General features: G+C 35.9%; 1 protein-coding gene across 6 annotated transcripts; it reads left to right on the forward strand.

Annotated features, from left to right (window-relative positions):
* The first annotated feature begins 16,840 nt into the window (after positions 1–16,840).
* Sec24b (SEC24 homolog B, COPII component) lies at positions 16,841–99,430 on the forward strand. Of its 6 annotated transcripts, none has more exons than XM_026379528.2 (24): positions 16,841–17,202; positions 38,422–39,186; positions 47,118–47,291; positions 57,493–57,597; positions 66,068–66,148; positions 69,281–69,516; positions 72,461–72,645; positions 75,821–75,923; positions 78,056–78,182; positions 78,823–78,932; positions 80,648–80,760; positions 85,055–85,173; positions 85,600–85,655; positions 85,898–86,104; positions 87,843–87,966; positions 88,343–88,501; positions 89,420–89,593; positions 90,421–90,531; positions 92,172–92,347; positions 92,869–93,006; positions 94,115–94,219; positions 95,209–95,301; positions 98,233–98,336; positions 98,561–99,430. In XM_026379528.2, exons 1-24 carry the CDS (start codon positions 17,076–17,078, stop codon positions 98,673–98,675), a joined length of 3,807 nt encoding a protein of 1,268 aa, XP_026235313.2. In that variant the 5' UTR covers positions 16,841–17,075; the 3' UTR covers positions 98,676–99,430. The 6 variants fall into 6 exon arrangements, 5 of the variants coding, with proteins under 5 accessions (XP_026235313.2, XP_026235314.2, XP_026235315.2 ...); XM_026379529.2 differs by having other exon boundaries at positions 72,464–72,645; XM_077803618.1 differs by lacking the exon at positions 16,841–17,202 and adding an exon at positions 55,959–55,996 and having other exon boundaries at positions 39,005–39,186.
* The last annotated feature ends 9,337 nt before the right edge of the window (positions 99,431–108,767 follow it).

The raw sequence follows: 108,767 nt of genomic DNA on the forward strand, positions 1-108,767 counted from the left end.
TTACTTTCTTATTAATTTGGGGGCTAACATAGGGTCATGTTTTCAAAATGTATTTTACAAATATTAATTTGCAACATCTATATTGGCACAATAAGAATTTTGAAGGGGGTCGTAAGAAGAGTGATTTGATGAAGCTGATAAAAGAAGATTTAAAATGAAAATTCATACTGATAAATATTATAGTGAGACAACCCATTTAAAAGTAGAAACAGGGCAGATGCCACCTGCAGCAGACCCAGCTGTCGTGCCGGGAGGTCTTTTCTCTGGGCAGGGCTGCCACTTCCTCTGCTGCTACTCTGAGGTCGTTGCCACTGATGCCTGGAGGTCTCTTCAATCTGCTGCCACCTGCACTGCTATTGCCAACACTGCTGCCACCCAGAAGTCACGGAATTCTTTTTCCCGGGTGCTGCTGCCCATGCACTGCTGCCACTGCAGACTCTACTGCCACGGAAACAGCCATCACCAACACTGCTGCTGTACCCCAGAGATTGCCTGGATGACGCTGCCCTCACAGGCACAGTTGCAGCTGCTGCTGACCCACCGCCTGCTGCCACCACCCACCACCACTACCACTGCTACTACCATCTAGAGGTCTGCTGCAGGGGAGACTCCAGGTTTGGTTGCATGGAGCCACACTCATCTTGGGATGTTGGCCAGGGCCTGGAGCCAGGGTGCCAGCAGGTTTACTGCCACAAGAGCCTGTCTGGGAACTCCGGAGGGGAACTGCAGATCCAGTGTTGGGGTACCTGTGGATTTGGAGGCATGGGGGTCTTCCTTCCTGGCCTGTGTCTTGCTGCTGCATCTCAGGGTCACTCCTTTGCATGAGCATATCCTGGTGGTCTCTCTGCAAGTAGAAACAGCATTGAGATCTTGAGACTGCAGCATGGCAAAGCCTGAGGTATCTGAAGCCCAGATCAGTGGGATAGTGACTGGGTCTGCCAACGCTGATCTGGGCCTGGTGATCCCATGAGGTATCAGAGTCAGGGCTGAAAAACTTTTGAATGCTAAAGGAGACAGTTTGACTTTCCATCAAGATTTATTTTATTTTATTTTTCTATTTACTAATCTCTCTACCATATTTAGAACAGGGTGTTTTTTATATATCAGTGTATGGAGGACAATGATATATGAATGGTGTTTTACATTTTTGTTGTATTCTTATGTCTTTAATTTTTTTCTCTTTGTTCATATTTTTCCTCTCACTTGTCTGTTTTCTTGGATTTTCATTCCAACTTTTCTCCAACCAACAGCCAGTCTCTGTCAGCTCCTCTTCCACGCTTCCTGTGAATTTTTGCTTCCAACTCCGCTCTTCCTCCCTCAAGAACATCGCATACTACACTATTTCTGTTCTCTCATCCACCATTTGAAATTGTAAACTGTTTTAGCAAATTTTCTGTTTATACTATAGATAGTTATTGAACTCATCATTTTGGTTTAATGTAAGAAAGCAATAGACACCTTAGTGGGAGCTATTAGGTTTAAGGCTATATATTATTTATACCGGGTGCTGTTGATATTAAAGGTAAGGCACCGGAAACCTTCAGGGACACTATAGGCCTACAGGGTAGAATTTGTGTTGCCTTAGATCCATACTGCTAGATGGGAAAATACAAATAACATGAAAAAAGAAGGGACTAAAGCTCCCCAAACAAACCAAGAGGTTCCAACAACTGAAGCCACTGATAAGACAGTAGAAGAAATGTCCAAGAAGGAGTTCAGAATGTATATAGTTAAAATTTATCTGTGAAGTAAGGATAGTGTAAGGAGTAAAATCAAAGAAAAAAATATAGGAAGTGAAAGAGTTAGAGATTGGGGGGAAATCCTAGAAATGAAGGAATCAATAAACCAAATTATAAATTCAATGGAAAGCATCACCAACAGACTAGACCACTTGGAAGACAAAACCTCAGGCAACGAAGACAAAATATATAATCTTGAAAGTAAAGTTGACCATGCAGAGAAGATGATAAGAAATCATAAACAGAACATCCAAGAATTATGAGATAACATGAAAAGACCAATTTAAGAGTTATCAGAATAGATAAAGGAGCAGAGAAACAAACCAAAGGAATGCACAATCTTTTCAATGCTATAGTAGCAGAAAATTTCCCAAATCTAAAGAATGAAATGGAAAATTAAATACAAGAGGCTTATGGGACCCCAAATGTACAAAATTACAGCAGACCCACACCAAGACACATTATAATAAGAATGACTAACACAGAAAATAAAGATAAAATCTTAAACTCTGTGAGAGGAAAAAAATCAAATTATATATAGGGGAAACCAACTCAGATCTCACCTGATTTCTCAACCCAGACCTGGAATAATATATTTTAAGCACTGAAAGAAAATGGATGCCAATCAAGAATTTTATATCCAGCAAAATTAAGTTTCAGATTTGAAGATGAAATTAAAACCTTCCATGATAAACAAAAATTAAAAGAATTCACAAGTAGAAAGCCTACACTATAGAACATTTTCAAAAAAATATTCCACGAGGATGAAGTGGAAAAAAAAATAGTGAAAACCAGCAAAGGGAGGATCTACACAAAGGAATATTCAACCAAAGGAGAAACTAAGTCAAATTAGTCTCTCTTCAAGAGACTCATCTAATGAGCAAAGACATCCATAGGCTGAAGGTGAAAGGATAGGAAAAAACATATCACTCATATGGATTGCATAAACAAGCAGGGGTTTCCATCCTCATCTCAGATAAAGTAGCCTTCAAGCCAAAGTTAACCAGAAGAAACAAAGAAAGACATTTCATATTTCTTTTTTACTATTTATTTTTTTAGTTTTCAGTGGACACAACATCTTTATTTTATTTTATGTGGTGCTGAGGATTGAACCCAGCGCCCCGCGCATGCCAGGCCATCGAGCTACCACTTGAACCACATCCCAGCCCCATTTCATATTTCTTAAGGGAAGTGTATATCAGCAGGACATAACAATTATAAATATGTATGCCCCACAAAATGGAGCATCTAAATATATCAAACAAACCCTTCTCAATTTCAAGAATCAAATAGACCACGACACAATAATACTGAGTGACATTAACACACCTCTCTCACTACTGGACAGATGTTCCAAATAATATCTAAATAATGAAACTACATAACTAAATAATACAATCAATAATTTAGACTTAACAGACATATATAGACTATTTCATCCATCAATGAGCAAATATACTTTTTTCTTGGAAGCACATGGCTCCTTCTCTAAAATAGACCATATGTTATGCCACAAAATAACTCTTAGTTTAAAAAAAAGCCCAGAAATACCACCCTGCATTCTATCAGATCACAATGGAATGAAATTAGAAATCAATGATAAAATAAAAAATAGAAGCTAGTCTAACAAATGGAGACTAAATCATATGCTATTGAATGATGAATGGATAGTAGAAGAAATCAAGGATGAAATAAAAAAAAATTCTTAGAGGTAAATGAAAATACAATACAACATATCAAAATCTCTGGCACACTATGAAGGCAGTACTAAGAGGAAAGTTTATTGCATTGAGTGCATTCATTAAAAGAATAAAAAGCCAACAAATAAATGACCTAACACTACATCTCAAAGACCTAGAAAAATAGGAACAGTCAACACCAAAAGCAGTAGAAGAGAGGAAATAATTAAAATCAGAGCTGAAATCAATGAAATCAAAACAACAACAAAATTTTTTTTTAAAAAATTTGACAAAACAAGAAGTTAGTTCTTTGAAAAAATAAATAAAACATATAAACCTCTGGCCATGCTAATGAAGAGAAAAAGAGAGAAGAGACAAATTACTAAAATACAAGATGAAGAAGGAAATATCACAATGGACATGTCTGAAATACAGAAAATAATTATAAACTATTTTGAAAATTTATGCTTCAATAAAATAGAAAATATCAAAGACATCGACAAATTTCTAGAGACATATGACCTACCCAAACTGAATGAGAAGGTCATACACGATTTAAACAGATCAATTTCAAGTAATGTGATAGAAAACACCATCAAAAGCCTACCAACCAGGGGCTGGGGTTGTGGTTCAGTGGTAGAATGCTCACCTAGCACATGTGGAGGTGCTGGGTTTGATCCTCAGGACCACATAAAAATAAAATAAAGGTTAAAAAAAAAAAGCCTACCAACAAAGAAAAGCTTAGAACCGGATGGATTCTCAGCCAAGTTCTACAAGACTTTCAAAGAAGAATTAACACCAACAATCCTCAAAGTATTCCATGAAATAGAAAAGGAAGAAACCCTTCTAACCTCATTCTATGAGGTTAATATCACCCTGATATCAAAACCAGACAAAGATACATCAAGGAAAGAAGATTTCAGACCAGTATTTCTGATGAACATAGATGCAAAAATTCTCAGTAAAATTCTGGCAAATTGGGGCTGGAGTTGTGGCTCAGTGGTAGAGCACTTGCCTAGCATGTGTGAGGCACAGGGTTTGATCCTCAGTATCCCATGTAAATAAAATAAAGATATTGTGTTCACTTATAACTAAAAAATAAATATATTTTTAAAAAATTTAAAATAAAAATATATTTTTAAAAAATTTGGCAAATCGCATACAAAAATATATTAAAAAGATAGTGCACCATGATCAAGTAAGGTTCATCCCAGGGATGCACAGTTGGTTTAGCATATGTAAATCAATAAATGCAATTCATCATATTAATAGACATAAAAACTAGAATTATATGACCATCTCAATAGATGCAGAAAAGGTATTTAACAAAATACAGCACCTTCATGTTCAAAACACTAGAAAAACTAGGGATAGTAGGAACATATCTCAACATTTGTAAAAGCTATTTATGCTAAACAGGAGGCCAGTATCATTCTAAATGGAGAAAAACTGAAACCTGAGGGAAGCCATTCTAACACGTGATTGGGTGACTCCCGTTAAGGGTCTGAGGCGTTCTGGCTATGTCGGAGATTTCCTGGCCCTTTCCTGATGAGAGAGCCCATCCGTGTGGGGGTGTGCCTGACCACTGACCCCGGGGACCCAATCACTGACCCTGACCTTGGAGTGCAGCCCCCCCTCAACCTTCATTGGATGGAATTCTCCCCTGAATCTCTTGTTCCCCAATAAAAGGCTACTCCCCGGCGTGTTCACTCTCTCTCTCTCCTGCTAGCCCTGAGTAATCCTTGCTGCCCTGCTGGGCGGTTAGAGGAGTGAACCAGAGAGGGGAGCCGTCTCGGACCTAGCAATAGAAATAAGGTAACTGAGTCTGTGTGCTTTATTTCGATCTCTTCTAACTAACTTTATGCCTAGAACCTCATTAATGAAACCATTGCGCAGGCCGCATGGTAGAGAAACCACTTTCTCTAAAAACTGGAACAAGACAAGGATGTCCTCTTTAACCACTTCTATTCAACAGCATCCTTGCCAGTGTCTTGGCTGAGCACAAGAATCAGGAGGCACCCACAGCTTTGTGGATTCAAACAGCAATCCTTTATTCCCGAACTCACACCGGCCTCTACACAAACAGGTTCTGGTGCAAAATCCAATATGCCACCGCCCCCAAATCACCTACTCCACGAGGCTTTTTCCAAATCCCATTTGAATCTCATGAGAACTCAACGGGAACAAGCAGCAGGAACACCCTAATCCCAGCAGCAATAATCTTCAACCTCCAACTTCCCTAAAACCCCTATTGTCTTAAACCGGGAAACGCCTTAAACCGGGAACACCCTAAACCCAAGGACCTGGATACTTCCTCAAACCTGCAGGATACTTCCTCAAACCTGGATCCACCCTCGATCACCTTGAGCAGGGTCATCTTACTAAAGCATACATGCAATGTCCCATCGAATGTCCTCTAAGCAGCATGGGGTACGCTGGCAAGGAGATTTTGATGCGTCATTCCTACTTGGTAATGGCCCTCAGCACATCCTTAAAACCTAGCCAGAGAAATTAGACAGAAGAAAGAAGTTAAAGGGATACAAATATGTAAAGAAGACAACTATCACAATTTGCTGATGACATGATTCTGTAACTAGAAGATCCAAAGAATTCTACCAGAAAACTTCTAGAACTAATAAATAAATTCAGCAAAGTAGCAGGATATAAAATCAACACCCATAAATCAAATACATTCCTATACAGCAGTGATGAATCCACTGAAAGAGAAATTAGGAAAACTACTCCATTCACAATAGCCTCAAAAAATAACCTTGGGAATCAACCTAACAAAAGAGGTGAAAGATCTCTATAGTGAAAACAGAACACTAAACAAAGAATTTGAAGAAAACCTAAGAAGATGGAAAGATCTCCCATGCTCCTAGATAGGCAGAATTAATATTGTCAAAATGGCCATACTACCAAAAGCATTATACAGATTTAATGCAATTCCTATTAAAATCCCAATGACATTCTTCATAGAAATAGAAAAAGCAATCATGAAATTTATTTAGAAAAGTAAGAGATCCAGAATAGCCAAAGCAATCCTTAGCAAGAAAAGTGAAGCAGGAGGCATCACAATACCAGACCTTAAACTATACTACAGAGCTATACTAATGAAAGGGTAAAGTTTCTAAGCTGGAAAGCTTGAATGTAAAAGATTAGGTATTATTAAGTTCCTCTGTTACACCCAGATTCCTGAGATAGTTAAAACAATGCCCTACTGGCCATTTAGCTTAGGGCCCTGTGCAGTTCATCACAGGGCCCGGACCAATCAGTTTGAATGTGTAACCCGCTTACGAATGACCAATCACCCCGGCCCAACCTGTTCCTGCCAATGAATGTGCCAATCACGTCTCAGTTGTTGTTCAATTTCCCCGCGCCTCATGATGATTTGTTCTGATGTATGCAAAGCCCACCGCCCTCTCCAAAAAGTGTACTTAAGCTCTGCTTGACCTTTGCTCTGGGCTCTGGGCTGCTCTCCCTTCTTGAGTAAGCACGGAGCCCCAGCGCGCTGGAATGGATCCCCAATAAATCCCCTTTTGCCAATTGCATGGAGTAAGTCTCTTGTGTGGTCTCTCCCTCCGACGCTCCCTTACACTAACAAAAAATGGCATGGTACTAGCACCAAAATAAACTTTTAGACCAATGGTACAGAATGGAGGACACAGAGATAAATCCACATAAATGCAGTTATCTCATACTAGACATGGGTACCAAAACATTCACTGAAGAAAAGTTAGCCTATTCAACAAATGGTGCTGGCAAAACTGGAAATCCATGTAGCAAAATAAAATTAAACCTCTATCTCTCACCCTGCACAAAAATCAACTCAAAGTGGATCAAAGACTTAGGCACTAGAACAGAGATCCTGCACCTAATAGAAGAAAAAATAGGCCCAAATCTTCACCATGTAGGTCTAGGATCTGACTTCCTTAATAAGACCCCTAAAGTGCAAGAAGTAAAATCAAGAATCAATAAATGGGATGGATTAAAATTAAAAAGTTTCTTATCAACAAAGGAAACAATAATGTGAGGAGAGAGCCTACAGATTGGAAGAAAATCTTTACCACATGCACCTCTGATAAAGCATTAATCTCTAGTATATATAAAGAACTCAAATCACTTTAACACCAAAAAAAAAAAACACAAATAACCCAATCAATAAATGGGCTAAGGAACTGAACAGACACTTCACAGAAGAAGAATATAATCGATCAACAAATATATGAAAAAGTGTTCAACAGCTCTAGCAATTAGATAAATGGAAATTAAAACTACACAAAGATTTCATCTCACTCCAATCAAATGGCAATCATCAGGAATATAGGCAACAATAAATGTTGGCAAGGATGTGGGGAAAACCATACACTCATACATTGCTGGTGGGACTGCAAATTGGTACAATCACTATGGAAAGCAGTATGAAGACTCCTCAGAACACTTGGAATGGGACCACCATTTGACCCAGCTATCCCAAAGGACTTAAAATCAGCATACTACAGTAATGCAGCCATGTCAATGTTTATAGCAGCTCAATTCACAATATATAAATCATAAAACCAACTTAGGTGTCCTTCAATAGATGAATGGATAAAGAAAATGTAAGATATATATGGAATATTACTCAGCTTTAAAGAAGAATGATATTATAGCATTTGCAAGTAAATGGATGGAGTTGGAGAATATCATGCTAAATGAAATAAGCCAATCCCAAAAAACCAAAGGCCGAATGTTTTCCATAATATGTGGGTGCTAATTTACAATGAGGTGGGAAGGGCACTAGAGAAGAATAGAGTTACCTCAGATTAGGTAGAAGGAAGTGAAGGGAGGGGAGAGGATGTGGGAATAGGAAGGACAGTAGAACAAAACAGACATTATTACTTTATGTATATATGTGACTGCATGGCCAATATAATTCTGCAACATGTACACTCAGAAAAATGAGAAATTATATCCCATCTATGTATGATATATCAAAGTGCATAAATGCATTATACTGACATATACAACTAATTAAAACAAATTAAAAAATTAAATTTAAAAACTTTTTAAAAAGTAGCAATGAATTTGAAAATAATGGAGTGAATCATGCTGTCTGTGAAAATGCAATTTGCTATGGTTAAATTTGTGTCCCCCCCAAATTCATATGTTGCAACTGCAACCCCCCACCTAATTATATTGAGGAAAGGACCTTTGAGAAAGAGATTAAAAGTTAAATGAGATCATAAGGGTAAAGCCAGCTATTAGTCAGGATGGCATTCTGTCATCAAAATACCTGACAAGAACAATTAGAGGAGGAAAATTTACTTAGGCTCATGATTTTAGTGGTTTAATCCATAGTCTCCCAAGGTGAGGCAAAATATCATTGTGGAAGGGTCTGGTGGAAGAAAGATGCTCACTTCATGGTGACCAGGGAGCAGAGAAAGAGTTAGGGTGCGGAGCATGGGGCCACAGGGAATTCTTCTAGGACATACCCCCAGTGACCCACCTCCTCTAGGTATACTCTGCCTACCTACAATTACCTCCCAGTTAGTCCTTTCACACTAGGATGGACTGATTGGGTTATAGCTCTCACAATCCTATTATTTCACCTTCAAACATTTCTACATTAACACAACTGTTTTGAGGGAACACCTGCCATGATCCAATAGAACTGATGCCCTTATGGGAAGTAACATCAGAGAACTTGCTTGCTCTCTTCTCTCCACCTCCCACCATCTGAAGACAGAGCAAGAAGATGATTATCTGCAAGTCAGGAGAAGCCCTCACCAGAATACAATCATGCTGGCAACCCTGATTTGACTTCCCCAGCCTCCATAACTGTAAGAAAATACATTTCTATTGGCTAAGCCACTCAGTCCGTGGTATTTTGTTATGGCGGCCCAAGCAGACTAATTCATCATTTTCTACAACATACAATAATTAGCAAGAAGAAAGGTAATTGACAAAATGAAAATACTATTGAATATGTGATGAAAGGATCAGTGTTAACATTGGGCATTCATTAATCCATTACAAAACAGTTTAAGTATCTAAAGGTCTAAGAAAGTACTGTTGCTGTAGAAAGGATGACAGGCATATTTTAATCTGTACAACAATCATATGAGTGCTACTAGGTGTGAATACACTATAGTTAAAGAAACTCCCTTATCATCAAGGAAGGATATTTTCTCCTTTAATTGACTTTCAAATGTAAATGAAAAGATATCCTTTGGGACCTTGCTACTGTAAGTGTGGTCCATGGACCAGCACCATCAGCATCATCTTGGAGCCTGCCAAGGCGGCAGAATCTCAGACCATCCAAACTATCCTATCATTATCCAAAGCATTTTAACATTATCCTTAGGTGATTCATACACACATTAAAGTTGGAGATGCACCACTTTACAACTTGCATCATCAAAAGCAGAAGAGTACGCTTGGTTCTAAAGCATCAAAGGACTGGCTTGCCCTTCTGTTTGGTGTAAACGTACTTATGGCCTATGAGTTTCAACTCTTCTGCTTACTCTGGACTTGTGAATATTGGAACTTATGAAAGATAGAGCTTTTTGAACTTAATTCATTCATATATAAATGTTTCTAAAATTCTAAAAAGGATCTGTCAATCCCCTCTCCTACCCACTGTAGTACTGGGGATTGAACCCTGAGATGCTCTGCCACGGAGCCACAACACTTAGCCTTTTTTATTTTTTATTTTGAGACAGTCTGACTAAGTTGCTGTTAGGTTTAGATAGGAGGTATCCCCCAAAAGCTCACAACTGAGACAATTCAAGAATATTCAGAGGTGAACTGATTAGATTATGAGAGCTTTAACCTAATCAGTGAACATACCCACTGATATGGAGTAACTGAATAGTAACTGTAGACAGGTAGATAGGTGTAGCTGGAGGAGGTGAGTTCTGGGAGTTTATATTTTGTCCTTGGTGAGCAGAGTGCTCTTTGCTTCCTCATTGCCATGTCCTGAGCTGCTTTCCACCCCCACGAACTTCTGCCAAGATGTTCTGTCTCACCTCAAGCCCAGAGCTATGAAGTCAGATGATGACCATGGATTGAATCTCTGAAACCATGAGCCAAAATAAACTTTTCCTCCTTTAAATTATTCTTATCGGATATTGCCACGACACATGACTAAACAAGTAAGAGTCACTCCAGGAGAACTGGGCTGGCATGAATTAATCACACACAGACAGAGATATATCTTTTTCTTTGGGTTCTGTGACCACCCCTCTGACCCAGCTCCCACAAAAGAAGCAAGACAGGCAAGAAAGAGAGGGAGCACGCCTCAAATCCAGGTTTTATTGGGGTACACTGTTTGAAAGAACATTCCATCCATATAAGGCAGAGGGGTAATCTTACAAGGGGCAGCCCACTCCTACTGGGTAATGCCCACTCCCAAAATTGTGCTCCTTTGCTAAGCAGAAATGGGGATCCACCTGTCTCCCAGTCAGAGAAGCCAGTCTCCACATTTCCATCACTCAAAGCTAGGGGGCGCTCAGCTCCTATGTGGCAGTTCCAGACAAGATATATTGGTCACAGCTACACAAAAGCTGACTAAAACAGTTGCTGATGCTGGCCTCAAACTTGCAATCCTCCTGTCTCAGCCTCATTGAGCAGCCTGGATTGCAGATATGCAGGAAGAACTTTTAATTCTTCTATTTTTCTAATTTTGTTTTCTTTCCTATATGCTGAGGGCCATTGCCAAGTAGGAATGATGCATCGAAATTTCCTTGCCAGCGTACCCCATGTTGCTTTGAGGAAGGACTCGTGGAAATGGACTTGCCTTGGACATTCGCTGTGACATTGCATGTATGTTTGAGAAAGGTGACCCTGCTCAAGGACCAGGATGGATCCGGGTTTAGGGAGGATCCTACTGGATTAGGGCAGATCCAGGTTTAGGGTGTATCCTGCAGGTTTTAGGGAGTATCCCGCTCCTTGGGTTTAGGGCGTTCCCGGTTTAGGACAATCTAGGTTTAGGGCGGTTCCAGGTTTAAGGTTATTCCTGCTGGGAATAGGGCGTATCCTGCTGCCTGAGTTCCTGTTGAGTTCTTCTGGGATTCAGAAAGTATTTGGGATTCAAAGCCTGGTGGAGTACGTGAATTTTGAGGGCAGAACCTGAATTTCCCCAGAACGTGTTTGTAGAGGGCCGGTGTGAGTTCGGGAATAAAGAATTGCTGTTTGAATCTACAAAGCTGTGAGTGGCTCGTGATCTTGTGCCCAGCCAGACTGCGGCACCTATACTTAGTCTGGAAACTAATAAGATTGTTGCTCTTACCATGCCTATAACAATAGCATTTCCTTCCTGTCTTGTCACTCATTGTTCCTAATATGGGATGGATAATTCTCTATAAAAATTAGAGCTTATCAAAAATAATAGCCAATCCTGCCTGAAATACCATGATTGTTTATGAAAAGTATCTTTAATAAAGCTGGATACAGTTTGGCTTGGGAAAAAAAAAAAAACAATAGCTAAGACCAGGCGCACTGGCACACACATGTAATCCAGGGACTCAGGAGATCAGCGTGAGTAGCTTAGCAAGACCTTGTCTCAAAATAAAAAATAAAAAGGGCTGGGTTGCCTAGCATGCATGAGCTCTAGGTTCAATTAGCACTGTTACAGGAATACTAGGCCAGAGGCCTGACTCTGAAGGATCCAACAAACTAGGTTGGGCCCAAACCAGGTTGGGCCACCCAAACACCAAACTGAAAAGGTAATGGTGAAAAAAAGCAGGAAAGGAACTTTAATTACTATGGTCATATTGGGAAGGGAAAGATAGATCAAGCATCTCAGTCCTGTCTTCTGGGTGCTGACATGACCTTTTAGGTTTCAGTAGAAGAAAAACTTGGGCAGGAAATGAGAAGTATGTATAATTAAGCAGTTTTGATCAAATTTTGATATGGTTAATCATTATCTCATTTTTGGTTCCATGGTGGCTCTAGAGATGTCCTTATTACTTGAGTGGTCAAGCTCCATTTGCTGCTCAGGGTTTTTAATCTATCAGACCTGTGATACTGGAAAGAACTATTGGGTTCCCAGGAGATGACTGCTCCTACTTAGCAGGGGAGTCTCATTGTGGGGTGATGTACCTGCAAGGCTCTACTGTTCCTGGAAAGTGTCTAGAGACTTCTAGGTGTTATTCCTGGGGTCTAAAACAGGCTATTGTAAATGTCCCTACAAAATCTTGCCTCAGCCTTGAGGGGATAAGCTAGATTAGGTATATTTAAGGCTAAAAAAAAAAAAAAAAACAAAAAACCTGTCTTACCAGTTTGTAGATGAAAACTCCTTAAATGATTAAAATGTCTATGTGCAGAGCTGAGCAGGTCACAAAGTTTAAGGGTGACAGAAAAGGAAGGCAGAGATGCCATGCTTTATCCTGCTTTTAGTTACCCATTGGGTATCTGCAGACCTAAAGGACATTGCTTTCAATAAAGGCAGCCTCTTTAATTTCCTGTTATAGTACCACAAAAAGCAAAACAAAAGAACAGTCAAATGAGAGAGTCTGAGGGAATTTCCTGTAAGTGCAAAGTTTGACTATGTGTTAATTATTTGACTAGTAATTTCTTTCTTTTTCTTCTTTTAGAATCTTACCTAGGTCTTAGTTGAGACATAAATGATAGTGAAATGACAACTACCTATGATTAAATAACATAAAGGTTAGTGAAATTAATTTTCCCATGACAATATAAATGGTAAAATTCAAATTAGAATGCCATAATGAAAAGAAGAAACAAAGATTCACCAATGAGCCGAAGGGAAAATAATATAGTAAGTTTGTAGGAAAAAAAATTAAGAAATCCAAATCCAATTGAGTAGGAATATACTTAAAAGATTCTGCATACCTTATTCATCTGTGTATGTCTGTGTAGTCAGCTACACAAAAGCTGACTAAAACAGTTGCTGAGGCTGGCCTCAAGCTTGCAGTGAATTTGTAAATAGTTCAAATAAAGGAGAAATAAAAAGTTTCTTCATATTTGGAGGGGATAACTAATAGAAAATGTCACTATAAATGCCAAGTATAATTTAAAACTAGAGCATAAAACCTGGTGGAGGAATATGGAAAATCAGGCTACATAGAAAAAGAACTGGACAATTGTTTCTTGAAATAGGTAGGTGTTCAGTTGTCCAAGGCTGTCATACTTCAGCTACAGACAGTGAGTCCTAAGTTGGGATGATAATTAAAGACATCTGTTTCTTTCCCTTTTTTTTTGAGACAGGGTTTTGCTAAGTTGATGAGGCTGGCTTCTAATGTGATCCTCCTATTGCTGGAGTTATAGGCATGCACCACTGTGCATGGCCCTATGTTACAATTTGACACACATCAAAAATTTCCCTTCTGTTTATGTGGCAGGTATTAATTTCAATTTTGCCCCATTGAACAGACTTGGCGTCAGCATTTCCATTAGCCCTGCACATCAAACCATGTAAGGTGACAAAAGAACTACCATATTTGGCACTCATGGGATTGTAATCACAAATGTACAAAATACCACTTATAAGGGTTTGTAAAAGATTGGAGAGATATCTTAAAAAAGGATCATCATCTCACAAAGTCAAAATGAATGAGTCAATTTCAGCTCTTTAAAAGTGATGATTCTCAACACTTTCTAGTACTTCAGAATCACTTGGAGAGCTTATTGTTGGGCCCTATCTCCAGAGTGTCTGATTCAGTAGGTCTGGGGTTGGGCCTGAGAATTTGCATCTCAAACAGTTTGAGATCCATCAAACCAAAAAATATTGAAACAAATCCTAAATATGTAAAACTGAAAATCCTTTGAGATACAAAATAGGATATCATAATTAACATAACTCTATGGGGAGAAATATGAACCCAGTCTAGTTTGCAGTGAGTAGAACAAAAACATTGAAGCTAAATAGAATTTGGTTTGATCTCTGGTTCTGTTAATTACAGGTTCATGATTTTTACTCACCAGCCAAATGCAGGTAAGAAAAATATCCCATAGGATAATTGTGAGAACTCAATATATGCATATATATGTACACACACACACACACACACACACACGCCCAATGCCTGCTATATGGCAAGTATTCATTCAATTCTTCATCCTTTTCTTTGTCCCTAGCAGTCATGGAACTTTTTTTTTTTTTTTTTTTTTGGTACTAGGGATTGAACCCTGGGGTGCTTAACCACGGAACCAGCCCTTTTTTATATTTTATTTAGAGACAGGGCCTCGTTGAGTTGCTTAAGGCCTCACTAAGTTGCTGAGGCTGGCTTTGGAATCACAATCTTTCTGTCTCAACCTCCCAAACCACTGAGATTACAGGCCACAGCGCTTGGCCTAGCAGTTATGGAACTTTAACAAGACAGTGAAGTAATACTTTCATAGAGGTGATAGGAAATGTTAAGGGAGGAAAAATCTTTTCCTTCTATCCTTCTAGGTTCCTACTGGGGTCCTTGTAACAAAAGGCAGACTAACAAAAGAAAGGGATATACATTTTTTTAATGCAAATTCATAAAGAAAATGAAGACCTGAAGAAAGAATGAAACATGAGTGTTTTACATTAGGTTTGAGGAAGAGTAAAGAGATGTGGAAAAACGTGAGAGAACAAAAAGGGGCAACTAGCAAGTCCTGTTCACCTAGACTTCTCTCAGCATTCCTGTCTTCAGAGCTGAAGATGCATTTTTTTCCCCAAATGAAGAGAGGTCAACTCTGATATGAGGGTCTTTTGGACCACTTCAGGGAAAAGTCAGAGAGTCCTTCCTACACCTGCCATTTCTCAAATTCCTTTGGCTTAAAATATTCAATACACCAAAGTGTTATTGGTGTACATGCTATCTGGTATAGCATGTCCTGAACACTGGCATAAACATGCTAGAAAAATACTATTGTGAGTTACAGGACAACTGGAAGCAGCTTAGGTGCTAAAGACTGTGGGGAAGATCTATGAAAATATAGTCCCAATCCTTCTCTTCAGGGGAGCGCTTTTAGCGCTTAACTCCACATACCTATGGCTTCTCAAACCTGGGAAGATACATTCCAGGGGCACAAAGTCAATAGCCTAGTTATTCCCTTACTCTCATAATGGCAGCCTTTAATCCAAATTCAAAGGACCCTGGGTAGTGTTGAAGTTTTCAACTGTGTAATCTCCTTGATGAGGCAGAGTGTGATCTTTTTTTTTGCTCAAATGAAGCTTAGGTTTCTGTGGAAAGCTGGAAAGGCTATGAAATATAGGTATATGGAGAATACTGTAGTAGAAAATCCTAGAACTCAAAAGTATAAATACAGCCACTAAAATCCTATTTGTGGTTTTTCTGGTCCATTGAAGTATCCAGCATCATTAACTTGTCATAACAAAAGAAAAGCTTTGTATTACCCAGGGACTAAAACACACTTTATGTTTTGCATAATCTTGAGGTAAATTAGACTTCTCATCAGTCCAGAAACATCATCTCGCTAGATTCCATTCTGAATGGAATCTTTCTTAGCAATTTCATTTTCAAGGACAGAATGATAGTGGCCTCCTGAAGATTCCAAGATGCCAAAATGACTTTGGTAAGGTAGTCCTGGCTTGCCAGTTTGCATGCTGGATAGACCAGAGCAATTCAAAGATTTCACTAATAATAGACAAAGCAAGCTTCTGAATGCCGCAGCTTCCCTGAATATCAACAGGATCAGCCAAATCCTTGGCAAACATAAATACATAAATAAGTAAGTAAACAAATAAATAAATGGAAGTTTTGTCTTTCAGCTGTCCTTTACTCTATTTTTGCCTTCCTCTTCCTTAGATACTTTACAGTCACCGTGGAAAGTTTTGAATAATACAATTCTTACGGTGAGCCTTGTTTATCATAAAGAAATGCTTCCTTTTTCTTTGCCAAGGAATTATACATTACCAACAGACATAGATCTTGAATGCTGTATTTTCTTTGGAATCAAGGAGGAAAAAAAAAAACAAAAATAAAAAAACAAGGGGCTGGAGTTGTGGCTCCGTGGTAGAATGCTTGTCTAGCATGCATGAGGCACTGGGTTCGATCCCCAGCACCACATAAATATAAAATAAAGATATTGTGTCCACCTAAAACTAAAAAATAAATATTTAAAATAATAATAATAAAAAACAAAACCGAAGCCAAGATTCCTCTTTGGAGGGCGGGGTGTGTCCGTTGGATTTGGGGTTGCTCAAAGCTCAGGACATCAATCTGCAGCTTCGAATACCACTGCCGGGCTCTGCCCGACCCAGGCCCGCCGCCGTGGCCGCTCCAGCCTCAGCTCCAGGTGGAACAGAGCCCAAGTCCCCAGCCCCCAGCCCCCATCCTCCAGGCTCTCAACGAGGCTTCTCAAGGAAGCAGCCTCGCCCCGGCCGGCCCCGCAAAATCAGACTCGAACGGCTCCCGCCTGCAGGGGTCGCTGCGGCGGCGCGAGGCCCGCGCGTGCGGGGATTGGCCTTAGGTGGGAGTCCCGCCGCGCGGCGCGGGGCGAAGCTGGGCCCTGCCGGCCAGGATCCCGGCGCCCCGCGGCGGTCAAGCGGCGGCGCTGGGCTCAGCGGTGGAGCGTGAGCAATCCAGTCGCGGTCCCGGGTGACTCCCTTGGTGACGCCGGGCGCGTTCCTTCCTCTTCCTCTAGCCTCTCCGGCCCCGCCTTCCTTTCCCTCCGCCCACCTCCCCTAAGCGGAGCCGCCGCCGCCAGCAGCGCCGTCATGTCGGCCCCCGCCGGGTCCCCTCACCCGGCCGCCAGCGCCCGGATCCCGCCCAAGTTCGCCGGAGCCGCCGCCTCGGGAGCCGCCGCGCCCTCAGGCCCCGGCCCGGCGCCGCACCACCAGAACGGTGAGCCGGGTGGCCCAGGCGGAGCGCGGGGCCTAGCGCCGGCGGGGCGGCCTGCGCGGCCGCTTTGGGGCGGCCTGCGCCGGGAGGGGTCTGGGCCAGGCGCTGGGCTGGGGGTACCGCGCGGGGACCCTGCCGCCGCGGGAGTGGTGGGGGTCGGGGGCAGAGGTGGGGACGCGAGGGGAGGGGCGCCCTGGCGTGGGGGTGGGGGTCGGCCTGGGAAAGCCGGGTATTTATGTAATGTGACCCTAGGCCCTAAAGCGCCGCGGGGGAGTCGGTGCCCTGGGAAAGGGGCAGTCCTACGTACCGAGTGAACCCGGGCTACCCAGCCTGGGCGCGGGCTAGTTGGCCTGAGCGACCCCTTGGCTGGGAGAGCCGGCGAGCAGCCCAGGCCGCAGAGTGCGTGGTCTGTGGAAGGCTGATGCAGTCATCAAGCCGGGTGGATTGTACCCTTCCTGTCTCAGGAAAATCGCTTTGATTTCCGAGTCCCAAGGAGCGGGCTGACTTGAAGAGAACTTAAGTTTGCACCCAAGTTTGTAGACAAAAGGGCGTAAAAATGCTATCTAAGTGTAACAGTAACCCTGACCCAGTTTGGCCTCAAGATCTGTCATTGATGTTGCTTCTGCTGCTTAAGCTTTTGGAGTTTGCTTGTGGTGTTTGAAAGAGAGCAGGTGTCAAACGGATCTAAACGAATATTTTTCGGTCTTTCTTTTGATTTTTTTTTTTTTTTTTAATTCTAGCTCCACTTTCAGAAATAGAAAAAAAAAAAAAAAAAAAACGTGCCAGAGTTGGTTGGTCCTGCTTTGAGGCAAGGCCTTTATAGGGGAGCAGCCGGTACAGCATGAAAGCCGCTTTTATACTAAGATCATAGGCTTTGAATATGCAGGAATTTCAGCTGAAAAATCATAATTTCTAGGAAATCTGTTCCCTAATCTTGAGATTTGGAGTGTTCGCGGTTAGGAGTGGGGGAGGGGGAACTCTATAGATTTGATAGTATGTCAGATGAGAACCTTGAAAGTAGTTGACTGCATTGGACAAATATGTGTGCTCTGTGTTGGTAAGAGAACAAAGCTACATCAGTAGTCATCAAGTGATGACTTTATTTAATTTGCTAAAGAAAATTTACTAGACCTTATTTTCAGTTTAATGAACATCAAAGTTTTAAAACTGATGCTTTACAAACATCAGAGTTATTTACCCATCCTGAGAACCAGAGGTTGAATTTTTCATAATCAAAAGTGATGGTTTAGTGTTAATGTTTTTCAGATCATTCATACTTGTCAAGATTACATGTTTTACTTTCAGTAGTTATTGTTTACTGTAAAGGGATTTGTGAACAATGTCCTAGTACATTTGTTCTGAATGTATATAAAAATATTATGTATAAGCAGTTCTTGTTCTTGCAACCTTAATGTAAATTTTTTTTTTTTTTTTTCCTAGAGACAACTTTGCTTGTGAAGAAACTAGAACAGGATATTTAGGAATAGTCCCAAGTCTTAGAACATTGTAAATGCAAGTTTAATAGTGATTCAAGGATTGTGTCCTTCCTTGATTTTGAATATACGTTATCATTTTGAATGAACAATTTTTAAAAGTGGCAAATATTTATTGTAGCCTTATAAATTTTATGAACACTCAGATGCCAAAGTATTTACTCAGCCAAATAGGATGTTAAATTTTTAAGAACAAATCAATGTTTTTGATGCCAAATATAGCTTGATGCTTGCTTTCTACATTTTATGATCTTTGCTTTCCTTTGAAGTTGCAACAATCATTTCAGTATTTGTTGTGTGCTTATTATTTAGGTATTCAAGGTTAGGACACAAGATAAGACAGAATCCCTCTTCTTTCCTAACTTGACCTGTATTTTGGTGACATTCAAATGGTGTAGTACATTTGTTCTGAATGCACATTTGTTCTGACTGGCCTTGAGAGATTTGACAGGAGGGAATGGCTGTCTCTAGGTAGAGGTTAGAGCTTGAACAAAAGTCTGGAAATGGACACTTAGAAAGTGTAGGCCATATTTAGAAAATGAAAGCCACAGAGGGGAGAAAGGGAGAGGGTTGGTAAGGAAAGCAAAGTATAGAAGCTGAAAGGAGTGGTTCAAAGAGGCCAGGTCACAGAGAGGCCTTAGGTAAGAAATTTGGAATACAGGACTCTTGTGGACTTTTTTGTTTTGTTTGTTTGTTTGTTTGTTTGTTTTTATAATGGGGATCCAGCCCAGGGGCAATTAACCTCTGAGCCACATTCCCAGTACTTTTTATTGAGACATGTCCTATTTAATAATCCTCCTGCCTCAACCACTTAAATCACTGGGATTACAGGTGGGTGCCACCATGCCTGTCTTTTTGGTTTTTGTTGAAGGGGTTAGTTTGAGTAGAGAAGCAACAAGATCAAGTCTGGTTTTTGTCTTGTTTGCTAATTTTAGGAAGAGAAAATGGGTAAAATTTATGCAGTCATTTGGGTTTCTTTCTTTCTTTCTTTTTTTATTGGGGGGTGGGGAGGCATTACTGGAGATTGAACCCAAGCATGCTCAATGACTGAGCCACATCCCCAGCCCTCGCTTTTGTTTTTTTAAATTTTGAGACAGTGTTCTTACTAAGTTGCTCCCTAAATTGCTGAGGCTGGACTTGAACTTGCAGTCCTTTTGACTCAGTCTCCCCAGTCACTGGGATTATAGATGTGTGCCAATGTGCCCACCAGTCACTTGGGTTTCTGGTTTATTGTTCAATCCTATATCAACTTCTTTGCCTTTTAATATACCTCTGTGGAATTCCAGACATGGTGATAAAGAAATAGGTCAGAAGTCTGAGTTGAAAACATCATGTAAGACAAAATGAGATAATTTATTTCAAATATTTGGTATAATATGAAATATATTTTCTCTTTGTCTCTGCTTCTTGTCATGAGCTAAAGCCCTTGAATTTTCTGAGCAATAGGAGTATCTTGTTTCTCACAGTGAATACATTGGTCATACCTAATAAAGTGATTTAGGGTGAAGTCCCAGATAGCTTCCGGATGGGACTGGTTACTAGAAAAACTAAGTGATTAGAGTGTTGGAATTTTTTTCTTCTTTTTTTTTAGTTGTTGATAGACCCTTGTTTTATTTATTTGTATGCGGTGCTGAGAATTGAACTCAGTGCCTCACACATGCCAGGCAAGTGCTATACCCTTGAGCCCCAGCCCCAGCCCCAAGGGTTGTAATTTTTGGTCCCTACCCACCAACCCTGGGAGAGTAGGGGCTGGGATGCTGGCTGGAGATGAAGTTGTATAGAAACTTAATAAGCTTTGATGAGGTCTGTTGCTGAAGGAATGGAGGTGCTGGCAGGGTGGCAGTGCACTCCCTCCGCAATATCTTGCTCTGTTTCTTTTCCATGTGGCTGTTTTTCTGTATTCATACTTTTGGGTTTTGTTGTAAATTTTTTTTTTATTGCTGTTTTTTGCCATACTGTTGCCGAAAGCTTGCTCCCTGCCCCCGATGCCAATCCAATAACGAGGGAACGTTTTTGAGAAGTAGAAAAAAGAAGGCTTATCGCTTTGCTAGTGAAGGAGAAGCAGGGGATTCCTGTCCCAAAGGCTGTGATTCTGTCCATCAGCAGGAACAGGGGGCTTTAAAATAGGTGACTCAAAGGCTATCTTCCACATGTTCTCTGCTGGAGTTGTGATTCACTTGTTAATTTGGGAGATGGTCATTTCTGAGACCTGCTGGTACCTCCCCAAAGTATGGATTACCTCCTTCCTATTATGGTGAGTGTGTACTCTGGGACTGATAACTCTGCCTACAGTGGGGGAGAAAGATAATCCTGTTTCCCTGGAGATTAGGAGGGGGGAAATTAAGAAGGAGCAGGGAGAGGGGAAGAGAAAGAAACCTGTCCATTTAAAAAGTAAGTTGTAGTGGCAGAGCAGCAAGGGTTATATTCAAAGCATAAAGTAGACCACTGTTACAAGGCTGGGGCTTGAACCCAGGGTTTCACAAGTGCAAGTACTTTACTATTAAGCTTCTTCCCCAGCCCTTCATCTCTGTCCTTTATAATATCCTTTATAGCAGACCGATAAGTATATTTCCTTGAGTTCAGTGACCAGTCTTGTGGGACTGAGCTCTTCAGATACGGCATCTGAACTCTTAAATTCAGGTAGATAGTGTCAGAATTGTGTTGGATTTAAGGACATCCGGTTAATGTCCAATAGAGAATTGCTGGTGGGAGAATATTCCCACAAACATCTGAACATACAAGGTGGTCTGTGCAGAGTGATTTTTTTTTTTTTAAACAAGAAATGTTAATAAACATTAAAAAAAAAAAACCCAGGTTTGTTTTTCCAAAGGAAATGGTGGGTGCAGCACTGAGAGAAATTAGAAAAAACCAAACTGTGTGTGGTTAAAGTAGAGGTGGAGGTCCTGTTGTTTTTTGGACAATTGGAAAAACAGTCCACTTTCCTCACTTTACAGATGATATCAAGATCCAGAAAAGTTAAGATAGGTATATTTTTCACCAAATCCTATGTAAGCTTTGAGAGGAGCAGTTTTGTCTGTCTCTTGTTCTTTGCTTTATGTTCAGGGTCAGAAATAGTACTTATAAACAGCAAGTTGTAGTTAATCCTTAAACATTGGTAAATTGAAGTCCAGTTCTCTTAATTTCATGTCCAGATCCCTTTCTATTAGTAGATTCTAAGTTTGTTTTTAAAAAAGTTTGTTTTTAAAAACTTTGACATTGTTTGGGAAGGGTAAGGGACAGAGAGGCAGAAAACTGAATCTTTATTACCACTTTTACTTTTTCTCTAAGTGGAACTACTAATATGCTTTTCCCCAACTTGTTTGAAGACATGGTTTGACTTCATTCAGTCTGTGAAATCTTTTCTGTTGAGCCTCCTTCCTTAGATTTTTATATTTCTATTCTTCAGTTTTTCATAGAGCAGCATACAGACTTTTAGAATTATTTGTATTTTCTACATGAAGTATTAGTTGAGTATTTTTCATCTTTTATTCTGCCTTGTGAAATTTCTTACAAAGATGAATCCTCAAACATAGGAAGATTAAGTGAGGTAAAAACCTGGTAATGATGTAATTCCAAAATTGTTCTCAATTGACTTAAATTGAAAGGGTCTTTTAACTAATTTTAGGGGGATAAGATACATCCAGATTGAACCAACACACCACTGCTTCTTAACTTCACCTTTAGGAAGCAAATTTGCTCTTGTTCAAATGAAAATGTGCCTTCTTCTATATGCTCTTTCCATGATACTACTGGCAGTCTTATCATTTTAGTTGTTGATAATGCAAGAGAAGTGAGACTGTGGGAGTCAATAGAATTTGTTATGAAGGGCATAATAAGTGGTAATAAACCATTCACTTAACAACAACTATCTGGTCTGTCAGTTATAGGAACCCCTTCAACTTTGAAAGCACATGCAAAATTTAAATTGATACAGATCTCCATACTGTATCAGAGCTAAGTTCCTTTTGATCAGAGCAGCTTCTGTGTCTCAGGTTTCCAGTCAGCATTTACAGTTCACCAGAAACATGGGGACCTTCATGAAGATACTGCCATGGTATTTTTTTTCAACATTAATGAACATTTTATTTTCCTCCAGGGTTTTATACAATGTGTGTGTGTGTGTGTGTGTGTGTGTGTGTGTGTGTGTGTGTGTATGAGAGAGAGAGAGAGAGAGAGAGAGAGAGAGAGAGGTAATTGTTTTTAAAATAGGCTTTCACTATATTTCTGTATTGCCTATGCTGGTCTCCCTGTGTTGCCTAGGCTGGCCTCAAACTCACTGGAGATACTCCTGCCTCAGCCTCTAAAGTAACTGGGACAGCAGGTGTGGACATTGTTATGGAGCTATCTGAATACATAATTTCTCCCCATCTAAAATGATTAAGAGAAATCTCAAAGATATTTAAAAAGTATTCACTCCATTATAAACAAGTGTTTTTAAATCTGTGTTTATTTTTTATTATTGTTGCTTTAGTTATTTGCAGCATCTTTTCATCCTCTGCCCCTCAGGTGTCTGAAATTGTAGCTGTAATAACTTTTTTAGACCACAGTCATTGCCACTAATAGTACTTTAGTTAACTTCCTCTTTCAAATTCATCTGTAAACTCTGAAGTGTTTGATGCTCAGATTTGAAACCAGTTTTCAGTGGACTTTCCTAGAGGGAGGTATCTTCATAGCACTGTAGTATGTTAGAGGAGATCCTATTATAGTCAGCCCTAGAGAGAGATGATTTATTTATTTATTTATTTTGAGAGAGAGAGAGAGAGAATTTTAATATTTATTTTTTAGTTTTCGGCAGACACAACATCTTTGTTTGTATGTGGTGCTGAGGATCGAACCTGGGCCGCACGCATGCCAGGCGAGCGCGCCAACGCTTGAGCCACATCCCCAGCCCCGAGAGAGATGATTTATAATAAGCTAAGCATTCTCAGAATTATTCAGAAGGTGTGGACTAGTGAAAAGCTGGAGGCTTTGATTCAGCCCAAGTTTTGGGGGAGAAAACTACTTAATATCTCTGAGCTTCAGAGTATGATGATCCATTCCTTGTAAAATTGTTGACAGGATTACATTAAATGAGAAACTCTTTTAAGGTACCTAGTACTAATAGGTATTTAGCAGTGAAAGTACCCCTTATTCCATTTCCCTCAGAACACTATAAATTCTTGGAATGGCAGAGATGATGTGGATTTTTCTTTATATACCTAAGTAGCAACATACAGTAGGTACAGTTGAATTAGTGAACTTGACTTCATATTTCATTATTGTTTTTGAAGGCTGGCCATTAACAGGAATGTACCCTCTTAATGTATTTAAGGATCAGTCCCTCTTTGGGGCCTTTCTTTATTTTCTAGCTCTTCCTCCCACAAAACCACCCTTGGAAGGCTTCTGTTAATAGGCCATTTACCTTTGTCAGGCAACTTGCAGGAAAGTTGTTTTAGTGGATCTGAAGTTGTCTAAGATTGTGAGTAAAAAACTCTTTGTAATAAAAACGGGGAAAAACATGATGAAATAGTAATAAAATAATGCCCTGGCTAGCCAGTGGCAATCTTAATTTGTAGTAGGGAAAACTTAAAGGGAAGAGGTCCTTGTCTAAAATAATGAACAGACTTTGAATGGTCACTGTAAGAATGTATAGGAATCAAAGGCAAGGAATTTAAAGAATGTACTTTGAGAGATGGAAAGGTTCATGAGAAAGTAACAAAAGAATAGTTTTTTGAAGGTATGTTTGGGCTGTTGGTAGAGGTTATTGGAAATTATCCCAAGAGATTTGGACTTCATTTGAACCAAAAAAAAAAAAAAAAAAAAAAAGCTGCTGAAAATTGTGTGGTAGGGAGTGTTAGCAAGTAGTTTGGTTGTATTGGTTATGAATTACAGGGAAGTGAAAGTGGAATAAAGGGCAATCTGTTAGAGGGTTTTGAAAATTTTTAAACAGTAGCATATTGTCTTTGCCCTTAAGAAACTCATTTATTTAAAGAGATTCTGTACTTTTAAAATTCTGTATTATGGCTAGATATTCCATAAAATGCTTGTTTTAATAATTTTCAAGTCACATTTGCTTAAAGCAGGAATAGAATCAAATTCCTTTGGTGGGAATCTAGCCTCTGAAAAGAGTTTATGTCACTGAGGCAGATATATTCTTGGGGTAGATTTTGTGATTATTTGATTTTGCAGAGGAGTTCACTGATGCTTATAGAAAACCAGAGGCTGTGTCTTGCTGGTACATGACATTATCACTCAGGCTGACTAACTATACAATTCCATGGAAAAGGTACCTAGACTATTTGCTAAAAACCTTTTATTTCTCAATTCAGATTGGTCCCAGTGAGTAGATAATGAGTTAGGATAATCCCTTTCCTTCTTTTATTTGACATATTTTATTTGAAACTATGAATGCAAAATTCAAAATTCAGATTTTATATATAAACTGAATTATTTTTTATTTTTTGTACAGTGTTAGGCTGTTTGGTGAATGCAATCCAATTATTTAATTGATTCTAAGACACTTTTTCTACATTTCTACTTTTGAAATTGGGGTGCATCTTAGGCTAGTAAAATTTTTTTTTTTTTTTATTAAAGAGAGAGTGAGAGAGGAGAGAGAGAGAGAGAGAGAGAAATTTTAATATTTATTTTTTAGTTCTCGGCGGACACAACATCTTTGTTGGTATGTGGTGCTGAGGATCGAACCCAGGCCGCACGCATGCCAGGCGAGCGCGCTACCGCTGAGCCACATCTCCAGCCCTAGTAAAATTTTTTTAAATTGCATTCTGTGAAGTAGAAGTCCTATTGACACTGATGCGGTAGGCTGAATAATAGGCCCCCAAATATGTTAGTGTCCTAATCCCTGAAACCTTTACAGCTGTGTGAATTAAGGAACTTGAGATGGGGACTGTCCTGTGTCTGGATGGGTCTGATATAATCACAGGAACCAGGTGATTTGAAGATGGAGGAAGGGGCTAAATGCCAAAGAATAAAGGTGACTACTAGAACCGAAGAAGGTGAGGGAATGAATTCTCCGGAAGAAATTGGCTTTACCCCATCACATCTGATGTCTGCACTTCAGAACTCTTAGGAGAATAAACTTTTTTTCTTTTCAATTGTAGATGGACACAATACCTTTATTTTATTTGTTTTTATTTTTATGTGGTGCTGGGGACCCAGAGCACACATGCTAAGCAATCGCTCTACCACTGAGCCACAACCCTGGCCCATAAACTTTTGTTATTTTAAGCCACTAAATTTGTTGGAATTTGTTACAGAAACAGTAGGAGACTACTACACCCTAGTTACGACTTTTCTTTTTCCAGTGGCCGAATCAAAACACCTTAGTTTTAATGAAATACAGTAAATTTCTATTTCTGCTGTAAATGTTGTTCTTATTCTTGTACTATCACAGAGTAAAAAGTATAAAATGCCAAAGTAAAAATATTCAGATCTGTGTATTTGCTTTTGTATTGCCACATACATTGTTTTACATAATGGATGCTTGTAAAGTTTCATGTTCTTTCTCGGTAAGAATTGTTGATACATTGAGGTAAGTATCAGATGCAGAAATATTTGGTGATTTTTTTTATTAGACTTGATAATTTTCAAAATATAGTAATTGTTTTCCTGAGCCAGCAACCAGGTCTTGAAGCAGTATTAAGCCAGAATTCACTTGTAGGGTTAGAGAATATTTTTCTAAAGGAAGAGCTGAGCTGAAATCTGAACAGTGAGTTAAGAGTCAGGCAGATGAAGGAGGAAGAGAGAATTTTGGAAGGATCTTTGCAGAGTAAGAACCCATAAGAATACTCAGAGGTGAGAAGCCAATTCGGTGGTGGTGCACGCCTGTAATCCCAGCAATTTGGGAGGTGAGGCAGGAAGATTGTGAGTTCAAAGCCAGTCTTACCAACTTAGTGAGACCCCCAAACAACTTAGACCCTCTATCTAAATAAAATAATTTAAAAAGGGCTGAGGATGTGGTTTAGTGGTTAAGCACCCCTAATCCCTGGTACCAAAAGAAAAAAAAGAAAGAAAAGATTTAGAGATGAGAAGGCTTGGCTTGAAAATACTAGTGTAATAAGAATGTATAAGGGAGGGGGCATGGACATTATTATCCAAAGTACATGCATGAAGACATGAATTCGTGTGAATGTACTTTGTATACAACCAGATGTGAAAAATTGTGCTCTATATGTGTAATATTAGAATTATAATGCATTCCCCTAAAAGAAAAAGAATGTATATAGAGCTATTATTCTCAGCCTTTTCATATTTGCAATTACTTTAGTGCTAACATTTTTATTGGCATTACTGAAATAATTAAGCTTTGAATATATGTGTATGAATATGTGTGTGTGTGTGTGTGTGTGTGTATTTAAAAAACCAAGTTTCAGGAAAGTATCACATATTCACTTAAGCCTTTAACAAAGTAAAACTGTATTGTGCCCAGATCAACCTCTTGCATTTTCTCACCAGCTTACCAGCTGTTTGCCTACATGTCAGCAAGCATCCTTAGTTGTAGCAAAACTAAGTGAAGGAGTGGTGAGCTATGAAGCAGGAGAGTTAAGCAGATCAAACAGATCAGCAAGGGCTGATGATGAATATGAGTGAATGTGAATGAATACAAAATTGTATTCATTTTCTATTTGCTGCTGTAACAAATTGCCACAAATTGATGGTTTAAAGCATGTGGGTTAGAAGTCCAACTGGGCTAAAATCAAGGTATCTGCAAGACTGGATTCCCTTTTGCAGATCTATCGAAGAATCCATGTCTTTGCCTTTTCCAACTTCTAGAAACTGCTTATATTCCTTGGCCCACACAACCCATTTTCTCCATGTTTAAAGCCAGGAACGTTTAAATTCTCCCTGGGAATTCCCTCTGACTCTCTTCTGCCTCCCTTTTCTACTTTTAAGGAGTCTTGTGATTATATGAGCCCACCTGGATAATCTCAGTATTTTAAAGTCAGCTGATTAAGAATCTAATAACATCTACAGCCTTACTTCCCCTTAGCCAAGTAACCTCATGTATTCACAAGTTTCAGAGAGTAGGACTTAGGTCTTACAGGCCATATTAAAGAATTTGAATTTTTCTCCATAGTCAGAAGGCACCATTAGAAAGCTTTAAACAAGGAAGCAGTAATTGGATTTGCTTTTTAGGAAAATCACTCTATGTTTAGGGTAGTCATTTGTTTTAAGAGATTAAGTTTGTGAAATACAACTAAACTAGATTTATTTTTTTTATTTAATTTTTAAAATTTCACCAAGTTTTCCATGAATGTCTTTTTTCTGTTCTGGGATCCAGTTCAGGATAACATGTTGAATTTAGTGGTCATGTCTCCTGTATTCCTTTAGTCTGTGACAGTTTCTTGGTCTTTTATTTTTTATTTTTTGGTACTGGGGATTGAACTCGGGGGTACTCAACCACTAAGCCACATCTCCTGCCCTATTTTGCATTTTATTTAGAGAGAGGGTCTCACTTAGTTGCTTAGTGCCTCCTTCTTGCTGAGTCTGGCTTTGAACTTTCGATCCTCCTGCTTAAGCCTCCTGAGGGGCTGGGATTACAGGTATGTGCCACTGTGCCTAAGCCTCCCAAGAGGCTGGGATTACAGGTGTGTGCCCACTGTGCCTGACTTTTATTTTTTATGACCTTGATAGTTTGAAGAATATTGCCTAGGAGTTTTGTTTTTAATCCTTTATTTTGGATTTGCTAATGTTTGTAATTACATTAGGGGTGAGTTATGAATTTTTAGGAAGAATGTCATGGAGGTGACATCATATCAGTTTTGCACATCAGCTTTACTTTTTTTCTTTTAAGCTGGTCATGTTAACCTTGGATACTTATTTAAGTAGGTATTATAACTCAGGCTGTTATAACAAAATACTATGGATTGGGTGCCTTAAAAACAAGATACATTTATTTTCTATAGTTCTGGAGATTAGAAGTCTAAGGTCAAGGTGGCTGCATGGTTACATTCTGGCAAGGGCCTACCTTTCCATCTTGTTGCTTTGTGCTCACATGGCCTTTCTTTGATGTATGTACATGGAAAGATTTCTCTTATAAGTTCACTAATTCCATTATGATTGTCATACCTTCATAACCTAATCAAAACCCACTCGCCTCCCTAATATCATCAAATTAAGTATTAGGGATTCAACATAATTGGGGAGGGGAGAACAAACATTCAGTCCATAGGGGTTTGCCTGATTCCTCTACTATAAAATTATCATTTTCTTTTCCAAGTGTATTCATTAGGACTGACTTGACTTAACTATAGCCTACATTCAAAAGAAAGGAAATTTAACTTCCACTTTTTGGAATGAGGTGTATTAAATGATTTTTTTTGCATGTTAAAATCATCACAGTAATTAGTAAATGTTTTTGGGAAGATACTTTGAAGTTATTCTATTGTTCTATTTTCCCTTAAAATTTATATTAAGTGTGTGTGTGTGTGTATGTGTGTTGTGTTTATAAAAATTTTTTTGTGTGCCAGGGATTGAACAGGAGCACTTAATCACTGAGTCACATCCCCAGGCCTTTTTGTGTTTTATTTAGAGACAGAGTCTCACTGAGTTGCTTAGGGCCTCACTAAATTGCTGAGGCTGACTTTGAACTTGGGATCCTCCTGCCACAAGCTCCTGAGCCACTGGGATTACAGGTCTGTGCCACTGAGCCTGGCAAAATTTTAATAATTTAACCATTACTCAGTGACTTCCTGATGCAGTTATTGCTGTGGAATTCTAATGGCAGTTTTCTTTCCTTTCTTCTGTGTTCATTATTTGAATTTTTCTGTAAGGAAGATTTACCCTGCTAATCCTTTACTTTTTATTTTTTTGGTGGTGCTGGGGATTGAACCTAGAGTCTTGTGCATGCAAGGCAAGCACTCTACCAACTGAGCTGTATCCTCAACCCCCTGCTAATCTCATTTTAACATTTATTCAATCATATGTATTATTGTAAACTTATCCTTTGGATTATAATACTGTTGTTATTTATTTTTGTTTTTCACATTATTCCAACTTTAGCCATTGGGAGCTTTTTCAGGTTGGCTCCTGTGTCCATTTCCCCCATCCTTTTATTTTTTGAGCAGTCATGTCATTCTGCAACTGAAGAGAATTTTACTTGTTCTTTTTAATTGATGTATTTCTTTATTGAAGTAACTAGTAGGTCCTATAAATTTTTGAACAGGAGGGGTAGAAGAGGACATCTTGTTTTCTTCCTTAGGAAGAAGTTTTCCTTTACCATTAAGTGTGATGTTTACCATGGGATTCTAGTAGCTATTCCTTATTATATTGAGAAGGTTTTCTTCTAGGGCCTGGGGATGTAGCTTAATGGTAGAGCACTTGCTTAGCATGCCTAAGGCCCTGTGTTTGATACTAAGCACAGCAGAAAGAAAGAAAGAAAAGCTGATTTTCCTAAGAATTCCCTTCTTTCTTGTTTTTTTGCTGGTACTAGGGATAAGACCCAGGGCCTTGGTAGGCAAATGCTGTACCACTGAGGTATAGTATTAGCTACATTCCACTCCAATTTCTAGTTTATTGAGAGATTTTTTTTTAAATGAATGGATATTGAGTTGTATCTAATGTATTTTTTTTTATCTGTGGTATTATATGGCTTTTCTTCTTAAATCTCTTAATATGATAAATTACTTTGGATGTATTTCAAATGTTGAAGAAGCCTTTCATTCCTGGTATGAACCAGATTGATTATGATGCATTTTACTTTTTTTATTCTACTATATTTTATTTGTTGATATTTTGTTCATGAAAAAAGCTTGCAGCTAAGTTTAACCAGTACTTTTCCACACGATAACCTTCATATTTCAGGATGCAGTTGTTTTAGTCATCTACTTCACTGCTGTGACTAAAGGACACAACCACAACAACTGTAGAGGAGGAAAGGCTCATTTAGGGGCCCAAGGTTTCAGAGGCCTCAATCCATAGACAGTCAACTTTATTCCTCAGGTCTCCAGGTGAGGCAGAAAAACATGGTGGAAGAATGTAGGAGAGTAATCAGCTCACATCATGATCAGAAAGCAGACAGATTTTCACTTGCCAGATATAAACATATACCCCAAAGTCATGCCCCCAATTCCCACCTCTTCCAGCCACACCCTACCACTTCAGTTACTACTCAGTTAATCCCTATCAGGGATTAATTCACTGATTGGGTTAAGATTCTTGCAACCCAATTATTTCTCCTCCGAACCTTCTTGCATTGTCTCATACTTGAGCTTTTGGGAGACACCTCACTTCCAAACCATAATAGCAGTAAGAGTGCTGTGTTCTTATTCCTGCTTTCATCATAGGGAAAATTAAGAAAACGTATACTCCATTGTTGGTACTTAATAAAATTAATATTTTTACTGTGTTATTTAGATCATTCTTAAGGGAAATCAGCCATTTTCTCCCTGTCAGTGCATAGTGTTAAAGAATATGCTAGTAACTAGTACTGCTTGGTCCCACTACTTCAATTTATGCCACAAGTCTAGCATGTTACCCATCATGTATTTTTTTTAATATTTATTTTTTAGTTGTAGTTGGACACAATATCTTTTAATTATTTATTTATTTTTATGTGGTGCTGGGGATCAAATCCAGGGCCCCGCCCTTGCTAGGTGAAGGCTCTACTGCTGAGCCACAACTTCAACCCCCCCATAATGTTTTTTTAATATAATTTGTACAAAGGTTAACACATTGTGGAAGGCAAATGACATGTTAGGACTATTAGAAAAATAGTCTTTACCTGTGGATTCTTTTTGAAGTGATTTTTCCTTTCTTGATGTTATATTCTTGCTTCTTTTGTCAAAAATCATTTGGCAGGCCAGGTATGGTGTCACACAGTCTGTTCCCAGCAACCTAGGAAGCTTAAGGCAGGAGGATTGCAAGTTTGTAGCCTCACCAATTTAACAAGAGCCTGCCTCAAAATAAGAAATATAAAGAATCGGGGATGTTGCCCAGTAGTAGAGTGCCCCATAGCCTCCCCCAATTTAAAAAAATCAGTTGGCAGTAAATAAGTGGATTCTTTATTGTGTTCCATTGTTTTAAGTATCTGTTTTTATGTTAATACCTTACTGTTTTGGTTACTATAGCTTTGTAGTATGTTTTGAAATCAGGTATTGTAATGCCTCCAGCTTTGTTCTTTTTGCTCAGGATTGCTTTGCTATTTTGTGGTTCCACACAAATTTTGGGAATATTTTTACTAGTTCTGCAAAAAAGGTCATTGGTTTTTTGATAGGAGTTAGACTTAATCCATAAATCATTTTTGGTTGGACATTAATTTTTCCAATCCCTAAATGGGATCCTTCCATTTCTGTGTGTGTGTGTGTGTGCGTGCGTGTGCATGCACACGCACGTGCGTTTGTGTGTGTTCTTTTCAGATTCTTTAATTGTGTTTTGTAATTTTCATTGTAGAGATTATTTACTTCCTTAAATTAATTCTTCAGTATTTTGATTTTTTGAAGTTATTGTGAATGGGATTGCTTTCTTCTTGATTTTTCTTAGTAATTTTATTATTCGCATATACAAAAGCTTCTAATGTTTGAGATGCCCTTTTTTCTTGCTTTATTGCTCTAAGATTTCCAATACAGTGCTGAATAAGAATGGTGAAATAGACATTCTTGTCTTGTTTGGAAACAATTTAGGCTTGAATATGTTTTTCTTTATTTGAACATATTTATAACTGTTTTGAAGCTTTTGTTTTACTGAATTCAACTTCTGGGATCTCTTCAATTCTGGGGTCTGCCTGCATTTTTACTGGGCATTTTGTTGTGTCCTTTGTCTACACAGTTAAGCTGTCGACAAGGCACTTGACCCAACAATTGTAACTGATAAGAAGTTACTTTTAGAAAAGTAAAATAAGCTGACACAAAGATTTGCCTACAAATTTATTTTTTGTCACATAGTATAACTTTAAAATTTTAAAACAACCCAAATTGTCAGTAATAAATAATAGATTAATAATAATAAGTGGATTATAATAATAAATCCATGTAATGGAATCCTATTCACATTAAAAATGATGATGGAAAGATATTCATGAACATCATAATGAAGGATTCATGTTAAATTATACCCACTTCTTCTTTACTGAATTGGGCATATATATGCTAAAAGAAAATATTGAATGGTTATGTGTGAGAATGTTAAGAGCAGTTATCTCATGTAGTAAGATTATGGATGAATTTTATTTGCTTACTTTCTGTATCTTTATTTTTAAAAAAATTTCAAAGACGTTTTTTAGTTGTTGATGGACCTTTATTTTATTTGTTTGTGTGTGGTTCTGAGAATCAAACCCAGTGCCTCACACATGCTAGGCAAGCACTCTTCTGAGCTACAACCCCAACCCTCTTTTTTTTTTTTAATTTTTAAAAACAATATCTTTTTAATGTATTTATTTTTATGTGGTGCTGAAGATGGAACCAAGTGCCTCACCTCTGCCTGCAAGCACTGTGCCACTGAGCCACAACCCCAGCTCCTCTGTATCTTTTTTAATGATGAAAAAAATGTATATTTAGAATTAGTCAGCTGGACTCAGTTTAGAGGATCAAATTTTGGCAACCATCAAAGCATAATATTCAGGAGCCAGTTAAACACATGCCTTCTTTTCCCATCAGGATTGACTAGGGTATTGACTTTTGCTGGCCAACATCAGTGCCATAGAGCTTCTGCACAGCCTGTTTGATCTGGAGCTTATTGGCCTTGACATCCACAATGAACACTAGTGTGTTTTTGTCTTCCATCTTCTACATGGCAGACTCAGTAGTCAAGGGGAGCTTAATGATGGCAGAGTGAACAAGCTTGTTTCTCCTGGGGGCACTCTTCCAAGGGCATTTGGGCTGACTCCTGAGCCACAGTGTCTGGGGCCACCAGAATGTGGGTGATGTGTGGACTTTTTTATTTTTATTTTTAATTAATTAATTATTATTATTATTATTATTATTATTTTGGTTGTAGATGCCTTTGAGCCCTGCCTTCTTGGCTTTCAAAGCTTTTGCTTTGCCTGGGATAGAAGCTTCCTTCTCTTTTGATGCCATCTTGGTGAAAAGTGTGACTGTTAATAGCAATTTTTTCAGTAAGATTACAGACAGTTTTTGTCACTTTCTTTTAAAATAATGACCATCACATTTGCAATAAGTAAAATATATCTAAAGTTATTTTTCAAAAACTCAACTACATATATTGCTAATTTATTTTCTCTTCCATATCCATTGTCTCTGTCCATTTTTGCTATATTGAAATAACTCTTTGTGTATGTGTTTGTGTGGTGCTGGGGATCGAACTCAGATCGAATGCAGGCCAGGCAAACACCCTACACTGAGCTACACCCCTAACCTCACCAGTAGTCTTTTAATATGTACCACAAAATCATTTTCAATAGAAAGAAAGATCAGTTTCAATAAATATTACAAAAGAAAGTATTGCCTTTAAAAAAGTTTAACATAATATGTATGTAAATGTGTACAGTGCACTGTGTTGTTATACTCTTAGAAAAACTTGTTGTTATACTCTTAGTTCCTTCCTTCCTAAAAAACAATATTTGGAGGCCTTAGGTAAGCTATGAAAAACAGTTGAAATAGGTACTCTAGAAAAGAATGGAGAGAAAAAAAACCAAAGACTGAATTTTTTTTTTAATGTGTATAAGGAGAGGCAAAAACAACAGAATCATAGACAGGTGTTGTAAAACTGCACTTTTCAATATGGTAGCCTCTAGCCACATTTGAAATTTGGGTAATCTGAATTGAGAAATGCTTTAAGTGTAAAATATACACAATGGAGTTTGAGGAAAAATAAAAAAATGAGATATCTTATTAAGTTTTAAATACTGAATACATGTTAATGTGATATATTTATCTTTTGATTAATTTTAATTACAGTTGCTCCTCCACAAACAGTGGGTTTACATTCCCATAAACATGTCTTGAGTTGAAAATACCACTAGTAGAAAATACATTTAATACATCTTACCTGCAAATATCATAGCTTAGCCTAGTTTACCTTAAGTATGTTGAGAACAGTTATATTAGCCTGTAGTTAGATAAAATTATCTAACACAAAACTATAAAACATAAAAAGTGTCGTAACATAAGTAGTAATAAAGTGTTGAATATTTCATTGTAATTTATTGAATATCAGTATCCAAAGAATGTTGGCCTCACAGTATACTGTAGAGGATTATGTAGCTGACCAGAGCTGTGGTTCCCTGCTGCTGTTCTGCATGGTGAGAGTATCCTACAGTTTGTTACCAGCCCAAGATCAAAATTTGAAGTTCAGTTTCTACTGAATGTATGTGCTTTTGCTCCATGGTCAAGTCAAAAAATCCTAAATAGGGGCCATCAGTTTTCAGATACTTTTTCATACCTTTGGAACATTTAAATTGTGATATTGAGTAAGAAATGGTAAACCTCTACATATGATTAAATATTCTTGCCCCCAAATCTCCCAGAGTACATTTTTTTCTTGAATGGACTGGGAAGTAAAAAGGCTTCCTCTGGTGGGTAATTCACTGATGTTAAATTTTAGCAGATATAACATTTCCACTATTTTTAGAAGAATGACATTTGAATAGTTTGGACATGATGATCATTTCTCTATTTTCAGTTCATTTAGCATGGATGAGGCAAATCAATAATTAAGTGGTAGATATTTAAGTAGATTTTGACTTGGATCTTCTCTTCATTACATTCTCTTCAGAACATTCTACCAGACTGATTTCTGAGACTATAGTGCTAATAGCGTAGTTTACTGAGGTTAAGGTGAAATGAAGAAAATCTATCTTATATATGTAAGTAGGGAGAGGAGGAGAACATTGCTCATTAGTTATTCCCAATAACTATTCCTTTTAAGTAAATAAGTTATTTCAGGTAAACTGTGATTATATAAAATAACCTGTAAGAAAAGTAAATTTTAAACCTAGTAAAATGTTATGTGAATTTTGGGTCTTAGTATTCTTTTTGAAATTATACAGTTGTGGATATTAGTTGTCCTTTAATGCCTGATTATAAATTGTCTTTGTGTTGGCTGTAGAATATGTATTACATGGCCCCAAATGAAGATTCTGCCACATTATTTAGTAGAAATTGAATACAACCAGGAAATGTAAGCTTTATTCTCATTTCTTTTATTTTACTTTTTTATTTTTTTAAATATTTATTTTTTAGTTTTAGGTGGACACACTATCTTTATTTTATTTTTATGTGGTGCTGAGAATCGAACATAGTGCCTCATGCATGCTAGGCAAGCGAGCTACCATTTGAGCCACATCCCCAGTCCCCTTCTCATCTCTTTTATACATTATTATGACAAGGAGCACAACAGTACTTCCTTTGTTTACTTGTGTCAGGGAATTTTAAGCAGTTTATGAATTTTGTTCTTGTTACTGTTTCTTATGGCACAGATACTTATTTCCTTCCCCAGGAGTTTGAAACTAGATCCTAAGATAATTAAGGCATGCCCCAAACACAAAGAAAAGTGGTTGGACCAAGACTAGAATTCCATTGTTGGGATAATTGTCCATTTGCTTGGCTAAAGAAAGCAAGCTGGATTTAATTGTAGTGAGGGGCAGCAGGTTGTTAGTTAAGAGCATGGATTTGAGCTGGTTTTCTTGATTCACATCTGTTACTTCCTAATCATGAAACTTTGTTAAACAGATTACTTCTGAGCCTCACTTAACTTAAAAAGTGGATATGGTAACACTATTTACTTCAGAGAATGGAAGGAGTTTATGTAAAGCATTTAGAATAATGAGTGGCTTATAATATAATCTGTTTAATGAAGGAGGTTTACAAGCATTACAGGAAAACATACATGTATAGTTTTATAATCTTGGAATGTGGAAGGCTTATTAAGTATAATTCAAAGATATATCAAACATAAAGAATGATTTTATTACATAATAATCATGAAAGTATATCAAAAGATACTGTGAACGAAGTTGCAAGAAAATACTTACAACATATAAAGTAGGGCTAATTTTCATTAAGGAGAGTATGCCCTGTAGAAAAAGGGCAAATACAGAGAAAGACAAGAGTCTCAGCATCACTCATGGTTAATTAATGCAAGCTAAAATGTCATATTGGTAAAGATTTAAATATATTTACATTGGGAAGGTGAGGCATTCTTAAGCATCATTGATGGAAGGTTTAAATTGGTAGACATTTTAAGAGAGATTTTTAAACATGGCTTTTTTTTTTTAAGTTGTTGATGAACCTTTATGTGTTTATATGCAGTGCTGAGAATTGAACCCAATCCCTCACACATGACAGGCAAGTGTGCTACTGCTGAGCCAGAGCCACAAGCCCAGCCCAATGTGGCCAATTTTTAAAGCACAAAAACTTTGAATTTCCAGTTTCACTTATAGATAACTTATCCTGCATATTGATCCCAGATGTTAATCCACCCTCTGAAATAAATATTTATCAGTGAGGATTTAGTGTCATATTTATTCAATGAAATATTTCATAGGCTTTAAAAAATAATGCAGATTTACATATACTAACAGAAGGATAGTCAAAATATATTAAGTGAAAAAAGCAAGTTGTGAACTATTATGATTTTATGCAGTTTTAAAAAAATAAATGTCATATATGCTTATATATGGATACATACATGGGTATGCAAAGAAGTACAAAATATCAGCTACTAAAGAGAGGAAGGGATTTTTACTTTATAGTCTTCATTATTTGTATTTTTTTTTTTAAAGCAACAGATGTAATTGTTACTTTTTTTTCTTTTGGCGTCCTGGGATTAAACCCAGGGCTTGTGTATATTAAGCTTGTGTTCTATTGAGCTATACCCCTAGCTTGTTATTTTATAAATAAGAAAAACAAGACTGATACAAAGAGGTTTGAACTCCTTTCATACTGGGTATTAGTTATCTATGGCTGCATTATAAAATCTGCTGAAACTTAGCAATTTAAAACAACAAATGGGGACTGGGGATGTGGCTCAAGTGGTAGCGCGCTCGCCTGGCATGCGTGCGGCCCGGGTTCGATCCTCAGCACCACGTACAAGAGATATGTTGTGTCCGCCAAAAAAAACTAAAATAAATAAATAAATTCTCTCTCTCTCTCTCTCTCTCTCTCTCTCTCTCTCTCTCTCTCTCTCTCTCCCTCTCTCCCTCCCTCCCTCCCCCTCTCCTGTCTCTTAAAAAAAAAAAAATGTTTACATCACAGTCTCTGAGGGACATTAAATTGGGGGTGGTCTGACTTGGTTGTTCTGGATTAGGGTCTCTCTTGAGATTGTAGTCAAGTTGTTAGTTGGGCTTTCATTATTTCAAGACTCTCCGAGTTTGAATAATGTACTTGCAAACTCACTCGAAGTTGTTGGCAGGCCTCAGTTTCTCTTTGGCTGTTGGTCACACAATTCTGTTCCGCACTATATCGCTTCTCCATAGGACTGTTCACAGCTTGACAGATTGCTTCTTTAAGACTAATCCAAGAGAAAGAAAATCAGAAGTCAAGACTGGGCTAATTTGGGAAATGATATCTCCATCTGTGCCTCATTGACCACACAGACCATTCCTTATACATTGTGAGGGAGGACCGTGCAAGATCTGAATAGTAGGAGCAATATGATCATTAGGGTTCTTACCAAAGGCTAGCTACCACAGTAGGTTTGTGACGTATATATCTTTTGTGATAAATTGGGATTATGGAGAAGAAAATTAATTAGGTCAACATTTAGATGAAACTGTTTTAAAATTTAGGTATCTCTTTACATATTCCCATAAATATTTGCTTTTCATTTTTTTTTTCAGGTCCAGCACACAGTCAAATGCAGGTTCCATCTGGGTATGGATTACATCATCCAAACTATATTGCCCCCTCAGGACATTTCCCTCAAGGACCTGGAAAAATGACCTCATTGCCATTGGAGAGCCAGCGTGATGATTACTACTCTGGTCTCTATACAGTACCAACACAAAATGTGGTGACTCCTTGCACAGCAAACCAATCAGGAGCACAGCAGATGTATGGCAGGGGTCCTCCTGCCCCTCACGTTGTGGGATCCACTCCAGGATCTTTCCAAGGTGCTGCATCATCAGCATCCCATTTGTATACGAGTGCCTCCCAGCCATATTCCTCTTTTGTGAATCACTACAATAGTCCAGCCATGTACTCTGTCAACTCTTCTGTTGCTTCTCAGGGATTTCCCTCTACTTGTGGTCATTACGCTATGTCAACTATTTCTAATGCTGTGTATCCTAGTGTTTCATATCCTTCTCTGCCTGCTGGTGATCCATATGGGCAAATGTTTACCTCACAAAATGTTCCGACTGTCAGGCCAGTTAAAGATAATTCATTTCCTGGCCAAAATACAGTTATCAACTACCCATCACCACTTCCACCTCCACCGTCACAGCAGCAGCAGCAGCAACAGCAACAGCAACAGCAACAGCAAAGTCTTTCAGGATATAATACCCTATCATGGTCAGCTCCGGGCCTTCCATCAACCCCAGACAGTCTCATCCGAAACCACACGGGGTCCCTGGCTCCAACCAACAACAACCCGACAAATACTGGTAGGTTGAATGAACAGTTCACCAAACCAATGTTGAAAATCAATGCTTTTTCTGTCAGGTTATTTATGGGAAGGATAAAGATATACTGCTTGGTAGAAATTTTGGCAGCAAACTCACCATTACAGTGCATTTGGTTTATTTTTTTGTGGTATTTTACTGCATCTCCCTGAACCTTTCTGCCTTACCATTTACAATTAGCCACCCAGCTGTCTTCCTTGTATAGCCTGGTTCCTTCCTCAGGCAGTATTTGCTCATGTGTTATTTGCCTCTGTAATAGTTGTCTTTAATGTGAACCGGGTATGGGGTAAACTGGAAGGGTATATATATATAATGGGTCTTGCTGGCCATTACTTTCTCTTTTCTATGTTCGAGTGGGGCAAGCATGTTTCCATCTAGAGTCCCACTGACATAGAAAAGATGATGCCTGTGACATTACACTGGCTTCCTTAAGTTAACCTCTGTGAGGGACTTTCAAGGAAGATATGTGTTAACACATAAAAGTTGTTTTCTCATTCTCACATGGGTAAATTTGGATGAAGAATGAGGGAGAAATGAGATGCATGAAGAGGACCCTGTTAGTTCGCCTCTCTGACCTTCCTAAATCAAGATATAGTTAAATGTATTGTTTTTAAAATCACATATGTAAGATGTGTATGTTTTTTTAAGTTGGTGTTTTCATAGGTTATTCTCACTTTAATTCAACTCATTAACTTAGAATTTAACAAAGTGTTCTTGAGTCATATGAAAATGCATGCAAAGAACAATAGTTCATAAAACTGTGGTAGTTTTCTGATTTTTTTAAGTTGTTTATCAGTGTTCAGATAGCCATATGGCAAAGGTGTTATGGAAAGGTATTCTTCCCTGGACAATTAGATTATTATTATTTTTTTAAGTATTTATTTATTTATTTTTAGTTGTAGTTGGACACAATACCCCTATTTCGTTTGTTTTTATGTGGTGCTGAGGACCGAACCCAATGCCTCACACATGCAAGGCTGGCACTCTACCACTGAGCTACAGCCCCAGCCCCGACAATTAGATTATTTAAATTTAGGACTTTAATATCAGATCTGAACTATACATTTGAGTTAAGCAAATATCAAAAATATGGTGATGGATACAGTATTCCCCCCCCCCCAGGCAGTTGATATCGTAATATTGAAAACATGGAATAAAAGAGATATTAAATGTTATTTCATTTGCTTCTAGGTACTGATCCCAGGGCCTTTTACCTGTTTAGCAAGCACCCTACCACTGAGCTAACCCTGAGCTCCTTTATTTTATTTTTTATTTTATTTGGTACTGGGAATTAAGCCCAGGAGCATTTAGCCACTGAGTCACATCCCTAGCCCTTTTAATATTTTATCTAGAGACAGGATCTCACTAAGTTGCTCAGGCTGGCTTTGAACTCACGATCCTCCTGCCTCAGCCTCTTGAGCCTCTTGGATTTTAGGCGTGTAACACTGTGCCCAGCCTCAACTCTTTTTTTTTTTTTTTTTTAATATTTTGGAGGGGGAAGTGAACTCTCTATTATTTATTTATTTATTATTTATTTTTTTATGTGATGTTGAGGATTGAACTCAGTGCCTCACATGTTCAAGGCAAGTGCTCTACCACTGAGCCACAGCTCCAGCCCCTCCTTTTTTATTTTCAATTTGTTTTAATTAATTATACATAACAGTAGAATGCATTTTGATACATTGTACACAAATGGAGCACAATTTTTCATACCTGTGGCTGCACATGGTGCAGAGTCACACTAGTAGTGTAGTCATACACATACATAGGCTCAGATCCTTTTTTTGGGTACTGGGGATTGAACTCAGGGACACTCTACCACTGAGGCCTATTTTGTATTTTATTTAGAGGTAAGGTCTCAGTTGCTTAAAGCCTTGCTGTTGCTGAGGCTGGCTTTGAAGTCATGATCCTCCTGCCTTAGCCTCCTGAGCTGCTGGGATTATAGGCGTGTGCCACTGTGTCTGGCTCAGCTCTTTTTTAATATTTATTTTGAAATAGGGGCTCACTAATTTGCCCAGGCTAGCCTTGAATTTGTGATCCTTTTGCTTTAGCCTCCCTAGTAGCTGGGTTACAGGGATGTGATGCGACTTCTCTTTTTTTTTAGTTGTAGTTGGACACAATATCTTTATTTTATCTATTTATTTTTATGTGGTACTGAGGATCAAATCTTGCGCCTTGCACCTGCTAACTGGGTCAGCTCTACCGCTGACCCACTACCCCAGTCCCCCCACTTGTCTTTTGAAGAAAGCCTATTAATGCATTGTAATTCAGCACTATAATTTCAGATTATTTTATTAAAAAGTCTACTCCAAATATGTATGTTTGGGTGCTGTGTTTAGTTGTTAACTTGGGCCAAACTTTAAACTAGTGTTTAAAAGGTGTCATTTCATTAGGCCATTTTAAAATAGTCAACTGTCCCTATATGGGACTCTCTAGTACAATCAAATAATCTAGTACAGAAATTATTTTTAAAGTTTGAGGTGGAATTGCTTGATACTTGAGTGTGTGACTTTAGGATATAAAGATTACCCCCCTATTTTTTGATACTACAGATTGAAACCAGAGGCACTCTACCTCAGCTACAATCTCAGTTCCTTTTTTAATTTTTATTTCTTTTTTTGAAATAGGGTCCTGCTAAGTTGCTAACACTAGCCACAAACTTGTTATTCTACTGTCTCAGCCTCCTGAGTTTCTGGGATTATGGGCATGTGTCAGCATGCCAGTTCATAATGTTATCCATTTTTGACAAGCTAAATAAATACCAGAACTCTGTAAACTAATTTAATATCATTCTCTTTAGTTTAATTTTAGTATCTCTTTGTTTTGAAAAGCACATAATTTAAAAAATTAACAAGATAAATTTTATTGCCAAGATGTAGAATTTTACCAGAAAAATTATGTTGATTAAAATAAATTATTTTGAAATTTTTTCTTAATAAAATTGCATATGGATAGCATAATTATAAAATTTATAGTGTCTGACTGATGTCAATGTACTATGCACAGAAAACATTCATAAAGTTTTTGTTTAAAAATAATAAACATTTATATAATCTTTGTATAAAAGTCCACTATATATATGACACTAAGATACAGTCATCGATGTTAATATTATATTCATTATCTCTAATTGATGATATACCTGAGGAAAAGCAAAATAAATACTGTGTAGGAGATAATTATCTGGACAAAGAAAGAAATTAGAAATAAATAAGTTAGGAAAAAATTAGGCTCATTGGGGAAATGTTCATGAAAAATAGAAATAGTAGAGCATAAATTGTTATTTTTAGCTTTGGAAATTGGTGAGATTATAGAGAGTGAGATCGGAGTAACATAATTTTGCTCCTTCAGAGTCCTATTCTTTCAGTTTTTCTAAGCTACTATTAAACCTTCTTATGTCTTCTCAACTTGGTTCCTAGCACTTCTAAATTTTTCTACATATACTCCTCCAAGCTTAAACGATGAGTGAGATCCATCTTCATGATCACTTCCTGCAGAATTTGGATTTATCATTCTCCCTTCTTCTATATGTCAGTTTCTCAGTTTCTCTTGTGCTGTGACATTGAATAGGTGAATAGGTAGGAGGAATTAATGGAGGAAAATTTATTCTTGGTCCAGTCTGCAGCCATCAAAGGTTTATAAACAAGATGATATCACTGTCAGATTTGTGTTTCAAACTTTCTTCTATGAGCAGGGTGGTATAGATGCGTAGAGGAGGAAGAATCTAGAGCTGGAAGACAAGCTAGAAGGAATTACTACAGTTATTCAGGTGGAGCATGACAACTTGGTCTGGGAATGGTTTAGACAAAGGACAGATCACAGAGATGACCTCAAAGATTTGTTGGTATAGTTTATGAAGAAAATGGAAGAATAAAAGGTGACTTAAAATTTCTATCTTAAAGAATTTGAATGAGTGGTAATACTATTAACTGAGAATTTATTTAATCTCTCCTAGTTCCTAAAGAATTTTAATCATAAGTACTTAAAATAGGGTTTATTTTCTGGTGTTAAGGAGTATTCTTTTGAGATGTTGGCCAGATATCTAATCCATATATATATATATAAATATATATATATATAAAACGTATGAGGGTTAGAATTCTAAGTAAATTTATAAAGAACTAAGGAGCTACTAACTAAAGAACCACCTTAGTTATGAGAAAAAGACAAGATTTATTCTTTTTTTTTTTTTAAAGAGAGAGTGAGAGAGGAGAGAGAGAGAGAGAGAATTTTTTTAATATTTATTTTTTAGTTCTCGGCGGACACAACATCTTTGTTGGTATGTGGTGCTGAGGATCGAACCCGGGCCGCACGCATGCCAGGTGAGCGCGCTACCGCTTGAGCCACATCCCCAGCCCAAGATTTATTCTTAAATCACGATTTCTTTCTCAGAATACCCCATAAACGAAACAGTACTTTAGCAATTCACTTTGCATAGTGCCAGTTTTATATATTGTGATTCTGTCAAATTCCCTTTATGAAAGGAGCAACTTCTTGTTGGTATGTTTTTCTCCTTAATGTTGGTAGGTCTTATCTCCATCCAGCAAATGTTTGAAAGCCAACTATGTGCCAGGGTTTGTTCTAGTGTTGGGAGGTAAAATAGTAAAAAGACTTGATTTACTTCCCACTTGGGGAAGTAAACATTATTTTGATGCACAAGTCAATATAAAATGGCCATTAAGTGATATGAAGCAGGGGTTTATCATACTTAGAGAGCTAACTTTAGGTGCATTTTGCCTGTTAGTCATGAAACTTAAGGAAGTTTTCTGAGGAAGCCATGTTTTAGCTGTAATCCAAGAGTTCAGTTCACCATGTAATAAAATAAATTGCAGGTGAATAATACTTAAATGTAAAAAGGTAAAGCTTTATAATTCTTCCGAGAAAATATAGAAGATTATTGCTAGAACCTTGGAATAGGGAAAGATTTCTTAGATAATATGATAGCCATAAAGGGTAAACATGATAAAGTCAACAACAAAGAAAATGAAAAGATAAGCTGTGAAATGGGAGAAAAAACAACTTATACTTTTTTTCCGGAATATACAAATGACATACAAATTAATATAGAAAAGACAACAAACAATAGAAATATACATAAACAGGCATTTTCATAGAAGATGAAATGAAACATACTCAACTTTAATAATTGGAGGAAAGCAAATTAAAACGAGCATGGGCTGTCTTATACTTGGTGTCAGATTGGTAAGAATTTGAAAGTCTGACCATACTAAGGGATGGGAAGTAATAGCAAACTCTTAGACACTGTTGATAGGAGGGTATATTGGTCAATATTTTAGGAACACTTGACATTAGTGAAATGGAAAATAACCCCACCCTAAAACACAGCTGTCCCTCTTCTGTATACTCAGGAGGAATCCTCTTCAAACTTTGTGCATGTGAATTACCTGAGGTCTTATTAAAATGCAGGTGTTGATTTACTTGATTAACTGGGTCTAGTACCATCTGACTGAAAATTCTAAAAATTCTACATGTCTAACAAGCTTCTGTGTGAAGTGTTGCTAATCCACAGATCACATTTTGATAGGAAAGCCTGAGAGCACACTTCTTACTTTAGATGTATAGCACGTATGGCAAATAACATGCTTAGTGCATGGGGTTAAAGAGACTGATCTGCTTTCTAGGATGAAAGCCTCATTTCCCACAAGCTGCCCCCAGAGCTTAAAGATTCAGTTTCTTCTGCACACCTCCGCCTATTCAAGCCACAGCGTGTACACACAGAAACTGTGGTAGAGAAACTTGCACATCTGCACTAGGGACTTGGTTCACTGCTGTGCTGTATGAAAACAAAAAATTGGAAACAACCTAAAAGGCTTTTATAGTGGAATGGATAAATATGTTTTTTTGCAGTGGACTTCTGAACACGAGTGAAAATGATGAAATAGAGTTATATTTATTAATTCAAATGAATCCCAGAAATATAACATAGGAAGTCTTAGAGGAATACATGCAGTATGCTATTGTTATAAAGTTAAAAAGCAAGCAGAAATAATGTTTAGGGATAGTTGTATGTGTGGCAAATTATTTACAAAGTAAAGCAAAAAACAGTAACCAGTTCTGGGCAGTGGGGACAGGGCATTCCTTGTATGAGGAGCATACTGAGAACTTCAATAGAATTGGGAATGTTTTATCTTCAAAGTTGGATGTTAAGTTAGGAATATTTCTTTTATATGCTTTGATAGACATGTGGAAATATATATGTGTGTGTATATGTATTTACATGTGCAGGTACATACACCTAATTATACGTGATTACGTCTTAGTTTGATCTTGCATGCTCTTAAATATTTTAATCTGCCTGTTACACGTGAAGTTTAATGATACCAGTTATCCATCTCTGGTTTAAGACAACAGTGATGTAATTTTTCAGTGTTCTGCAGGTTGGCTGGGCAGTTCCTCTGCTGGTTTTTCTTAAGTTCCCTCTTGTGTCTTCACTTAGCTGGAGGGTTCACTAGGCTAGATCCTAGATGGCTTCCTTTACAAGTCTAGCAATGGTACCTACTCTTTACTGGGGCACTCACATTTTTTTTTCCATGTGACTAGATCATCTTCCTTATGTGATGGTCTGTACAGCATTTTATCAGCAGAAAAGCTGGAAGGCCTCTTGAAATAAGGTTGGGACCGCACAGTTTTACTCCTGTGCGGAGTAACATTCTGTGGAGTAAAGCCAGTCACGAGGTTAGCTCCAATTCAAGGGGTGGGAAAACAGACTCTGCCTTGATGAAAGGAATTGCACTATATTGTGACAATGTTTTCAGTTTCCCATAATGACAGTCTTCCTAACTAAAATTGGTGAAGCAATCTGCCTATTTAGACTACCTTCTCACCTCCTTTTCTTTCTCCTACATATTTTTTATGAAATATAAACATTTTGTTCTGTCACCACATTCCTATACTGTTTTAGTCTCAGACCTAAATTTGTTTACATATATACATCATCTTTATATGTACATACATATGTGCATTTATATTTATGCATACAGATACACATATATGTGTGCTTTTATTCAATATATAGTTACTACTTACCACTACTCTTTTACCATGGGTTTTTCAGTTATCTCTTGGTTGGACTGTCTTAAAGATTATCCTAAAGGTCAGTGTTTTTCATCTAGGGACAATAATTTTGCCCCCTTAGTAGACATTTGGTAATCTAAACTATTGTAAAAGCTACTATTAATTAAGTGTACTTCATTCCAGGAGCCCAATCTAGTGTTATGGTGAGGCCCTTACTTTGGTGCATGTGAAATAAGGCATCTGGTTAGAAAGACAACTGAGAAGTGGCAGTTTACAATGCAAAATGAAATCTGAGCTAATGCTAGAAGGATTTATGGATTTCAGAGAACACATTACTGCTGTAAACTTTATTCATTTTCTTACCTGAGACACCATTGTAGAGTACACTAATTTTTAGTGTACTAATGGTTCATTAGTTAAAGAAAAGGTGTTTGGGGTTCATTTTCTTTAAGAATGTAAGGAAACTTGTGGGCTAGGGATGTGGCTCAAGTGGTAGCACGCTCGCCTGGCATGCATGCGGCCCGGGTTCGATCCTCAGCACCACATACAGACAAAGATGCTGTGTCCGCCAAATACTGAAAAATAAATATTAAAGTTCTCTCTCTCTCTCTCCCTCTTTCTCACTCTCTCTCACTCTTTCTTAAAAAAAAAAAAAAGAATGTAAGGAAACTTGTGCAATGTTTTAGGAAAATTGCCATTAAAAATTATTAAAACATTTGGTGAATTTCGAAAAGCTGTTGTTTGGACCACCTTCTTTTCGAAATAATACAAGGTATTTTCTACAAAACTTCAAAAACTCACTAACTGTATTTTGTTAGTAAATTTGCTTTAATATATTTCAAGTTGTTGCTGTGGATAAAATAGTATGTTGTCTTCAGTTGCAGATTCTCTATCCTGTGCTGTTATGCAAAATGTCCAGCCTCGAAAGTCCAGCCCAGTAGTATCCACTGTATTGTCAGGAGCCTCATCAACAAGAATGCCTTCTGCTGCAAAGCACCCAACAGAACCTGTGGCCCCAGTTACTCAGCCATCAGAGCTATTACAGCAGAAAGGTATTTGAGAAATTTGTTATTCAAATGGCTGATTTTAAAAAGTCAAACTATAACCATAATTTATAGAATACATGAAGAAAAATAATTTATAATCTCAACCCAGGCCCAGCTTTTGCATATCAACTTCCAGTTTCTCTTTATGATGATGTATTTTACATAATTAGAATCATACCATTTTGTGTTTTGCTTTTACATTTATTAAATTATTCAGTTCTTCATATATATTTTTTAGCCATATTCATGACTAATAACCCATTATGTTGATATATTAGGATTTACTAATTCATCATTCTATCATGTGATAGTTTTCCTTTTTTTTCCCCTTAAGGTTGGTATAAGTGACAGGCAATAAAATGTTGATTCTGTTTCCACACATACAATTTTCTTTTGGAAGGTTTTTTGGTCACTTTCTATCTAGCTAAAATTCCAGAGTATTGATGTTTCAGGTTAATATGCTCTATTTTTCATTGGATCAAAGGTCAAATGCTCTATTTTTCCTTTGACCAGATATTTTCAGGAATCTGTAGTTTGTATTTCCAGAGCAACCATTATAGTATTTTAAGGACTGTTTTATGTAATGACAGCTTCCAGCCTTGATTATGAAGAACCCTTCTATTATATTCTGAAACTCAAAAAAAGAAAAAGCATCATAAATTTGTAGATTGATCTATGAAGTGTTTATGTGGTCAAAAGAGGTCTTTCCATCAATCAGATTATACATTATACGTATTCTTATTTGGTTTTAAAGGAAAACCAACTGCAATACAAAAAAATGATTATTGATTCCCAAAGTCAGTGCTTGTACTGAAAATAGAATCTAGTTTTTATAAGCATTTGCCTTCAAAGTAAAGGGCTGGTAGGAATATTTTGCTTATAATGAGTAGAAAAACCTTGAGGGTAGATAAAAACCCTAAGTAAATGAGTGGTGTTTTTTTCCATATCTTTTTTTTTTAATTGTTGGTAGTTCAAAACATTACATCTATTTTGATATATTTCACAGTTTGATTCAAAAGGGTTATGAACTCCCATTTTTACCCCGTATACAGATTGCTGAATCACATCAGTTACATCAATTACATTTCCATTGATTTACATATTGCCATTCTAGTGTCTGATGAATTCTGCTCTCTATCCTATTCTATACTATCCCCCCTCCCCTCCCCTCCCCTCTTCTCTCTCAACCCCCTTTACTGTAAAACACTTCTTCCACTTGTATTATTCTTTCCTTACCCCTCACTTCCTCTTGTATGTAATTTTGTATAACCCTGAGGATCACCATCCCTTTCCATGCAATTTCCCTTCTCTCTCCCTTTCCCTCCCCCCTCTCATCTCTATTAATGTTGATCTTCTTCTCCTGTTCTTCGTCCCTACTCTGTCCTTAGTTACTTCCCTTATATCAAAGAAGTCATTTGGCATTTGTTTTTTAAGGATTGGCTAGCTTCACTTAGCATAATCTGCTCTAATGCCATCCATTTCCCTCCAAATTCTATGATCTTGTCGTTTCTTAATGCAGAGTAATACTCCATTGTGTATAAATGCCACATTTTTTTTATCCATTCATCTATTGAAGGGCATCTAGGTTGGTTCCACAATCTTGCTATCGTGAATTGTGCTGCTATGAACATCGATGTAGCAGTGTCCCTGTAGCATGCTCTTATTAGGTCTTTGGGGAATAGACCGAGAAGGGGAATAGCTGGGTCAAATGGTGGTTCCATTCCCAGCTTTCCAAGAAATCTCCATACTGCTTTCCAAATTGGCTGCACCAATTTGCAGTCCCACCAACAATGAACCAGTGTACCCTTTTCCCCACATCCTCGCCAACACTTGTTGTTATTTGACTTCATAATGGCTGCCATTCTTACTGGAGTGAGATGGTATCTTAGGGTGGTTTTGATTTGCATTTCTCTGACTGCTAGCGATGTTGAGCATTTTTTCATGTACTTATTGATTGATTGTATGTCCTCCTCTGAGAAGTGTCTGTTCAGGTCCTTGGCCCATTTGTCGATTGGGTTATTTGTTGTCTTTTTGTCTAATTTTTTGAGTTCCTTGTATACTCTGGATATTAGGGCTCTATCTGAAGTGTGAGGAGTAAAGATTTGTTCCCAGGATGTAGGCTCCCTACTTACCTCTCTTATTGTTTCTTTTGCTGAGAAAAAACTTTTTAGTTTGAGTAAGTCCCATTTGTTAATTCTAGTTGTTAACTCTTGCGCTATGGGTGTCCTATTGAGGAATTTGGAGCCCGACCCCACGGTATGTAGATCGTATCCAACTTTTTCTTCTATCAGACGCCGTGTCTCTGTTTTGATATCAAGTTCCTTGATCCATTTTGAGTTAACTTTTGTGCATGGCGAGAGAAAGAGATTCAGTTTCATTTTAATGCAAATGGATTTCCAGTTTTCCCAGCACCATTTGTTGAAGATGCTATCTTTCCTCCATTGCATGCTTTTAGCCCCTTTATCAAATATAAGATAGTTGTAGTTTTGTGGATTGGTTTCTGTGTCCTCTATTCTGTACCATCCATATCTTTCTTGAATATTGATGGCTGTCTCCTACTTCTTAAATGTTTCTCCTTTTGACTGTTTACATTGTTCCTTCCAATTTCTTTGCATCTACTGTATTTTTTTTGACCATCTCACTTTAAATGCCATCTGATCATCTTACTATAATTATCATTTTGTAAAACAGTCTACCACTTAACTGTCACAATTATATTTCTTTTTTTAGTAGAAAATAGATTTGGAGAAGGAGCTACCATTTATTGAGCACTTATGTTCCAGATTCTTTGTAATTATCATCTCATTAATCCCTATATTAATCCTTTGACATAGATATACCTGATTTACAGATGAAAAAAGCAAAATTCACAAAGTACCATGCCCATGTCTATAGTTTAATAACTAATAGAGCAAAAGATTTCTAGGCAAGTCTTCTACCCCTGAGTTATACTCACAAGTAAGATTTTTAACTCAAACCTCTCTATATTGTGTTCTTTAAATGTGGCTGGAATATTGTTGTTGTTGGCTATTGACAAACTCTTGATTTACTTAAAATACTTGCTTGAGTAAGAGAGAAAATAATACTGGAGACATGTGAACTGTAGCTTTTATTCTTCCTTTTTCTTAAGTAGGAGCTTGGCCTCTTAGCGTGCTCTTTTTCTTTGGATATCTGCATATATAAGCTTCAATGAATGTTCAAGTTGCAGTCTTCACGAATGGAGCCCCTAGGAATTGTGCAGTGTACCATCAGCATAGGGTATGGCCTAATCTGACTACTAAAATATTAATATAATTTGCCCTCCAAAGTCTCAGTTCTGTATCTGCAGATTTAATCAACCACAGATAGAAACTATTCAGAAAAGATATGTATCTATACTAAATATACTATACTTTTTTTCCTTGTCATTCTTTCTTTTTTTTTTTCTTTTCCTTTTTAGATATACATGACAGAGTGTATTTGACACATACATACATGGAGTATAACTTCCCATTCTTGTGGTTGTACATGATGTGGAGTTACACTGGTCGTGTATTTGTATATGAACTTACAAAAGTTATGTCTTTTTTGTTCGTATCGCCCCCCCTTCCTTTTCTTGTTATTATTTGTAAGTATTATTTCTGAGTATTATTAGGTATTACCATAATCAAAGAGAATTTAAAGTATATAGGAAGTTGTGCATAGATTATATGTAAATAAGATACCATTTCCTATAAGGAACTTTAGCATGCATGGATTTTTATATCACTGACTGGGGGTGCTCCTAAAAACAAATTCCTGCAGACACAAAAGGACAGCTGTACTTAAAACAGTCATTTTATCTTTTAGTTGAGTTGAGTTGTTCTCCCAAAACAACATTTTTTTTTTTTACCATTATTTAGAGGGGAGACTTCACATGTTTACTTGAGTATCACTTAAAAAAAATCTTGCAAAACTACTTAACTACTTGAACAATTTTCAGATAGTCATCTATTTTTTTTTATCAAAAATGTAAGTAGTTTCAGGTAAGCAATTTTGTTGACTTTTAAAACTTATCTACTGAAATGATATTCACAATCATCTTTATAAAAGTACCCTAATGAACTCTTCTTTAACATTTATATTTTTTCCTTTTTTAAAAAAATTCGTATCCCTTTCCCTGAATATAATCATATATTATTGAGCCAGAAACTCTTTTATCATTCTGTTACATTCTGCCACAATACATAAATTGAAATTTAAAAATCTGCTTCATTTTCTATGAACATAAGTCTCTAAATATTATGATTTTTTTCTTTTGGATTAAGCTGTCATTATAATTTTTATCATATAGTTGATTCTAACAGTCTAAACATCATGAGTTTTGATATTATTAATTATTTATATTTTTATTGGAAATACATCCTTCAGTGAGATGAATGGCCTTCCCCAGTCTCCACCAGAGCTTTGTATCTGGGTTAATATGATTCGTTGTTAGAATAGATAGGGTTCAGATTAACTTCATTCCTAGTTTACATTTTTATATATATAATTAATTAATGAGAAACTTTGTTCATATAAATAAGAATGGTATTGGAAGACTTTTTCATATTTTTAATCTTTTTAGTATTCTGTTACATGTCAGAAATTGTCATTTGTTAGATTTTATTTTCCAAGTTGTAGATAGTAGTTAATGTTATTGTTATTTTCATGTAACAATTTAAAGTTTATAAATGCCTTTAATATTTTTTATTTTGTTTGCTCATCACATGAAACAGGCAAATCACATTTTGTCTTCACTTTTTCTTTGGTTACACTTTGGACTGAACCCAGGGTGCTCTATGACTAAGCTAAATCCCTAGCCCTTCTTATTTTTTATTTTGAGACAGGGTCTCACTATGCTGCACAGACTGGCTGTGAATTTGGAATCCTCCTGCCTCGGCTTCCAGAGCAGCCAGGATTACAGGTCATTTATAAATGAGGAAACTAAAGTTTAGAGAGATTAGGTGTCTTTCCCAAAGACATCTAGACTTTCTGCGAGGTTGCCAACACTCAACATAGACCTTGTGCCTCTAAACCCAGTGTTCCTTTTCCTCTATCAGCAGTTACTCAGAATATTGAGAATTTCTTTACACACTTTGCTGATCTAATATCCTACCATGTTCTTTCATTACATTTTATCAAAATAATCTCAGCAGTTAGTATTACTAAAATAGTATGTTATTTATACTATATTACAAATATTTTATGATTAGATAGGTTGTGAAGTACTTTCTTGTATATTTCTCATTGACTCTGAAAGAAATTCTATGGGATCTGTCTTTTCTTTGCAGTGCTAGGGATTGAGTCCAGGACCTCTCAAATGCTAGGCAGGTGCTGTACCACAGTACCTTTGGCCCTCATAGGATCTTTATCTAGAGTTTTACCCATGTATTTTGAAAAAAAATGATAGTCCTAGAAAATATTCTATTTTATTTTATTTTTATACTAGAGATTGGACCCAGGGCTTCGTGCATGCTAGGCAAGTACTCTCACTGAGTGACATTTCAAGCACTTTTTGTTGTGGTGGTAGTTGTTCTTTTTTGAGACATGGTTTCACTAAGTTGCTCAAACTTCCATGAGTTTGCATTTTTCCTGTCTCAGCCTCACAAATAGCTCTCTCTGCTTATTTTAAAAGAATTATCATTACTAAGTGCCCTGTGAACTCCTCAGGTTGGAAGACTCCTCCACCCCTTACTAATGACTTGCCCTAGGGATGAGTATTTAGAATAGTAGAAAATAATTGTTTAATTAAATATACACAAGACCATGTTAAGGTTTAGCAATGATAATAGCTAATACTTGCATAGTATTTAGTGTATGCCAGGTACCATGGCTAATCATTTGAAATATGTTAACTCATTTAATCCTTACAACAACCATTGGGGTACTTATTATTCCATTTTACAGATGATGTAAGTGAAGGACAGAGAAGGTGATGACTTTCTTAGAACATATCAAAGGACACACATCTAATAATAGGTAGTATTATCTATCTAATAAAGGTAGTAGAACGTGGAATTGAATCCAGAGTTTCCATATTCATCTGCAATGTCATGTTGCTTCTTGCGTATTCTTTTTTAAAATGTATACTTATTTTTTAGTTGTAGATGGTGGACACAATATCTTTATTTCATTTTTATGTGGTGCTGAGGATGTAGCCCAGTGCGTCATGCATGCTAGGCAAGCACTGTACCACCGAGCCACAACCCCAGCCACTCATATTGCTTCTCTTTTCATTATTTCTTACTGTCTTATGCTTTGTTCTCACCAGGCTCTTTCAAAAGCAATGGATTCTTTGACATTAGTGGTCTGGGTCTGCATAAAGGCAGAATTATTAACTAAATAGATTTATCATTTCTTTATCACAGCACTTTTCATATTTCTGAATTAAGAATATCCTAGTGAGAATCAGTCCTGTTTCTAACATATTTCACCCATAACTGAAATGTATCTTTCAAAGTTTTTTAAAAAAAGCCATTAGGTTTTTGGAATGCCTTGGTCAACTATTGAAGGAAGGAGGAGGCTTTCCTTTTAGTGCTTGATAGGTTTTATATCTCAGGGCAACATGTCACAGTAAGATTTAGGTAAGTTTTCTGTGTGAAGTGAGAGAAAGGTTATTATCCACAGACATTTTTTAAGTGGATACATTTTAGGAAAGAGAAGGCTTACAGATACTAATATCTGAAAATTAATTCCTATAAAGCCATTCTTTTGTGGGAACCCTTGAAAAGCCTTCTAGTATTTGTACCTAGCTTGAAGACCAGCTTAGGAAAAATAACAGTTGCTCCAGACTCTTAAATAAACCAGCCTCCACAGGGATTTGTTCTCTTAAGACCAGTTTTGATTTATTCCCAATGTGGCTGTATCTAGGGAACAGTGAAGATATTTTTTTTTATTAAGCAATCCTAAAGGATGTGGTCTTCTGGAGAATTTTGCCTCAGGGTGCTTTAATAGCAGGTAGTTTAATCTGGATGTCCTTTTTAGTATCACACCCTCATACCCCATACTCGATTGAACCCAGGGCCTTGTGCATTGTGCAAGCTCTCTACCACTGAGCTACGGTCCAACCCCCAATAATTGAGGGTGTGATGTTTATAATTTTTCTTCTTCTTTTTTTTTTTGAGAAGGGGGTGTTTTTTAAAAATACTGGAGGCTGTTAATAACAGAGCTCTTTGTTGTGTTAGATTCTATGAAATGTTTCTTGCCTCTTATTTTACTAGATTCATACCTTAGAATCTCTGATTAAGACAGAATGAATCAGGGTACAGCATTCACTTTCCTTTTGATCCTAGGTACATTCAGTATCCCTTTGATACTAGGTATTTCCATGCATGTTTCTACAGGGGGTTCTAGACTGAGCTTGGAAGAAGACCTCATATATTTGACCTGAATCTTATGCATAAAGAGCATCTGAGTATGAGGAAAGTGTCATAATCATTTATATATTATAGAGTAGATGACATGGCTGTCCACCGTTTTGTGGCTACAACTCCCCATTTGCTGCACATAACCTAGAGGAGGGCACTTAAATATGAAATGATTATTATTCTGGATCTCTTGCCATTCCTCTGTGGGTTAACTAATGCGTTATATTCTTGTCCTGTGAATATTCCCAAACTGTTAGCAAAGTTTACTTGAACCAGCAAAGCAAAGGTAAGCTGAATTGTGAGCATGTTAAGAGTCATGGGCTGAACTCTTGATGCTTTAATATCCAGCACCTCTCAAAACAGATGTTACCTTTTTTCATGAAAGGAAAAGTTGGGTATGTTGTGTGACAGTCTGTTAATCTAATACCATGGTACAGTCTAAAATGATTCTATACTGAGAAATAATATTCTAGGTTTGTTTCAGTGTGTTAAGTAGTAGCTGTGTAAAATTTTTTAAAATCATTAGGCATTGGATATTTTTCTGATATTAGTTGAAATTAATCATTTTTTTTCTTATTCAGTAAATCTGGAGGAAAATATTTATTTCATCATACATATGTAAACCTGCCCTGTACTTTGGCACATTTAATTAGAGTCAGTAGTCAGTCATAAAAAGAGTATATTCTCTTCTGAGTTTTCTGTTGGTTGTTGGTCTTTCTTAGCTTAGTATAGTGAACAGAATTTCTTCTTATTATATAAGTTACACACATGTTTATCTTTTAAAGTGCAGTGTGGCCAGGTGCAGTGGCTAATGTCTGTAATCCCAGCTGCTTGGGAGGCTGAGGCAGGAGGATTGCAAGTTTAAAGCCAGCTTCAGCAAAAACGAGGCTCTAAGTAATTCAATGAGACCCTGTCTCTAAATAAATTACAAAACAGGGCTAGAGATGTGGCTCAGTGGTTGTGTGCCCCTGAGTTTGATTAATGGTATCCAAAAATAATAAAGTGCATTATTATTATTATTATTTTAGTGTGGATGGACACAATATCTTCATTTTTATTTGTTTACTTTTATGTGGTGCTGAGGTTCGAACCCAGGGCCTCACGCATGGAGGCAAGCGCTCTACCACTGAGCTACCACTCCTGCCCTATAGTGCATTATTAACAGTATTTTGAGAAAGGTCTTCATTTTTTTTAAAGGCCTTTTCTAGAAGGATTTTTCTAGAAAACTTATTGATCTAGTTTGTCATAAACTTTTTAGTGTATTTAACCTGAAGTCTAATATTAGTCACATTTTCATTTTAACTAGGCTTTTGTTAGAGGAACACGCAACTCTGAATTTGGAAGGTATCAAGTTTGCTTCTTATAGTGTGTGAACTTACTTTACATTGAGTTTTATTTCCTCAGATGAATTTGTGATAACAGCTATTTTATCCGTATTAAAAAAATATTTCAGCAAAGCTAGCAGATTTTCCATGACTCTTAATCATATTGGGAGGATCAAAGCTTCACTGATATACAGTTTAACCTTTGCTTTCTTCTAAACTCAAGTTTTACTTGTTAATAGCTTTTTTCTTAAAATAGAGAAGAGTTATGTTGTCCATGCTAATCACAAAGGTCACCTGAAGAAACAGTGGAGAGAGTATTTGGGGACAACCTTGTGATTTTGGTGATTATGGCTTTGTTGTACTCCCAGTGTTATGAAGTATTCTTGGAAATCCCCACTAGGTTCCTGGGGGTTTTTTGGTTTTGTTTTTTAAAAGTAGAGCTGTAAGATTTTTATTACAAGCATGTTTGTTCTTTTTTTATGAAGTGTTTTCATTTTTAATTAAGATGAATTTTATTTTCCTCTTAAAAATTTTATGGATGTTAATGTTTTATCTCTTGATTTTACCAAATTAATTAATAAAAATACCCAGTCAACTTTTTTGGGTGGGGGGGTATGGTGGGGAGGTACTAGGAATTGAACTGAGGGGTGCTTTACCACTGACCCATATCCCCAGCCCTTTTTATTTTGAGTTTTGAGACAGGGTCTTGCTAAGTTGCTTAAGACCTTGCTAAATTGCCGAGGCTGCCCAATCAACTTTTTAAAAGGGAAATACTATATAGCTACCAGTACCAGTTATGAGCTTTTTTGTTAGACTCTGCCTCCTGTTGGTGTAGCTCACACAGAGCTACTTACCTACTTCAGACCCACATCTAGGCAATAAAATAACACTGATATGACTGACTACCTTATCTCAGGAAACCCAGTTTTCTGCAATTGTCACACTTGTAAGGCCACAATTAATAAGATTTTAGGCTTTTTTGAGCATCTGCTGTGAACAGAGAACTGTGCTGAATACAGTTCTTTAACTGTCATTCTTTTCCGTTAATGGGAACTGTGTTACCGTCAAGTTGGCATTGGCAGAAGGAAGGTACCAATGTGTTTTGGATGCTGTACAAATTTAGTTCAGTAGAAATGCTCACTGCCCACCAAGAATGCACAGTTCCAAAGGAAGTATACCCCAAGGGCCCAATGGTCAAAGAAGGTAAATGTGTATAAAGCTTAGGAAAATTTCCAGAGACTATCATTGCAATTTCCTAAATATTTTCAGTATAATATGTGGTACTTTTTTCATACTTAAATCAGTTAGTTCATATTAAAGCTGCTTTTACTAAACTGCTTTGCAGAGATTGCCTAACAGTTTTAATTTTGATAATAAATTTGCTAATGTTAATATGCATGCTGTGATGTTCTTTGGAATGTCAGAGTTCTTTCTCACTTTTAATGCAATGTCAAAATTTTATTTCTCGTCTTTCCTGTTGGTTTGACTCTTGTGTTTGTGCTTTCCACTTTACAGGCATGCAGTATGGTGAATATGTTAATAATCAAGCTAGCTCCGCACCAACTCCCTTGTCATCAACTTCCGATGATGAGGAAGAGGAGGAGGAGGATGAGGAAGCAGGTCTGCTTTAGCTTTACACCAGTCTTTGATCTTTTCCTACTCTAGTTTTTTTTCTTTTATTTCTATATTCTTAGCCTTTTAAAAAGTATCTAAAGATTTAACAAGATGAACTTAACTTGGCTTGGGTTATAGAAGGTGGGGTCACTTGAAATAAAGTGTTTATTTAGTTTGTCCTCCTTTGGACACCTTTATCATTTTGTAAGTGATAGGGTTAGAATCCATCATTCATGATTGTGGAGTATTTTCTTCTTTCAGAAATGCATTTCCTCCCATGTCATGTGCAAAGGAATGAGTCCTGACTCAAGCTCTTGGCTGATGATTGCTATAGCTTCCTTAGAGGAATATGTTTTCTGCTTTGCATGATACTTTGTTCTAATGAAAATGAGCCATATGGATTTTATAATAGTGACAGAGAAAAAGGACAGTGTTTTATGATGTCCTCTAGGTCCTTTTTTATCAAGTATTTAGAAGGTCCACAATTTGTAGTTGTTTTCCTGATCATGAAGTAGTAATTCATATCACAAAGTAGTAGTTCATATCATAAAGTAGTTGTGCGTATAGTTATGTGTTGCAATCTGTTTAATATCTTTTTCTGCTTGATAGAGAGAACATTGCTGAAAATTAAGCAGTTAATCCCTCTATTAATTTTAACAGTTGTAGACTGACCCAATAAGTGTGATGATCTTTCAAATTACTATATGTAATCATGATTCTCCTATTTTTTTTAAATGATGGGAGGCTTTGCTCTATAAACAGTTTGTTTAAGCAGAAATTTCTATTTTCTGTGTATTTTTAAAATATTCATATCTTATTACATGATTTGAGATGGATAAAAATAGAAAGTAGGGGAGTAATTTTTCTTATTTTAAATATATAATTACTCATTTATCTTTCAGAAATTTTTATTTTTTTTAATGTGATTTTGAACTTAATTAAAAGTTGCAAAAAAGATTAAAAGAAACTTTATATACACGTTATGCTGGTAAACCATTTTTGCACCACTTGGTTTATAATTCTGGATTTTTTTCCTACATCATTTGAAAGTGAGTCGTTGAAAACATTATGAACTTTACTTCTCTTTTAGTTAGCGTTTTTGTTGCTGTGACTATAAGACCTAACCAGAACAATTTTAGGAGGAAAAGTTTATTTGGGGGCTCAGAGTTTTAGAGGTCTCAATCCACGAACAGCAGACTCCATTCCTCAGGATAGAGGTGAGGCAGAACATCATGGGGGAAGAGTGTGGCAGAGGGAAGCAGCTTACATGATGATCAGGAAGCAGAGAGAGAGAGAGAGAGAGAGAGAGAGAGAGAGAGACTCCATTCTCCAGAAACAAAATATATACCCCCAAGCCACGCACCAATTCCTTCCTCTTCCAGCCATACCCTACCAGTTCTGTTATCTCTCAGTTAATCCCTATCATTTATCCTCTGAACCTTTTTGCATTGTCTCACACGTGAGCTTTTTGGGGACACCTCACATCTAAATCATAACAACCCCTAAGTACAAAAGTGTGTCTTTCCTATTTATAAGGACATGTGTTACATAAACATAATATAGTTGTCAGCAAATTGAGCACTGTTAATATAATAATATCTGCCCATAGTCATATCTCCACAGTGTCTCAGTTTGATCATTTATAGCTATTTTCATGGTCCAAGATCTAGTTCATGATCATGCATTGAATTTAGTTGTCATGTCTATTTAGACTTTCACAATCTAGAACAGTTCCTTAGATTTTTATTCTTGACCTTCACATATTTAAAGAATATAGGCGAATTATTTTGTGAAATATTCCTCAATTTAGATTTGCCTTTCCTCATGATTAGATTTAGATATTGCATTTTTATGGGATTTTTAAAGTATATTGTGTTTTCTGTGCATCTTGTCTGAGGCATCAGATGTTAATTTGTTCCCATATTGATGACTTGATCTTCAGTTATGTAGTTTAGGTAATAATCTGCTAGGTTTCTCTACTATAAAGTTAACTACTTTTCCCTCATGAAATTAATAAATAATTGTGGAGAGATTCTTTGAGGCAGTATAAATATTCTATTCTTTATTAAATTCTCACCCATTTGTTTTGGAATTCAGCTGATGATCTTTAAACTCTGATAGCCCTTATATTGATGAGTTGGATTTGTATTATAAAGAAAAGTCATTGTATCCATTTGTCCTAGTCATTGTATCCATTTGGCTAGGAATGACTCCTTCAAAGTAGCCCTGATATTATTTTCAAATATTCCTATGAATCTTTGAGCAGTTACTTTAAGTGCTTTAAAACCACAGTAGGAATTCCAAACTCATCTTGTGCTTATCCTGCTGTGATCCTGGAATGAGCCTTTTCTCCAAGTAGTCCTGGTTTCATTCGTGGAGACAGGTATTTTAGAAATCAAGATCTGATTGCAACATGTACAAAGCTTGACTGAAATCTCTGCAAAGATAATTGATCAATCAAGAGGTTCTTGTCTTTTTTCACTCCCTGCCATATTTGTAGTGCTGTTTGGGATAAGGAGAGTAAAGAGAAAATGAAGATCATTTTGTGAGTCTCTTGCTAGTATTATTATGTATTATCTGCTGCATATGCTTACTCCTTAGTTAGCCCTGTTGAGTGGCTATTATTTTGAAACCTGTTGGTACTAATAAGGAGCAGCTTAGATATTAAGTGTTTATTTTTGTCTCTCAACTTCATGAAATTTGGCTTATGCTTTTTCCATATCTTATGCAAATTATGAGGAACAAAACCCTCAAATTATCTAATTAATTTGAAGTTGGGCAAAACTAGTAAATATATTGGTCTTTTTGTTGACCCACATTGGTTGTTTTTCAGAGGGAGAACAACTGAAGCCTTCTCTAAAAGGTTTAAATCATTCTTTATACTTTTCCTCAACTTCAAGGTTTCTGAACTTTTCTTTTGATCTGTTCTATTCCTTGCTTCCTCAAATTTAAGCTTTTTTTTAAATTTTTTTTTCTCCTTCCCCTTTTCTTCTTTCAAGCTATGACATAGAGCCATTAAAAGAATGAGGAAAAAGTTCCTCGTAAGTATTACATTTGTACTTGTCCCCCATTTGGCCTTAGAATTCTTGTTGTCACCATGGTGAAATTAAGTACATCTTGAAATGTGTTGTAAGAAAGGATTGAAAAAAAAATGCCCTTGTTTATGGGAGGATATGAGTAAATAGTGGGATAATTATAAAAGTACTCATCCATGTGAAACCAGCTTCCACATTGAAAGCAATAGAGGTTGAGAGCTTTCCTAATCTAAAAATCTGAAATCTTCAATACTTCAAAACACAGACCATTTTCAGCCACAACATGATGCCACGCGTAGAAAATTCTACCTTTACCTCATGATGGTGACACTCAAACCCAGGCCCACTAAAAATATTATTTAAATTATCTTTAGATTGCATAGAAGGTAGACATGAAACATACATGAATTATGTGTTTAGACTTGGGACCCATCCCTAAGATATATCATCATGTATATGCAAATATTCCACACTCAAAAAAAAAAAAAATAGAAATCTGAAACACTTTGGGTCCCAAGCATTTTGGGTAAGGATTGATTAACCTGTATTTTTGAATGGTATCATAATTCTAAAAAGCAAAGGCCAAATAGTTTCTGGCTTCTTGAAATGTGTCAATTCAGGATTGAAAAAAACACTCTTGCATATGAGAGGAAATGATTTTCCACAGGTTTATGAGAAAAGTTTCACAAAGGATTTGTGATTTGAAGGGATGAATAGGATTAAGCCATGTGGGGAAAGGATATGTAATGTGCATAAATAAGGAAAAATTGGCATATTCAGGGCTATGAGGAAGGAGTTTGTTATGGTTTTCTCTTAAGGTAAAGGGGAGAATGGTACAGGGGTATGTGGGAGATTCAAGTGAAAGACAAGCGTAAGCCAAATCTTGAAGTTCCTGAAGTACAGTGTGGAGTCATTTAGTTAGACTCTATTCTTTAGGGCGTGGGAATTAGTGAAAGTATTTTGAAGCATGTTCAGAGTGTTAACATAGAAGTTTCATAACGTGCTCTCTTTGTGTTTTTAAATTTACAGTTCTGGTTGGTTTTGGCAGTGATGGCATGGCCTAATGAGAATGCATTAATCTAAATAATAAGATCTTATAATTTTTGACTCTGTGTAGTCTAACTTAGTGATTTTTCTGGGTTTATATCTGTACAGTTTCTTTGACATTTTGACAAGTTCTAGGATAGAGCTTTGTACTTAGTCTTTTCTTCAGAAAGTGAATTTTAAAGTAAACTAGCAAATTTAAAATTATTCAACAAATAAATAGAATTACTATTTTCATAAAATTGATATCTTTTAAAAGTTTATAGCTATGGCATAATTGAAATGGGCAGTATTTTTAATGTTTACATTTTATTTGACATGAAAGAAGCTAAGTAGCATAATTAAGTAGTATTATGATCTTGAAATAATTTGATATATATAAGCAATCTTTTATCTTTGGACATTTTTTCCAAGAATAATTACTTCTTTTTTTAAAAAATCACTTCTTGATATTTACATCTTGAAAAGTTTTTCTTGAGCAGGATGAGTGACATAGTATTTTTATAAGTTTTATTGAGATATAATTTATATGGCATAAAATTCAACTGCTTAAATTTTAAAGTTAAGCAGTTTTTAGTATTTCACAAAGTTTGTCAACCATCACTTCCATGTAATTCCTGAACATTTTTATCACCCCCAAATAGAAACTCTGTAACTGTTAGCAGTCATTTCACATTCTACCCATCCTAGCACACAGCTCCAAGGAGCCTCTAATCTACTTTCTTTTTTTCTAGATTTGCCTGTTTTGAACATTTGATATAAATATTTCTTACATGCTTTGTTTTTTGTTTGTTTTGTTTTTGTTTTTTTGTTACTGGGCTTCCTTAGCATAATGTTTTAATTTTATGGAATGTATCTGTAATTCATTCCTTTTTATTGCTGAAAAATATTCCATTAGGTATATGTATCATTTTTTATTAGTCCATTCACGAATTATTAGATATTTAGGTTGTTTCTGCTTTTTGACTATCATGAATAATGCCACTATTGAACATTTGTCAACAAAATTTTATGTAAGTTTATATTCCACTTCTCTTTGAGTGAAATTTCTGAGTCATGTGGTAACTCCATATTTAACCTCTTGAGAAATTGCCAAACTGTCTCCCAATGTGGCTGTACTATTTTTCAGTTGCACAACAGTTTAGTCTCTCCGCATCCTTGCCAAAACTGTTTACCAGTCTGTTTGGTTATAACTATCCTTGTGGATATGAGGTATTATCTCAGTGTTTTAATTTTCATTTCCCTAATGACTAGAGATGTTAAACATCTTTTCAGGTGCTTATTGTCTTTTTGTGTATCTTCTTTTCAGAAATATCTTTGGATATTTGTCTTTTATTGAGACATGAGTATATATATATATATGTGTGTGTGTGTGTGTGTGTGTACTTTTTTTTTTCCCTAGATACCAGACCCGTGTTAGATAAATAATTGCAAATATTTTCTTCCATTCTGTGGGTTGTCTCTTTTCTTTTCTTTTTTTTTTCTTGTACCAAGGCTTGAACCCAGGGGTGCTTAACCACTGAGCCACATCCATACCCTTCTAAATATTTTATTTAGAGACATGGTCTCTCTGAGTTGCTTAGGGCCTCACTAAGTTGCTGAGGCTGGTTTTGAACTGGTGATCTTCCTGTCTTGGCCTCCTGAGCTGCTGTATTACAGGCATGCATTGCCATGCCTGGAGGTTGTCTCTTGGTAGCTTTTAGAGCTCCACTATTTTAAAAATTTTTGTTGAGATTCAGTTTATCAATTTTTCTCTTTTGTTGCTTTTTCCTTTGAAGTCATATTTAATAATTCAATACTTAAGCCAAAAATTATGAATATTTCTATATTATAAGAGTTTTATAGATTTATGGTTTTAGCACTTACATTTAGTTTGCAATTCATGTTGAATTAATCCTAGTATAAGGTATAAAGAAGGAGTCTAGCTTCGTTTTTCTGCAGTATTTGTTGAAAAGAAAATTTTTCTTCTTTGAAATGTTTGGTAAATTGTTTAGTCCTCGGGAAAATTTACATAACAAAATTAGTTATTTTAAAGTATATAATTCAGGGGAGCTGGGGTTGTGGCTCAGCGGTAGAGCACTTGCCTAGCATGTGTGAGGCACTGGGTTCAATCCTTGGCACCACATAAAAATAAATAAACAAAATAAAGGCATTGTGTCCATCTACAACTAAAAAAAATTTTTTTTAAAGTATATAATTCGGTGGCATCTAGTGTATCTACAGTATTGTGCATTCACCACATCTATCTAGTTCTAACTTTGTGAGTATACTAAACCAGATTGAATGAAACATTTTCATTATCCAAAAGAAAACACTAAATAGTAATTCCCAGTTTCCCCCTCCCCTCAGGCCCTAACAGCCACCAATCAACTCTCTTGACTCTGTATACTTATCTATTCAGGATATTCATATAAAAGGAATCAGACAATATGTAGCCTTTTGTGTTTGGCTTCATTCACCAGCATGTTTTCAAGGTTCATTACATTGCATGAATGTATTAATATTAGTATTCCATTCCTTTTGTGAATGAATACTATCCCATGATGGAGATAACAGCATGTTTTGTTTATTCATTCATCTGTTGATGACTACTTGGATTTTAATGTCTTGTTTTTTTTTTTTTTTTTTAATGCTATTACTACAAGACTACCCCCCACACAAGTACTGGGTGTTGTTGGGAAATTTACCACTGAACTATATCCATGTCCCCTTTTGTTTTATTTTGAGACAGGGTCTCACTAAGTTGACCAGACTGGCCTTGAACTTGCTATCCTCCTGCCTTAGCCTCCAGAGTAGATGGGATTACAGGCATTGTGAGATTTTTGACCTTATATGTTAGCATTTTTCTTTAGTTATAAATTCATAAATAGAATGAACAAAAAGGAAGAGCCATTTTTTCCATTTGTTATTAAGAATAGCATACATATGCAACAGTTTTCTGTTTGTGACAAAGAAGGCACTTGGTAAATATGAGAGCCCTCCACTCATTACTTATTTTATAGCTCTCATACTTTATAAGTGGCTTCATATCTACTCTTTCACTTAAACCTTACAGGAACATTAAGAACACCAGGTAGGGCATTTTGAAAATCGTTCTCATTTTACAAACAACAGTGCTGATGATTGTAACTTACTCAAAGTTATACTGCAAATAAATGGCAGAATCTGATGGACCTGAACCTCTTTTCCTTTGTTCTTTTCTGAGAATAAAATGTTCCTACACTAATAACTTCAGCTATTATGCTGAAGTTAGATATATTAGTTGATACATCTAATTCTCATGGCTATCCAAAGTTATTCAGTGAAAGATAATTATGCATATATATCACAGTTCAAAAATCAATCTAAAGCATAGTTCAAACCCCACTTGTAATATTTGTGCTTCGAGCCAAGGATAATCTCTATATCACAGAATTTTGTCACTTTGAAATAGACTTTGGTTTGTCTTACATAACAAGATTTCTAATAAAAGAGAGCGGCCATATGAATTTTCTGTATTAGATATTCTGGTGTGTTGACTTAGAATAATTGTAAGTTCCCAATAAAATATTCGCTGAGTGAGTGAATGAAAGAAATATACATTCTACTGTCCATGTGCCTGATCTCCAGATTTCATCATAAATTGCCATTCAACATTCCTCCTCACCTTACAGGTTTTGAATAAATATAAACTATAAAAAATCTTGTTGTATAATTCTTATATTTATTAAAATTCCTTTCATTTATGTTACCTTATTAAATATATCAGCTATTATTTACTCCCCATTTTGCAGATGAATAAATTGAGGCAGAGAACAGCTTAGTAATACATAAGGAAGCAACACAAGCCAAACAGCTGTGCTGAGTTTTAAAAGTCATTAAAATTTAGTTATCTTAAAATATTGCAATACTAATAATATGCATTTAATATCTTGAGATTTAGTGGACATAATCTTTAAGGTGTGGATATATTAATACTTCTATCAACCTAAAATGTTTTTTTGTGTATTTGACAACTTTTTAAAAATATTTTTTAGTTGTAGATGGACACGATACCTTTATTTATTTTTTATGTGGTGCTGAGGATCAAACCCAGTGCCTCACCCATGCAAGGTACACATTCTACCACTAAGCCACAACCCCAGCCCCTGTTCGACAACTTTTAATAGTTTAATGTCTGTCCTCTAAGTTACCTGTGTTTACCTGAATTTTATATCTACTCAACAGCTTCATATTCTCCCTTCTTCACACATTTTTCTTATTAACAAACCTTATATGTTTTTAAACATCAATCATTTTACTTTTTTACTAGAGTCAGGAATTTTCCTAGTTTAGCACAAATCTCTTTTTCAAAATTGCCAGTGACTGCTGTGAAAGTTTCATTTTCAACTTAGCAGGTGTTTTGGTATTCCTTTCAGGTGTTGACAGCTCTTCTACCACAAGCAGTGCTTCTCCAATGCCCAACAGTTATGATGCCCTGGAAGGAGGCAGCTACCCAGGTAACTTGTTTTATGCTTACTTGATGTTCATTTTTAGTCATCAACTATCAATTGCTCTCAGACATGATCATGTATTATACATATTTAGTAGATTCTATTTTTACCAGAGAAAAGGGATGTTTTCCTGGCATTCATATGACAACTATGAAGATTATTTCTGGAAGACCTGAAGAAATTTATTACTGTTATTTTTTGTTAGTTTCCTTTTTCCAAAGATATTTAATAATGTATAATTTTCAACCATATCTGGAAATAACTATTCATTACATAAGAATACATAAATAGTGGAAAGTATTAAAGGAACTAGTAAATTAACTTATAACTAATAGTCATTTATTATTATATTTATACTATGGTTTTCCTTAGTCTCCTGTCTCCTTTCTGACGACCTAACAAGCACCTGACCTTTTTCTTTCTCTCTCCCCCCTCTCTGTTTGTTCCTAATGACTTCAAACTTCATGACTAACATATCAAATAAGTCTGATATACATCTTTGTTTCTTATCACTTTGATTAATCTAGTACAGAGCGTAACTGAAGTTGGAATGTTCTGTAATTCACACAGTACCCACTATTGTTAAGGTAGGAATCAGTAGAAAACTTTAATCTCAGCTTAGTATAAAGTCCCTCATACTTTTTGAAGAATACCTGAATAAACTATTCAGTCCTTGTGGCTAGGGAATCAGTAGTTGTGTGTAAGAAATTATAAACCACTCCAAGAGCAACCACTATTAACAAAAGTCATAGGGGAATTACTTCATTCACTAAAAGATGAATACTACAACTCTTTAGTATTTTGTGAGCTCTGAATTAACCTGAAGGGAAAAGTCCCTGTGGTATAGTTAAAACATCATGACCTTAGAGTCAGATATTGGTTTGTTTGAATTAATTCAATCAACAAATTCTAATCTTATAATGAATTGTGCTTTGACAGTATGTTAGTGATCTTGGACAAGTTTTCTAGCTATTTATACTGCACTAAAATGTGATAAATCTGTGAACACTAATAGTATCAAATGACTTGAAGGTTACTATATATCCAGTACTAGGATAGATCTTAGGAGTACAGAAATGTATGACCTATTATCCTTTCCTAAAGAAGGAGAGAACATTTAAACTTCTGTCTTCAAGACTCAATGTTTATTTCTTATACTGATGATTGTTTTCATATTAAGGGATCCTTCTACCTCTGTTTCCATCATAGGCAGGTGATCTAAGGAATCTACACTGCATTGAAGTTATGACCCTTGAATAATCAGGGAAAGATGATAGTAGAATGTTAAGGAATGTGTCCTCAAAGTTAGAATCAACAAAGTGAATAGAAAGATGTGTTTCGTCAAGAAACTTTTTAAAAACAAATTAGGTCAGATGCTTTTCAGAAAATGTTTTAGCAGAGTCTGATTGCTAATGGAGAGTACCATTTTTATTTGATAAAAATAAAATGATTACACATTATTGAGTTGACTTTAAAATAAGACTTCCAGTCAGCATACCAAAATGTTAATAATGGTTATGTAGTAATTTTTAAAGAGTTTTTGTTGTTATTTTTCCTGTGTATGATATTTAAATTATAAACAGTTTTATTCAAATTTTAGTTTTTGTTTTAAATTTTAACGAGAAAAAGAACACTCAGTAAACATTTTTTTTTTTATTTGGCATCTATTACATACCAGATATTGTTCTAGGAGCTGGACACTATTCTAGACACTCTCATTCTTTACTCATGGTTCACCTATGCAAATAACACAAACTTCTAGGAGATTGTAGAAATATGTCAGTCTTTCCATGAACATTATATAGAAATGGCAGGGTCAGATAAAAGACAACTTAGAAAAGAGTAGTAGATGCTTTTTTTTTTTTTTTTTTTTTGCTACTTAGTCCTAATACTGCTAAGAGAATTAAAACAAAAAAGTAGGAGATATATGTCTTATGTTTTATATATGTATATATATAAAACATATCCATGTTTGTATTATCTGGTAGAAGTACCAACTGAATGGCGAGGATGTGGGGAGAAAGGCACACTCATACATTGCTGGTGGGACTGCAAATTGGTGCAACCAATATGGAAAGCAGTATGGAGATTCCATGGAAAACTTTGAGTGGAACCACCATTTGACCCAGCTATCCCACTTCTTGGTTTATACCCAAAAGACTTAAAAACAGTGTACTATAATAACATAGCCACATCAATGTTTATAGCAGCACGATTCACAATAGTAAAATTGTGGAACCAACCTAGATGCCCTTCAGTAGATGAATGGGTAAAGAAACCATGATATATATACACAGTGGAATATTATTCAGCATTAAAAGAGAATAAAATTATGGCATTTGCAGGTAAATGAATAGAGTTGGAATATCATGCTAAGTGAAGTAAGCCAATCCCCCCAAACCCAATGCTGAATGTTTTCTCTGATAAGAGGATGCTGATCCATAATGGGGCTGGAGGAGTGGAGCATGGGAGGAATGGAGGAACTTTAGATAGGGCAAAGGAGAGAGAGGGGAAGGGAGAGGCAGAGAGTAAGAAAGATGGAATGAGATGGACACCATTACCCAAAGTACATGTATTAAGATACCAGAGACATGGCAAATTGTGCTCTATATGTGTACTATGAATTGAAATACATTCTGCTGTCATATATAACAAATTAAAATAAATAAATAAATTTTAAAGAAAGAAATACCAACTGAAAAACTTGGTGAAATTATTCAAAATATGGGATGGAACCATATGTAAAATGAGATTAGCAAAATATTGATAATGATTGAAGCTGGGTAATAGGCCTGTAGACTTAACTTTGCTAATTAAATTTTTAAAAGTATACTTTAAGTTGCCTGCTCTATTAATAGGAAAATCATTGCTTTTGGAATTTAAACTTAGAATTAAGGTTGAAGGATAAATGGAAAGAAGAAAACTAGGAGAGGTATTAAAAAATTTAATTGATTTGGTATACAATTATCTGCCTTTGATTTAGTTTGATTTTCTTTGGTTCAGATTCTAATCTCTCTGTGTTTAAAATTTCTCATTGTAAAACATTGTGAAAAGAAAGGGGAAATGCCAAAGGTTATGGCTCACCCAGGAATCAGGTCTTTATAGAGTCCCGATTTTCCCTTTTTTTGCCTTGGCTAGATGTGCATTCTTCCTCGGCCAGCAGCCCTGCTCCTGATCCAGCCCCTGAGCCTGATCCTGCTCCAGCTCCAGCGCCAGCACCAGCTCCTGCTGCTCCTCAGCCTTCAAAAATGGCTAAGCCTTTTGGCTATGGTTACCCAATTCTTCAGCCTGGTTATCAGAATGCTGCAGCACCACTTAATTCTGGAGTACATCCCAGTAGCCAAGGGTATTCTGGATTTCAGCAGTATCCTCAAGTATGTATATAATCCTCATGTACAGACATTGCATTTCTAAAATTTGTAAAACTTATCACTTCTAATAAACCCCTGATGATCAAATTTTTAAAAAGGTTAAATCTAGATAAGGACATTCGCTCTGATTTTTATTTTCTTGATTGTATCTTTAGTTTTCAGTCTGCAATACACAAAGTATTAATTTTATAGGCAGGGAATTAAAGTGAATGTTAAGTTTTTTTTTTTAATTCTATATTATTATGCTGGCATTCTCCATAGGAAATGACACAGGAGAATGTGGTTTAGAACTTACTCTAGTCTCTACCCTTCAGTTGAAGAACTCTTTATGGCATAGAACTGACCTGGTGAGAACCTTGGTGCAGGCACAAGCTCGTCAGTTCATGTGCTCATTGACTGCCGCCAGGACTGACCTTTCTGGAGCCACCTCTGGAAGATCATATTATCTTAATCATATAAGAACAGTAGATATTTCACATTTATTGAGAGGAAATGACATATACGGAAATGATTGAAATGGTGTAAGCATTTCTACTTATAATAAACCATTGTTAGTAGATTAACCTTATAGAAATTTCATCTTATGGTGAACTAAGAATTAAACTTTGACATAGGAAAATCATTTGTTTTTGGAATTTAATCTTAGAATTAAGGTTGAAGGGTAAAAGGAAAGAAGAAAACTAGGAGAGGCATTGAAAAATTTTATTGATTTGGTATACAGTTATCTGCCTTTGGTTTTGTTAGGTTTTCTTTGGTTCATATGAAACACTGAATATTTCAATCTCATCTGACTTGTACTGTACGTGAATTCCCATTTGGGATCATAATTTATTATTTATTTCTACACTTTAATGAGGAGAAAATTAGAAATGTTGGGCAAGCAAATAAAACTTATTTTGAAATAGTAAGTGGTGTTCCATAATAGCCTTGGGCAAGACTCAGCAAACTATGACCACTGGGCCACATCTGACCTGCCCCCTATTTTTGTAATAACACTTTATTGGCATATAGCCATGCCCAGTGTTTTGTATAACTGTCTATGATTGCTTTGGCGCCATAGTGAATAGAGCAGAGTAGTTGCACCCAAGATTGTGCCTTTCAAAGGTTTATAGTATTTATTGTCCAAGCACTATTAATCCATCTAAGATTTTATTTTGGTATATAATGTAAAGAATCAATCATTCCTTCCTACCCGATCCAAATGGTTATCCCTTAGTTCACTGTCATTTATTTGAAAATCTTCTCTTACTGATTGAATATCCCACCTTTATTTATCTCTTAAATGCTAAACTTGAATCCACTTTTGAGCTTTCCCTTATATACTGACCCATGTGATCTTTTTTCCTTTATCCTTTACAGCTCTATTGAAAACTTTTTTTTAATTATCCAGTTGTTTTTTTCCTTGACTTCAACAGCTTCAGTTACTTTCAACATTTTGCTAGACTTCTTTTCATCTCTCTCCCCACTTCCTTTTCTTCCTAAGGACTTTGAAGCTCTTGGGGGAAGGTGGTCATTTTTGCATAACCACAATAACACTATCACAGCCAACAAAATTAATAACTTCTAAATGCCATTTAAAATTCAGTGCATATTTAAATTTCCCTAGCTATTTTAAAAATACCTTTTCACACTTTGTTTATACAAATAAATATTTGTTTATTTTATTATTTGTACTTGTTTATATGTCATGCTTTTCATTGTAATTTAAAACATTTCTATTCATGCCTTTGATCCAATGGGAAAACTGGGTCAGTTGTCCTATAGAATGTCCCGTATTTTGAACTTGACTCATTGCTTCCTTGTATCATTTAACTTTTCCTCTGATCCATATTTCTGGTATTTTTTAGAAGTTAAATCTAATAGTTTCATAATATTTAGGTTTATTACTTCATGTATTTATTCATTTACGTGAGAATATGATATATTTAATGATTTATGCCTCATAATGATATCTGGTTGTACCACTTGTAGTGCTAGGATTAGTTGGAGCATCATTTGATGACTTCTTTATCACTGTATTACGCAGTTTATTACATTAAGCTTTTACCTATTGGCTTTGTTATCTGTTGATATGTAGGTATTATCTATTCTAGGTGACCATTACCTGAATTATTTCAGGATGGGTGGTAAATAGTGACTTTCCTAAAATTATCATACAGTATGTATTAGCTGGAATTCTGAAGTATATTCACATAATGGAGCACTTGGTACCTGTATAAAGAAATGTGGGAGATCTCTAAATGTAGCCACAGAATTATTGCCAGGACTTTTTCTTGGATCAAAAAAATAGGGCCATAGTTGGAACAGTATATATTAATTTTATATTAATAAATATAAATAATGGCAGGATTAAATAAAAAATAATAATAAATAGTTAACTATAGGTAGAGAGGTTAAAAATGAAATAAAATATCTCTAGATACACTTGATTATGATGTGTTGGCATTAAAATTATATAAATATCTTTACTGAAACTTATTAAGTCAAGAAAGATTAAAAGCAATTCTTAAAGATTAAAAACAGCATTATCAGATACATTTGAGACACAGGAAAAGAAAAATTAAGCAAAGCAAAACTCATTGAACACCATTGTATATTTCTATGGCATCATCTCAGTTTTTTAAAACTGTTAATTGATAAAACTTGAAAACAAGTAAGCATTTATCCTGCCTGTCCATTTCAGCTATATTCAGGGAAACCACATTCTTGATGTTGAATGGCATGTTTGCTGAAATATTGTTGTGAGACTTAACTTTGCTAATTAGATTTTTAAAAGTATACTTTAAGTTGCCTGCTCTATTAAGTCATTCTGCTGTTCTCAAGACAAATTTAAATGTTCTTACCTTCTTGATTTTTTCTTTTTGTTGAACTCCTATGTCTGGTATATGAAATTTGATTCACATTTGTTCTATTGTTCTTTTGTTTTGTTTTGATTTTGATCTTTCAGCAGTATCCTGGTGTCAACCAGCTATCCTCTGGTCTAGGAGGATTGAGTCTTCAGAGTTCTCCACAACCAGAAAGCCTGAGACCTATAAACCTCACTCAGGAGAGGAATGTTTTACCCATGACTCCCGTTTGGCCTCCTGTGCCTAACTTGAACTTAGAACTCAAAAAGCTAAACTGTAGCCCAGAGTAGGTATTCATTTCTTTTATAATCTTTCTTTATGTAATATACCTTAATGAAAACATTGTATGACTTTTAAAATAGCTGAGCTGATGGCACATGCCTGTAATCTTACCTACTTGAGATTTTTAAAAAAAATTTTTTTTTTAAATATGTATTTATTTTTTTAGGTGTAGGTGAACACAACACAATGCCTTTATTTTTATGTGGTGCTGAGGATCGAACCCGGGTCCCGCCCACACTAGGCGAACGCTCTACCGCTGAGCCACAATCCCAGCCCCGCTACTTGAGATTTTGAGGCAGGAGGATCACAAGTTCCAGGCCAGCCTGAGTAAATTAGTGAGATCCTGTCTCAAAGTAAAATTTAAATAAAAAGTAGGGGTCGGGATGTAGCTCAGTGGCAGAGGACCCTTGGGTTCAATCCCCAGTACTGAAAAAAAAAGGTAAAAGTAATATGGCATTAACTTCCTGACTGGAAGTTCATGTGGACTTTTTTATTTCACTTTGTATAGAAATAGATGTAAAATTTAGTTTAAATTATCTGAGTTATCTCTTCCCCTTCCCATCTCTATCTTAAACCTGTCCCTTTCCCCAATCATCTAATGTGAGGCAAATTATCTGTTTTTGAATGAAGGGTTTCAGTAATCCAAATGTAACTAGAGTTTTTCTTTCTTAAATCTCTTTTTCACCACTGTTTGTCAGTACTAACTTCTAATATTTTTTAGTAAATTGGAATCTTTAAAATTTTATTCCCTTCTTCAGGCTTAGCTTGAAAAGGAAACAGACCTCACTTGTGAAATCCCAAGAATAGATTAGATAAGGTTTATCTCTGATTTTTCTTTTCCTACTCGATATAGAATATGAAGACCATTAACCCCCAGGCTTATTGATCCAGCCTGAATTTAAACTTGAACTTCCTTCATCGAATGTTTCCTTAACTCCTAGAGAAGTTTAGCTGGCAGCCTCCAAGTCTTGGTGATTTGTCTGTGTGGATAGTCCAACTAGCTCCTGTCTTGGGGCCTCCCAGGCCACCTCCTAGATCAGATGTTCTTGCTTCTGAGAATAGGTTATTCCTCTGGCCCAGATCATTTTTTGGGGGGGCGGGGGGCAGATCATTTTTAGAAGACATCCTCCTGCTCTGGACTTCTTCACCTCACAAAGTAAGCTCTGATTCACAGAACATCATTGTCTTCTTCCTTGTATTTGGGTTAGGAAAATGAGTTCTCTCTTTTAGAACCATTATTTTCCTTTTCTTAAGGCAGTAGTTTCCAAGCATTGCAGGGGGGAAAAAAACTCCTTTTTCATCAAAGTCTTGTATAGAATTCAAATATTAAAAACAAAGTGAAATTTCTTCGAGGGTTTCCTCGCCTCTCATTCATACCTCATGCTATCACCAACACCCATCAGTGACTAAAGCAGTGCTACAATCTTTTCTATAAAAGCATAGGGCATCTTGGATTAGAGACTGACAACAGCTGCCCATCCTTTTGAGTGTAAGCTGCTATCATATTGATTATGGCCTTGTATTATGAAAGGTTAGGCTTTTCTTAAGTAGATAAATAAAGTATGTATACGTATAAGAGATCCCATAGGTAGGGGAGTGGTGTATATGTTTCCTGCTTGGTTATGTGTTTTTTTTTAATATTATCAAAATAAGAACAAGTAATTGGGAGCACAGGCTTTAAAGTTGGACAAACCTAAGTTCTTACTGAGGTTCCACTAGTAAGTAGGTAGCTACAATACAGTACAACAACTTTTTTAACTTCTCAGAGTCTCAGTATTGTCAACTATAAAACAGGAATACAGGTTAAGTATATCTTATCCAAATACTTGTGGACCCAAGCATTTGCACAGACTTTACTGCTCGAGCGTCCCTAATCCAAAAATTAAATTCTTCAGTATCTGCAACTTTGTAAGCATCATCTTTATTCAAAGTTTCAAATTTTGGAGCATTTTAGAATTCATGTTTTTGGATTAAAAATCTTCAAACCTGTAATAATGGTACCTACATATTAAGATAAATCATCAATTCAATAAATATTTACTGAATACCAAGTTAATTAAGCACAAGTCACTGTTTCCATGTATTTGGGATAGAGTTGTAAATAAGCAAAGTTCCTGATCCTCATGGAATTAGAGAACTCATATTAGTGAAACACAGGGTTATGTGAGTGCTAGAGGGTACTTGTCTTAGCTGAGAAGTCTGTAATTAGGTTTTCACAAAGAGATAACATTTGAGTACAGGTCTGCATGGAGTGAGACAGCAAGCCACAGGACTTCTGGGAAGATTGTTCCAAGGTGTCCAACCAGCAAAGGAAGTCCTGAAGTGGGAATAAGCTTGGCATTTTTGGAGAACAGGGCTAAGCCTGGAGTAGATAGATCTCTCTACACAATGTTATCTGCTCTTCTTAAATACCTTTTCTGGTTTCCACTGCTACTTACTTCTTTGGCTGTTCCTTTATTGATTCTTTCTCTGTTAACTTTAACTTATAACTCACTAACTTGTAAGCAGTCATCTGTGAAGGAAACAGCAGAAGGTAGAGGAAGTCCATAGCCAACCAAGGCAAGTCAGACTAATTGATAGCACTGAAGCTTAAGCCCGTCTCAGAGCAGAGAAAGAAGTCTTTGCTTCTGATATGGGGAGTGAAGAGGCAAAGGAGTATTCAGAAACAGTGATAACTTTGATGAGTCCTGTAGTAAGAGTGACAGTCTAGTCAGGTGAAAGGGGGACAGAGAAGCAGGAACAGCATTGTTAGAGACAAAAGAAGTCTGGCTTTTCATTCATGTTTCCTAGAGCTTTTTGTTCATGTCCTACTGGCTAATATAATAGGCTCTCGTGTTTTTTTGTTTTTTTTCCTGAATGTGTTTTGCTTTGCCACCATGAAAATGTTGACTCCTTAATTTAGGTCTTTTGACATCTATTACATATATGCCTGTTTAAAGTAATCGGGACCTCCCTGCTTCATTTTAGTTTTTTGCTATACTGGGAATTGAACTCAGTGCCTCACACATGCTAGGCAAGTGCTATATCACCAAGTTATATCTCCAGAACACTGCTTTTAGTTATAATAACATGCTCAAATGATTTTCAGTTATGCCCTTAAATGTTTTTAATTATCCCATCTACTTCATCGTATTTTTTTCCTAACAGCTTATGTCCTCCATGTTGTTTGTTTTTTGCAGTTCATTTCGGTGTACTTTGACAAATATTCCACAGACTCAGGCTTTACTGAATAAAGCTAAGCTTCCCTTAGGATTGTTGTTACATCCCTTCAGAGACTTAACGGTAAAGTGACATATTTTAAAATATTTTGAGTAATGACAAGTGCTTATGTACAAGGTATTCAAATTTTATATTTTCTTAAGAGTTTTCATCATTGTTTATTTGGAGTTAGAAATAATCATTTCTGCCAATTCAAGTCAACAAACATTTTCTGAGCAACTGCTTTGTATCATATCCTAAGCTAAGCCCTGATCACATCATTGACCTTACCCACATGAAGAAACAAATTGTTATATGTAGTACTATAAATACATGTAATTAATCAAATCTATGTGATGTTTTTATTGTGAATACAGTATAAGAAGTGATTCCCTCTTTGTATAGTAAAGTTTTCTATAACTGATGGAAAGTCCCAAGTGTGTTTTGAAAGATTAGTCATTTTGGAAGTAAAAGGCAGATTAAATCTTTTTTTTTTTTTTTTTGGCAGATTAAATCTTTTGAGTTCTTTATTAAAATGATTTCTAGTTAGAGAAGAGAACTATATAATTGTTCCAAATTAAGCAAATAATGGGAAAATCTGAACACTTCAGATTGTGTTGAGTTAAAATTTTTATGTGTTGTTTAAGTTTCTGCAGTCCATTTGGTTTAATGCATAGCTGGCTAGATTTTTACATGTGCTTCAGGTATTTCATGCATATGTGTTGTATTTAAACTACATTTTTAAAATCCTCAGAAAAAATATTAGCCAGAGACATTTTATTTTTACTTCACAAATTGCATTTCTCCCTCACACTTTTTTACTACTATGATTTTCTACCCCTCCTATTGCTACAGATTTCTTTTTCTCTCAGTTATTAAAAAACAAAAATACTTATTATCTGCCTATCTAATACTAGATGCTGGAGATACAAAGGTCACTCATCTTCCTTGTGGACCTTACTTTTCTACTAGGATGTACAGAATGGATCAAAGTGAATAAAAAGTGAAATAATTCTATGTGATAAGTACCTTGAATTTATTCATTCAGTAAATACTATTTAATCACCTATGATTACAACCTTTATCTCTAAGCCAAGACAGTCAATTTGCTATATCCATAGATAAAAGTAGCTCTCTAAGTACAGATTCCACATATGATCTTCTGGAAGTGCGTGCACTAAAATATTAACATAATATTCTCTAGTATATAGAATTATGGGTCATTTTTAAATTTTCTCACTTTCAGTTAATTGTATTTCCTGATTTTTTTTTCACACCTGATCTGTAGCTACTTATGTGATAAAAATAGCGTATATGGGCTGAACGTGCTGGTACGCACCTGTATAATCCTGACTACTTGGGAGACTGAGGCAGGAGGAACATGAGGTCAAGGCCAGCCACAGCAGCATAGTGAGAGACCCAGTTTCAAAATAAAAAATAAAAGGGCTGGGGATATAGCTCAGTGGTAGAGTACCCCTTGGTTCAATCCCAGGTCTGTCTTTCCCTCCCCCCTTCACCCCTCTCTTCTCTCTTTCATATGCATGTACACATATGCACACAACAGTATAAGTGAAAAAATCTTAAATACAAAGATAATGTTTTTGTGTAGATTTTTAAAAATTCTGAATGAAAAATACAAAAGAAATAATAAGTTAATTCAGAGATATAGAATAAGCTATGATCTCTTAATTTATTCCCATTTTCTTAATTTCTACATTGAATATAAAGTTCCTTTCCCAAACTAAGCATAGTATTTTTTTAATTTAATGTACATTGTGTTTGGATTCTTGTGGCCTCAGTTCTCATTAGGACTGCTGTCACTGTCCACCAAGCACTGCTTGCTAGCTAGTAGTACCAGGAACAGCCAGACAAAGGCCTTCTTACGTGGTATATGTTTCTTTCTCACTGTTATTTCCTGAGTCTAGCTGATGAACTGTAGCTTGTATTATTTTCTTGGCCAAAGTTTTCTTGTCAGCTTGTTATTTTATCAGATTTGGTATGACTTTGTTTTCATATTAAGATTTGTGATGAGACGAGAGAAAACTTGACAGATGCTTATGTTGCTCAGCTCATCACTGAATGTAATAATACTCTTCAATATAAAACCATACAAAGACACAGTTCTGGTTTCTATTCTATGTGTGAGCAGAGCAATGGGTGTTCTGTTTATCCCTAGGGTGTTTTTGTTGCTACAACATTTTTATTTTCTTTTCCAGCAATTACCAGTAATAACATCAAATACCATTGTGAGGTGCCGATCTTGTCGAACATACATCAACCCCTTTGTGTCCTTCATTGATCAACGTAGATGGAAATGCAACTTGTGCTATAGAGTTAATGATGGTGAGATTCTTAAAATGTTTCTTAATATTATTCTCAACATTTTAGTCAATTCTTTCATTGCTTTAAAAACAACTTTGATGCTATTTTTTTTAAATAGAGAGAGAGAAAGAAAGAGAATTTTTTAATATTTTCAGTTTTCAGTGGATACAACATCTTTATTTTATTTTTATGTGGTGCTGAGGATCGAACCCAGCGCCCCGCGCATGCCATATAAGTGCATTACCGCTTGAGCCACATCCCCAGACTGTGATGCTATTTTTAATGGCAAGAATGTGAGCTGGGGCACCTTTACCAGTGTGTGTGGATGCTCACATGCATCACGTCTTTTGCCCCCTGTGCTCATATATTAGGTCTCCCTATGATAATTGCCTTCAAATTTGCATTTCTGATGTTTTCTATGTCATAGAATATAATAAATAAGAAACAAGTCTAAGAAACCAGTTATCTGTGTATTGGTTTCTTCACATATTTCAGAAAATATGGTTTTGGTTGTTGTTTTTATTAAAGCCAGCTTGCAGAATTTATTGTTATCATTAAATGTTCACAGAATTGTTGGCAAACATCCTCAGACAGTGATAATAAAGGTGTTTAATTCTAGGCATGTTACTGAATTCATACTGGATTCCTATCTCTTGTTTAGTTCCTGAAGAATTTATGTATAACCCCCTCACTCGATCTTATGGAGAACCTCATAAACGACCAGAAGTTCAGAATTCAACTGTGGAGTTCATTGCTTCTTCAGATTACATGGTAACTGTTCCGGGCTAAAATTAGTCATGGGACACAATTATATTGGTCATTTGATTTCTGTTAGGTAAATTTTTTAAAAAAATACTTTTAGTTGTAGATGGACGTAATACCTTTATTTTACTTATTTATTTTTATGTGGTACTGAGGATCGGAATCCAGGGCCTCACACATGCTAAACAATCGCTCTACCACTGAGCTTCAATCCCAGCCCATGTTTTGTGAATTTTTGTCCAAGTTTTTAATGCATAGTATTTTTTTAAATAATGGTGAAAGTTTTTACTTAAAAATTAGCAAGTTCTTCCTAAATGTTATTTGATCTAGAAGAATATATTATGCCATTGAAAAACTCTTTTTTTTTTTTTTAAGAGAGAGAGGAGAGAAAGAATTTTTAATATTTATTTTTTTAGTTTTTGGCGGACACAACATCTTTGTTTGTATGTGGTGCTGAGGATCGAACCTGGGCCGCATGCATGCCAGGCAAGCGTGCTACCGCTTGAGCCACATCCCCAGCCCATCTAACTGTTTTTTAATTATGTTGACTCTATATCTTATTCTTCATTTTCACTTATAAAAATGATTTTTTTTACCTAAGTCCTTGCTCTTCTTCTTTGTAATATATTCTTGTTTTTAATATATCTATAATAACTATCTTCTCATCTTCATTGCCTGCAGAAATTCAAATTCATTGTCTGCTAATGGAGGAAGGTGAACAGGAACACTTGATAAGCAGTAAATTCCTGGTGCTTGGCCCATCTTTATTTTTGTCATTTTTATAGTCTTTTATTTTAATTTAGCCTGTGCTGACTTAGGTACAGTTCTCATGTCTATTTCCATGTAAACTTGCTTATGATTACTTTCAGCTTTTTACCTTTATAATTTAGTATGTTCTGAACTCTGTTTTCTGTTTTTAATCTAACTGAAGTGGTGAAGCAAGAAATAAATCTTTAATTTTTGTCATATGATTCATATGACCTTTGGTTGACTTGTTTTTTGTTTTTTTTTTTAAAGACTTTACGAGTTGGTAGTGTAGTTGGTGGTAGAGCATTTGCCTAGCATGCATGAGGCCTTGGGGTCAATCCTCAGCACCTCAAAAAAAAAAAGACATTATTTATCATTTTATAACTTTCAACACCAGTTATTTTTAAGCGTACTCTAAAGAGAAAATAGTATAATGAACTATTGTTTACCCATGACTGAGCTACATTTGTCAACTTTTTGCCAAATATATTTCATTTTCATCCAGTCTACCCCTTCACTTTCCCTAGAGTTTATCATGTTAAATGATAATATCAGATATCATGTCACCCATAAATACATCAGTATATATCTCAAGGACAAGAGAAAGCCTTTATAAATATGTATACACAAGGATTTCCTTTATATTTAGCACTTAACCTATGGAATTTGGCCACTCCCAGGTGACCAAGTAGTTAGTACTAACAGCAGGTCTTCAGGTTATATTTTAGCCAACATTTCTTATCTGGAATACATTTAAACCATCTATTTAACCATTACAACTCTCTGATCACACTTAATCAACAGGGAACTTTGCAAGAAGGAATGTCATTTTCATTAGCACATAAGAGCTTATAAATAGCAATCCTATTTGGGTGTTTTTTGGTATAATATACTCAATAGATATTCAGCAGTAATAGTGATTAAAAAAAGAATAGGTTGTACCCACTAAATAAACTACATTATTTTTTTTCTTTCAGCTTCGTCCTCCTCAACCTGCAGTTTACTTGTTTGTTTTAGATGTATCTCATAATGCAGTGGAAGCTGGGTATTTGACAATTTTGTGCCAGTCACTATTAGAAAACTTAGACAAGTAAGAATATTTTTTTGATCATAATATCGTGTCTGTGTAAATATATGTAAGTGTGAAGTATTTATTACTAATTTAAAGTGTTGGTTTTGTTAACCTTATATTTTCCTATAAACTAAAAGAGTACTTCCTGTTTACCATAGAATAAGGGTCCTTCTACTTCAGTTATGATAATTTAATGACTTGGTAACCTCAATCATAAAAATTTTAATATTTAGTAAAGAATTTAGATCTTGTCTAGTTTTCCCTCTGACTTAGCTGACCTGAACACTGGAATTCCATAGAATTCCAACACAGAAAGCCTAACTTGGCCAGAGTATCAAGAATCTATATGAGACTATTATCAAACATGGCTGAACTGAAAGAACATTATGTTAGTGATATAAGGCAAGCACTGAAAGATAAATACCACATGATTTCACTCATATTTGGAATATTTAAAAATTGATTTCATATGAGTAGGATGGTGGTTACCAGAGGCTAGGATGTCAGTGGGGTTTGGAGTTGGGATATTTTGGTCTAAAGACACAAAATTTTACTTAGAAGGAGAACATTCAAGAGATCTATCATACAGTATGCTGTCTATTTGTAACAATATATTATATTCTTGAAAAACACTTAAGAGCAGATCTGAGACATTCTCACCACAAAAATGATATCTTTATGAGGGAATACCTATGTTAATTAACTAGGTTTAGTCAATCCACAATTTAAAATTTTAAAATAAATTTAAAAGATTTTTCAAAGAATCTAGATGAGGAAGGGGGCTGGAGTCGTGGCTCAGCAGTAGAGCGCTTGCCTGGCATGTGAGGCCCTGGGTTCGATCCTCAGCACTACATGAAAATAGGTAAATAAAAACAAAGGTATTATATCCAACTATAACTAAACAAACAAACAAATTTAAAAGATAATAATCTAGATGAGAGAAATATACCTATAATTTATGCCTGAGCATGGAATTTTACTTTTTTTTTTTTTTTTTTTTTGGTACTTTTAGATGGACAGAATGCCTTTATTTTATTTGTTTATTTGTATGTGGTGCTGAGGATTGAACCTAGTGCCTCACACATGCTAGGCAAGCACTCTGCCACTGAGCTATAGCCCCAGCCCCACATAAACTATTTTTTATTCACTAATGAGAGAATGAGTTGAAGAAAGGGGAGGAGGGAACTGATTTTGTGCTAAATATGTTAGGAAGCCAGGACAATCCTTTTCATTTTAGCACATTAGTAAACAACCATATTGTGGAAATAGGAACAGAGTACAGGCTAAGTAGTTTATATGTGGCTCATAATTCCTTCCTGTGTGTCTACCAATGTTAATTGTGAAGGACTTCCTCAACTAGCTTTAAAAATTATACATTTCTCTGGGAACAAAGTTGTTTGTACATTTCTTTTTCATTCCAATATCCATAAGAGATAATGATTTAAGATTGTTAATGACAGTGGTACACTACTACAGTGGGTTTTTTTGTTTGTTTGTTTGGTTGGTTTTTGTTTTGTTTTGTTTTATTTTTAGTATTTTTAGTTGTAGATGGACACAATACCTTTACTTAGTTATTTTATCTATTTATGTGATGCTGAGCCTCTAGTCCAGTGCCTCACACATGCGAGGCAAGTGCTCCACCACTGAGTTACAACTCCAGCCCACTACAGTATATCTTTATATATACTTTGTCAAGAGTACAATGGGTAATTCCAAAAAGTTCTCCCCCATCTTTATTTGTTTTTTTTTTTTTTTAAATAGAGAGAGAGAGAGAGAGAGAGAGAGTTTTAATATTTATTTTTTAGTTCTCGGCGGACACAACATCTTTGTTGGTATGTGGTGCTGAAGATCGAACCCGGGACACACGCCTGCCAGGCGAGCGTGCTACCGCTTGAGCCACATCCCCAGCCCCCCCCCATCTTTATTTGAACTTGGGAGTCTTTCAAATGCTACAAGTAGACACTACGATCTGCATGTCACTAATCTTGGCCTATGAATGAAACTGACATTATTAACATATTCAAGATTCTAAAAATTCAGATGTATTGAAAGATTTGCCTTTAGTTTGTTAATAATTTAGTTTTTATATTTTTATCATTGGTTTAAATGTTTACCTTATTTAATTCCAAGTGCTTATGTCAGAAATAGCTTTAACACCAAGTAGCAAAAGACCACACTGAATAAAAATGTTTGATCTTTTTTAACAAGAAGTTTGTTTTTTTGTTTGTTTTTTTTTTGTTCTTTTTAGATATATGTGATAGTAGAATGTATTTTGGCATACACACATGGAGTATAATTTGCCATTCTTTTTTTGAGGTGGGAGGTACCCGGGATTGAACTCAGGGGCACTTGACCACTGAGCCACATCCGTAGCCCTTTTTGTATTTTATTTAGAGACAGGGTCTCACTGAGTTGTTTAGTGCCTCCCTTTTGCTGAGGCTGGCTTTGAACTCTTGATCCTCCTGCCTCAGCCTCCCGAGCCACTGGGATTACAGGTGTGTGCCACCGAACCGCGCTCAGCTAACTTCCCATTCTTGTGGTTGTACATGATGTAGAGTTACACTGGTCATGTATTCATACATGAATATAAGAAAGTTATGTCCTATTCATTCTACTGTCTTTTCTATTCTCAACCCTATAACATTCCCTTCATTCCCCTTTGTCTAATCCAATGAACTTCTCTTCTTTGCTCCCCTCCCCCATTGTGTGTTAGATTCATCACCTAGCATGATGGTCTCTAGTTCCATTCATTTACTGTATATACACTTTTTTTAATCCATTCATTTGTTGAAGGGCATCTTAGCTTAGCTATTGTGAAATGAGCTGCTATAAACATTGATGGGACTGCTTCACTATAGTATGCTGATTTTAAGTCCTTTGGGTATATGCTGAGGAGTGGGATAACTGGGTCCAAATGGTGATTCCATTCTAGTAAACACAAATTTTAATTCCTCTCAAGGGTATAATGCTTCTGGAGGTACCACAATACCAGAATTGTTCATGGAGTAATGGAACAAGCTGTCTTCCATCTCCTTGTTCTAGTAATCCACTTAAGTATATTGTTCTCAGAAAAGAACGAGCCACTGACAAAAATGAGTGACTTTATAAATTAAAAGATTACAAAACCAGAAGGATAATATTGACGATAGAAAGTGTTTTAAAAATATTTGCATTTGATTACAATGGAAAATAGAAGACTTAAGAAAATTAGAAAAGAATAGTAAAGGTAATAGGACAGCAACAGTATAGTAACATAGTTTTAGAAAGGGTTCTGCAAACATCTTTGAGAAAGAAGAGTTTGATGCTGCAGCAGCTCCTGCTCAACTTTATATATTTTGATTTGGGGGGTGGATCAGCAATCTCCGAGTAACTGATAATAAATGACCCTAAATATAAGTGACCAGAGAAATCTCAAAGAGGTGGAAATTGGTGTTTGGCGACATCATAAATCTTGACTAGTACTGGTAAGCCAAATATGTGCCTTCTGTTCACTGGAATTCTTTTGGCCTACCTTGCAGACTGAGTAGCCTGATTGATCATCTTTAGTAGTAAGAATTCTTCTTGCTTTGAAGCACATTCTAGTTTGGCATATTATAATATTCAGAAGTATTTTAAAGCATTGCTAAAAGAATAAATTACATAACTGCAGTTAACATAGTTGGTGGTACTTATTGAAATATGCATCTATAAAATGAGGCATCCATCATGGTATTAATAAGGGAAGCTTGACAGATGATGAAATGGTAATTTACTTTTTTATTCCATGGCATTGCCTTTTGAAACAGTTCTAATAGAAAAAAATTTAATAATTGATGATAGTTAAATGTCTGAATGTTCTTAACTGTGTTTTTTGTTTAAAATTTAGCACATTGAATCTTATTTGCATTGCACTCAACCTTTTCTTGAAAAGTGTTCTTTTGTCGTTCCACCCTTAAGAGGCTTAAAAAGGATCCAGTGTTGTAATATGTGAACTGAAAAATTATGTTTTCACTTAAAAGAATATGTTTCAAAGAAAAGTTAGCAAGAAATCTTTACATTTTAAAAATAAATTCATTTTTAGTTTTGGTTTACCCTTTATTTGAATACTAATGTTGTTCAGTTTTCTGAATTATAAATTCTAATCATATAAGTGGTTTCATCTGTAAACAAAATATTTCCTCCTTCCTCTTCTATTTTATGTACGGGTTTAGATTGAGATAATTTTTCTATTGCCTATAAAATTATCCTTAGACATGACTTACTATTTCTTTATTTTTTTAAAAAATAAAATGTCACTGAGCATTTGTATCTTTATCAATAATTTTATCTTTAGGCTTCCTGGAGATTCACGGACAAGAATAGGATTCATGACCTTTGACAGCACTATTCATTTCTATAATTTACAGGAAGGATTATCACAGCCTCAAATGTTGATTGTATCTGATATTGATGGTAAGCAAATTAAAGTGTTTCTAACTACAGGCTTTGAAATGGAGGCTTCTTTAACAGAACATCTTGTCATATGCTATGGAGATAATTTGGCCCATTTTGATACTTGCTTTAAAATGTTTTCTTGAAACTGGGTACAGTGATGCATATCTATAATGCCAGCCACTCAGGAGGCTGAGGCCAGCCTCAGCATTTCAGTGAGACTTCAAGCAACTTAGCAAGATCTTGTCTCAAATCAAAAAATTTTAAAAAGGCTGGGATGTGTCTTAGTGGTTAAGTGTCCCTGGGTTCAATCCCTGGTACAAAAAAAAAGTTTTCTTGGAAATACTTTAAAGTTTCTTACATATTACCAAATATGTTTTTACATGTGTATATGTATGTACAGAGTATATGTATTTAATAATGCATTGTTTTATGTTTTCCCTGTAGATGTTTTTCTACCTACTCCAGATAGTTTACTTGTGAATCTCTATGAAAGTAAAGAGGTGAGATTGGTTTATTTTCTTAAAACATCAAACTATTTTTGTCATCTCCATTGTTTAATAGATATTAATATTTGTTTACTTGATATATTAATATTAGACAATAAGCATTGGTAGGTGACACGTCTATTGACTCTTCTATAGTCCCCAGAGATGTAGTGACTCATACCATACTCTGGAATGTTTTAAAGAAGAACATTGCCTTGCCTGCTCAGTAATTCAACGTTTAATCTTTGTTTTCCCAGCTTATAAAAGACTTATTGAATGCATTACCAAATATGTTCACCAATACAAGAGAAACACACAGTGCCCTTGGTCCTGCGCTTCAGGCTGCCTTTAAATTAATGTCTCCAACAGGTGGCCGTGTGTCTGTATTTCAGACACAGTTACCTTCCTTGGGTGCAGGGCTTCTGCAGTCCAGAGAAGATCCTAATCAAAGGTCAAGTACAAAGGTATTTTATGTTTAGTTTCTCTGTCATATCCCCTTGTGTTTTCTACCTATTACGGACTATAATTATTTGTTCTTTATTCTATTTTTCATTAGTAATGGTAATAAGCTAGCAAGAGAGTGGAACTCAAATTATTTTGTGTTACAGTGCATTCTTCTTATTTGTTTGCAAGCCAAAAATATTTAGAAATCATTTAGTCTAATCTTTTCATTTTACAAATGAGGAAACAGATTAAAGTGTCCTGCCAGATGTGGCATGATTTCCTGACTCCTGTGTTCTTTTCTGTTATACACGGAAAAACTTACTAAATCTGAGTTGTTATAATTTAGCATGCTTATCCTAAAACATTTGCAATTATAAAGATAAAACTTATTATTATATAAAACCTGGAAAATAGAGGAATATATAATTAACTAATAATCTCACTAACAAGATTATCATTGTTAATACAAACAAATAAGCATAATTGGGTATCATATATAAATACATATTATATTTTTTAGCTGGCCTTTCTCATGAATATTATTTGAGGTTCCTAAAATTCTTAAAAATATATACATCTTGGTAAATGGGAAAGTATTTAATTTAACTATTCAATGGCTGGGTGCCAAGTAATCAGACCTTCCTTTTACACTTTTGTGTTGTAGAATAGCACATAATACTGATTTAACAGCATTTACTCTCATCAGATTTCTTGAATTTTTAATCTAGCATTCACCACTCAATAACTGTATAAACCTGATAAAGTTATTTGGCTTTTGCCCTAGTTTTCTCATCTGTTAAAGGTAAATCATTAAAACCCTTTGAGAATTGTGTTATGTATAATATATATTTAATTTATATAAAATCTCTGGCACAGAAAGTCCCTTTTTTTTTGTCCCCACATTTTTAATGGTGTATTATAGTTGAACATAATGTTGAGCTTTGTTGTTATATATTCTGCATGCACACAGTGTAACAATATAATTAGGTCAGTATCACTCCCTAGTACTTCCTCCTTCCTTCCACATCTCCTACCCTTGGACCCCATCCTCTACTGCTCTCCCTAGATTTTCACGAGATTCCTCACCCTGACCTTCCACCTTTCTTTTCCTTTTTATGACTGAATAAAACTCCATACATATCACATTTTCTTTATCCATTCATCCACTGATGGATACTTAGGTTAGTTCCATAGTTTGCTTGTTGAGAGTTGCGGTGCTATAAACCTGAGTATTTATGTATCACTATAATATGATGGTTTTAATTCTTTAGGGATTAAATACTGAGAAGTGGTATATATAACTGGGTCATATGGTGGTTCCTTGCCTAGTTTTTTAAGAACCTCCATACTGATTTCCATAGTGGTTGTACTAATTTACAATCCCACCACCAGTGTGAATGTTTTTTTCCCCCCATATCACCTGCAGAATTTATTACTGTTTTTATTCGTGATGACTGCCATTCTGACTGGTGTGAGATGAAATCTCATTGTAGTTTTGATTTGCATTTCCCTAATTGGTAATAATGTTGCACATTTTATATATATATATATTTGTTAGCTATTTGTATTTACAGAACTTTTTATAAATATTAGCTGTTGTTATAGGAAATCTGTGCCACCTGTCTAGACCTTGTTTTTTAAAACTCATTAGTTTGGTAGTGAGGCAGCAGATGTCCTCTTCCTTAATTATAATAGATGCATACAAACATGTGCATAGTTAAAACCCTCTGACTCTTACTTTATGATCTGTTGGCTCAGGTGGTACAACATCTTGGCCCTGCAACTGATTTTTATAAGAAACTTGCTTTGGATTGCTCAGGACAGCAAACTGCAGTGGATTTGTTCCTTTTAAGTTCACAATATTCTGATCTTGCTTCTCTAGGTAAGAATATGTTGTAATGGTTATCTATTTACCTAAACACTTTAGTATATTATTAAATCCAAACTCTTAGTAAGCTTTCTCAATATTTTTTGGGAAAGCATGTGAATTAGATAAATATGAAGATTATCAGTAAACTTTAAAGCCCCATACAAATATAAAATGCCATTAGTATTTTGTTTGTATGATTCCCTTACCATTCTGCTTAACTTTATTATATATTTTATAAATACTTTTGTTTTCTCAGATTTAAATGTTATTCTTACTTTGACAACTTAAGCTTTCTTATTATTTATATTTATAATATAGCATCTGTACTACTGTACAAGTAGAATATTATTGCTTCTAAAGAAAATACTTTCTCTATTTCTCTCTAAAGCTTGTATGTCCAAGTATTCTGCAGGGTGCATCTATTATTATCCATCTTTCCACCATACTCACAATCCTTCACAGGCAGAAAAGTTACAAAAAGACCTAAAACGATATCTCACAAGAAAAATTGGATTTGAAGCCGTTATGAGAATAAGGTGTACTAAAGGTATGCGTATCAAATTTTGCCTTACATTACATATATCAAAATGAGTGAGCATTCATATATTGACTACCAGTGATGATGATTGTTCATTGTAGAACTTGGTGTTTGATCCACTTGGTTATACACTGTTTTAAGTCAACATATATTTGTGAGTAGCCATTGTGCAGTTTTTTAAGATAATTTGTCTAAGTAGGTAAAAATAATGTTTTGGTTTATTTAGGAAGAACCTAAGAGAAAGTCCATATTGCAAATGATTTGAGGAGAATTAGGGGAATAGGGAAGATCTTAAATGAAATCTTTAAGGATCCTTGCCTTTATTAACACATAATTTATGTTTCATTGGTATTTTATGTGATTGTTTACTGACAGGACTATGATCCCTTATTTTAAATCTAAAAGGAGTTGTACAGTAATCCTGAATTGTTTAATTTTATATATTAGATTTATGTCTCCAGGTCACCCATGAAACATGGTAATAAGATAAGTATCAATACAAGTTTTTTTTTTTTTTTTTTCAACTTCCAGGAACTTTATTGTTTTTTTTTTTTTTTATTGGTCGTTCATAACATTACATAGTTCTTAATACATCATATTACACGGTTTGATTCAAGTGGATTATGAACTCCCGCTTTTACCCCGTATACAAATTGCTGTATCACATCAGTTACCCTTCCATTGATTGACATATTGCCTTTCTAGTGTCTGATGTATCAATACAAGTTAAACGTACAGTCTCACTTTTATATAACCTGCATTGGATTTTTTAATTAGTATTTTAGAACCTCTGTCAGCACTCCAACCTTACTCCCTAGTTAACCTTTGATTCAAAATCAGAGGCATCTTTAACTTTAAAACAAAACTAGCTTGAGGTGAAGATACTGGTGTTACTTCGTCTTTTTATATCAGGTTTTTCTTTCTTAGGTCTTTCAATGCATACTTTCCATGGAAACTTCTTTGTGCGTTCCACTGATTTGTTATCCCTTGCCAATATCAATCCTGATGCTGGGTTTGCAGTGCAATTGTCAATTGAAGAAAGTTTGACAGATACTTCCTTAGTGTGCTTCCAAACAGCCCTGTTGTATACATCAAGCAAAGGTAATGTTATCTGAAATGTTTTCGTGTTCTCTTCAATAGATTGGGGGATGGGGGGGAGATGAATTCAAACTGTGAAGTAGTGGAATTTGCATTAATCCAGTATATGTTCTATTATTTTCTCTCCTTTTTTTAACTCTCCTTTTGAATCTTCAGATAATACATTTTTTTTTAATTTGTGGAAAACTTGTAGGATCCTGTATGTTTCTCATAAGCACCTCATACTAAATCCAGTTATGCCATCCTTTGTATTGTTTTGCCCCATAAAATGAACTATGTAGTAATTAAGGCCTTTATCTGTTATTTGACAATCTGCATTTTCTGATATTTTATTTTATTTGTATAATTTGTTGATTTGTCTATTTATTTTTAGTATCAGGAATTGAACCCAAGGGTGCTTAATCACTGAGTGACATCCCCAACCCTTTTTTCCCCCCCCCTCTCATTTTTTATTTTGAGACAGAGTCTTGCTAGTTTGCTGAGGCTGGTCTTGAACTTAAGTTCCTTCTACCTCAACCTTCCAAATTACTGGGATTACAGGCATGTGCCACCACACCCAGCTTGTATTGGGAATAATTTAGCATGAGTGACATTAAAATAAAATCAGGCCTAATGTTCAACTCTGTGCAACATGTAGTATAATGTTCATGATCTACAGACTTAGAGAGTCTTTTAATTTTCTGTAAAACACATTTTTACATTTCAGAATCCTATTGGTAATTTAATATAGCCAAACCAGTATTTGAATAAGATTTTGACCTGTTTGCCTTATTTCTTTCTTAACTTAATGTATGTATTATACAATGACAGTTATTCTCCATTTTCTCTAGGTGAACGCAGAATTAGAGTGCATACACTTTGTTTGCCAGTGGTAAGTTCGCTAGCAGATGTATATGCAGGAGTAGATGTACAAGCTGCCATCTGCCTCCTAGCAAACATGGGTGAGTAGAAAGGGGAGGAGCAGGCAAAATATAGTTTTGTATTCTAAAAACTAGAGCTGAGGGTTTTTTTTTTTAAGCTTTGTACTCTCTCATTTAAAAAGTATGTATTTTGCATTTTCATTTACTTGCAAGAAGAGTAAGACTGTTCTTTAAAAACCTAAATGCCATTCAACTAATGAATGTGTGAGTAAACTGATACATCTTTACAATGGAGTATAGCTCGGTATGAAAGGTAATGAACTATCATTACTTGGACTAATAACATGATGATTCTCAGAGACATTATGTTGAGGGAAAGAAGCTAGTCTCAAAAGACCACATCCATATAATTGTATTTACGTGACATTCAAAAAGGGAAAATTATCTAGTGGAGAATAGATCAATAGTTACTAGGACTGGGGACAGGGAGAAGGTTTTACTGCAAAGGTGCCTATAGGGAGATATTTTTAGGGTGATAGAACTCTTGTATATTTTATTGTGGTAGTGGTTATATGGCTATGCATTTGACACATAACCACCATAGAACTATAGTCAAACATAAATTTTACTGTTAGTGAATTTTAAAAATCCATTAGGGAATTAATATACTACTGAGTGTTTGAACAAAAATTTTTCTTATTTATAAATTTAGACATAAAAAGAGCCTTGCTATTTTCCATATAGTCCTGGAGAAAACAGTGGTTACTCACTTGAGAAAAATTATAATAGAATTAATTATAATAGCACTAAAAGAGTCCCTTCTTTATGTAGTTCTGGGGATTAAACTCAGGCCTTGTGCATGCTGGCAAGTACTCTACCACTGAACTATATAGGCTCAGCCTGGGGTCACAATTTTTTTTTGGAATATTTATTTTTTAGTTGTAGTCGGACACAATACCTTTATCTTATTTATTTTTTTATGTGGTACTGTGGATCAAACCCAGGGCCTCGCACATGCTAGGCGAGTATTCCACTGCTGAGCCACAACCCCATCCCTATCTCTGGGATCACAATTTTTAAAGAGTCATTTTACATGTAGATTTTTAATTATTTATACCATAATTGATTGCTTTTCATTGTATTTTATTTTTTTAAGTATTTGGGCACATTTTTAGATTATTTTAATTTAATAGATTATTTTAATAAAATATTTTCTTAGAGGAAAAATTTTCACATTGATATTTGTCTCTTTAATGTCTATATGAATACCCAAATTCAGTTGGCCCTCTTTTTTTTTTAATTGGTTGATCTGATGTTTTGCAAAGATCATTAGAGATCACTAGAGATGACTTATAGTATGAAATTTGTATTGGTTGTATAGGGAAAAAAAATGCTGTTTTTAACATGTGCTTTCCATTTGAGTAATGGAAACATCTTAAAAGGAACATATGTTCTCTAATATCAGTAATGTTTAAGTGTTTTTAGATTTAAAAGATTAAAACACAGTCTAAAAGTATCTAGACTTGTTTTGATTATCAGATATACTCAGCTTTTAATTCAGAAAAAAATGTGTAACGAGGAGATGCTTAAAATGAGAAAACAGATGAAATGCATTTTGTTTGTTTCTTAAATAATGCATAAATACTTTATCTTTTGTAGTGTTTCTTGGAAACTAATGGAATCTAATGATTAAACACCTTTTCTTTTGGGTTGCTTTATAGCTGTGGATCGATCAGTTTCATCAAGTCTGTCAGATGCAAGAGATGCCTTAGTGAATGCTGTAGTGGATTCACTGTCTGCCTATGGCTCTACTGTCTCAAATTTGCAGCACTCTGCATTGATAGCACCTGGCTCCCTCAAGTTGTTTCCTCTCTATGTTTTAGCCCTTCTCAAACAGGTAGCTCTGTATATGTTGTTGTATTTAATGAAGTTTTTAAAAATTCTCAGATACATATGTAAATAGATGAAGTCTAGGTGGTTATAATCTTTTAATACTTAGAGGGTGATGTACTTGAGCATTGGAAGTGTTTCGAAAAAAATAGAGGAAAAATCAAAGGAAAATGAAGGCAGACAAATACATTATGACTCTTATGAAACCATATTCTCTTTCTTTAATATGTGTGAATAGTTTGAAGAATGAAGTGGTCATAGCCAACTCTTAGGAAAGGATCTAATATTTATTGAACATCTTTCCATTGACTCAGTCACTGTAATAGGTACTGTGTACACATCATTTTTTTAACCCTCACAGGATGACAGTATAGGAAAGAGAAGCTAAGTAATTCATTTACATACCTATTAAGTGTCAGAGCTGTCTGATTTGAAAACATACTTCTTCCATTGTCCGTAGTATATTTTTCTTTAGTATCTGTCCACTACCTTTATGTTTTCCTTAAAAACCTGTCTTTTTTCTTGTAGAAAGCATTTAGAACGGGTACAAGCACACGCCTGGATGATCGTGTGTATGCCATGTGTCAGATAAAGTCTCAGCCTCTTGTTCATCTAATGAAAATGATTCATCCCAACCTATATAGAATAGACAGATTGACAGATGAGGTATGCATCTTAGTGCATTTGAAATTGGTAAATTTGAGTATATTTGAGAGTCTGTTTTATTGCTAAGATGATAATATATTATTGCAGTTTCTTCCATTTCTTTTTTTCCTATGGCAATAATACATTAAGGGATGGGGTTGTGGCTCAGTGGTAGAGCTCTTGTCTCACATGCATGAAGCACTGGGTTTGGTCTTCAGCACAACATAAATAAATAAAATAAAGGTATTATGCCCATCTACAACTTTTAAAAAAGTCTTTAAAAAAAAAATAATACATTAAATAAGGGACACTAGCTGTGGACCTGAATAGGACTCTCAGATGTGAATATGGAGTTTTCAAAAGTATAGGAAATAACTTATTATTACAAAGCAAAGTTATATAATGGATATTTCTATTTATATATTGTAGACATTGGCAGTTTCTGATATGATCAGATTGTAGTATTGATTATGTAGTAAACTAAATCTAGTATCCAACAATAATTTTAATGTGGAAATGTGTAGACTCTTTCTTCTTCCTTGTGTTGAAACTATAGTCTTTGGAATTAGTATTCATCCTACAATAATACTATGTTACTAAACAAATGTAAAGAAGTAGTTTGCTGTGTAGTCCCATCTTGATCTCAAAAGGAGAGTAAACAGGACAAATCATTTTATTTATTTTACGTTTTTACTTTTTAAATTTGAATACATTGGGGTGTATTAATTCTATAGCCAAAGTGGTATTGGTATGATCAATATTTTTGCATCCTAAAAAATTCTCAAGTGGGCCCTGGCACGGTGGTCCACATCTGTAATCCCAGCGGCTTGTGAGGCGAAGGCAGGAAGATCATGAGTTCAAAGCCAGCCTCAGCAATTTAGAGAAATGCTAAGCAACTAAACGAGACCCTGCCTCTAAAAAAAACAAAAAATACAAAATAGGGCTAGGGATGTAGCTCAATGGTTGAGTGCCCCCTGAGTTCAATCCCTGATACCCAAAGACAAAAAAAAATTTTTTTTAAATTCTCAAGTGTCATATTTTAGTACTTCCTATAGAGTTTGTGGCCATTAGTTCCCACACTTTGTTGATAGTATTATTAACTCATTCACATTCTTCCTTTTCTTTTCAGGGTGCCATACATGTTAATGACAGGGTGGTACCTCAGCCACCTCTTCAAAAATTGTCTGCAGAGAAGCTTACAAGAGAAGGTGCTTTCCTTATGGACTGTGGCTCTGTAAGCATCTTTTACTTACAAAAATTCTCACTGTTTCTACTGGTAAAGGGGGAAACTTTTACCAGGGTCTAGTTCTATTATCACAGAGCAAGCAGTGAAAGGGAGATCTGGAGATATGATATAATAAATTGTCGACTGAGACAAGAAGTCAACTTACTTTAGACCTTTCGAGTTGGACATTATATTATTATCATAGATTAATAAGTTTTATTATCATGGATTATGTGTACTTGGTAAAGAAGAGTAGAGAGATGAATTCTTGTTTTCAAGGACTTTACTATTAAGAATCATAAAATTCAAAGGAACTCAAGAATTTATCTAGTTCAACTTACATCCGTTATCAGAAATCCTGTTAATGATTAAGAGTCCAGCAGAGGAGCTGGGGTTGTGGCCCAGCGGTAGAGAACTCGTCTCGCATATGCGTGACCCGGAGTTCGGTCCTCAGCACCACATAAAAATAAATAAGTGAAATAAAGGTATTGTATCCAACTACAATTAAAAAATGAATATTAAAAAAAAAAAGAGTCCAGCAGAGGTAACCATACAGTGGTAATGCTAAAGGATGTAGAATGGTCAGTGAAGCTTCAAAATAATATCTTACGAGCAAGAAAAGGGTTTGGATACCCACCGAAGAGGGAGAAAATTCTGGGGTTGAAATACAGAGATAGTAATTGAAATAGTGGATGGAAATATTCGTAATAAGTTATCCTGATTAAAATGTTACATTCCTCCCAGGGAAATAAGTGAGGAAGAAGGTAAAATATATTTTCTGAGAAATCTTAAAATTTAGGCAAAGGAGATAAGAACTAGGTTCCTATTCTTGGATATAGATTTTCAATGTGCCAATTACAGATTTCTGTCTTTTATGTCTGTTTCTACTGTATTTGAGATAGTATATTTGACCTCTTATACACCATAGTTTTGAGAGAATTAACTATGATGGATTTTAAACTATTAGGGAGTTTTAATATTTTGCTTTTTTTTTTAAGGTTTTTTACATTTGGATTGGAAAAGGCTGTGACAATAACTTCATTGAGGATGTGCTTGGGTATCCTAATTTTGCATCAATACCACAGAAAATGGTCAGTGAGTGGGTAACTTTTTGTTTTTAACTTTTAAAATTTTTTTTATTATTTTGGAACATTTCCATCAACACCCCCCAAGTTCCCCTTACCCCCCCCCCCCAAATTTTAACTTCTTATTCTCCATTCCCCTTCTCCCCAGGCAACTATGAATCTCTTTTCCATTTGTGGATTTACCTGGTTTGAATATTTTAAAGAAGTAGAATCACATAATAGGTGGTTTTTTTGTGTTTGTTTTCTTTTACTTCTTTTACTTTCTTTTACATATTCAAGATGCATCCATGTGCTGACATGTATTAAATTAATACCTAATTCTTTTTTATGACTGAAAAATATCAATTGTTGGCCATTTTGGTTGTTTCTGTTTGGGGGCTTTTGTGAATAGCCCTACCATGAATGTTTGTGCACATTTTTTGTGTGTGGACATGTTTTCTGTGCTCTCGGTTATATATCTAAGAGTGAAATTGCTGGGTTATCTGATAACTTTCATGTTTAACTTTATGAAGAACTGCCACACTATTTCCCAACACGTTTAAACTTTATTTTTCTAGTAATAAACAAATATTTTTAAGTAGGTCTTTACTGAATATTTATGTTAACAAATACCAAGGAAATGTGATGCTGAAAGCAATTCTATGTATTAATTTTAATTACCTTAGTCATGTTTATGTAATTAACTAAAAGGAAGGTCTACCTTATTCTTGGATGTTATATATATATGTGTGTGTCATTTTTGCTCAGATTAACATAAATTCATGGTAATAGTTGTCGCAATCCATTGTTTATTGATTTTATTTGTTTATTTTGACAAGTTAATCTCAGACTCATTTCTAAGATTCAGCAAGTGAGGATAGTTGGAAACATTTGAAAAGGAATAATAATGTCAGCAGAAAAGGAACCATGAAAAATAAAAATGCTACTAAATAAATGGGAAGCCTTATTCTCAAGATGTAGTTATTTAAACACTGTCATACTGGCACAATAAGCACATTAGTGGAACATAGTGTAGTGGATCAGAAATGAATCTCATTCATGAAAATGTGGTAAGATTGCATTTAAAACTAATGTGGAAAAATGGAATATTGCAAAAATAATCTTGAAACCACTGAATAATGTTAAAATGGACAAGGCCTTTGTAAGCCAGTGATCTGAAAGATTAATAAAAAGTTTCTATTTGGTAATTTTAAAGTAAAGCCAAAAGACAATAAAATTGTATGATTATCTATAACTCAAGACTAAACAGGGCTAACTTCTCTAGTATGAAAAGTGCTTAAGAAATGATTCCCACTCCTACCAAAAAAAAAAAAAAGAAAAGAAAAATGGGTAAAAGATTTGAACAAACAATTCTCGGGGGGAAACATTATTGTAATGATCATATGAAACAACATTCAACCTCATTGTAATTAAGAAAAACAAAATAAAATAATAACAGCATTTCTTTTACCACATCGACAAAAGATTTTTAAACCTTATTGGAGAGCCATTTGACAATATCTGTTTTTTTGTTTTGTTCTGTGTTTTAGTTTTGGTACTGAGGATTGAACTCAGGGGCACTGGACCAGGGAGCCACATCCCCAGCCCTATTTTGTATTTTATTTAGAGACAGGGTCTCACTGAGTTGCTTAGCACCTTGCCATTGCTGAGGCTGGCTTTGAACTCACGATCCTCCTGTCTCAGCTTCCCCAGCTGCTGGAATTACAGGCTTGCACTAGTGCCTGTAAAATTATCTGTTAAATGGGCTGGGGATGTGGCTCAGGCGGTAGCGCGCTCGCCTGGCATGCGTGCGGCCCGGGTTCGATCCTCAGCACCACATACAAACAAAGATGTTATGTCTGCCGAAAACTAAGAAATAAATATTGAAAATTCTCTCTCTCAAAAAAAAATTATCTGTTAAAATTAAAATCACATACTGTATGACACAGTAAATTATTTTACTCCTAAAATATATCCCATAGATATATTTATAGAAATATGTGTATGTACACACATTCTGTTTCATTAAATAAGTAATATCTATGTATTTATTAATGAATATCTATGTATTTATGAAAGAATAATCTGGGCTGGGGCCATAGTTCAGAGGTAAAGCGCTCGCCTAGCATGTGTGAGGCCCTGTGTTCGATCCTCAGCACCACATAAAAATAAACAAAGTTCTTGTGTCCATCTACAACTAGAAAAAAATTACAAAAACAAAAAATCTGAAGAGACTAGAATGCATAATATCCATTTGTAGTAGTAGTAGCTATAAACACTTAGAAAATTTCTATCTGGAAATTTTTACATCAAAGTGGAATTTTTTTTGCTTTTTTTAATTTTGACATTACAAATTTAATTAACCTAACTTTTCTATTTAAATTTTATTAAATACTATTATTTAGCTTACTATTAAGTTGGCTTTGTAAAAGAAAAATCTGTGTGTGTGTGTGTGTGTGTGTGTGTGTGTGTGTAAAAATCATTAGAGGAATTTGGAACTTAGTGGAAGTCCCCTTCATTTGAATGTTTCCATTAGAAGAAACAGTGCAACATACTACTATTCACATACCAATTGTGTTTTTTTTTTATTTGTTCTAATTAGTTTTACATGACAGAGTGCATTTTGACACATTGTACACAAATGGAGCACAACTTCTCATTCTTCTGGCTATACATGGTGCAGAGTCACATCTATAGTGTCATACCAATTATGCTTTATATATAAACTTATCTGGTTATTCAGGTTAAAATGTCATTTTTAAACTTATCCAGAAAAATATAAACAGATTTTTCAGCAATTTAAATTTCATCTATGTGGCTGCTATTATTGGACTGGAGATAAGACTATAGGTAGTTTAGGTAGTTTAGATTAGTGGTAGTGGAAATCGTGATTTAATTCTAATACTGCTAAAGTCTATGAGAAAGGAAATAATTTCCTAATTATATTTCTTTTACCAGACACATCTTCCAGAGCTAGACACACTTTCATCAGAACGGACCAGATCCTTTATAACTTGGCTTAAAGATGGCAGACCATTAAGTGCAGTCCTTCATGTGGTAAAGTAAGTACTTCTGTAATTTAATAAGAAGCTGTCTTTTCCAGTGTGACCTTTGAAATTACTTGTCCTTAATGCAGCTTTAATATCAAAATATATTCTAGTGGTAGAGTATTGTTACCTGATTAATAACATTTCCCAAAAGTCCTCATGTATTAGTGCTTCCTTAAATATATAATTATTCTTTTATATTATATATTTTTAGATAAATGCTTTTTTCTCTCTGTCAGAGATGAGAGTCCTGCCAAAACAGAATTTTTTCAACATTTGATTGAAGACCGGACAGAAGCTGCATTCTCTTACTATGAATTTTTGCTTCATGTACAGCAGCAAATATGTAAGTGAAGGAAAATAAAATTGAATAAGAAGAAAAAGATCCATAACTGAGGTAAAGCATAATCTGTCACAGAAGCACATAGGAAATTTGAAGTGAAAGCATTTGTTGTTATAAGAGACAATGCACAGCCCTCTGAGGTTTTGGCAAAACGTAAATGGGAAGAAGGAACTTGACAGATTTTCTTCAGCCTAAATTAATGGTAATGATGATGCTGTTTCAACAAGTATATTTTGAATTGGTTTCTACACATTTCCAGTAGTGCAGCAGTTCAGTGCTCTCTTCATTGCAAGCTGGCAAATTTACGTAGCTGTGTGGAATGTCATAATGTAAAATTAGATGAATTTTTTTTCTTATAATTAATATAACATTTCTGGACTTGAACTCTGTCAAGAGATGCCAAAAGGCAGTGGTACCGTGTTATTTGTTTATATGAATTACTTTTTAACGAGGAATGATTCGTACTCATTAAATGAATTCAACATTTTCCCTGTAAAGACAATAGAGTTTCAGTACACAAACTATAGAAAATATATATATATATATATAATGTACATAAATGTTACATTTGTAAAGAAAATGTAAAAATGTAACTACAGAATATGAATTGCTTAAACTGTGCTGCATTGTTGGATGACAGCTCTTTTTGTCACAGTTGGAGAATGAGGTTGACTAATGCATATTATGAATTGAGTCCACAGAAACACAAACTCTTTGTAATTCTGTTAAATCTTTTATGTGGATTTATTTATGATCAGCCTACTAATTAAAAATATTTTGCTTGACAATTGGTTTGGTGGTTTTTTTTGTTTTTTGTTTGTTTGTTTTTGTTTTTTGTTTTTTTGTGGGGTTTTTTGCTTTTATTTTTGTTTTGATGTGTGTTGCTTCTGTTTTTGTTTTTGTTTTAACATCTAGGATATACTAAATTTAATTATTGGGGGAAATGCAGCAATACTGCTTTTCAATTAGGAATACATGTGAATCAATAAATTTTCATTACTTTGTGGACATTTCCAAGTACTAACTTTTCATTTGTATTCTTAAAAACAAATGGTGCTACTTCCAAAATACATTTAATTACAAAGTATAAATCTCAAATTGTCTTTGTCATTTAAATTAAGCATTTTTTCATGCATATTTATAACAAAAATTTAATAACATGACTGTCCTTTTTATTTAATTGATTTGATTACTGTCTGGAACTTAGAGAGTGATTTTACTTGGATTAAGAAATCTCTTGAGCTAGGGATGTATCTTAATGGTAGAATGCTTGCCTAATATGTGTAAGGCCCTGGGTTTAATCTCCAGCACCTAGTAAAAAGAAGAAATTTCTGATCTACGTCAGCTTATTTATGAGGAAACTGTTAATGGTTCATTAGCTTAAAGAATAGAATTTTATTTTGTTCACTGCAAACATCCCTGTGATGAACTTTGAAAGGAAAAAAGGCACTTGTGTTTTGGTGAGTGATCTTTACTGGTTTTGTGTATCCCTTTGCTGTAGATAAAAATAAAAGTACTCTTACATTCCCTGATGGAAATGAGCGGTTAAATGACTCATCCCAAATGATATAACATACTAAATAGTGACAGAGGCAACAATAAATGCCAAGTATTCTCCCCACCCAGTGATACGACCCCCCACCCCCACCCCACCTCAGGGCTGTACTTGTCCCCATACCATGCTGTCTCCAGCAAGAGTCTTATTAAACTGCAGTAGAAACTGCAGTACCCCCAAGGACAAATAAATGCTTTTATATTACAACAAAAACTACAGTATTTCTGCTTTAAGAAAAACAAATATTTTGCCTTTTGATATTCTGTCATTCATTGAATAATTTAAAAGCACTTAATACTTGTCAGATACCATTCCAGGCACAAAACAGAATCCTTACTTCCATGATGCTAATGCTCTGGTGCTGGAATGTGGAAGGCTGAGAGAGAAAAAATTCTATATAATTTGTCAAGTGCAATGAATATTGTGAAGAAAAATAAATCTGGGTAAGGGGATTGAGAATACAATTTTTCACAGTAACAGAGAAGTCCCTTATGAAAAGAGTGGAGCAAAGACCTCAAGCCCTGTGAATATTTGGAAGACGAGATTAAGAAGGAGGACTTTATGGCAGATGAATGTGGAAGTTGTCTTCAGATTACTCCCATTTTCTCTGTGAAAGACACTGCAGAGTTATTAGCAAATAAATAGGAATGTTAGTGATTTCATGAATTAGTCTGTAATAATAGTGAGATATTGGCTAGTGGTGTTAAATAGGATTGTCAGACAATACTGCAGGCCCATCCTGGGATGAACTTAAAGCATTGCATGTCTCTTCCCTTCAGCTACATTCAGTGCTTGGTGGAAAGTTGGATTTAATCAGGGTTGGTATAAGAAACAAGTCAGGGCTTTGAGAAAGAGAGTGGCTTAAAGGAACACAAACTAGAGAAAATAGGTAATAGAGAAAAATCAGTGAGCCCAGTGGTTTGGAGGTTCTGCTGAGGTCAAAAAGTTTAATAACTTTTGAGTACGGATAACAGAATGAATAAGCTGTAAAGAAAAGAAATAGTAGTCAGATATGGGCCACTTGGAATTGAGATTGCAGGGGAAGGTTAAATATTGGCAATTAGACGTAGAGAATGTCCATGGGAGTGAGTATTGAGATGCTCTTAAAGATAACTAGAAGGGAAGAGGGCAGACATGGAGCCCAGGGTTTTAAATGAATTCTCTATTTGATTATTACAATTGTGCCCCAAAGTGTCAGAAGTAGTGGTGATATGGGGACTGTAATGATTGTACTAAGGAGTGGCAAGGCATATGATGTGGCAGGATAGCATAAGCATGAAGGACCTAGGGAGAAAAAGGAGTAAGAATAATCCAGAAGCCTACAAACAAGCAATTAAGAGATACCAGAGTTGTAGCTCAGTGGTAGAGTGCAAACAAGCAATAAAGAGATACCAGAGTTGTAGCTCAGTGGTAGAGTGCTTTCCTAGCATGTGTGAGGCACTAAGTTCAATCATCACCACCACCTAAATATAAGTAAAGGCATTGTGTCCATCTATAACTAAGAAAAAATTTAAAAAAAAAAATAGCCACTCTTTGAAAGGTTTGCAAGGAATAGTGTCCTGAGAGAACAGTCAGGTTTCAGTCAACTTGTAGAGACTGACAAACCAGGCTATAGGCATGATTAAATCAATCCTGAAGAAAGATGATAAGCTATTCCTATTACCCCTTAATGGGAGAAGTGTCTAGGCCAGTTGCTTCGTGAGCCATACAAATATTGGGTGAGAGGAAAGGGTATGCTTGCCAGGAGTCCTCTTTTCAATTAGTTGACACTTCATTTAAAACTGGTTCTTTCTGAGTGTTGGTGCTGGGAATGAAAACAGAATTTCCTCCCCAAGTCTGATATTCAACACCTGGGAAATGGCTTGACCATATATACATACTGTATTTTAGAAGAGTTTCTATGTATTATGTGTATGTAGTAAGTACTATTTGATGGCTATTATGGATATGACTCTATTGCAGGAAACTCATGAAGTCAGGAAATGCACAGCTGAACAAAGTGTTACGTTAAGGAAACTATGAGCCCTCCTTTTCAAAGTGTTTTCCTCCAAAAATATTTCTGAAGAGAGGAAAACTCATACAAAGTTGAAAAGAACCCTGCAGAAATTATCCAGATAGGATCACAAATTACTGAAAGAAAAGATAATTCAAGGGGAAAAATAAAAGCAACACTCAAGCTTGGTTTGGAACATGCAAAAAATACCTGAAAAATAAAATGGTAGGAAGACATTTGATAATTAATTTTCTCTTTGGTCTGAATTCAGAGACATGATCTGTATCTTCCTGCCTGCCTTTTGATTGTATGAGAAGTAGGCAGGGAATGTATGTGTAGATGGCTTGAGTGGGGAAGGTACTTCATCAGGAGACTCAGAAATTGTTACTGCGTTGCCTTTAATGGAACATGAGCTGTTACAAAAATGAAAGACTTTTTTTTTTCCTTCTTTTTTTTTTAGTTTCAATTATTGAACAATAATGTACAGCTTTGTAGACTTTCATTGTTTTTAGACCAATGAGTATTAATTACTAGTAACCCATGAGTTACTAAAGATATGAAAATTTGTATCCAAAAATGAAAATCAGTATTTACCATTAGAGTTTACTAAGGACTCTGCTTGTTAATTGTACATACAAAGTTTATAATTTTACAAGAGTGCCCAAAAGTACATATACAGATCCTGTTTCACAGATGGTTTACAAGATAACTGACAGAAACCACCTGGTATCACACTCAGGCATTTTCTTTTGAGTGTGTCGTCATTATTGGGATTTCATGGTTTTTGCTGCTCTTTTTGCTTTTGGGGTACATGTTAACTTGGAATCTATTTAGACTGTTATAGATAATTTGATTAATGTGTGATGATGTATATATACATATTTTACAGTATATTTTTCTAGTTTTCTCTAGCAAGATTTTAAATATTCTCAGTAGAAATTAAGTAATTATACTCATTCCTAAAACAAATATGCATAATCTACTTACCTTTTACTTTGCTTTTAACACTGTATTGATGATGTAGCCAGTGAACATGTGCTACTTTAAGTAACTTATAAATAGTATTAAGGCTTGTGTGGTGTAATACTGGATTCTTTTAAAGTTAATAGCATATAGTTTTATAATATTAAGCCATGTGTTTCAGTTCTTTTTAAAAATAAACAATGAGCAATTTTTATATGTTCCTCTCAGTTTTTATTAAACAGCAACCTGCTTTAGTGGGAGGTTTGTATCTCATATCTTCTTTTGTTTATTTATTTATTGAAATTCTGGGGATCAAACTCAGGGCTTTGAGCATACTAGGCAATAGCTGTACCATTGAGCCATACCATTACCCAGTCCATTTGGATCCTTTTTTAGCATATTAGCCTACTTCTTATATCTCCAAGTTCTCATCCCAAGACAAAATACAGAGCAAGAACACATTTATTGAATCTTATTTATTTACTAGATAATTTTATTAGCCTTTTACATTTTTTATAACCAGATCTTTTCACAATGACCCTTGGGAAAGTTGTGAAATGCTATACCAGTTAAAAGGACTCTTCCTCATTTTTATCAAATTTCCCCCATTTTTAACAAAAGGCTTTTTTAATGGATTTTTCTCTGTATTCAATTTCTTCCAAGTTCTTTTCCTTTAGAACTTAGATTTATGACTTGCATAGTAACAGAAAATGCCTGTTACAATTGCTTCCAATTAGAACCTGAGAGATTTTAATAGGAGAAAAGGTACTGTCTCTAGCCTGTCTTCCATTATCAAAAACTGATAAATAATTATTTACAGGGTCAGAAATAACTAAGATACATAGAGAGAAATTGATGACTGGGATGTTTAAAGAAAGATCAAACCTTGAAGCTGAGCTATTTAATAACTAAGACCCCGGGTACTCTGTTCACAAGCAACAAGTAAACTCAAAGTTTCTCTTTGCTCCCCCTATGTAGTGAACCTAAATTGTCTTTTATAGAGTTTATGGCAGTAACTTGGGTCATAATCTGAGAAGAAATGAGAATTGGAATGGTTGGGATCCAGGATAACTTTATAAGGAAAAGAAGGCCAGTTGCATCACGGGTGCTGCCTTCATTCACCTCAGGCTTCACACGTGTTGCACCCTAAAAAGCCTTCTGGACTCCTTCCCAGCTTCCTGCACTGAGCCCCCCTTTCCTTCACAATATGGCCTAAGCATCGCTCCTTCCTGGCAGCCTTTTCTGACCACTCCCCATCTGGGATAGATACCCCTCCTGTGTGTATCCATAACACCTTCAGCTTATCTCCCCTATATCCCCTATCATTGTGTTATAAGTGAAATTCTCATAGAAACTGTGCTCTCTTTATCTTAGTGCCCACCATGTCTAGCTCATGCTAGGAATTAAATAAATGCTAAACCATTATTAAATAATTCCAATTTAGAAAATGAGTTAAAGACCTGCAAACAAAGGTAAAGACTATCTCTTGGATGAGAGTTTTACTATTTTACACTAAATAGAAATATACAGAAATACCAATAGTGTGGGAATAGTGCCGGGCGATGGAAGATAAATCCTGTGAAAATTCAGGGGGTTATCACCTCTGACATTTCTGGAAGTTTAGTAGTATGGAGCATGTTGCTAGATCCCCTCCAATATGGAAGATAAGTTGCTGCACAGACATAATGCTTGGCGGCTTTTTGGGATCTAGGGAATTACATATACTCCATTTCAGTGGGCTGCTCTAACTCATTACCAAATAGCCTGTAAGGCTTCTAATCTGAGGTGCATCGAATCACCATTCCCCAATATGGCAGATGCAGTCCTTCCCTTGGGGAAAACAGGCAGGCACCTGATAGCATGCTGATTATGTTGCACTCCTTTGATCATGGAGCAATTTTTCTTCAATGTAATAGACACGTAGTCTGGATATGGATTTGCCTGCTCTGCCTGCAATGTTTCTGCCAACACCACCATCTGTGGGCTTACACAATGCTTTCATCATTGCTGCAGACTCCACAACATTGCTTTTGATCAAAGAACTCAGTTCCTATCACAAGAACTGTGATAGGGAATGTACACTTGTCTTACTACAACCTGTTATCCCCAAAACAACTGGCCTGGTAAAATGTCCTGAAGATTCAGTCCTGGAGACATTTGGGGTACTAGCTTACAGAATGCAGCATATGCCTTGAATCAGCCACTAACATTGTTCTATAGCTAGAAGACAGGTCTGAGAATCAAAATTTGGAAGTAAGAACATTTCTCCTTAACCCTTTCACAGAATCTTAGAGTCCTGGTTCCCAAACAGACACAACAATGTCGAGTTAGAACTAGTATTGGTTCATTTTGGGCTCCTTGCATCAACATCCAGAAGAGTAATGCCGATTATGAAGGGGAATCAATTTGTTTCCATATAATGGGGCAGGGAGGATTAGTTCTAGAACCTAGAAGATTTTCTGGAGTGCTTCTTATTATTTCTATGTTTGATACTGAAAACTAATGGGATATAGCAACCCAATGAAAGAATGGATCATTGATGATTCAGACTTTTCAGAAATTAAAATTTGCATCTTCCACCAGGTAAAGAACATCAGCTGTTAGACCAGGACGCAAGAAAAGACCACTGACTCCAATTAAAATCAAATTAAAGCAAGCTTATTATTTCGACCGGCCGGGCTGCCTTTCCCTCCCAAAACGGTGGGAACAAGACAGCCCCGAGGCTTCTTTGTGGCCCAGTTTTATAGCCCAAAAAGTTACACAAAGGGGGGGTTACAGATAACAACATTCTGAAGAGCATAACACAAGTTTACATTTTTGCTGGCCCCGGCATCAGAATTTATGGAGATCTTAGAGACTCAGAGAGGGTCATTGTCCGGCCAGGGAAGGCCAGAATTTATGAGGCGTCACTAAGGTTTAGGAAAGGGTTGTTATCTGGTCAGGGAAAACCGGACCTGGGTGAGTTCAGGGCACGGGCAGGCATTCCAATCAGCTTTACAACATCAACTAATGGCCAGGCCATACAGACATCCTGATATTTTTACAGAAAACAGAAATGAATCCTTCATAACTTGTGACAAGCTGGCTTCTAATCTAATGAGATAACTAGGCTAGGTATATCACAGCCAACATTTTATACCATGCTGGATAGAAAATGGAACATAATCTGAGAGTTTATGGAAATAAATTTGACAGTAAAAAAATCAATTATATCTCTGTACCTGTTATATAGTATGTTAGACTGACAGAATACAGGTTTGGTAGCCAAACTGAACAAAATGTCCCTCTCTTAGATTTTGTCTCTTGGGGCAAGTCTTAAATTTCTCTGAGACCTCTTATGCCTACTGGAGATAACAATCTCTTGATAAAGAGTTCATGAAAATTATATGGAACAAATGTGTCAAGTTTCTGATGCAGCACCCGGCTTATCCTCAACAGCTGGTGGTCAGTGTCTTAACAAACTAGCTGCACAGTGATAGTAAAGATCCTCCCATACTGCCAGGCATCTTGGTGAATGCCTGTAGTCCCAGCAGCTTGGAAGGCTGAGGTAGGAGGATCATGAGTTCAAAGCCAGCTTTAGCAATTTAGGGAGGCCATAAGCAACTTAGCAAGACCCTGTCTCTAAATAAAACATAAAGAGGCTGGGGATGTTGCTCAGTAGTTAAGCATCCCTGGGTTCAATCTCCAGTAGCCCCCCCCCCCCCCCCCCCCCCGTCAAAAAAAATCCTCCCTTGTTGAGCCTGCTCTTTGCCCTCATATCAACAACAGTTTCTACCTTCGCTGAAATTCTTCCCCACTTAACATTCAGAAACAAATGGTTTTTTATGCTGACTACTGCTATCTTAACTCCCTATTTCTCATGATCAGTTTATTAACCACATTTAGTTTTGCTTCAGGCATTCAGATATAACATCTATTTAACAGACATTATATACGCCTATGGATATATAGATGTAAACAAGTTATCTTAGGCCATTGCTGAGAGCCATTAGCCAAGTAGGTATGACAATTTCCTTGCCAGCATACCCCATGTTGCTTGTGGAAATGGACTTGCCTTGGACATTTGCAGTGACATTGCATGTATGTTTGAGAAAGGTGACCCTGCTCAAGGACCAGGGTGGATCCGGGTTTAGGGAGGATCCTACTGGATTAGGGTGGTTCCAGGTTTAAGGTGTATCCTGCTAGGAATAGGGCGTATCCTGCTGCCTCAGGCATGCCCCCTCCTTGAGTTCCTGTTGAGTTCTCCTGGGATTCAGAGAGTATTTTTGGGATACAGAGCTGAGTGGAGGTGTGGATTTTTCCCAGAACGTATTTTTCCCCAGAACATGTGTAGAGTGCCGGTGTGAATTTGGGAATAAAGAATTGCTGTTTGAATCTACAAGGCTGTGAGTGGCTCATGATTTTGTGCCCAGCCAGACTTCGGCAGGCCATTATATCCATATATCATCAGACTTTAAAACTCAGTGCTCACCTGTGAGCCACAGTTGTGTTTTGTTATTGGGTTTTTTTTAAAAAACAAATAAAAAAGAAAGCTGTTCCAAACTTTATACCTGGTTTTATCTCTTCATTAGTAGAGAGTTATGAACTTTTATGCCTCTGAAGCTTTGAACATGCTATTCCTGCTGCTAGGAACACCTCTTCACCTTTTTATTTGGCTCACTTCTTTCTTACTTCACTTATTAGTGTGTACTGACTCAGCCCTTCCCTCACCCCTAGCCTATTTGATTTATCCCTGCTAGATGTTCCCAAAGGCCATTTTACTTTTCCTATTATAAATTTATTCCACTTGTTTGCTCATTGTTCATCTTTGCCACTATAGTCTGTGTAGGCAAGAAACTCATCTTTTTTTTATTTAGCCCTCTACCATCAGAGACTGGAACAGTATCTGGCTACCCCCCATGTACTTATAACCGTAAGTGTGTATGTTTGTATTATTCTTTAATGTGGCTGCAGTTTTAACTTAGATGTTCAAGTTTATTATTCTTCATTCATTCATCAAATATTTGAGAGCCTACTACATGTCACGCATTGTTAGGTGATGGACCATTGAACACAACAGAGTAGGTCCCTTGTGTCTGCACCTTACATTCTAGTTGGGGAAGACAGATGAGAAAGAAATGCATGTTAGGTTAAATTCTGGGAAGAGAATGCAGCAAAAGGGCTGGAGGCAGGAAGGAGGAATTGGTGCACCCATTACAGGGCTCTCAGGCTATGGTGATGTCTTTGGGCTTTTGCAGTGAAAGATGCAAAGCCTTTGAAGGGCTTTGAGCAGAGTTGTCATGTGATCTGACCTTCGGATGGGTCCAGTCATCCTACTGTGGGTAGCTGAAGAGGGCAAAGGTGGAAGCCATGAGCAGTATATGAATAAATTCCTCCCCCTAGGCATAATTTAGGTGGAAGATGTTTGGGTTAATAGAAGCCTCACTGCCCTGAAATTTGAGAATTGACGCTGACAGTTTAGATTAATCCTTACTTCAATTTTTACTATAGTACTGAGTTCTCTTTACTAATATTTTATTTAGGATCTGTTTATCTACTTGAAGAAATAAGTCGGGCCTACAGTTTGCTTTTATAGTTCTTACTTGATTATTT

Source organism: Urocitellus parryii, chromosome 10 (assembly GCF_045843805.1).
Source record: "Urocitellus parryii isolate mUroPar1 chromosome 10, mUroPar1.hap1, whole genome shotgun sequence".
Taxonomy (NCBI): Eukaryota; Metazoa; Chordata; class Mammalia; order Rodentia; family Sciuridae; genus Urocitellus; species Urocitellus parryii.

Coding starts and splice junctions, on each gene's coding strand:
- Sec24b (XM_026379528.2), top strand. CDS start 17,076: ATGTCGGCCCCCGCCGGGTCCCCTCACCCGGCCGCCAGCGCCCGGATC. Junction 85,656..85,897: donor ATCTCTATGAAAGTAAAGAG/GTGAGATTGGTT, acceptor TTGTTTTCCCAG/CTTATAAAAGACTTATTGAA. Junction 90,532..92,171: donor CTGCCTCCTAGCAAACATGG/GTGAGTAGAAAG, acceptor GTTGCTTTATAG/CTGTGGATCGATCAGTTTCA.